The 144,179-nt window shown below is 45.2% G+C and overlaps 2 protein-coding genes across 3 annotated transcripts; both read left to right on the forward strand.

Moving 5' to 3' along the window:
• The first annotated feature begins 6,915 nt into the window (after positions 1–6,915).
• Positions 6,916–66,795, forward strand: ATP6V1G1 (ATPase H+ transporting V1 subunit G1). Of its 2 annotated transcripts, XM_056860739.1 has the most exons (4): positions 6,916–7,049; positions 13,633–13,733; positions 15,545–15,759; positions 66,782–66,795. In XM_056860739.1, the coding sequence occupies exons 1-3, from the start codon at positions 6,968–6,970 to the stop codon at positions 15,716–15,718; spliced, it is 357 nt and encodes a 118-aa protein (XP_056716717.1). In that variant the 5' UTR covers positions 6,916–6,967; the 3' UTR covers positions 15,719–15,759; positions 66,782–66,795. The 2 variants fall into 2 exon arrangements, with proteins under 2 accessions (XP_056716717.1, XP_056716716.1); XM_056860738.1 differs by lacking the exon at positions 66,782–66,795 and having other exon boundaries at positions 15,545–15,829.
• TMEM268 (transmembrane protein 268) lies at positions 38,866–54,536 on the forward strand. The gene is made up of 8 exons (XM_056860735.1): positions 38,866–38,974; positions 42,251–42,360; positions 43,102–43,209; positions 44,196–44,345; positions 47,818–47,928; positions 49,771–49,851; positions 52,115–52,300; positions 54,345–54,536. The coding sequence occupies exons 1-8, from the start codon at positions 38,866–38,868 to the stop codon at positions 54,522–54,524; spliced, it is 1,035 nt and encodes a 344-aa protein (XP_056716713.1). The 3' UTR covers positions 54,525–54,536.
• Positions 66,796–144,179: the final 77,384 nt, after the last annotated feature.

Raw genomic sequence — 144,179 nt, forward strand, 5'->3', positions numbered from 1 at the left:
GGCGCCCTCTGCCCCACCCTGCTCGCCTCTCACAAGCCTGCCGCCGCGCCCCACCGAGTGGCAAATCCAAGGCAAAACCTCCCATGTATAAATGGCCTCTTTCTTTTTCTGTCTCCCTCTGTCCTTTTCTTTCTCTCCCTTGCTCCATTTCTTTCTCCCTTTCTCTCTCTTTTTCTTTCTTTCTCTCCCTCCCTTCCTTCCCTTTCCCCCTCCCTTCCCTTCTTTCCTTCCTTCCTTCCTTCTTTCCCTCCAGCGGCTTCTCCGGCACCCTCTGGGTCTGTGCGGGTGGAGGGGCGTGCAGTCCTATTCCACCTTTGAAGTGCCCACAAGCTATCCTCCAAACACCTTTCCATTTGTCTTGATATGTAGAGAGAAAACACTAAGGAACTAGTTGCCAATCTCCAGGTACTAGCTGGAGATCTGCTATTACAGGTGATCTCCAACCAATAGAGATCAATTCCCCTGGAAAAAATTGCCACTTTGGCAATTGGACTCTATGGCACTGAAGTCCTTCCCCAAACCCCGCCCTCCTCAGGCACCACCCCAAAAACCTCCCACTAATGGCGAAGAGGAACTTGGCAACCCTAGCCTCTCCCTCTGGGCCCCCTCTGGGGGTGGTATTCAGGTTACATTGCCGCATTGGCACTCGGCGATAAATAAGTGGGGTTTTGGTTGCAGTTTGGGCACTCAGTCTCTAAAAGGTTCGCCATCACTGGACTAGGCAAGCGCGTGATGTGAAAGACCTCAGCATGAGACTCTGAAGAGCTGCTGCCTGTCTGAGTAGACAATACTGACTTTGATGGACCGAGGGTCTGGTTCAGAATAAGGCAGCTTCATGTGTTCATGTTTTCAACATGTAGACAGGAATGAGCCAGTAGACATTGTTTATTTGGATTTCCACAAAGCTTTTGACAAAGTCCCTCACCAAAGACTCCTGAACAAACTTCAGAGTCATTGGATAAGAAGGCAAGTCCTCTTATGGATTGGAAATTGGCTAAAAAGCAGGAAGCAGAGAGTAGGACTAAATGGTCAGTTCTCGTAATGGAGGGACGAGAGCAGTAGGGACCCTCAGCGATCTGTATTGGGACTGGTACTTTTCAACTTGATCACAAATGACCTGGAGTTAGGGCTGAGTAGTGAGGTTTGCAGATGACACCAAATTATTTAGGGTGGTTAAGACAAAAATGGATTGCAAAGAGCTCCAAAAGGATCTTTTCAAAGTGGGCGAATGGGCATTGAAATGGCAAATGAAATCCAATGAGAGAAAGTGCACAGTGATGCATATTGGGGCCAGTCATCCTAGGATTGCCAACCTCCAGGTACTAGCTGGAGATCTCCTGCTATTACAACTGATCTCCAGCTGATAGAGATCAGTTCCCCTGGAGAAAATGGCTGCTTTGGCAATTGGACTCTATGGCATTGAAGTCCCTCCCCTCTCCAAACCCCGCCCTCCTCAGGCTCCACCCCAAAAACATCCCGTCGGTGGCAAAGAAGGACCTGGCAACCCTACTCACAATGGTTGGAGGGAGAGGTCAACCACAAATCAGGTTGAAAGGACAACAGGAGGCATGTAATAGATGAAAAGCAATGAAAACCCTGCATGCTCCTCTCATGAAAATTAGGTGTCCTTCTAGGTGCTGAAATGCTTGGATTTAAGAGCTCCATATTTCTACAGCATGCCCACCTTGTATTTAAAAGCACGTTACACATTCATAACATTTGAATATTGTTACACATTTCAAAACATTTTTTTCAGCATTCCCCTAAATTTTCCATCAGATTTTTTTTTAAAGGCCACAGGAAAAAAATGGAACCAAACAAAACATGTTTCCATTTTTTTTTTCCTGGCCCTCACATCTCTAGGCCTGACTCAGTATAAGGCAACTCCATATGTTCCATTTTAATAAGAGCATGTTGACTTATTCAAATGTTGATTGACACTATGAAAAAGGCAAAAAAGCATACATAAGTTGAAGATTTAGAAGTGGCAAAGAAATAGCCAGAAAGGCAGACGATTCAACTGCAAACTCCGATGATATAAACAAACAAAAAAACATGAAAGGTTTTTTTTTTTTTTAAAGAAGGGAGAAAATCATACAAAGCATCTGGAAAAGGCAGGTTGTGTGTTGATATTTTTTACAGGGAGATAGACAATACTGTCAGTGAACAAAACCGTTGTCATAGTGCTGTGCAAAAAATTATGTCAGTTTTAACAATAGCAAAAATGGAAAACATCAGTGAGACAGAAGTTTCTTCAGAAATGGAATTGGGCTTGGTTTCCAACTGCAGAGCTGGGGTCTATAAGCAAGTTGTTATTTCAACATTTTATCAATGTATTTATTTGTTTATTAAATTTATACTCCACTCGATCCCAGAAAAGGCTGGGCTCAGAGCGGATCACATCATATATCATTCACAATATATAATTACATTAAAATACAAAAAAATATAGTTCTACAGTTAAAACCATAATTCCACAAAAACTAGCATCTGAACTGGTGCCCAATTTCTTGACACACAGGCCAGCACCACTATGATGTATACCAAACAGCACTGGAGACAGATCCAAATTACTTCTGGCGTTGAGCTCTTCAAAGGAAGAGTGTCGTTGCATTGCTGTGCTTCGGGGCAACCCAAGATGCCACATCAAGCACAATCTACTCTAGTCTTTAGCCCGAAGAGAAGACTGAGTGGTGATATGATAACCATCTTCAAGAACTTGAAGGGCTGTCATCAAGATCTAGGGAGGCTGCACTCTACTCAGGACTACCCTTGAAGAGTGGGAGCTGCAGCCTCTGTGAGCAAGAAAGCTAGCTAATTCATGTTTTCAATGAAAATAATAAAATAAATAAACAAACACTGATCCTCTCCCATGTTCTAGCCCAGCTCCCTAGACTCCAAGACCAGAACAAAGCTCTGTCTTTTTGTGTTTTGCAGAAGAAGCTCATGGCAACGATCCATCAGTCCTGCAGGGGAAATGGAACGACACACTCAATAACGAAGCCCAGGTGTTTTGCTTGCTAGTAGCCTTGATCCTCTATGAATGAATGCAGCCAATAACCAATCTTTCCTTACATTGGCCCTTCCCAGTTTCTGCATAGCTTCTCTTGTGTCAAGCAGCTTAGTCCCCAGGGATGCTAGGTTGGGGAACACTGATGTACAGTAACTAAATCCACATATTATCTCACTGGCTGGGCTCCGTTTTAAGTGTCTTATGATGTTATGAACTCTCTCTCTTTCCCCCTGTTCTTAGACCAAGGTCTTGAACAATAAAATCATAAAACTTAAATAAATAATATCTAAAAACTCCTCCCATCGACTCTTCTCTGCAGCCTCCCAAAAACGAGCAACAGAATAAGTACGCTGAGGGTCAGAATCCTCTAAGAGGAACTGAACCTTTTGCTTCAAAGTTGCTCAAGAAAATGCGGCCCTTTTGTTAAAACATGGTATAATCCATTTTAGCCTAATTTGGTACACAAAAAGACAATGCAAAAGGATATGTACCAAGGAGTCCACTGACTGAAGAGGGCAGGGACACAGCCAGTCTGAAAAGGGGATTTTTACCATATATTAGGGTTGTCAGGTCCCTCTTCACCATCGGCGGGAGATTTTGGGGGCGGAGCCTTAGGAGGGTGGTGGGGTTTGAGGAGGGGAGGGACTTCAATGCCATAGAATCCAATGGCCAAAGCGGCCATTTTCTCCAAGTGAACTCATCTCTATCAGCTGGAGATCAGCTGTAATGGCAGCAGATCTTCTGCTATTACCTGGAGGTTAAGCAACCAAAAATTAACACCTCTGTACTAATATCTAAGTATAGAAAGAAAGTACAGAACACAGGCAATGCTATAACAAAATGACAAAAGTGTAATTCATGCATATATTATACAAATGTATAAAAAACATATACAGTGACTTTCAATCCAAGGTTGAGGTCTTGAAAAAGAAAGGGTGAAAAGGGATATGATAGATCGTATCCCTTTTCACCCCTTCTTTTTCACCCAGCAAAACCATTGAAAAAGGGGTGTACAAATTGCAGATTTGGGGTTTCTTTCATGCCTCAAACAGATCTCTGGATAGGTAGCGTTTATGTTTTTTAAATAAATAATCAAGGCATAATTTTATTGCTGCTATTGGATATTGTAATTATCATCTGAATATGTTTAATTTTCTATGCAGCCTGCCGTCGCTTTGCAATCTACTTTTCACAGCTCTCTTTTTTACTATTCAGAAATTATCATTGAAGATTCCTTGCATCCTTTGTATTTGGGAATAAGCAAAAGTCATCTGCAATTATCTGATATTTGACTAATTGCCCATAATTACAATTTCCCTGGGTACAGAAACCTTCCTTCCTTGTTTATCAGTGGGTTCACCTATTGGGTAAATAATGACTCAGGCGTGAATTGCTGTCAGACTTTGATTTCTTTTAAATTATTATGGCTATTAATGACTTATTATGTTGAAATAACTGTTATGTTTATATATTTTTGTACTGAAACTGATGCTGGATCAGTTTTATGTTCTATTTACTGAAAATATAACAAATTTCTAAGATTACACAGGATCCAGAATTTCTTGATAGGGCTGAGGTTCAGTCTCCTGCCTTTTAACCTCTCTCCCCATAACTTCAGAGGAGGTTATTTCAAGCTCTGTGGATAGGGTTGCCAACCTCCAGGTGCGGCCTAGAGACCTCCTAGAATTACAACTGATTGCCAGGCTACAGAGATCAGGTCACCTGGAGAAAATGTCAGCTTTGGAGGTAGGGTTGCCAACTTCCAGGTGGTGGTTAGAGATATCCCGCTATTTCAACTGATCTCCAGGCCTCAGAGATCGGTTCACCTGGAGAAAATGGCTACTTTGGAAAGTGGCTTATATGGCATTATATCCCATTTAAGTCCCTCCCCAAACCCCACCCTCCTCAGACTCCACCCCCCAAATCTCCAGGTATTTCCCAAGCTGGAGCTGGCAACCCTGTTTGGAGGAAGGACATCACATCCCTGTAGGGTTGTCAGCTCCAGGTTGGGAAATACCTGGAGATTTTTGGGGTGGAGCATGAGGAGGGCGAGGTTTGGGGAGAGGAGGGACTTCAATAGTATAGTGCCATAGAGTCCACCTCCCAAAGCGGTCATTTTCGTCAGGTGAATGATCTCTATCGGCTGGTGATCATATATAATAGTGGGAGATCTCCAGCTACTACCTGGAGGTTGGTGACCCTGGTCTACACATTGCAAGCAAGCAGAGAAATGGGAGGGCCACGGTGGGCGTGTAGGGTGGCCAGGTCCCTCTTCACTACCTGCGGGAGGTTTTGGGGGCGGAACCTGAGGAGGGCAGGGTTTGAGGAGGGGAGGGACTTCAATGCCATAGAGTCCAATGGCCAAAAAAGCCATTTCACCCAGGGGAACTGATCTATATCGGCTGGAGATCAGTTGTAATAGCAGGAGATCACCAGCTAGTACCTGGAGGTTGAGCAAATCAAAAAACAGCACAAGCACAATAAACTGCAAATTCAAATATATAATAAGGTGAATAAGTGAAAAACATGAACATACAAATATAAATATGCAAAATACAAATACAAAATACAAACAAGCACAGACTGACAATATAAAGAACAAACATTTTCCCAGTCAAGTAACTTTTGACAAGCAGTATTGATATCAGATACAATGTATCATATATGAAGGTAAGTAACACTTCAAACTGAACAGTCTAAAATACTGTTAAAGTAACAATGTCCTTTTCATTCTTTCAAAATGGAGTTACTGTCTGACTTGGGAATAAATTGCAAAGCTGCCCCATAGCAAGATCACCTGGACGTGTTGCCTAGATCATCTGAACACGTTTCGCTATGAGCTTCACCAGCTGTTTAATCATATACCAAAGATAAACCATAATAGGTTCAAATTCTCAGGGAACCATAGTGGCTTCATTCAAGGATCTCAAAGTACCTGGAGGTTGGCAACCCTATGCGTATGTAAAGTTTCCACTACAGAGATGGCCTGTGTGTGTGTGTTAAGTGCCGTCGAGTCGCTTCCGACTCATGGAGACCCTATGAATGGAAGTCCTCCAAAATGTCCTATCTTTGACAGCCCTGCTCAGATCTTGCAAATTGAAGGCTGTGGCTTCCTTTATTGAGTCAATCCATCTCTTGTTGGGTCTTCCTCTTTTCCTGCTGCCCTCAACTTTTCCTAGCATGACTGTCTTTTCCAGTGACTCTTGTCGTCTCATGGCGTGACCAAAATACGATAGCCTCAGTTTAGTCATTTTAGCTTCTAGGGTCAGTTCAGGCTTGATTTGATCTATAACCCACTGATTTGTTTTTTTGGCAGTCCACGGAATCCGTAACACTCTCCTCCAACACCACATTTCAAAGGAATCTATTTTCTTCCTATCAGCTTTCTTCACTGTCCAGCTTTCACAGATGAAAAAGAGATGGCCTACAGCCACGCAAAAAAAAAAAAAAAAAAAAAAAGGAGGGGGAGAAATCCACCCATCTTATTATTATTATTTTTATTGGCACGTGGAAGCGCTTGGGCTGCCGGTCCTCCTAGCTTCTGCCATAGACACGCCCTCGCCTAGAGCGACGTTCCGCCTGCGGCTCCAGAAGACGCGGGCGCTTGGGTCGCCGGTCCTCCCAGCTTCTGCCATAGACACGCCCTCGCCTAGAGCGGCGTTCCGCCTGCGGCTCCGGAAGACGCCGGCGCTTGGGTCGCCGGTCCTCCCTGCTTCTGCCATAGACACGCCCTCGCCTAGAGCGGCGTTTCGCCTGCGGCTCCGGAAGACGCCGGTCTTCCCCCCCCTCCCCCGAGCTTTACGGAAAGCGAGAGCCGCAGAGTGCGGGAAGGGGGCCGCGTCACCCGTCAGGTGACAGGTCAGCTGACCGCCCTGCCCCGGCGTTCGTTCCTGTCAGAAGGGGCCGGCAGGAGCTGCAGGGGGCCGCCGCGACTTGGAGCCTCCGCCGCCAGCCATGGCCAGCCAGTCGCAGGGCATCCAGCAGCTGCTGCAGGCCGAGAAGAGGGCCGCCGAGAAGGTCGCCGAGGCCCGCAAGAGTGAGTGAGCCGGCCGGCTGGCTGGCTGTCGGGGGGGAGGGGGGAGGGGGGAGGGGGGGGTCTATGGGGCGCTGGAATAACGGCTGCTTAGGCCTGGTTCTCCTGTCGGTGTCTCTGCCACGTCGTGTGTCCCCCCCACCCCCCACCCCTTGTCCTTCTTCCGAGGAGTTCAGGGTTGCCTACAAACTTGTCTCCGTTTTATTCTTTTATATATATATATATATATATATATATATATATATATATATATATATATATATATATATATATTATATATATATATATATATATTATATATTCTTTTTATTCTTTTATATATATTCTTTTCGTTTATATATATATATATATATATATATATATATATATATATATATATATATATATATATATATATATATATATAAAATTTTGTAACATAAACACATAAAACAAAACAAACAAATACAATAATAAAAAGTAGAAAAGGGCAAGAGTCCAGTAGCACATTAAAGACTAACAAAAATATTTTCTGGTAGGGTAGGAGCTTTCGTGAGCCGCAGCTCACTTCTTCAGAGCTGTGGCTCTGCCAGAAAATATATTTTTGTTAGTCTTTAAGGTGCTACTGGACTCTTGTCCTTTTCTAATACTAATGCTTGTCTGAATTCACTCTCCTCTACTTAAAGAGAGAGGGATTCACATTCCAGTTGTGTGAAGAAGTGAGCTGTGGCTCACGAAAGCTCGTACCCTACCAGAAAATATTTTTGTTAGTCTTTAAGGTGCTACTGGACTCTTGCCCTTTTCTAATACTAATGCTTTGTCTGAATTCACTCTCCTCTACTTAAAGACAGATGGATTCACATTCTAGTTGTGTCTGAAGAAGTGAGCTGTGGCTCACGAAAGCTCGTACCCTACCAGAAAATATTCTTGTTAGTCTTTAAGGTGCTACTGGACTCTTGCCCTTTTCTAATACTAATGCTTTGTCTGAATTCACTCTCCTCTACTTAAAGACAGATGGATTCACATTCCAGTTGTATCTGAAGAAGTGAGCTGTGGCTCACGAAAGCTCGTACCCTACCAGAAAATATTTTTGTTAGTCTTTAAGGTGCTGCTGGACTCTTGCCCTTTTCTACTACTGCAGACAGACTAACACGGCTACCCACTGTGAATAATAAAAAGAAAATGCAAAAGAATATCAATTATATGATCTACTTAATGTAGTCAACATTACAAAATGCGTAATATCCTTTTGATCCACCAAAAAAGGGACCCATCACCAGGCTTCCGGAGAAGTGTCTAGACAGTTTGAAAATTACATTATTAATAGTAAAGTAAAAAAAAAAAGTTAAACTTATTTCTATAACTCATTAACTAATATAGTAAAATCCATTTTTGCCAGTTTATCCCAATATGTGACGGCCTTCATTCATGTTTTTTTAATTTCTTCCATATCTTTTCCATGTAGGAATTCTGTTAATTTGGCCATCCTCATATAAATCCATAATTTCTCTCTCCAGTCCATGATTAAAGGTTTATTTACTTGCTTCCAAACTTTGGCTATTGTAATTCTCCGTTTTATTCTCACAATCGTCCTGTGAGGTAGGTCCAAACTATTGGGGGGGCGGCGGGAGCTGTGGCCCAGTCGTAGAGCATCTGCTTGTAGGGTTGCCGACCTCCAGGTGTGTGTGTGTGTGTGTGTGAAGTGCCGTCAAGTCGCAGCCGACTTATGGCGACCCCTTTTGGGGGGGGGGTTCATGGCAAGAGACTAACAGAGGTGGTTTGCCAGTGCCTTCCTCTGCACAGCAACCCTGGTATTCCTTGGTGGTCTCCCATCCAAATACTAAGCAGGGCTGACCCTGCTTAGCTTCTGAGATCTGACAAGATCAGGCTAACCTGGGCCATCCAGGTCAGGGACAACCTCCAGGTAGTGCTGGAATAAGTAGAGACTGAGATAAAGAGCAGCACATAAGGCAAAAATGTATAATTAAATTAGCTGGAAATGTGAGCTTCCATTACTAGCAATTTATTGTGAATCGAAATTAATCATATGCAAAATCGTTTTTCAATATTGATGATTTTGCGTATGATTAATTTTGATTCACAATAAATTGCTACTAATGGAAGCTCACATTTCCAGCTAATTTAATTATACATTTTTGTCTTACTTGAGCCCACGTACTGCTCTTTATCTCAACCTCCAGGTAGTAGCTGGAGATCTCCTGCTATTGCAACTGATCTCCAGTCGATAGAGATCAGTTCCCCTGGAGAAAATGGCCACTTTGCAATTGGACTATGGCATTAAAGTCCCTCCTCTCCCCCAAACCATGCCCCCCTCAGGCTCTGCCCCAAAAAACCTCCCGCCAGTGGTGAAAAGGGACCTGGCAACCCTGCAATCTGCTTGGCATGCAGAAGGTCCCAGGTTCAAACCCCAGCATCTGCATTTAAAGGGACTAGGCAGGTAGGTGACGAGAAGGACCCCTGCCTGAGACCCTGGAGAGCCGCTGCAGGTCGGAGTAGACAATACTGACTTTGATGGACCAAGGGTCTGATTCAGTATAAGGCAGCTTCATGTGTTCATGGGTAGGCCTGTTTGTCTGTTGCAGCAGAAAAGAGCAACGCCTTAAAGCCTAACAACATTTCTAGTCTTTAAGGTGCTGCTGGACTCTTGCTCTTTTCTACTGTTCAGACACAGAGTAAAAGGCATGTAGTTAGGATAGGGTGTTGGGGGTTTATGGCTATAACTCCTTCTAATCCCACAGATTTAGGGAAGATGATGATGGTAAATCATCTCATCATAAGTAGTGTTTAAAAACAAAACCCAGCTGTAGAAAAGAGCCTGCAAGAGAATGTAGGTATCTGAAGACGTGAGCTGTGACGCATGAAAGCTCATGCCAGAAATTGTGTTAGGCTGTAAGCTGCTACTGGACTCTTGCTGCTTTTCTACTGCAACAGCCTTGTGAGGTAAACCAAGTGGAGAGAGAGTGACTGGCCCAGGGCCACCCAGCCAACTTCGTGACAGAATGAGGCTGGATTGTGTTATTCCAATATTGCAGGTGTGTGGTGGGGGGAGAGGAAGGAAAGCCAGAGCCAAGGAGGCAGCTTTCCTAAGTTGTGAGAAGCAAAATTTGAACTAAGGATGTTCTAGGCTAGAGAGTTCACTCTGTTTAGATAGGAGGCTTGTTGTATTCTGGATTGTCCTCCTACCCCAAAGCAACATCTTGGTTTGCATGATGGGAATTTAGGTCAGTGTTAGGTGATGGAGGTCTTCTCTGCTGGATTGGGTAAGTAAAAAAAAAGGGTGCATTGCTTAATGTTCTGGAAGAATGGTGTTGTGATAGTGTAAAAGAATAAAACGGGAAGGGAGAACTTGGAGGGATGTCAGCGGAGGAACTAATGCACAGAAGATGGGTTGGGGCTTGAGTCAAGGGTGAGTGGAAAGGAAAGGATGAGACAGCTAGCTCTGTAGTGAGATATTTGTTGTGCCTATATGGTGGAGGCAGCTGTTCTGATTGTGAATATGGAGGGAGGGAGTGGGGGTCATGCGAACAGAGCAGCTTCCATCTGTCAGACCATTGGCCCATCCACCCGAGCGCTATCTGTCCTGAGTGGCAGTGCCTTTCAAAGGATAGAGGCATATTTTTTTCTCCCTGGCCTACTAACTAGGAATCCCTTAGCTTTTGCCAGGGAACATGATCTCAACCCCCAAAACGATACCCATAAAGTGTAGAAGATAAGCCACGCCAATGGAGGCTGTGTGTAGGAAACGAAGGGAAGAGAGAGAAAGAGGGAAGTAGGCCACACAAGACTGGCGGTTATTTCTGGAGTGGGGAAGGGTAGTAAAGATGGGCAGAGAGAGCACATGTGGCCTTCAAGAATTTATGGTGAATTTTGAGAGGGGGAGAGAGTTAAGTAGTGGCATTTTTACAGCCGAGAGGAAAAGAAAGCAAATTGGGAAATCTGGGCTGTATTGGGCAGTTGACTCACAGTGTCATTTCTGTTTCTTTACTCAAGAGTAAAGCTGTCAGAGTAATTTGGCAGCCCTCTTATCAGCCTTATGCACAGCAGCTCATGCAATGAACACATGAAGCTGCCTTATACTGAGTCAGACCCTTGGTCCATCAAAGTCAGTACTGTCTACTCAGACTGGCAGCAGCTCTCCAGGGTCTCAGGCAGAGGTCTTTCACATCACCTACCACCTGGTCCTTTTAACTGGAGATTCCGGGGATCGAACCTGGGACCTTCTGCATGCAAAGCAGAAGCTCTTCCACTGAGCCACAGCTCCTCCCCAATGACAGTTTAGGCCATAGGTTGTTTGCAAGCTGCTTGGTTGTGGTGTGCAGATGACCTCCCAAGTCACATTTATATTTGAGCGTTTCAGGCCACTGTTCTCCCTGGGGGGACCCAAACCAGCTTACAAACTGGAAGAGGTTACACATTACAAAAATGTTCAAACAAATTTGGGTTGTCTGGTCTGGGTTCACCCAGCTGATTATCCTAGGAACCAAGAGCCCTGTTCCACATGATTCGTTATTCTGGACTGATTCTCTGAACAGTAGAGTGAATTCAGGACTGAGGAAGCAGCTTGCAGTGATTCTAATAAATTGGGAAGTAGGAATCTTAAGCTCATTTAAAATCCCTGGGTTTTGCATGCATTTTTGTGATCGGAAATGTCTGCTTGCCCTCTAGAATCTTTCCTCAGGGTCACCTTGGGAAGAGCAGCAAAGCCTGACACATGTACACTACCAAGATCATTAAGGTCATTGTGCTAGATGTTGGAAGGTTGCAAAATAGGGAAGTATCAGACTAACCCACATCCAGCAAATGCCTTGTGATGGACAAGATACAACCAACTGAAGCTGTTCAGAAACTGAGTCAGCCTCTGTTGGAAGAGTTGCAATGTCTAGCGTGCAAAGGAACTGAGAAGAAGATCCAGCGGGGGCGGGCAAGTGGTCAGCTAGATAGGGCTGTAAGGTTAGAGACCTTTCCACCCTTTCTCACACCTCTTGTCTGTCCTTAGGCTGATATTCTTAGGGGACAATTTCCTCCTTCTCAGAAGTCATTCTACCCTCTCTCTCCCTCCTTAGCTAGATAGACAGCTAGAGGCTCTGTCTCTCAGCTTTCCTATCCTAAAATGTAGTTCCCTCAATAAAGAGCAACTTTGTCTTTAATCAGTGAGTCTGACCCTTCTCTGCATACTTACATACTCTGCCAACAGCCTCCTCGCATTATGGGGCTGTTATATTTGAAATATACAACAGTCCTGTGAAGTAGGTTAAGCTGGGAGTGTGCGACTGGCCCACGATCACCCAGCAAGATTCTTCGGCAGAGTGGGGATTGGAACCAGGGCCTCCCAGATCCTAGATCAACACTAATCGCTATGCCATGCTGGCAACTAATAATAATCTATATAGCTAATTCCCAAGTGTGCCCCTTATATGTGGATACCTAAATCCACAGATAGGGGACACACTGGCCCCAACCAGGTTTTTCTGCAGATTTGGGGTACCCCCCGGGACTGCAAAAAAATCCAAAAAGTTTTTCAAAAATATATACAGAGGGTTTATATCCCCCCCAACTAAATAAAACGTTCTCTGTACATGCACAGAGAATTTGCATACCTTTGGTGACTGCCTAGAGGCAGCTGCTCTGGACCAGTGGGGACTCCGGCAGCTGCTTCAGCCTTGGCTGAGCTGGCAGGGGATGCTGGCAGCCCGTCTCGCCCACTGTGGCAGATGCCTGGAGGGGCTCCAGTCCTGCCCACTGCTTGCCTGCTGAGGGTGTGTGTGTGTGGACTCAGCAATGGGGTAGGGATGGGCTTCCTCCCCCACAAGTTTTGTCATGAGTAATAAGCATATGTAGCATTTGAATCTTAACACAAATGTAAGCAAAATATAATATGAACATACACCTGGATCCAAAGAGGTATTTCAGGTATGCCCACAGACATGGATGTAGTTTGAACTCTTGACTTTTTGCCCTCTTTACAACCCCCTCCCCACACAGTGCAGTATCACTTCTGGTTGCTTTTTGAGTGCAGTGTTCCTTTTGGCATTTGATATTCCTCCAAAGAGTTCAGGACAGCTTATATGGTTCTCCCACCCCCATTATAGCTCAGACTGGCTCAAGGCCTAACAATGAGCTTCGTGGCCAGGGTTTGAATTTGGTTCTTGGTCGAGTGAAATTGCCTTGTAAAGCTGATTCCGTCTAGTAACGGAATATCATTTCTCAAGAAATTGTAAATTAATGAAATAAGCATTTGGGGTCTAACCAGTAGAAAGCCCCTCCTAAAACCTGAAAGCACTTACGTGCTGCTCAACTTGCAGTTGAATCGCAGATATGTTTTGTATCCCACCCTTCCTTGCGGGAGCTCATGGTGCCATTCAAAGTTCTCACTTCCCCCATCTTTTTCACAACCCTGTGAGGTTGGTCAGGCTGAGAGTGCAACTGGGCCAAGGTAACCCCCAAGTTTCTGTGTCCGAGTGGGAAATTTGAGCCTGGTTCTCCCAGAGCCTAGTCCAGTGCTCTAACCACTACACCACACTGGCTGGCTGTCTAATGGCTCTGATGACTTAATGTTCCTGCTTCTCTCAATTTTTCTTGGGAAAAGGGAAGAATCGGAGGCTGAAACAAGCAAAAGAAGAAGCCCAGGCTGAAATTGAACAGTATCGCCTGCAGAGGGAGAAGGACTTCAAAGCAAAGGAAGCTGCGGTTGGTTAAACTCGAACTTGCTAATTTCTAACTCCCCACTACTTTCCCTCCATTCTTTTATTTGTTCCAAGCATATGTAGCCCATCTTTCCAGATTGACACTCAAGGTGGTTTCCATACGTGTAAGCCTGCATGAATTCTCTTCCTCAATGCTTTTTTCAGAATCTCCTTCACTTCCTCTAAATATTTCTGTAGCTCCTCCGTGTTGTGGCTGATGAAGGAAACACATGTGTAAGCCTACATAAACAACAATAAAATTGATTTAAAGTCACGTACGTGTTCTTAGAATCACACCCTATCTATTAATTAATAAAACAACAGGATGTACAATTAATAACAAAGCCATCTGAAATAGGACTGCCAGTCATCTCTCCTAAAGGGTGTGAAGGACATTCTAACCTTCGTCTCACATGACACTCCATTTCAAGCAAGGGGAGCCACCACTAAAAAGGCCTTAGCCCAGGCTTTGGCCTGTCTAACCTATGAAGAATGGAGAGCCAAAGTTGCAGAGAAAGATGAAGCTGGCACACATTCATTAATGCACCCTCCTTGCTGTATTTGTAGGTTAGGCTGACTTTAATTTTATTTAAATATTTATACTGTGCTTTTTTTCCTAATAATAATAATAATAATCCAAAGTGGCTTATTCTCCCCCCCCCCCAGTTTCACAAAAACCCTGTGAGGTAGATTAGGCTGCAAGTGCCTGGCTCAAGGTCACTCAGTGAGCTTCTATAGCAGAGTGGAGATTTGAGCCGGGATCTCCCAGATCCTAGTTTGAGACACTAACCGCTATACTAAATTGGCTTTCTTTTAAGTACAGGTTTGTCATGTAGATCCAGTTGGGCGCACCATGTGTTCAGCCCGCTCTGTCTCTTGACTGTTAACTCAGACCTGGTCTACCCATGGCAGTAGAATAAGGTGTTAGAGCACTTAGGTTGTACAATGGCTTGTATCACTTCAGATCACAAGGGAGGGGTCACATTTTTCAGTATATCCCAACATACAGGGGTATGTTGAAAATTAGCGAGGCCAGATGTGCTGTTTTTTTATATAGGAGGCTGTTAAAAATGGGGATCCCCTCCGACTGCGGTCTGAATTGGTTCTGCACATTCTACCAGCTCCGATCTCATTCTGCTGCGTGTCTATGTCACACGAATACATGAACACGTGAAGCTGCCTTATACGGAATCAGACCCATAGTTAAATTGTGGAACTCACTGCCGCAGGATGTGGTGATGGCTGCCAACTTGGAAGGCTTTAAGAGGGGAGTGGACATGTTCATGGAGGAGAGGGGTATTAATGGCTACTAGTAAAAATGGATCCTAGTCATGATGCATGCCTGTTCTCTCCAGGATCAGAGGAGCATGCCTATTATACTAGGTGCTGTGGAACATCGGCAAGATAATGCTGCTGCAGTCATCTTGTTTGTGGGCTTCCTAGAGGCACCTGGTTGGCCACTGTGTGAGCAGACTGCTGGACTTGATGGGCCTTGGTCTGATCCAGCATGGCTTTTCTTATGTTCTTAAAGTCAGTATTGTCTACTCAGACTAGCAACAGCTCTCCGGGGTCTTAGGCAGAGGTCTTTCACATCACCTACTACCTGGTCCTGACTGGAGATGCCTGGGACTTCCTGCATGCCAAGCAGATGCTGTACTACTGAGCCCAGGCCCCTCCCCACAGTCAGGCGTGTGCGACTGTGCTGATCCGCAGAACAAGTGTGACAGTCCCATGTCATTCCTAGAGGCTCAAGGCTGTTTCTCTGCAAGACGTGTCTCATGCTTCCGCCGCTCTGTTTTCTTCTGGTTGTGTTAGGTTCTTGGCTCCCATGGCAGCTCGACCACCGAGGTGGAAAAGGATACCGTGGAGAAGATGACCATCGTCCAGAATAACTTCCAGAAGAACCGGGAGGAGGTCCTGAATGCCGTGCTGGACTTTGTCTTCGACATAAAACCGGAGATCCACGAGAACTATCGCATTAACGGATAAAGGGAGCACCTTGACCTTCAGGAAGTATTCAGCAATATCAACTCTTGTGTCTGTCAGTACTCTTAGATGTGTTCCTCTTTCCTTTTTGTAAAAGATCTTATTTCCAAAAAAGATGTTGTAGATAATCTTTTCACTGGAACCTTTCACTAACCCTTTTGTATTATTTTTGGGAGCATATCCAAAGATGTCCCAGTTCCATCTGTCCTTCAAGTGCTTTATGGTGGGAATTCAAAGTGGCAAGGGAATAGTAGGTGACTTCTGAATAAGTATTAAACTTGGCATTTTGTGCCCAAGAAGTATTCTGGGACATAAGATTGCCATCAGGTCTACTGGGCTTTCCCCCCTTCTCTGTATACCTCTTACCTGGTGGACATGTGAGTACCGGATCGTTTGTCAAATGGTAACCCATCCCACTCCTGTAGAGGGAACTGGACTTTGTACATAAGGTCCAGTATCTTACCATAGGGACTAGAGCCCAGAGAGAAACCGTTTTGTGCAGTAGCGGAAGAATTTTGAAGTAGGTTCTGTTTAAATAAACGTAGTCTGTATTCCCCTGCTTGACTTGAACTGGATGCCTAACCTCAAAGGTGCTCTAAGATAATTAAAGCTCTTATTTAACCTGAAGTTGGCTTCAAGTTGATTTCTTGCTCCACTATCTTACTTCCTTCCCAAGACTAATTCCAAAAGCGGCTAGAGTTAAAGACATTACAGCCAGTTTGTTGCACCTCTCAACATGCCAAAATCTACCTGCATCTGGGGTGGGGGAGCCTGTAACAGTTCTTGGCATTCTTTCAAACTACAATTTCCTTGGCTTTGGAAAGGAGGGGGGAGATAAGGACTGCTTTTCACTGTATAGGGGTGTTGAACTCATTTGTTATGAGGGCCAGATATGACATAAATGTCATTTGGTCAGGCCGAGCCATGTGTACCAGCCTGCAGTAGGCTTGCCAGGCCAGATTAGGAGCAGGGGGTGGCTTCTGCAGCTGGCGAGCCCTACACGTAGATCACCCTCCCCAGCAGCCTTCAGGGGCAGTGGGGAAGGGTGATTACGCATTGGGCCGGAGCCCCTGCCTTCCAATCCCCACTGCCTGTGGGCTTGGACCTACATGAACATATGCATACATGAAGCTGCCTTATACTGAATCAGACCCTTGGTCCATCAAAGTCGGTGATGGCTACTCAGACCATCAGCGGCTCTCCAGGGTCTCAGGCAGAGGTCTTTCACATCATCTACTTGTCTAGTCCCTTTAACTGGAGATGCTGGGGATTGAACCTGGGATCTTCTGCATGCCAAGCAGATACTCTACCACTGAGCCACAGCCCCTAACTTGCTATTGATCAGTTCCCTGGTTATCACCTAATCAGCCCTTAATGGCCTTGGGCCAACAACAGCCTTGGCTCATCTGAACATCGCCCTCTTAAGGTGCCATCCTGCAAATAGGTTGCACTGTGGAGGTCCCAGCTGGCAAACGGTGTCTGCAGAGGCCAACAACGTCTGCAACCCAGACCGGAAAGGGAGAGAAGAGGGTAGCTGCCTCAGCTTGGATTGCAGGCCGGATAACAGCGCTCAAAGGGCGGGATCCAGCCCGTGGGCCTTATCTTTGACACCCTTGGTATAGATTTTCCCCACTCCCCATGGTGTCAGCGCTACCTAGTATGGTAATTCCCTTTGGGGGAGGAGGGTTACCTTCATCTGGGCTGATCTAGCAGAAAGCACTATTAAAGTCCCATACAAAATAAAGCAAGGGTGGCCCTTCTCCTAGTCAAAATCCTTTAGTACGCACAGATGTCTGTGTTTGTGTGTGTGGATGGCAACAGGGAACTGGGTTTTATTCTGTTTTGCACAGGGTTTTGATGATGGAAGAAGTAGCATGAGTCTCGCACCTCTTGCTGTTCTGCAAAACCAGTGCTGATCCACCTACTGCCCCAAGTGCTCAGAAAGGCATAGGAGGTATGGGTTGGGGTAGTCAGCAGAAGAGTTGGTTTTTATACCCCGCTTTTCTCTACTGAAAGGAGTCTCAAAGTGGCTTACAATCTCCTTCCCTTCATCTCCCCACAACTGACACCTTGTGAGGTAGGTGGGGCTGAGAGAGTTCAGAGAGAACTGTGACTAGCCCAAGGTCACCCAGCTGGCTTCATGCAGAGGAGTGGGGAAACCAACCCGGTTCCCCAAAAATGTCCCAGGTTTGCAGAACAATCTGAAATACCAAAAGAAGAACCCACTGGAGGGGGAGAGGATTAGAACACCCCAAAATAACAGATTTAGTGCCTGTAATAAAATAACCTTATGTACAAAGGAGCCCCGTGGCGCTGAGTGGTAAGCTGTAGTACTGCAGTCAAAAGCTCTGCTCACGACCTGAGTTTGATCCCGATGGAAGTTGGTTTCAGGTAGCCGGCTCAAGGCTGACTCAGCCTTCCATCCTTCCGAGGTCGGTCAAATGAGTACCCAACTTGTTGGGGGTAAAGGGAAGATGACTGGGGAAGGCACTGGCAAACCACCCCGTAAACAAAGTCTGCCTAGTAAATGTCAGGATGTGACGTCACCCCATGGGTCAGGAATGACCCGGTGCTTGCACAGGGGACCTTTACCTTTTTAAAAATAAAGTAACAAGTGCCCTCAGTAACTTGCTAGGCAACCACAATAGTATCGCCAGCTGTCAAACCTTTTCCATCAGTAAAAGGGAAATGAATCATGGCCATTTCCAGGGCTGTTTCAGCCTTTGAGGGAGGACTCACTGGGGCCAGGCATGGGTCTGGCAGCAACCACTGGGTGACTTGGATACTATGTGACTTGCATGACTCACCTAGGTCTAGCTGCTTGCTACTGTTCAACAGCAGCCACCCTATGAAAGCCAGTGTGGAGCAGCAGTTAGCAAATGCATAGAGCCATTGTGGTGTAGTGGTTTGGAGCAGTGGAGTCTGATCTGGAGAACCAGGTTTGATTCCCCACTCCTCCACATGAGCGGGGGAGGCTAATCTGGTGAACTGGATTCGTTTCCCCACTCCTACACATGAAGCCAACTGGGTGACCTTGGGCAAGTTGTGCTCTCTCAGCCTCACCTACCTCACAGGGTGTCTGTTGTGGGGAGGAGAAGGGAAGGTGATTGTAAGCCGGTTTGAGTCTCCCTTGAGTGGTAGAGAAAGTCGGCATATAAAAACCAACTCCTTCATATTATTCAAACCAAATCAGAATTTCCTTATAATATACATGCCAGGTCCATACCATGGCAGCAGTTTGCGCTTCAGAGAAGGGTCGGGGAGACCCAGATTCAATTCACGAGACTGCCAAGGAAGCTCACTAGGTGATGTTTGGCAAGTCCCATACTTCCAGCCTAGTGTACCTCACAGGATTGTTGTGAAGATAAAAAGGAGAGCGGTGTAAGCTGCTTGGCTCCCCACTGTGGAGGAAGTGGGGGTATAAATGAATTAAATAATAAATATAGCTAAAGATGGGAGGCAAAGGTATGTTGGTGGATGGCAGAGAAGGAGAGAATGAGGCAGGAAAACCTTGAGGGTTCTCTACCATGCAAATGGGCCTGGCCCAGCAGATGACACGGCACAAGTGAGCCATAGTTTTCCTAGGTAGAGACTGCAGGGAGGGGTAGCTGAAGACAACGGGGCAGGCGAAGATATGTTTGATATTCCTGATCTAATGGCTAACAGAGCAGACTACACAAAACAGTGAAGGAAAGATCTGTTAACTACCATGACTAAAGTTCCTCCGCTGACACCCCTCCAAAGTTCTCCCTTCGCATTTTATTATTTCACACTATCACAACACCATTCTTCCAGAACATTAAGCAATGCACCCTTTTCTTTTACTTACCCAATCCAGCAGAGAAGACCTCCATCACCTAACACTGACCTAGATTCCCATCATGCAAACCAAGATGTATTCCGGATTGTCCTCCTACCCCAAAGCAACAACAAGCCTCCTATCTATGTCCTGCATACCTCTCAGTGCCGGGGGCTGTTAACAGGGAAAGACTGTTACCTTTAAGCCCCACTTACAGACTTGAAGGCCTCTGGTTGGCCACTGTGGGAAATGGGATGTTGGACTAGATGGACCCTTGATTGGATCCAGCCTGGCTCTTCCTCTGTTCTTGTTACACATAATAAGAATGGAATGTCCATGTACGGAGTAGTATGCTTCCGAATATCGCTTGCTGGAGGTAAATAAGCTGGGTTAGGGTTGCTAGCCTCCAGGTGGTGAAGAGAACAAAGGACACCTCTGTATATATATCAACAGATATCAACAGATGAGAAATTCAGTACAGGAATACAGCTGTAAACAATGCCAACTATATTATGGCTATATTTTTACAGTATGTGGCAATATATCCACCAACAACAATTACCATCAACAGACCTGTGTATTTTTATGCATGTTTATATATCTCAACAAGTAAGTCACTCAAGAGCTTCCTTAATCAGGTAAGTTATTAAAACAAGGTCTGCTTGAAATTGTCCTGTAAGATGTGTTTTCTTTCTTTTACAGCAGCAGAATATGTGTTGAAGGAGAAAACGATCGTTTCGGAGCAAGAAGCCCAATTCTTCCTCAGTTCTTCAAAAATCCAATGCACGCAGTTATACATCACCCTCCATGATATCTGGTTTCAAATGAATACCATTTTCAAAATTAAAGTGCAATATGCTTCCCCAAAAGGGATAAGGTATTGAATTCCTTCCACGTTAGGTAAGGATTCAAGTGGCTGGAGATCTCCCATTATTACAATTGATCTCCAGGTGACAGATCAGTTCACCTGGAAAAAATGGCCACTTTGGAAGGTAGACTGTATGGTTTTGTACCCCACTCACCAAACCCCATCCTCCTCAGGCTCCACCCCCCAAAATCTCTAGGTATTTCCCAACCTGGAGCTGGCAACCCTAGTCAGGGTTGTTGTATTCATGCTGTGGTCATGGACTTTTGTTGGCTGTTGTTGGAAATGGGATCAGGAGCAAATTTCCAGAAGGTATGTTTTGATACCAATATTCCCAAACCTTGTGAGCCTTTGTTTTCGCATCATTTGCTCTCTTCTCGCCCCAGATATTCTCCAGTACAATTAACACACTTTTCAACATTGGCTGGTAGCCTACCAGTGCAATTTAAGGGGTTATTCTGCAGCGGCCAAAGTTGGAGGAAGGCTCCTTAGACTTGCCTGAGCAAAGTGGTTCAGTGCAGCAACCGATTGCGGTTAAATGGTATAAAAATGGCGTCAACAAAAGAATCAAATGCGACGGGTCAAAATCAGTGACAACGGCAACGTACCGTTTCGAAAACGAAAATTCTGCATCGGCTCTTCACTAAACACGACGCTGGCCTGGAGGGACCTTTCTTTTGATTCCACCGGGCTCTTCTTTTGTTCCTAGATGTAACCTCAGACGAACAGAGAGCTGGTAGACTTGTGTTGGGTAGAGAATACAAGTCCGGCTCCAGTTGGAAAAAAGGGACCTTATTTTTCACGGCGCTTCCATCGATGCTTTGAAGAGGCCCTCAGAGGATCAAGGTGTTTGGGTGACCCGAGGCTGGCAAAGCAAAGGCTCACGGATGTCTTTCCTTGCCGATGCTGTGGAAGAAAACCATGGCAACAACGGCGTCTGTGAAAATGCTTTGGCCTTTCTTTTACAACATACTCGGGCGGGAGATGTAACAATAAACCGTGAATGCTCGAGAGATCCTTCCCCGCTTATGTTTTATCTGTCCGTGTCAAAGCTTTTGATACTGCTTTTTCAATTAATATGGATGGGCAGGGCTTGGGGGTCCTTTGAAGTAGAATTTTATTACCTCAAGGCTGCATGGTTTTTATCTGGGGCTTTGCCGCTTCATCTCTTTAATGGGCATCCGGGCTTGTGCTTACCTAGATTGGCCTGTAAATCCTTACCTTTCGTTTGAGGTTTAAGGCCTTCCTTTGTGTGCCTCGACAGGTTCGCTTAAATCTGCCAAGAACGGCCTTTTTATGCTGCCCTATGAAACGAATCATACAAAAATTAGCACCTCCCTCCCACCTTTTCCTTTTAGGCCCAATAGCTTCTCCCCAGGCGTTCTTTTGCCTCTTTCTGCCAAGAGTACAAGAACAGGAGTGGTGTGTGTGTGGGTGTGTGGGGGGGTCCATGTTACAATGCCTTTGACTTTCTCATCCCTGCTGTTTCAAAACCCCAGCTCAAACAGAACCTGTAGTTCCTTATTTTTGTGTTGTTTTTTGTTTCCTTGCACCTAACTTCCCCTGTAAAAAGTACACGTTCTACTCCGTTATTTGTGCATCAATAAATCAGCATTATATGCATCAGAAGAAGCAAAGTTGGTATTTATACCCCGTTTTTATCTACCTTTAAGGAGTCTCAGACCGGCTTACAATCTCCTTCCCTTCCCCTCCCCACAACAGACACACTGTGAGGTAGGTTCTGAGTTCTAAAAGTACTGTGACTAGCCCAAGGTCTCCCAGCGGGCTTCATGCGAAGGAGTGGGGAAACCAACCCAGTTCACCAGATCAGAGTCCACTGCTCCTAACCATTAAAGGTGGGTTTTGTAGACACAGTTATCACATACACTGGATTGAATTCAGTGACCCAGCAGCAGAATATGCTGACAGTCATGGTTTTTCCCAACATTTCAGCAGTCTTTCCCAACCTTGGGAAAGTTGATTACCGCTCATGGAAAAGCACACAGTTTCATCCCTTTGGCCCTCCCCCCAGCAGCCTCCTGACCTATAGGGCTATTAGTCCACGTGGGCCTTCAACACCCAGAACCAACTTTTTTACAGTTGGAGGGAGGAAAACAGAGGAAAGATATGTAATCCTTGCACCTGCAAATTGCTAGATCCAACCCTCTGTTTACAAAATCCATACTGTTCCACATGATACAAATGAACCTACAGAACCAAAAGAGAGGACAGAAGCCTGTTGCATAAACCGATGCATACTGAATAACCATTTTGCAAATGGCAAAATATGCATTAATATTTTTGTAGTGAGTGGACAGTTTGCATTTGGTGGAGAAATCTGGCAGCTGAGAATTTTTTGAGTCATGATCAAGAAGCACAGGTCCCTGGCATGAGGGGATGATGAAGTAAGTTTTGACAGAAAGGAGGCAACAAAGGGAACCAACGGATGAGGTACCCTTCCTTGGGTACCACATTAGAATAAATACCTGACTACCAGTCACACTACAGCTATCAAGCCTTTTTTCTGCTGTGCTTGTTTGATTAATTGCATCTCCTTTATGATTCTGCTTAGGCGGATGTTCTACGGCTGATTTACTGCAAAGGGAGAATGGGCCGGGCGGGCAGCTCGTGAAAACGGGTATAATTATATTGGGGTCAATTAAGACTCATTGGTTTAATACTGATTTAGGGGAAAGAGACCAACCACACCGTTTTGTTTCAGAATGGGAACTTTTCAAAAATATCTTTGGGCCAGTTGGAAGGGTGGGGGAAGTCTTCAAGGGGGAAAAAAAGGCTTTACGTAAATCACATGATTTTAGTTTCTCCTGTTATAGTTGCCTGGATTAGCAACAAAAGAGAATAATGAAGTGGGTTTTATATTATGTTTAGCTGCCTCAGGTTCACAAGGTATGTAATACAGAATTTGTTGGATCAATATATCTGAAAGTTAGACCTGCAGAGCCGACTTCTTGGGGGTGGGCGGGTGGTTATTTTAAGTTTTGGGTTTGGGAATTGATACGGTCCAAAGACCTCTAGATGCCTTTTTCTCTTTAATTAACCCAAACGTGGCAGGGAACAGTGACGTTGCAGCACAAAAACTACAAGAGCAGCAATTTTTTAATAAGTACCAGAGCAGATTGGAGCGTCTAATTTTAGTGAATACTCTACTTACGTAGATCTTCCCTGCTGTTTTTTAGGACCTCCGGGTAGGTTTCAATTTGTCCTAGTCTGATTCTAGCTTATAATACAAGGCAGATTGACAGGGTAAAAGGCCTCTTGACATCATTAAAACCTAGCTTAGGGCCAAGCCACAGAGAATCCAGATGTTTATTTTTTTAAGTTCTTTTCTTTATTAGAATATTTGTTTAGAACATTTTAAATTTATATCCTGCCTTTCTGCCATCAGTGAACTCAAGACAGCTCACAAAAAAGTTCTTTTTTTAAAAAAAATACAAAATTGTGACAAAATAGAGGCTTGGATACCTAATTGTATTTTCCATTAGAGAAGCAGAAAAAGGTGCACAATTTTTGTTGATTCACCACACACACACACACACACACACACACACACACACACACACACACACACACACATACTGTTCCCAGTGAAGAAGAAGAGTTGGTTTTTATATGCTGACTTTCTCTACCTTTTAAGGAGAATCAAACTAGCTTACAATCTCCTTCCCTTCCTCTCCCCACAAGACACCATGTGAGGTAGGTGGGGCTGAGAGAGTTCGGAGAGAACTGTGACTAGCCCAAGGTCACCTAGCTGGCTTCATGTGTAGGGATGGGGAAACCAACCCGGTTCACAGATTAGAGCCTGCCGCTCATGTGGAGGTGTGGGGAATCAAACCCAGTTCACAGATTAGAGTCCGCCGCTCTTGACCACTAAACCACACTGCCCATAGGGGCACTATTCTGAAGGAGCATAGTAACTGCAGCGGGTGGGGGAAGGCTGGAAACTTTGCTTGCCAAGTACTGTTCTGATCACATGAGAGTGGATCCTGGCCAGAGTATGGTTCACTTTTGACCAATCAGAAAGTGGGGGGGGGGGGCTCCCAATGAAGTATTTCCCTAGGACCATGTGGGTTTAACACTCAACGCTTTTGGGGCTGTGTGCAGAGCTAGGAATGGGGTGCAGAAGTGGCAGGTGGCAAAGGCCCTTTGAGCCATGTCTACCAGAGGAGGGAGTGAAACGGGACATGAAGCATAGATGGGTTTTCCATAGTCCTCTCTACACCCAGATACTCGTCACACTCCTTTGCAACTATCCAGGTGTCAACTCCTCAAAACTGCAAAGTGACATGGAGTTTTGATCAGATCCTCACAAGAACATGCCTTTTGAACCAGTAAATAGCAACAGGGTGTTTGTTCATTATGGGCCTCCTCTGGATCGGTTCCAGCTTGCAATCTCCTGTAAATGTGGTGCCCGGACTGGATCCAGGAAGCCAAGATTACTCTACATGAGTAACAGTTTTGGGAAACAAGACAGGTTTTATCTGGCAGCAAAAAGTTATTAAACGTGTGGTTAGAACTAAAAGGACCATGGGTGGAAGGAAAGAAATAATCATTAGGTAGAATAATTGGTAGGTTTCATAGCAGTTCTCGAGTTTCTGCTTGCGTAACAAGTTCTGCAAGCTGCTGCACAGCTTCTTGCCAAATGGAAACACAATGTTTGCTTCAGTTATTTTGCGGGATTCTCCCGCTTGAGATGTCAGAGGTCCTTCGGTGAGTGGAATATGTACAAAGACACCTTTGGATCCAACTCACAAGTGCCTTTTGAACATGTCTGGGGAGGGGATCCCACATTTAACAATCTGCATGGCACTGAATGACCTCCCCCCACTGAAGATCTCAGTGACAGCCAGTATGGTGTGCTGCTGGTTAGAGTCTTGGACTAGGACTTGAGAGAGGTGGGTTCAGATCTCTCACTCAGCCTTGAAGCTCACTGGGTGACCTTTGGATAGGGTTGCCAACCTCTAGGTACTAGCTGGAGATCTCCCGCTATTACAACTAATCTCCAGCCGGTAGAGATCAGTCCCCTTGGAGAAAATGGTTGCTTTGGCAATTGGACTCTATGGCATTGAAGTCCTTCCCCTCCCCGAACCCCGCCCTCCTCAGGCTCCGCCCCAAAAACTTCCCGCCGGTGGTGAAGAGGGACCTGGCAACCCTACCTTTGGACCAATCATTCCCACAAAATTAAATCAAAAGATTTTCCAGCTAAACATCAGGAAGAACTTCCTGACAGAGCAGTTCCTCAGTTGTAATAGCGGGAGATCTCCAGCTACCACCTGGAGGCTGGCAACCCTAGTTACAACTCTGCCTGCTGCATGTAGAGTTGCCAGCCCCCTTGCTGCTGTGCTTGTGGATGGATCCCAGCATGGGAAGAAGGTGATTACCTGCTCTTGGCTGCCAATCACTCTGTTGCTACAGGCACAGCCATGGGAGCCGGCTGTACAGCTGGCAACTCTAGCTGTTGGTCCTTGTTTAATCGGCAGTAGCCTGCTGCGTGCAGGTTTCTGCAGTGTAGGGAGGTTAGTAAACTGATCACAACAGTATCCTTTTAATGTTTTAGAACACAGCGGGAGGAAAGCTGTTGCACTTTAAATAAGGCATCCTCCAAAGTAGGGTTGCCAGTAGGCTTACCAGGTCCCTCCTCTCCTTTGGCGGGAAGTTTTTAGGGTGGAGGTGAGGTGGGATCATGTGTGCACGCACGGCCGCACCGACGCGATTACGTCACTTCTGGTTTACAACCAGAAGTGCTGCATCAAGAGGCCTTTTCCACTCAAACTGGGAGTTTGAGTGGGAAAGGCCTCTTGCGATGCAGCACTTGGTTGTAAAACGCATCACAAAGGGTTATAAAATGCATCACAAACTCCCAGTCTGAGTGGTAAATGGCCCTTTGTGATGTATTTTACAACGGGAAGTGCTGCATCACAAGAGGCCTTTTCCACTCAAACTCCCAGTTTGAGTTCCGGTTGAAAACCGGAAGTGACGTACCGCTGCGGGTGGGCGTGCATGCACGCACTGCCCACCGACCCTCAGCTGGTTGGCGGGCAGCTAGGTAGATTGGCAGGGGTTTGCCCGCCACCACCTGGCACTTGGCAACTCTGGTTGCCAGGTCCTTCTTCTACACCGGTGGGAGGTTTTTGGAGCGGAGCCTGGGGAGGGTGGGGTTTGGGGAGGGGAAGGACTTCAGTGCCATAGAGTCCAATTGCCAAAGGACCCATTTTTCCAGGGGAACTGATCTCTATCAGTTGGAGTTCAGTTGCAATAGGACGAGATCTCCAGCTAGTACCAGGAGGTTGGCAACCCTACTCCAAAGCCAAAACAGGAGCAAAGTTGTACCAGGGACAGGGACCAAAAAACAGGGCCTCCTTGGGTAAACAGCCGTTCTGAACCATCTCTGTGCTTACTTTGTACATGTTGGTACTCACCACCCTTCCCTCAGTGAGTTCAGAGCAGCGTATGAGGTTTTCTCACTCCAATTTTATTGTCACAACAACCCAGTGAGGTAGATTAGGCTGAGAGAAGGTGATTTCAAGGTTAACCAGTGAGATTCACGGCTGAAAGGGGATTGAAACCAGGGCCTTTCTAATCCTGGGTCTCAGAAAATAGGGGTTGTCCAGAGTAAATAGAGATTATTCAGGAACACAAACACACATTACCATCAAGTTGCAGCTGATTTATGGCAACCCTGTCATTAAAAATATCATTAAAATACTGCAAAAGAAATGAATGCAATCGGAAGGCTAGCAAAGACAATAGACAGGGTGAGTACATAACAAATACATACCAAAACACCATTTATGCATGGGAAGTTTTGCCTTTGATTTGTCGCTCTCTAGATGAACATTTTCCCCATCTGAATTCTCAAAACTCAAAAATAAGCCCCCATGCAGAGTTTAAGGAGCCCTGTGGTGCAGAGTAAGCTGCAGTACTGCAGTCCAAGCTCTGCTCACGACCTGAGTTCGATCCCAAAGGAAGCCGGTTTCAGGTAGCCGGCTCAAGGTTGACTCAGCCTTCCATCCTTCCGAGGGCAGTCAAATGAGGACCCAGCTTGCTGGGGGTAAAGGGAAGACGACTGGGGAAGGCACTGGCAAACCACCCCGCAAACAAGTCTGCCTTGGAAACGTGGGGATGTGAAGTCACCCTATGGGTCAGGAATGACCCAGTGCTTGCACAGGGGACCTTTACCTTTTATGCAGAGTTTTGAGAATTTGGATGAGGAAAATGTGCATCTAGAGAGCGGCAAGTGCAAGGCAAAACCTCCTATACATAAATGGCCTATAAGAACTGGAAAGTGGCATATTTTGAGCGCTGTCCTGGCTTCCATCCCTTCTGGGTGATGTCATGTTGAGGAAGAAACCAAACCTAAGGATGTGACAAGCACATGACTGCCTGCCTGCATTCCTTTTCAGCTCCCTTGCCTCGGCCAGGTTTAAGAGGAGGGGAAAGTATCAGGACCTCAGACCCGGTCTTCCCTTTGCCTTAAGCCAACCCGCCTCTGTCTGCCCCCGTCCTTCTGGTACGTTCCAGCTGAATAGTAAAATGATCCTATGGGAAAGACTCTTCAGCCACTTCTTCCACTGACTCCCTTGAGCGGAAACCGAGGACGGGAGGCGGATAACAGAGCAGGGAGGTAGTTTATAGCCTGTTTCTTCCCCCTACTTAAGTTTATTTATTTTAACTCTGGTTGAGGAATGTGCTGAATCACCAGCACAAGACAGGGATTATATTAGCAATTCAGAGAAATTTTCCTACACAGGGATTTTTCAGGAGAGATGGTCCCTTTTCCCCCAAGCTTCAGGATTCCTGGTGCCTCCTTCCAATGAGCAGGGTTGCCAGGTCCCTCATCACCACCGGCAGGAGGTTTTTGGGGTGGAACCTGAGGAGGGTGGGGTTTGAGGAGGGGAGGGGAGGGACTTCAATGCCATAGAGTCCAATTGCCAAAGCAGCCATTTTCTCCAGGGGAACTGATCTCGATCTGCTGGAGATCTGTTGTAATAGCAGGTGATCTCCAGCTAGTACCTGGAGGTTAACCAAAAACAAACAAGGCTCTGTGCTGGATAGTAATGTTGCAAAACAAAACCAGCACACAAATCTCAATGCAATACAATTATATTAAAAGTGCAAGGTGACAAGTGATTATTTAATTCTAGAATAACAACAAACAATATATATACAATATATACACAGATATACAGAATGGACTGATGGATTCTTCTTTCCATTTTCTACCTTTGACATTGACAAAATTGCAATACAACATGATTTAAAGTGCGCTTACCTTGGAAAGAAGAATCCATCAGTCCATTCTGTATATCTGTGTATATATATTGTTTGTTGTTATTCTAGAGTTAAATATTCACTTGTCACCTTGCACTTTTAATATAATTGTATTGCATTGAGATTTGTGTGCTGGTTTTGTTTTGCAACAGTACCTGGAGGTTGGCAACCCCACCAATGAGCTTATGCTGACCAATTAATTGGATGTTGAGGTGGTCACAGGACAGGACAGAAATGAGGGGAGAGTTCCAGATCTAGGATTGGCAGGTGGGACAGTTTATTTATTTATTTTTAATTCACTTGTAACCTTCCTTTCTTTCCAGTGGGGCCCGAAGGGACTTATATCGTTCTCTTCTACTCCATTTTATCATCACAACAACCCTGCATGGTATGTTAGGCTGAGAGAGTGTGACTTGCCCAAGGTCACCCAGTGAGCTTCCATAGCACAAGCTGGGATCTGAAACCAGGTCTCCCAGATATTTTAGGGTTGCCAACCACCAGGTGGTAGCTAGAGATCTCTCGCTGTTACAACTGATCTCCAGGCGATAGAGATCAGTTCACCTGGAAAAAATGTCCGCTTTAGTAATTTGACTCTATGACATTGAAATCCCTCCACTCCCCAAACCCCTCCCTCCTCAGGCTCTACCTCCAAAATCTCCAGGGATTTCCCAGCCCAGAACTGGCAACCCTACAGATCATAGCCTGGCACTCTGAACCACTTCACCAAGCTGGCAGTGAGGATGGGGAATTAAAAAGAGCGGCTTGTGCATGTGTGTGATGGTTTTAGCTGTGCCTGAATTTTCTGAAATAACAGGTTTGAAAATCGAATTTCCCCGTTTCCAGTGCTTGTTTTCCTTTCCATTTGAGGGCCCACATGACTTATCAGGTTCACATTTTAAAATGAGTGGTAATTTTGAGCACAGTGCTCATTTTGTGTCGGCAGAGCTCTCCGCATTGGGTATCACATGAGGCTGCTGGTTGGATAGCTGCTTGTGGTGTATGCCCCAAAGATGTGGTCTGAACCATACGCCATTTAAGATCAGGTTTGAGTGAATTGTCCTACTTTTGCAAATAGATTCATCTGTAGACAGATGACACACAAGCTGGGATCTGAAACCAGGTCTCCCAGATACTTTAGGGTTGCCAACCACCAGGTGGTAGCTAGAGATCTCTTGCTGTTACAACTGATCTCCAGGCGATTGAGATCAGTTCACCTGGAAAAAATGGCTGCTTTGGCAATTGGACTGTATGGCATTGAAGTCCCTCCCCTCCCCAAACCCCACCCTCCTCAGACTCCACCCCCAAAATCTCCAGGTATTTCCCAACACGGAGCAGGCAACCCTATCAATACATTCTATCCTGCTCTGGCCAACCAAGCTTTAGGATTCAACAGAATTAAATGGTAAGAACAACTTCATGAAGCAACTGTATAGAAGGTTAGGAAAGTGGGATAAAATAGGGGCGATATTAAGTTGGGCAAAGAATGTATACCTACCAGCGTGGTGTAGTGGTTAAGAGCGGTGGTTTGGAGCGGTGGACTCTGATCTGGAGAACCAGGTTTGATTCCCCACTCCCCCACATGAGCAGCGGAAGCTAATCTAGTGAACTGGATTTCCCCCCCACTCCTACACACGAAGCCAGCTGGGTGACCTTGGGCTAGCAACAGCTCTCTTAGAGCTCTCTCAGCCTCACCTACTTCACAGGATGTCTGTTGTGGGGAGGGGAAGGGAAGATGATCGTAAGCTGGTTTGATTCTTCCTTAAGCGGTGGAGAAAGTCAGCATATAAAAACCAACTCTTCTTCTTACTTCTTCTTCTGGTATTTCACTGCATCCCAAAGCCTTGCTCTGTCTCAGAACATAGGATGGGCTGTGGTGGAGGTTAACTCAACATGTAACATACCCGCTGCTTCCTAATTAGAAATGAGCAACTGTTGTCTGTTTTGTTTCATTTTCAATTTGTATACATTTTTGCCAGTGGTTTTGGTTCTCCATTTTTGTGGCTTTTTGAAAAACTTTGTTTGCCTTGTAGATGCAAGTTGTACAGTTTTTGTAAGCAACCTATACCTCTTGCATTTATGTAAATAGGCATAATGCTAATTTGGTGGTGGAAAATACCATCAAGTGACAGCCAACATAGCGACCCCATAGAGTTTTCAAGGCAAGAGACCAACAGAGGTGGTTTGCCATTGCTATGGTTGCCAGGTCCCTCTTCACCACCGGCAGGAGGTTTTTGGTTTGGAGCCTGAGGAGGGTGGGGTATGGGAAGAGGAGGGACCTCAGTGCCATAGAGACCAATTGCCAAAGCAGCCATTTTCTCCAGGTGAACTGATCTCTATCGGCTGGAGATCAGTTACAGCAGGAGATCTCCAGCTATTACCTGGAGGTTGGCAACCCTAGCCATTGCCTGCCTTTGCGTAGCAACCCTGGACTTTCCCAGAGGTCTCCCATGTGCAAATAACACTGAAAAATTCTTATGGGAAAAATTCAGTATGAGTAAATAGAGGAGGCAAAAACAAAGGATCAGGCAAGAAAGTGAAAGAGAAAGAAGAATTTTCGGGTTGGGATGAGAACTTCAAAATAATTCCCACACCCAATTTTAGCTGCTTTCTTTCAATAAACCATGCCCTGTTCCAGCTCATACCCAGAAAATCTTGCTTTTCTAGTGACAATTCGGGCGAAGACGCATGGTCGCTTTAGCCTCCTTTATTCCCTGTTTCAGCCAGGATTCAGCCAGGATCGAATGCATGCGTTTTTGCCGAATGTGCGTTAGATGGATCCTGGCTGAGTCCTGGCTGAAACAGGGAATAAAGAAGGCTAAAGTGACCATGCGTTTTCGCCCTTAGTGTCTCAGGAAAGTCCCATATTTTGTCTCCCTGCAAAAATTCTTCTTATGTACCATTGGAACATGGAACATTTGCATCATTTCTGTATACAGCAAGAGCAAAAAGAACTCAAAGGTTTTTTTTTTTTTTTTTGCAAGCCATAAAAAACTCAAGGCGTCTTCACCTGAGGGCCTGCGAACTGGGTCTGTTTATTGTGCAGGAATATGAGTCAACCATGTCTGAGCTTTCTTCTACTTTCTCAGGGGCAGTGCCAAGTCTTTAACAATTTTATTGTGACTTTGCTGGAACCGGACAACCTGGCTGAATATGGATCACCAGCAGGCAAATGTTCCCTACTTTGTTTTTTGAAATATTCATTTATAATTTTTCACTAGTTGTGCTTCTTTGATTTTCATTCTTGGTTTTGTTAGATTTGTTCATGATATGTAGGTAGGGTTGCCAACTGCCAGGTAGTAGCAGGAGATCTCCTGCTATTACAACTGATCTCCAGCCGATAGAGATCAGATCACCTGGAGAAAAATGGTTGCTTTGGCAATTGGACTCTATGGCATTGAAGTCCCTCCCCTCCCCAAACCCCACCCTCCTCAGACTCCACCCCAAAAACCTCCTGCTGGTTGTGAAGAGGGACCTGGCAACCTTATGTGTAGGCCTGCTGTATGGATAGGGTTGTCAGGTCCCTCTTCGCCACCGGTGGGAGGTTTTGAGGTGCAGCCTGAGGAAGTCAGGGTTTGGGTAATGGAGGGACTTCAATGCCATAGAGTCCAATGGCCAAAGCGGCCATTTTCTCCAGGTGAACTGATCTCTATCAACTGGAGCTCAGTTGTAATAGCAGAAGATCTCCAGTGATTACCTGGAGGTTGGCAACCTTACCTAACTTGGAGCCTGGCAACCCTTGATGGGTGTCTCTGGAGCGAGGGAGTGGTGGAGGGGATGATAAAAATGCTAAGCAGGCAGAGGGACAGAAAAGGAAATTGGGACTCTGTTGCATACCAATATCTTTGCAGCTTTGGAGGAGAAATGGCACATGTGTGAGATATTTTGCAGTTTGATATTTGTTGCCCACATAGAAAGGCTAGTGGCGGCAGCAAAAGAACTGTTGGAATCTAGAAGGTAGATGTGCCAAGTGTCCACACACTAGGGTTGCCAGGTCTCTCTTTGCCACCGGTGGGAGGTTTTTGGGGTGGAGCCTGAGGAGGGCAGGGTTTGGAGAGGGGAGGGACTTCAAGGCCATAGAGTCCAATTTCCAAAGTGGCAATTTTCTCCAGGGGAACGGATTTCTATTGGCTGGAGATCAGTTGTAATAGCAGGAGATCTCCAGCTATTATCTGGAGGCTGGCAAACCAACCACACACACAAACACACACACGCCAGAATTTTACTCTTGCTCCTTTAACATTGAACTTCCTCTTCTTTATACCCAACATTTGTCATCCTCCGTGTGATGCCTTTCCTGTTGAAATCGCTTCCGCTTCGGCTGGCTGGTGTTGATTACTAAGGCCAAGGGAGTCTAACCGTTCCTGTGAAAGGCAACAGAATACCCCCCCAAAAAAACCTGAATCAGGAGAAGCACATCTTTTGCCAACTCCTACCACCAATGGAATCTAGGAATTCCACAAGAGGGGTAAGTGTGGGAATGAAATGAGAAGCCTAACATTGTTACAGGTCAAGAAATAAAACAATCTGGAAGAAAATACACTGGGTGTATTTTTAACAGCCTGGGAAATTTGAAGTAGGGTTGCTAGCCTTCAACTGGGGTCTGGACATCTCCTGGAATTACAGCTGATTTCCAAACTACAGAGGTCCATTCCGTTGGAGAAAATGGCTGCTTTGGAAGGTGGGTTCTATGGTATTCTACACTGAAGTCCCCACCCCGAACCCCACCTCCTCTGGCTTCACCCCCCCCCCAAAAAAAATCTTCAGGAATTTCCCAACCCAGAGCTGGAAACCCTAATTGAAGGATAATTATTTTTGAATAATCTGGTGTAATTTGGCCTGAGACTGGGAAGAGATGGGTTCTTTCTTTCTTTCTTTCTTTCTTTCTTTCTTTCTTTCTTTCTTTCTTTCTTTCTTTCTTTCTTTCTTTCTTTCTTTCTTTCTTTCTTTCTTTCTTTCTTCCTTCCTTCCTTCCTTCCTTCCTTCCTTCCTTCCTTCCTTCCTTCCTTCCTTCCTTCCTTCCTTCCTTCCTTCCTTCCTTCCTTCCTTCCTTCCTTCCTTCCTTCCTTCCTTCCTTCCTTCCTGTCTACCTAGCATAGTCTAATCTGAGCTGCATATTATCACTGGGGTTCCACCGTTAAAACTCAGCAGAGTTTTTAAACGATTTGCCTGTCTCTTGGAGTCTAACCAATGGTCAATGAAAATGGACCCTCCATGCCCTTAGTTCAGCTAAAAGACTGATTTTACATCACCGGAAAGATAAAAGCTCACCTCTGTTAAATCAATGGATTGAGGACCTTAGAACTCTATTTAAATGCATGGCATATAGATGGCAATTGTGGATGGACTAGTTTTAAATATTTGGAAACCATTTATAGAAACTTGGATAGCTCAGTCGATAGAACATCAGACATTTAATCTGAGGGTCCAGGGTTCATGTCCCTGTTTGGGTGTTAATTTAGAGGAGGGGCTGTGGCTCGGTGGTAGAGCATCTGCTTGGCATGCAGAAGGTCCCAGGTTCAACCCCCGGTATCTTCATTTAAAGGGGCTAGGCAAGTAGGTGATGTGAAAGACCTCTGCCCGAGACCCTGGAGAGCTGCTGCCGGTCTGAGTAGACAATACTGACTTTGATGAACCAAGGATCTGATTCAGTATAAGGCAGCTTCATGTGATCTGCCACCACTGTTGTTATATTTTTGTATATATAATGTATATTCTTCTTAATATTTTTTCTTTTTTTTCTGTTCTTTTTTTTGGAAGAAAAAAAAAGAGAGAGAAACTATTAAATTAAAAATAAATAAATAAAACTCGGCAGAGCCTGCCTGGTGTAATGTTTAGAGTATCAGACTGAAGTCTAGGAGACCTGGTTTGAAGCACGCTGGGTGACCTCCAAGCAGCCATTTTTTTTATCAGCCTAACCTACCTTACAGGGTCATTGTGAGGGTGAAATGGAGGAGGGAAGAATGATGTTAGCCTAGGGTTGCCTACTCTAGGTTGGGAAATTTCTGGGGGTTTGGGGACAGAAAGTGACGGTGGGGTTTGTGAAGGGAAAAGTCCTCGGCAGGGTATAATGCCATAGTCTGCCCTCCAACGTATCCATTTTCTCCAGGGAGACTGATCTCTGCTGTCTGGAGGTCAGTTATAATGCTGGGAGATCTCCACACCCCACCTGGAGGTTAGCAACCCTATGTTAGCCACTTTGGGCCTCTGTTGGGGAAAAAGGTGGGGTATAAATATCTTAAATGAATAGACATATTTTTGGCCTCTAAATGGCAGCTCCCAGAAGTTGGTGTTCCAATCGGGATTGGGTCCAGAGAAGGAGAGGTTAACTCTATTCTCCTTGCCAACCTCCAGATACTAGCCAACCTATAGGTACTAGCTGGACATCTCCTGCTATTACAACTGACCTCAAGTTGATAGATAGGGTTGCTAGGTCCCTCTTTGCCACCAGCGGGAGGGTTTTGGGGTGAAGCCTGAGGAGGGTGGAGTTTGGGGATGGGAGGGACTTCAATGCCATAGAGTCCAATTGCCAAAGCTGCCATTTTCTCCAGGTGAACTGATCTCAATTGGCTGGAGATCAGTTGTAATAGCAGATCTCCAGCTAGTACCTAGAGGTTGGCAACCCTACCGATAGAGATCAGTTCACCTGGAGAAAATGGCTGCTTTGGCAATTGGACTCTGTGGCATTGAAGCCCCTCTCCTCCCAACCACCGCCCTCCTCAGGCTCTGTCCCGAAAACCTCCCACCGGTGGTGAAGAGGGACCTGGCAACCCTAACTCTCCTTTCCCCTGCTGTTCCCCCAATTGGAAATTCCCTTCCTCCTAGGGTCGCCTGCTCCGGGTTGGCAAATTACTGGAGATTTGGGGGTGGAGCCTGGGAGGGAGAAAATTGGGGAGGAGGGAGACCTCATCGGGGTATGGTGCCATAAAGGCCACCCTCCAAAGCAGCCATTTTCTCTAGGGGAACTGATCTCTGTTGTCTAAAGAGAGTTGTAATTCAAAGGGTTGTCGGTTGTAATTCTGAGAGCTCTCCAGGACCCACCTGGAGGTTGGCAACCTACTCACCCCCCAGGTTGCTTTAATTCCCAGTAGAGGGGAAAAGACAAATACACTTATCCTTCCCCTTTTAGGGTTCAAAGCAGCCCGGAAAGCTATTTCCTACTGGGGAAATAACCTTGGGGAGTTAACCCTGCCTTGCCCAGCACCTTTCATACAGATTGGGGCCTACTAGGGCTGCCAACCTCCAGGTGGTTAAACATAAACCTCGTGCTTAAGTAGGAAATTTAAAAGATTACAGCAAGCACTGATGGCACACTACATGTGCCATCAGTGTTTGCTGTTATCTTTTAAACCTCTGGGTGGTGGCTGGAGATCTCCTGCTATTACAACTGATCTCCAGCCGATAGAGATCAGTTCCCCTGGAGAAAACGGCCGCTTTGGCCATTGGACTCTATGGCATTGAAGTCCCTCCCCTCCCCAAACCCTCCCCTCTTCAGGCTCCCAAAAATATCCCGCCAGTGGCAAAGAGGGACCTCCAACCCTAATTGGAGTCTATGGCATTAAAGTCCCTCTCTTCTCCAAACCCCGCCCTCATCAGGCTCCACCCCAAAATCTCCAGGTATTTCCCAACGTGGACCTGGCAACCCTAGGGCCTATCTGTAGGTACTTTTTTAGGGCAACCCCCCCCCCCATCTCTGGGTTCCAATCCAAACATTGTGCAAGATTCAGCCCTGAATGCTTGGAGGCGCAGGCCATATTAGGTGACAGAAAGCTGTTGCTGCACAACTCCCAACTTTGCTTTCTAGCTGCTTCTACGCAGGTCTTTTACCTTCCTGTTTAGTTGAGAATGCGGAAACACCTTTGATCGCATACTGCTGAAATGAAGCATTCACTGTTTGTTTAGACTGCTAAACCCAAACAAGAGCTAGCAGGTGAGCAGAATGATGACGTAGCCAAGATCTCTGCACTTCCTTCAACCCATTCTCGTACTTGTAGAGGGACCTCTTAAGAGCAATCATCATTTTGCAATGGAGGAAGCTGACCCTAGGTAGGTAGTGCAATGTTGTGGCATTGGAGTATGCTTGGGAAGACCCTGGGGCAAATCCCCACTGGGCCATGAAGCTTAGGAGACTACCTTGGGTGAGTTATTCCCTCTCAGTCCAGCCTACCTTCTAGGTTTGTTGTGAGTAGGATTAAGCAAACGGTCCTGATTTCATTTCATAGTCATTTCTGTTTTGGTCAACAGATTCATTTCTTCTTTTGTTCCCCCACTGCTGGGGTTGGACTTCCCCCGAAGCGTTTGGCGCTGCTGTGGGAAGGAGATTGCTGATAGGGTTGCCAGCTTGAGGTTGGGAAATACCTGGATATTTTGGGGGCAGAGTCTGAGGAGGGCGGGGTTTGGGGAGGGGAGGAACTTCAATGCCATAGAGTCAAATTACTAAAGCGAACATTTTTTCCAGGTGAACTGATCTCTCTCAGCTGGAGAGCCGTTGTAATAGCAGGAGATCTCCAGCTAGTACCTGGAAGTTGGCAACCATAATTGCTGAGAACCTCACAGTCACCTGTGTAAATCCTGTGCTGGATTAAATCATTGGTTATATATATGTGTGTGTGTGTGAAGTGCCGTCAAGTCGCAGCCGACTTATGGCGACCCCTTTTTGGGGGGTTTTCACGGCAAGAGACTAACAGAGGTGCTTTGCCAGTGCCTTCCTCTGCACAGCAACCCTGGTATTCCTTGGTGGTCTCCCATCCAAATACTAACCAGGGCTGACAATGCTTAGCTTCTGAGATCTGACGAGATCAGGCTAGCCTGGGCCATCCAGGTCAGGGCTGGTTATATATATATGTGTGTGTGTGTGTGTGTGTGTGTGTGGTTCTATATATATATATTGGTTCATTGGTTTTATATTTATATATATATATATGGTATTGCATGTGCGTATTGTAGGTTATTTAAAACATGATTGATGTCCATACTGCATACAAAGACTTTTTCACTGATGAATTCCTGAGTAGTGATGTGCTGTGCATTAATTCATTCCATACAACTTGGAAAAAATCATTTTTGAGCATGAAAAAACAGAAAATGGTGTAGGAATACAGAACTGCCGCTTTGATATGCACAAGCCCAAAACAGAACGAAAGCTGGAATTTCGGGCTGAAACAGCAGCGCTGTGAAATTCCAAATCAGCTCTAGTGGTGAGGAGAAGAACCGGGGATGCTGAGGTCATAAAGCAGAGCCCCCACCCTAGGGTTTCCAGGTCCCTCTTCACCTTCGGCAGGAAGTTTTTGGGGCGGAGCTTGTGGAGGGTAGTGCTTGTGGAGGGGAGGGACTTCAGTGCCCTAGATTCTAATTGCCAAAGCAGCCATTTTTCTCCAGGTGAACAGATCTCTATTGGCTGGAGATCAGTTGTAATAGCAGGAGATCTCCAGCTAGCACCTCGAGGTTGGCAACCCCACCCCACCCCGAAGAACAACCAGAGCAAAATCAATAAATGAACAGCTGTGGCGAAAAGAACTGCAAACGGACAGGTGAGTCTTGAAAACATGAACACATGAAGCTGCCTTATACCGAATCAGACCCTTGGTCCATCAAAGTCAGTATTGTCTACTCAGACCGGCAGCGGCTCTCCAGGGTCTCAGGCAGAGGTCTTTCACATCACCTATTTGCCTAGTCCCTTTAACTGGAGATGCCGGGGATTGAACCTGGGACCTTCTGCCTGCCAAGCAGATGCTCTACCGCCGAGCCACGCCCCCTCCCCCTGCAGTCGTCACCTGCTTTTGGAAATCCTTTGAATTTTCCAAAGTTGGCAGTCCTGAGGCCTATCTTGCATACATCAATGGGCTCCTGGCCAGACTTTGCCCCACCCATTGCTGTTCTGAGCCTAACATTGCTTCAGAGAATGATTCAAAAGCGGCTGCGTGGAGAGGAAAAGAAGACGAGAAACGCATGGGCAGAACTCTTGGATGGGCCTTCCGAAGAGACCTGGACCTCCTGGACTTGCTTCCGTTTGGGGCCGTCCTCCCAGAGCCCTCAGCTTCCATTTTTGACTTCTGTCGACCGCTTCTGGGATGAGGAGGAAGTGACACAATTAGATTTTTTGGGTTTTGTTTTTCAGAAATGCAGGGTCGGAGTTGCAAATGCTGAGGGTTGGAGCTCTCTGGCTACGATAACCGTCTTGGAGCGGAACTTCTAATCGTTATGGCTCCTGGCAAAAACCAAGCAGGGAGAGACAAAAAAGACGAGCTGTCTTTCTCGGTCTCGTACTGTCGGAATCAAGCGGAGGAACACTCTGTGCACTGGAGGGAAGGTAATGTGCATGACTTGCTCTGCTGATTATCGTAGGGGAAAAACTAAACTGAAAGGTAGAATTGAGCGGAGACCCATTTTCCTCACCACAGCGAATTGCTACAGTCGGCATATGAGATTCAGAAAATGATGCATGGGGTAGAGAACGCGGAGACAGAAAATGTCTCTCTTCCCAGTAATACTAGGGGGCACTCAATGTACATGATGAGGGGCAGGACATTAGGACGGAAAAGAAGTAGCACTTCTTCACACAACACCGAGCAATGGAGTCGGCTGCAGCAGAATGGAGAGATGGTCATTCGGTTAGATGGCTTTTAAAGACAAATCCGTAGAGAACAGGGCTGTCCATAGCTATGAGCCATTGTAGTGGAACCTCCACTTCCCATGATAGTGTACCTTTGAATACAAGGGGCTTTTTTTTAGGGAGCACAAAAGCAGGGAAGGGATGTTGCCTTCTGCTTTTGGGCTTCCTGGGGGCATCTTGTTGGCCCCTTTGGGAAGCAGGATGCAGGATTGGGGGGACCCTAGGTGTGATCCGGTAGGACTCTTGCTATATTCTCCTGACTTTGTACTGATTTTATATGTTTTACACTTTGCTATATTTGCTTTGCCCTGACCTGGATGGCCCAGGCTAGCCTGATCTCGTCAGATCTAAGAAGCCAAATACGATCGGCTCTGGCCTGTGAACGCACCAGCAACTTACCTCGCAATTTACACGCGTCCAGTACGAAAGCATCCAAGACGAGTTTAAATTTCTGTTCCCACCGTGCTGCCTTTCTCTGCTGCATTTGATAAGCCCAGACCGGCACTCTCTCCACGCATGCCCAGTCGGCGCTCCAAGCAAGGACGGCGATTGGTCCTGCGTTAGTAAGGGAGGAGGGGGAATTCGGGGGTTGGCTGGCAGCAGGAAGTGGATGTAACACGCATTGCATGTTCCCACTTAAAGGCACCGGGTGTGGAGGACGCTTTATTTTTTTAATTCGCCGTATAAGCGGATGCGCTTAACGCGGCGAAATTGCGCTCTGGAGACGTCCTCGGAATCCTTCGGGTGAGTTGAAGTGGGAACATGCAGGGAAAGCCCGCAGAATTTGGAGCTGCAAACTTGCACTGCGGACATGGCCCCGGTTAGTACTTGGATGGGAGACCACTAAGGAATAACAGGGTCACTATGCAGAGGAAAGCAATGGCAAACCACTTCTGTTAGTCTCTTGCCTTGAAAACTCTACTGGGTCACCATAAGTCAGATGCAACTTAATGGCACATTACAGATAGGGCTGCCAACCTCCAGGTACTAGCTTGAGATCTCCTGCTATTACAACTGATCTCCAGCAGATAGAGATCAGTTCACCTGGAGAAAATGGCCACTTTGGCAATTGGACTCTATAGCATTGAAGTCCCTCCCCAAACCCCACTTTCCTCAGGCTCTGCTCCAAAAACCTCCTGCCGGTGGCGATGAGGGATCTTACACACCTATTTGATTGATTTCAGTAGGGAATTTTCATTTTTTAAAAAAAGGGCAGGTTAATTGTATGGATGTGATGGAGCCGGGCTGAATTTGATCACTTGGTGTGAAGAAATTATATATAATTTAGGCAATTTGCATCCTGTCTTTCCTTTTTCCGAAAAAGGACCTGAAGCGGCTTACAATTATGAATAATAGTAAGCAATAAAGAGATCGTAAGATAACAATGATAAGTTATAGTATAAAATAAACAGCAACAGTCGTAGCCCCAAAAAACAAGTTGGCACCCAAGGAAAAACCAAAGTCTACATGAAAAGCCCTTCCAGGAAGGAGCCAAGGTATAGGTTACTTTTCCTGCTGGATCAGGGATGGCATCACTGAAAATAAGAGTTCCAACATGGTTAGGGTTTCTAGGTTTCTCTTTGCCACCGGCGGGAGGTTTTGGGGGTGGAGCCTGAGGAGGGCAGGGTTCAGGGAGGGGAGGGATCTCAATGCCATAGGGTCCAATTTCCAAAGCAGCCATTTTCACCAGAGGAACAGATCTCTATCAGTTGTAACAGCAGGAGATCTCCAGCTAGTACCTGGAGGTTGGCAACCCTAAACATGGTAGATCCCTTGCAAGGCCTAAATATTGCCCCGTTAGGGTTGCTGACTCTGGATTTGGAAATACCTGGAGATTTGAGGGTGGAGCCTGGGGCTTAGGGAGGGCAGGGACCTTGGCAGGGCAAAATGCCATGCAGTCCACCTTCCATAGCACCCATTTTCACCAGGAGAAGTGGGAAAATGTTTTCCATAAATCAATAGTGAATAAGCGATTTATATAGTCTGGATATCAGTTGTAATTCCAAGAGATCTCCAGGCTAGGGTTGCCAGCTCTGGGTTGGGAAATACCTGGAGATTTTGGGGGTGAAGCCTGAGGAGGGCAGGGTTTGGAGAGGGGAGGGACTTCAATGCCATAGAGTCCAATTGCCAAAGTGCCATTTTCTCCAGGGGAACTGATCTCTATCGCCTGGAGATCAGTTGTAATAGCTGGTGGTCTCCAGCCACCACCTGGAGATTGGCAACCCTACTCCAGGCCCACCTAGAGGTTTACTCATCTTACTCTTGCTGGCATCTGAGAAGGGACAGAGGGGTGGTTTTAGGGTGCCGAGCTGAAGTGGCCACTCATGCATGCGCATGCGATGACGGCGCTTCCGGTTTTACTTCTGGAAGTGTCACATTGCCATGGCCCATTTAACATGCAACCACCCCCCCCAAAAAAAAATTGGGTGGCTGGGTGTGCACGGACAAAAATTTGGGGTGAGGTTGAGTGCAAAAGCAGCCATGGCGATGCAGCACTTCTGGAAGTAAAACCGGTAGTGCCGTCATCGCGTGTCTGCGCACACCCAGCCACGGCTCCGGAGCAGCTGGGTGGATTGGCAGGCAGTTGCCCACCAATACCACCCATCCGGCCTCGCAAGGTTGTCACAAAGGGAAAAACTCCAACAGGATAATGCCATCCATTTACATCACCCAGAACTCCTTGGAGGATGGATGGAATAGAATGGAGTGAAGCTTGAGAGAAGGCATTAGTAGTATCATACCAAGCCCTCTTAGGGATCAGTGGATAACGTGGCCCAACTAAACTAGCTGCCAAGATGGCAATCAGCTTTTTTCTTCGCGGTTTCAATCACTGGAGGATTAAATTCTCCACCCACAGAGGGCTATGGGGCTAGGGTTGATAGGTCCCCCCTGGCTGTTGGCAGAGGATGGGGGGCCAGACACCGATTGCTTCTGTGATCTTGATGCTGAGTCTCCTTTATTGATGCTTTCCAGAGCTTCTCAATGGCCAAGTCCTCATGGTCCTGTCTGCTCGCAAGGCCTGCTCTCCTGCCCGTTTTGATGCGAATCTTTGCGCAGCAAGACTGAAGAGCTTGGGAATCCAGGTGAGGTTCCACGCCTTGGTGAAAACCTGCAGAGCAGATGCTTGGCTATTTCAGAACGCCGTCTGATGCAATGCCGTCTGCTTATCTAGTGTATATACATGCAGAAAGCGGGATCAACCAGATTGGGGTGCATGAGTAGTCATGCTGTGTGGGCTGACAGCATCTAGCATTGCATCCTCGTCTCTCTTACTGGCAGCCATCCAGCACAGACTGATTTCTGTGAATTTAAGTGCACCAAAGCTGGATTGTGGTCATTGAATCTAATGATAACAATAATAACAATCAGCATGGTGTAGTGGTTAAGAGCGGTGCTTTGGAGCGATGGACTCTGATCTGGAGAACCGGGTTTGATTCCCCACTCCTCCACATGAGTGGTGGACACTAATCTGGTGAACTGGATTTGTTTCCCCACTCCTACACATGAAGCCAGGTGGGTGACCTTGGGCTAGTCACAGCTCTCTTGGACCTCTCTCAGCCTCACCTACTTCACAGGGTGTCTGTTGTGGGGAGAGGAAGGGAAGGTGATTGTCAGCCGGTTTGATTCTTCCTTAATTGGTAGAAAAAGTCGGCATATAAAAACCAACTACTACTACTTCTCCTTCTCCCTCTCCCTCTTCCTCCTCTTCCTCCTCCTCTTCCTCCTCTTCTTCTTCTTCCTCCTCCTCCTCTTCCTCCTCCTCCTTCTTAATAGGTAGCACACTAGGCCCACATCTGTTAACTCTAGTATTGTTACCCAAACAGATGACAACTGACCAGTGGAGAAATTTAATTCAGTCTGCAGTTCTGGAGCCAGAAGTGAGAAAGTACATGTTCTACAACTCCAGAGTGTTTGGGATAGTCATTGCTGTGGTAAGGACTGCAATGCATCTGTGAGATCCGAAACACCTGTACAGTAACTTGGATTAGGGCAACTCTCGGCTGCTGCAGATTGCCAGCTTCTTTATGGCAAAGGATTGCAAATCTGAGAACTGCCTTGATTAATCTAAGGGAGGTCCGGTCTTTTTTTTTGGGGGGGGGGGCAGGTTGAGGAACCTGTCTTTCAGCCTCAGCTGATCCCCACAGCATGCTTGCAGTTCGTGTTGGCCGAATGCCAGGACTGATGGCTCAGTGTGGTATAGAGCACTGAATTTAGACCAAGTAGAACTGGGTTCTATTTCTCTCTTGCCACAAAGTCCCCTGGCCATTGTAGGGCCAGCATGGTGTATTGGTTAAGAGCAGTGGTTAGAAGCAGTGAACTCTAATCTGGAGAACCATGTTTGATTCCCCACTTCTCCACATGAGTGGCAGATTCTAATCTGATGAACCGGGTTGGTTTCCCCACTCCTACACATGAAGCTAGCTGGGTGACCTTGGGCTAGTCACAGCTCTCTTAGAGCTCTCACAGCCCCACCTACCTCACAGGGTGTCTCTTGTGGGGAGGGGAAGGGAAAATGATTGTAAACTGGTTTGATTCTTCCTTAAGTGGTAGAGAAAGTCGGCATATAAAAACCAACTCTTTTTCTTCTTCTAGTTCAGCTGTGTTTACTCTGCTTTATCTACGTTGCTGAGGTTTTTTTTAGGATAATTAAGCTGTGGCTCAGTGGTGAACTGCTCCTGTCCATGGAATCTCTGCCATCCACACCAGTTCAGACTCTTCTCCCATCACTGACTCCACTGCCTGGAGTTATTTAGATGGGTGAATTTTGCTGGGTGCATGATGTCCTAAATGGGTCAAAACAAAAAGAGCACTTGGCCAGTATCATCATGGCCAAATAAATGTCCCTTTTCATTGGCCATTCTTCTTTCTCTGCACAGTTTTGGGCCTGTTGTTCATTCTCTCTTTGTGTCTTTTCCAGGTTTTCTATGTGATTCTCTGGATAAATCTTTACTCCACTCTGCAAATATATTCCTTAGCACAGAGTTGGAAAATCAGTATCTTGGTCACCTTAGGGGCCCTTGTGGCTGCCTTGGCTATCAGACTCATCATTCATCAGCAGCAGGGAAAGGTAAGATGGAAGGGGTGTGTTTGGGGACTGTGGCCGCCTAGTTGGTCACCAGGGTTCCTTGAGGTCCTTTTGACCAATCCTCCGTTGCTTGTTGAATGGTGAGACGGGTAACTATTTGTAAAACGTGTCACCAGAATGATTTTACCTTTTCACGGTGTAGTTCAGGGGTGTCAAACATAAGGCCCGCTGGCAGGATCCGGCCCCTCGGGAGCTCTTATCTGGCCCATGAGCCAGCCGAGGCAGCCAACCCCCCTCTCAATCTGCTCTGGCAAGGCATGGCCCACCTAACCAAGTGACATTTAGGTCACATTTATGTCACATCCAGCCCTCGTAACAATCGAGTTTGACACCCTTGGTGTAGTTGGTCCTGACTGAAGCGAGTTCTCAGAGTTTTTTTTTTTAATGATTTATGATTTTGTCAGTTCAGATTGAATAACAATGAATGGATATATTGCCATTCCATCCCATCCCTTGACACTTTTGGACTGTTGTTCTGCATGGTATTTTTATCTGCCTTAATTCCAGTTTAATGAGGAGAATTTCTAAACTTAATTCCAGTGATCAAATCTCTGGTGTACTTCAGCGGCAAAAAACAGCCATGGATTTATGTTATAGATCAGGACTGTTTCCCTGGTTAAAAATACGTCCACTCCCCAAACTGCTTTAATCTCTCATAGAGAGATTTCTGGCCCTTGGACAGCTGCCTGGAGAGTAGCCCATCATAAGGGAACAGAGGCCGTTCTTGGTTTATGTGGTGCCTTTCCTAGGGAGGAACAGATTTTGAGTATCAGTTGTCTGAGCTCGATACAAACTAGTAACTTCCCCCTACGGAAACCATTCTATCTAATTCACACACTCTCATGAATCATGGGGGGAAAAATTCTACATTTTTTCTGAAACCATATAAATAAAGTATATCATGGATTTACAACCTAGGCTGGGTTTTCTTGGACCTAAGAGCATAGAGGTGCCCTGCTGGATCAGGCCAGTGATCCATTTAGTCCAGCATACTGGAAAACCAATTGCTCTGGGCTGTCAACAAGCAGGGTGTAGCAACCAAGGCCTCCCCCTGATGTTGCCATTGGTAGTCAGAGATTTGCTGCCTCTGAATGTGGAGATTCCATTTAGGTCCTCCATAAAGCATATCTGTCACTCCCTATCACCTATGTTGGATGTAAGGGGTGGAAAAGAGGCAAGGTATAGTGTTGTGTTGTAGGTTGAGGGCAGCAGTTGACACTTCTGCACTGAAATATGAATGAAGAAGTGTGTCTCAGCTGACTCAGGCTGTTGCTAAGCTGTGCTGGAGCCACAGCTGAATTGCAGTGAGACGCAACATGAAATACTTCTAAGCATCAGCGTGTTTGGGCTCTTTGAATTTGTCTAATTGAAAATGCATGTCCGGCTTTTTGGCTTATATAAGTTCCTAAGGTATCTAACAAGGAAATTAAAATAACAAATTGAAACCAAGCCACCAGGGAAGGTGCATGATACCTTCCTCTGAAGAAAGGGTCCCAGGGTTTTGGCCTCACTGTTGGAAAGGCCCAGTCCCTTTTGGCCGCCTATCAAACTCTCCCATAGAGAAAGGCCTCAGAGACAGTGAAATTCTGTACAGGTAGGTTTACATAGGAGCCCCGTGGCGCAGAGTGGTAAGCTGCAGTATTGCAGTCCAAAGCTCTGCTCACAACCTGAGTTCGATCCCAACGGAAGTCGGTTTCAGGTAGCCGGCTCAAGGTTGACTCAGCCTTCCATCCTTCCGAGGTCGGTAAAATGAGTACCCAGCTTGCTGGGGGTAAAGGGAAGATGACTGGGGAAGGCACTGGCAAACCACCCCGTAAACAAAATCTGCCTAGTAAACGTCGGGATGTGACGTCACCCCATGGGTCAAGAATGACCTGGTTCTTGAACAGGGGACCTTTACCTTTAGGTTTACATAGTACTTTCAAATATGTTGTTCTGTTTCAGTCGTGATATCAGTCACCCTCATTGTGGTTGTACCAATGAATTTCATGGTACCCACTTGCTCCCAAAGTCTCTCTTCCCCAAAGAAAAGAGCTACTTCTGGCTTTCTTCCACCTCCCTGGAGCAGGAAGTACTTCAGAACATCCTGAGAGGCATCACCTTTGCTTCAGCAGAGAATAGCCATTTGGAAACAGCTGCCTGGATTGTTGGAGGATGCTTGGCTTAGAACATCCTAACTTTTTGTGGAACCTCCCGTTATTTCAGGGTTGCCACTGAAGCCTATCATCTACCGTGCTTAGTGGTTATGATTATATAATTCATATCCCCCTGATATATTATCTTACTTAATGTAGCCACATCAGGTAGAGGCACAACTCATTTGAACCTTTTAAGTTCTTTTTATTGACAAAGCTTCAATATAATAAATGTATAAATGGAAGCAATGAAAATAAGCTAAGTAACATGAGGAATTCTAACAGATCTGAATACAATGTCTTTACAGAATGATATAAGAGTTTACATACCCCATCACAGAATAGTCATGCTAGGAAAAGCTGAGGGCATCAGGAAAAGAGGAAGACCCAACATGAGATGGATTGACTCAATAAAGGAAGCCACAGCCTTCAATTTGCAAGATCTTGCAAGGCTGTCAAAGATAGGACATTTTGGAGAACTTTCATTCATAGGGTCGCCATGAGTCGGAAGCGACTTGACGGCACTTAACACACACACTCACACACATCACAGAATACAGGAATACCATACCGGGAGAATTCTCTGTCAGACAGGCAGGGAGGGAGAGGGATGAGAGAGAGCAAGAGAGAATTATGCATGGTTTGGAGAAAGTGGACAGGGAGAAGTTTTTCTCCCTCTCCCATAATACTAGAACACAGGGTCATCTGCTAAAGCTGGAGGGTGAGAGATTCAAAACAGATAAAAGGAAGTATTTTTTCACACAACACATAGTTAAATTGTGGAACTCCCTGCCCCAGGATGTGGTGATGGCTGCCAGCTTGGAGGGCTTTAAGAGGGGAGTGGACATATTCATGGAGGATAGGGGTATTCATGGCTGTTAGTTAGAATGGATATTAGTCATGCTGCATACCTATTCTCTCTATCATCCGAGGAGCATGCCTATTATTTTGGGTGTGGTGGAACACAGGCAGAATGGTGCTGCTGCACTCGTCTTGTTAGTGGCTTCCTAGAGGCATCTGGTTGGCCACTGTGTGAACAGACTGCTGGACTTGATGGGCCTTGGTCTGATCCAGCAGGGCCTTTCTTATGTTCTTATGTTCTTATCCCTGCCTGAGTCTACATTCTGAGTTCACAGCAGAGATAAAATCCAAACCAAGGACCTCCTGATTCATAGCTCGTGATGCTGTATAGGCCATGAGCTGTGAACCATGTCTGAAGCATGTGTTAGCATTCTCAGTAGGCCTCCCCCCACCCTATTCATGAGAGACCCATGGTTCTTCAGACCCATTAACATCTCCTGGCCTTCATTATGTAACAGATGAATATGAATACGGACATGAGGCTGGTGGCTGCCAATGAAGTTTTCATGAAACATGAATTGCTGGTGGGAGTCACTGGCCAGCTGGACCAGCTTCACAGCATCCCGCAGGTATGCTTTCCATGTAAAACAGCTTCCATCTATCTCTGGGAACTTGTCCTTACTAATTTCACTCAAGCTGTCAGATGTCTCTAGGGCAGGGCTTTCTGGAGTTTAGCTTCTTTATGATGAGAAGGACTCAGGGCCAAATTCAACCACTGCGAGTTCCATGACTGGAGCTGCAGGTTTTTTTTCTTAATTAGGGTTGCCAACCTCCAGGTACTAGCTGGAGATCTGCTATTACAACTGATCTTCAGCTGATAGAGATCAGTTCTCCTGGAGAAAATTGTCGCTTTGGCAACTGGACTCTATGGCATTGAAGTCCCTCCCCAAACTCTGCCCTCCTCAAGCTCCACCCCAAAAATCTCCTGCCAATGATGAAGAGGGATCTGGCAACACTATTCTTAATGCAGTTTTCAGGTGAGCAAGAGATCATTTCTGATTGGATCCCTGGTGGATATATGTGTGTGCGTGTGTGTGTGTGTGTAAAGTGCTGGCAAGTTGAAGCCGACTTATGGCGACCCCTTTTGAGGTTTTCATGGCAAGAGACTAACAGGTGGTTTGCCAGTCCCTTCCTCTGCACAGTAACCCTGGTATTCCTTGGTGGTCTCCCATCCAAATACGAACCAGGGCTGACCCTGCTTAGCTTCTGAGATCTTACGAGATCAGGCTAGCCTGGGCCATTCAGGTCAGGGCATGGTGGATATAGGGGTGGTTAAATGGTCAGCAAAATGGTAAGGATGGTTTAATGGTCAGCAAAATGGTAAGGATGGAGGGAAGTCTTGACCTCTCCTCCTTTTGCATAATGGTTCTGTTCAGAATCTGATCCCCATGTGCCTGAGAACTGCATTAAAAAAACAAAAAAACAAACAAACGGTGAGAGCTCTAATCATGGAACTCCCAGCATCTTGTCTGGTTTGGCCAAGGAAACTCTGGATATTAGTGAGGTCTTACAAAAGGGGCAATGGTTTATCAGGGTGGTTACTGAAAAACCAAGACTGTCCCTGGTAAATAGTTGTATATATAGGTTGAGCATCCCTTATCCAAAAATCCAAAATCTGAAATGATCCAAAATCTGAAACTTTTTTAGCGCTGACATGATGGCGACATGACGCCACCTGACCTCATGTGACGGGTCGCAGTCAAAACGCAGGCACCCAACAGACAGTTTATTCCGCATCCCCAAGGGGAAATTGCTTATCGGTTGCATAATGATGGTGAAGGCAAAAAACCACTATCACAACCACACATGGGTGGCTGAGATAGTGACATGTTTGCTTTCTCATGGTTCAATGTACACAAACTTTGTTTCACGCACAAAATTATTGTATTGTATAAAATTACCTTCAGGCTAGGTGTATAAGATGTATATAAAACATAAATGAATTTCATGTTTAGACTTGGGTCCCACCCCAAAGATATCTCATTGCATATATGCAAATATTGAAAAATCCAAAAAATAAATAAATCTGAAATCGAAACACACCTGGTCCAAGCATTTCAGATAAAGGATACTTAACTTGTATTCATAGCCACACTCCCTCAGGATGGAGTTTGCTGGTTCAAAATGAATCCTAGTAAATTACAGAGGCCACTATGCAGAAAGCTGACTCGGACTGTTGCTGGTTTCTGAAATTTCACCAGACTTTCAGGCTTACTCTCCCAGCATACGGACTAGAAACATGTGTCTTTTAGTTAAATGGAAGTGGAGACTCTTGGGGGACTGGGCTCTGGGCCCAGTTTCTAATTTTGGTGCCTGTGAATTGTGATTATGCAGTGCACGCAGTCCCACATATAGACTGTCTGGACCCATAAGGAAATTGTGCTTCTCTGTCCTTTTCCCATGTTACTCAGCTGTGGTTTGTTCATTTCAACGTGGAGCCATGTGTTCAGTCTTTAGAGGAGTCAATTACGGAAATGAAGAGGAACCAAGAGGTGAGTTACATTTCGACATGTTTGGGCTGTCTCTGGGGCGGTCCCACAGTAAGGATGCTTCAAAATTCTCCTCATACAAATTTTCCTCCACATTTTGGAGCCTGGGTTACCTCTTCTTTTCCCCAAAGTGGAATTCTCCATTATGAATCCTCTGCATTTCCCAAGCCCTGTGCTTATGCAATGTGCTGCCTATTTCAACTTCTTCATAATTGACGTCTTTTCCACTGCCCTGTATTACTCATGCACAAGTATGCATTAATGCTGACCTGTAAAAAAAGCAATCTTGATGAGACCAAATATATAATTGCATCAACTTTCTTTCATGGCTGTGTGTTCCCAGTGGCAATTTGTACTTGTGTACACTGACAAAAGAACCACAAAAAAGCAATTGTGCATGATTATATGCATGGTTTCATCAATATTCTTTTGTGTGGTTTTTGGATAAGAACTAGGAGAATTTCTCTGTTGAACTCCAAGATCAACGCATGTACAGTTTGCACCAGTTGTTTTAGTCCTTTAGTTGATTTTCATTCTTTCCCTCCTGCTACATTACTGAGGCACATGTGCACATTGATAAAACATTACAAAATAGCACTCTTGATGTGATTGTAAGTACAAAAAGCACATGCTTTTGTGTGATGTTTTTCTAGGGTGGCCAACTGCCAGTTGGGAAATTCCTGAAGAATTGGGGGTGGGGCCTGGGGAGGGTGGGGTTTGAGGAGGGGAGGGACTTCAGTGGGATATGATGCTCCAAAGCAGCCATTTTCTCCAGGGGAACTGATCTCTGTAGTCTGGAGATCAGTTGTAATTCTCGGAGATCTCCAGGCACCACCTGGAGGTTGGCAATCCTATGTTTTACTGATGTGCACATTCAGCCTTGGCTTCAGTGGTACACTGCCTCTCTATGTGGAGAGGCATGCTATCATGTCTAAGACGGGTAATTGCTCTTCTCATCATTTTATTCTTAAAATCTCAATAGATGTGTCACTGTTGATGGTCTGGAGTCAAGCAGGTACATAGGAGTAAATAGTCCATAAAGCGCTCAGAGCAATGAATCAGGCTAGAATCAGTAGCTTTGTAGGAATAACTGCAACCCTATTGGTCTCATGTGTCACCTGATTTCTGCTGAGTTGGTAGCTGCAGTACTATCTTCTGGCCATATGTTCTAGTGGTGCTGCAGAGTAGTGGAGAGAATAGGCCAACACTTCCCTGTCTAGGGTTGCCAGCTCTGGGTTGGAAAATACTTGAAGATTTTTTTGGGGGGTGGAGCTTAAGAAGGGTGGGGTTTGGGGAGGGGAGGGACTTCAGTGGGCTATAATGCCATAGAGCCCACCTTCCAAAGTGGCCATTTTCTCCAGGTGGACTGATCTCTGTCACCTGGAGATGTTGTAATACAGGAGATCTCCAGCCACCATCTGGAGTTTAGCAATCAAAGATAAGAAAATTGTGCCCTCAGTAGGAAGTCAGCAAAAGAAACGGCACGTATGGCTAATTAATAAGAAGCGCTACTCATAGTATAACAACCAAGAATCATTGTAATGACATACAAGAACATAATTGAACACAAACACTGAGTAACAATCTAGGAAACACAGTACAAGAACAACAATATAGGAAACAGTCCAAGTCACTGACTAAACGAATGTAAGTCCATCTATTTTTGGCTTTCTTGGACTTACATTTGATTAGTGACTTGGACTGTTTCCTATATTGTTGTTCTTGTACTGTGTTTCCTAGATTGTTGCTCCGTGTATGCATTCAATTATGTTCTTGTATGTTATTTCAATGATTCTTGGTTGTTATACTACGAGTAGCGCTTCTTATTAATCAGCCATAAGTGTCGTTTCTTTTGCTAACCACCTGGAGTTTGGCAGTCCTAGGCAGTACAGAGAGAATAGTGCATATATCTTGCCATTATTGGTTGAGAACCTGGGCACGTCCATCAAAGAGGGTAGAAAATTAAACACAATTTTGACAAAACAGCACAACTCTGTGTTTATGTGTACGAGCCATCCTTAGGGATGCCAGATTCCTCTTTGCCGCTGGCGGGAGGTTTTTTGGGTGGAGCCTGAGGAGGGTGGGGTTTGGGGCAGGAAGGGACTTCCGTGCCATAGAGTCCAATTGCCAAAGTGGCCATTTTCTCCAGATGAACTGATCTCTATCGGCTGGAGATCAGTTGTAATAGTAGGCGGTCTCCAGCTATTACTTGGAGGTTGGCAACCCAAGCTATCCTGAGGTCTGTCACTTTCCTTCGCTTTTCCAGTCTGTTCTGCGGCACAACCTGGACGAGCTCTGCCTTGTCACCGAGACCTCCGTCTTCCCAGCCCAGGAAGAAAAAGCCGAAAGCTCTTTAGAGGAGTCACCATTGCTGCCCGACACCAAGAATAAAAGCAGAAGCGAACTGACGTGCCGACAGCTCCTCCAGCTGATCCCAGACGGAACCCCCAAAGTAAGAGTTTCTTGGCAACAGGGAGATTAAGCCTGCATTACTTCAGTTTCCTCTGTGATTCATCAAGGAAGCTGCTGCCTCTGAGGTTAAGGATCTCAGTTCTTTGGTTGATGCTGCTCTTCTAAAACCAAAGTCTTGTGCCTCTTAAAGCTGGCTGACAAGAAGGAAGTTCGGCAGCCACAAGCTTCCTCGTCTGTGCCAGGAAAAGCGGCAACTTTACAGTCTGTGATGCTGCTTTTAAAGGCACCATCTCACAGCCAGGAAAAAGCAGGCATGAAACATAGAGCTACAGAGGACTTTACCTCAAGCCTTTTATGCAAGACTGTTTCCCTTGCGGTCACCCCCTTGACTGCTTCAGGGCTTTGCTTTGATCATGCATGCCTTTTCCAACTGTTAGAGGGCGACTTGCTCTCCCTGGGCATTTCCACGCATTTTGCCCACATTTTCTGGATGCTGGTTGAAACAGCATCCAGATAACATGGGCAAAACATGTGGAAATGTGCGGGGAGAGCGAGGTGACCTCTGCCGGTCGGAAAAGACATGCATAATCAAAGCAAAGCCCCCAAGCAGTCAGGGTTCTTTTTGGCTCTGGCGGGAGGTTTTTGGGGTGGAGCTGAGGCATCACTTCCAGTTTACACCTGGAAGTGCCATATCACAACGGGCCTTTTACCACTCAAACTGGTAGTCTGAGTGGCAAAAGGCCCATTGCGATGCCTCCGGTTGTTAACAAGAAGTGGCGTAATTGCGTCTGTGTGGCCGTGCACGCACGTGTTCCCTGCTTTGGAACCGGGCAGTGGATTGGTGGGCAATTGCCCGCCAATCTAAGTAACCTGGCAGCCCTACTCCCCACACCCCCAGTGACCCCTACTCCATGCCTAGAAGATGGGGGAAAAAAACCCTCCAGGATCCCTGGCCAATCTGGCCTGGAGGAAAATTGCTTCCTGACCCCAAAGTGGTGATCGGCACTACCCTGGGCATGCAAGAAAGGGCCACGAGAGCCAAACACTGATGCAAACCTTCCTACTCTCTCTCTCATGATTTGCCCAAGGTCATAGAATCAGATCTTGCCAGATCTATGGTGGAACATGCTGTATCAAGACAATCAGTCCATCTTGCTCAATATTTTCTACTGGTGGAAGCAGAAGGATTCCTGCAATCTTTGAACTGGAGATAGAAAGGACTGAACTTGGGACCTTTTTAATGCAAAGGTCATTAACACATGGCCTTTTTGTCCTGCGAGTCTCCTGCGAATGTAGTGAATCTCCGCAGGCAAAATGCATGCTCATCTCCCACCTGTGGGATCAACCCACCTCCTTCTGCAACTTCCCCAGGTTTTCCTATCCCTGCTGTTTCCTGACTTAAATTTAAGAATCACAACATTTGTGATTGCTTACCAGTGTGTTTCATCGCTCAGGTACTCTCTCTGCTCCCTCGCTCCGCCTCCCCCCTTTGCTCCTTGCAGCAGCTGTCCAGCAGCAACACCCTTCCAAGCTGGGGGTGGGATGAAGGAGCGCAAGGATCCTCACCATCACGGCCAGGCTGGCAGAGGTGGCCAGGGTGGCGAGCAGTGGAGGCAGAGCGGTGCCGGGCAGCGGTAGGGGGCAGAGGCTGCGGCAAGAGCAGCAACTGCGATGGTGGCCGAGCTGGAAATGCTGCCTCCTTCTCTGTCCTCCTCCTCTTGCTGTCCCCTCGTCCCTCCTACTGGCTCCAGCAGTGGTGGCTGCCGCAACCACCACTCTGAGCCCAAAGCTGCAGAGAATGAACGAGTTGCAGGAAGCGGGCGAGAGGGGCAAGCAGCTCTCTCCATGCATTCAATTTTTTAAATTCACTATGGAAAATCATGAGACATAGCGGAGACAAACCACAGGGATATTAGCCATGCGTTAATGGCCAAAGCCTGTGCTCTGCTATGGTCCCTTTCTCCTTTGACATAGATATGAAAAGGTTCAGGTGCCCGTTCCTCCCTCCTGGTTACCTATCAGAAGCCTTTGAGAGATAGCAGGGTAAAATTCCTATGTAAACGATGGTGGATGTCTCATTCCAGGTAATGGCCCAGCAGCTGTTGATGATCTACAGTGGCTATTACGTCAGGCTCTTGGTTAGCGGCCAACTGCCAGAGGTCCCCGTGAGACGTCATGTTATGTTCAACCACATCCCCTGCCTTTGCCAGTTTATTGAGTTCACAGTGCTGGGAAAGAGATGCTTTTCGTTCAAGCGGAGGTGACAAATAGAAGTGGCCTGCAGCCAGCACAACATGAATCCACGCTCTCTGTGCACAGCATCAACGGGCAGAGAAAGGAGAGAGACATCACCTGCGATCTGGGGGGAATGTGCCGTTTGTTCTCCGTAATGCAGAGGTGGAAAGCAGAAATTTTCTGGAGACATCCCTGTCTTGACATAAGGGATACACTTGAATACTAAGTTAAGACAAGGGTTGGCCAAACCCAGTGTACTCTGCCCAGTGACCAGCGCCAACGCTCCAACGTTTTCCCAGATTGGAGATCCTTGATGTGGAAATGCTGGGGATTCAACCTGGGAGCCTGCCAAACTTTTCTGTGGATGCGGTGGGGGGGAGCACAATTGTCACTGATTTCCCCCTCCTGCTGCAGACCTCCAACTTCTTGCTGTTCCTGTTGGTCCTTCGTGTACCAGGACCGGCATTTCAGGTGGCATCTAGTGTGCTCCATGGGGGAGGAAGGTGAGAAAGTCACCCACTGCTGATGGAAATTCTTCTGTTGATAACTTTTGGCAACATCTAAGAATATGGCTTTAACAAAAGCATCCTTTTGTCTAGCAACTTGGAATGCAACACATTTCTTAAGGTCAGGCTAAATAATGCTAGAATTCGACAATTGGAACTCCAGCATTATGTGATTTAGAATTCCAGGAATGTTATTTGGTCCAGTGAAGAGCTACTGCAGGGGAAAGGGATGGATTAGGGCTACAGTGTAGGAAAGTAGAAGAGTTGGTTTTTGTATGCTGATTTTCTTTACCTTTTAAGGAGAATCAAACTGTCTTACAATCTCCTTCCCTTCCTCTCCCCACAACAGATACCTGGTGAGGTAGGTGAGGCTGAGAGAGCTCAAAGAGAACTGTGACTAGCCCAAGGTCACCCAGCTGGCTTTGTGTGTAGGAGTGGGGAAACCAACCCTGTTCTCTGGATAGAGTCCATCACTCTTAACCACTACACTGTGCTGGAAGAGTGTGGGGTTAACTGTTTCCCAATCAAAAATGCTCTCCTCACCCCTGGCTGCTTTAAGCCCCCTGAAAACGACAAAAATGCTAGGAAAAGTTGACGGCAGCAGGAAAAGAGGAAGACCCAACAGGAAAGCGATTGTGGGCATTTGTCTTTTCCCCATTAATGGGGTTTAAATAATCTGGTGGGGTGCATTTTTGATGCAGGAAATTGTGCAAGGGTGCTTTTTAGAATCAGAGAACACATCTGGAATTCCAGTCATCCAACTTTGTCTTCCTGGGTCGTTCATTTGTTGGAACATGAAGTTGGGGGAAGAAGGGATCTTGGTTCAGGCTTAGGGTTGTGCAAGAAAAAATTCAGCACATTTTGGATTTGGGTTTATTGGGCCCAATATTTTTCAGGGAACCTGAAATAAGTCGAATACCCATACCGCTAAATATGGGCATTCATTTTATTTTTGGGTTTCCTGAAAAGATTTGGCCGGGTGTGTGTGTCATTTTTTGAGATAGAGCCCCCCAATTTGCAGCATATCTTGAAGGGAATATCCTTGCACGAACCCCAAAGTTTGGTGAAGATTGGGTCAGGGGGTCTGATTTTATGGGGTTCGGAAGGGGTCACCCCCTCCTCCATAGTGAAATATTGTGAAGTAGGGCTGTCAAAAAAAAAAATTCGGTACAGTTCGGATTCGGCCGAATTTGGCCTTGTGGGTTCGGTACGTGCCGAAGTCCGAACTCCCCCACTTCGGATCCGTTCAATTCGGCGGGAATTCAAAGTTCGGAAAAAAAATTCGGCCGAATAAAGCCATTAAAAACATAACCGCGCTTTTCCGCGGCTCTGGGGGGGGCATTTTTGGGCTTAGAGGTCCCAAACTTTCAGCAGAGCTTCAAAGGACGTATATTGAAAGACTCCCCAAGTTTTGTAAAGATTGGGTCAGGGGGGGCTGAGATATGGGCCCTGAAAGGGGTCCCCCCCACCCTTAATGTGTATCTCTCAACAGAGCTTGCCGCCCAAGCACAAAGCTCCCGGCCCGACAAACAGCTGATGAGAGCAAGGGCGGGGCAGGTGCTAAGAACTTTGCAAAGCAACACAACTGAAAAGCAACACCTTTGCAAACATGCAAAGGGCGGGGCAGGTGTGAAGAATTTTGCAAAACAATACAACTGCAAAGCAACACAAGCACGCAATGCAACACCTTTGCAACAGTGCAAAGCAACACCTGACACCTGGGAGTTTGCATACCATGGAAAGGGACAGAGGCAGCTAGCTATGCATAATGAACAGGAGGGGGTGGAATTTCTCCTTTTGCATTGGACTTGGGACCAGGCAGATGCATTCTTTAAGTCACCATTTGAAAACCAGTTTTGAGCAAGCATCAAAATAACCTAACTGATCTTATGAATGAGGAAAAACCTGAAGAATAAAAATGAAGCCCCCCCTCAAACCAGGGAGAGAGAGACTGGAGGGGGAACACACACCCCAGGCAGAACCGGCAAAAGCCCCCTTTGGCTCCCCCCCCACCCACAGAAACTGCTCCCTCCCCCCACACACACACAGACTCTGCTTTCCCCCCCACACACACACAGAAAAGAAAAATTATAGATTAAAGCCCCCAAAGGGGTCTTACTGTGGCTGTCTTCTGTTCCAGCAGGAGGGGCTGGGAGGCTGGGTAATCCAATATGATTCCATTTGTATCCAATATAAGATCCATATGTATGCATCTCTCGAGGGTGATCCATTCATCCCAATAGGGAAAAGGGGAAAGCCCATATCTCGGGGGGCCCTGACCCAATGTTTACAAAACTTGGGTGGTCTCTTAAAAAGCCTTGTCTGAAGCTCCGCTGAAAGTTTGGGGTCAGCACACCCAAAAATGTGCCCCCTGCAGCCACGGAAAGAGAAAAGGGGGGGAGCCGATATTTCAGCCCCCACTGAATCCATCTTTACAAAACTTGGGTGGTCTCTTAAGAGGGATTCTCTGAAGCTATGATAAAAGTTTGGGGGCTGCACCCCCAAAAAAGCGCCCCCTGCAGCCACGAAAATGGAAAAGGGGGAGAGGAAAAAGGGGTGGAGCCCATATCTCGGGACCCCCTGACCCAATGTTTACAAAACTTGGGGGGTATCTTAAGAAGCCTTGTCTGATGCTCCGCTGAAAGTTTGGGGTCGGCACACCCAAAAATGCGCCCTCTGCAGCCATGGAAAGAAAAAGGGGGGAGCCCATAGCTCGGGACCCCCTGACCCAATGTTTACAAAACTTGGGTGGTCTCTTAAGAAAACTTGTCTGAATATCCCCTGAAAGTTTGGGGTCGGTACCCCAAAAAATGCGCCCCCTGCAGCCACGGAAAGGAGCGAATGTGCACAAGCACCCCCTCACACACACATGAGGATTTCCCTCTCTCTCTCTCCCCGGCCGGCCGCACATCAGCTGATTCCTCCAGTACTCAATCCTGACTGATTGGCCAGAAGAAGACCCAGCTTGGCCACCGATTGGCCGGGGGAGGAGAATGCTGCTTACTGAAGGTTATGCTGCTTACTGACGGCCCCGAATTGGCCGAATTTATTCGCGAACTCCCGAACTCGCTGAATTCGGCCCCCCGGTTGCCCGCCAGTTTTGAGTTCGGTTCCTCCCGAACTAAAAACCGCCGAATCAAGGGAAATTCGGCTGATTTTCAGTTCGGGCCGAACCGAATTGACAGCCCTATTGTGAAGTTTGCAATGATTCTCTATGGAGGGGAGCAACTCATTCTGGACCCCATAAAATCCGACCCCCTGACCCAATCTTAACCAAACTTTGGGAGTTGTGCAAGGAGAGTCCCCTCAAGCTATGCTGTGAATTTGGGGGCTCTATCTCGAAAAAAGACCCCCCTGAACCTTTAAAAGCCAAATGATTATTCGGCTTTTCCCAGAATTGCCTATTCAGCTTTAGCTTTCTCCCCATGTTTATGTATTCGGTAAACCTGAACTGGAAATTTACCGAAATGGCTAATTTTGGGTTTATTTTTGGTTCGGGTTTATCGATATGCACAAGCCTGTGCAGGCTGTGTTAGCTTCTGAAAAGGGAAGCTTGAAGCAGCAACCTATTGTGCCCTGGGCTCGGTGGATGTCGGGTATGCCCCAGCTGGACTATGGGATTTGGACCCATTTCTCTTTGACCCCCTTTCCTTCCAAGTTTGTAAATAAACAGATATTTATAGGATGATACCATTGTTGTCAATGCTCTTTTTCTCCAGAGGTAATGACCCTGTGAACACTGTTTTGGACTTCCCGTTTCGGGGAAGAAGCACTGACCAAAGCTTAGCTCTCTGGTGGCTTCTCTTGATAGTTCTCAAGAGGAAGAGAATGACTACCAATGACCAACAGCAACACAAAGTGTCTTTTAATGGCTGCAGTATGCTTGCTTTTCACTCTTATTCAGCATTTTTACAATGTTAGGTTATCACAGGCAGGGGGAAATTTGGACCAGTTCATCTCCAGACGGACGGGAGTTTGTGAACCTGTCTTCATAAAGCTCTGTGATGATGCAAGAGGAAGTTCTGGCAAATCTAGTGATGTCTTGGTTTTTCAAAGGGGAGCAGTGCTGGAACCCGTTCCACAGAGAACCCTTCATGGTTTGTACACTATCGTCATGTTCCACAGGGCTGTTCTGGGACTGGAAAGGGAAGGTCCCCTCTCCCTCTGGGTGGGTCTTGGTGTACTGGTCCCTTTATACCTAGAAATACACAAAGAATGAAAATCTAAATGGCATTAATTGTTACAGCATGGAAATGGCATAGTTTTGTTGTGGCAGTGTCCAGTTTTTTTATATAGAAGTGAGTCCCTGGGAGGAGGAGGAGGAAGAGGAGGAGGAAGAAGAAGAAGAAGAGTTGGTTTTTATATGCCGACTTTCTCTACTACTTAAGGGAGAATCAAACCGTCTTACAATCACCTTCCCTTCCCCACAACAGACTTGTTTGTGGCTTCCTAGAGGCACCTGGTTGGCCACTGTGTTGGCCACTGTGTGAACAGACTGCTGGACTTGATGGGCCTTGGTCTGATCCAGCAGGGCCTTTCTTATGTTCTTATGTTCACAACAGACACTCTGTGAGGTAGGTGTGGCTGAGAGAGCTCGAAGAGAGCTGTGACTAGCCCAAGGTCACCCAGCTGGCTTCATGTGTAGAAGTGGGGAAACCAACCCGGTTCACCAGATTAGCGTCCTCCGCTCATGTGGAGTGGGGAATCAAACCTGATTCTCCAGATCAGAGTCCACCGCACCAAACCACTGCTCTTAACCACTACATCATGCTGGAGGGATGGGAAGAGCAAGCTAGGGTAGAAATGCTATGGAGAGATTAAGGAACCCATTCTCCCAGTTAGTTGCAAGTCTTCTGTGGGTTTTGAGAAAGCTGGTGCTTATTTGTAGAGCGGGAGTATTGAAACTGAAGCTTCGTGGAAGCCAGGCCTTTTAATTCAGAACAAGTGAATTTTCCCATCTCCATCCTTTTATTATTTCACAAATTCACTATGTACTGGAGAGCCCGCATGGTGTAGCAGTTAAGAGTGGTGGTTTGGAGCAGTGGACTCTAATCTGGAGAACCGGGTTTAATTCCCCACTCCTCCACATGAGCGGCAGATGCTAATCTGGTGAACCGGGTTGGTTTCCCCATTCCTGCGTTTTGAGGGACCTCTATGATGGAGAAGAGAGAGTTTGCCTTCCCTGGCTACAGCCAGTCACCTTTCAAAGGGGAGAGGGAAGGCTGGAATGCTAGAAGGGAAAAGATACCATTTAATGGCTGGCCAACTATGGAGTGGAGAAAAAGGGAGAGTTTTGAGGGGGAAGGAATAATGGATATCCTGATTACTCAGGGGGCACTTTGACACACGCTGAATAATGCACTTTCAATCCACTTTCAGTGCACTTCACAGCTGGATTTTACTGTGTGAAATGGCAAAATCTGCTTGCAAATGTTAAAGTGCATTGAAAGTGGATTGAAAGTGCATTATTCAGCATGTGTGAAAGTGCCCAGGGAATCCAGTAAGGACTTAAGGTTTTTGGTAGGTAAGCAGGGTTTGAGTGCTATTTCTCTCAAAAACAGTTAAAAGTCAAACATCGATCTATTTTTTGTTTACCAATCTGAGCCTCTCTCAAAGATCTTGAATTTTAAATGTGTGCTCTCTAGCCAGTCCACTAAGCTCTGAAGAGGGTTGGAGAAGAATCAGCCATGCTTACTGGTTAAATAAACTTGTTATTTTGTGTGTGTTTTTCCCTTGACTCGAGAATGTGTTACAATGAATAACAGCACTTGCTCTGGGTAGCATATAAACAGAGGGGAAACTGTCCTGGCGCATGTAAGTTCTGTCCCTGGGAGGACTGGGTGGTCCAAAAATATATATCTTAACCGTATACCTGAGAGTCCAGGGAATTATAAAGAGAGGTTGCTGGTGGTGAAATGGGACCCCCTGGCTCACCCTTCAAAGAAGTTTTTATATATAGAGTGGCTGTCATAACCTACCCCTTTATGTTATCTCTCTCTCTCTCTCTCTCTCTCTCTCTCTCTCTCTCTCTCTCTCTCTCTCTCTCTCTCTCTCTCTCTCTCTCTCCATCCGTCTATCTGTCCATCCGTCTATCTGTCCATCCGTCTATCCGTCCATCCGTCCGGGTTAGGATGAGTGAAGAGTTAAGAGCAGTGGTAGGCTATGCCAGCTTCTCAATTTGTTTGATGCAAACAACAAACCCCAGTAACAATGGGTCCAGAGAATAATCTGAATGAAGGTATCAACACTGGCCATTTATGCATGGCCGTTTCCTCGCGGTCACCCTATCGACTACTTCAGGGCTTTGCTTTGATTATACATGCACATCCCCACCGTCAGAGGTCCCCTTGCCCCCCCCCCCCCGGTGTTTTCTGGATGCTGACTAAACATGAATCCAGAAAATGTGGGCAAAGCACAGGGGGAGAGCGAGGCAACCTCTGATGGTCAGAAAATGCAAACATAATCAAAGCAAAGCCCCGACATGGCCGGTAGGGTGACCGTGAGGAAACAGCCATGCATAAATGGCCATTGTTTCATTTGTAAAGCTAAACCAACCTGGGATTATTTGTTACCCAGGTGGGAAATAGTATACAAATGAAGGCAATCTGCAGATGTTTGCTTATTCTTACATAATCTATTCTGCCCTGGTTAACAGGCTACGAATGTGTGGGAAAGAGTGCATCTGCATGATAAATATAGCAGACAGTAAACTTGAAGGGGAAGAGTCAATCACAAAAGCAGCAAAACAAAGCTATCCATATATGAAGGTTGTTGCATACTTAAGGGGGACTTCCCAGTTATGTGGGGGGGGGACTTTATAAATTAAATAAAAGGAGGAAAGAAACCACCCCATGATAAAGAATGAGCATGCTCTGGGAGGCACAGATTGTTGACAGCAGTTTAGAATCAGTTAAAACTAGGGTTGCAAACCTCCAGGTATTAGCTGGAGATCTCCTGCTATAACAACTGATCTCCAGCCGATAGAGATCTGTTCACCTGGAGAAAATGGCACTTTGGCAATTGGACTCTATGGCACTGAAGTCCCTCCCCTCCTCAAACTCCGCCCTCCTCAGGCTCTGCCCCAAAAATCTCCAGGTATTTCCCAACCCGGAGCTGGCAACCCTAATTAAAGCATATCCTCCCCCTAGGAAATGAATGAGGAAATTGGCCTGCTCAAACCTGCGAGATTATAGAATCTTGGAGGGGAAGAATTTGGGGATATGGGATATTTCCCAGTGGTTTCTCCCGACCTTGTCACGTAGAAGCTGAACAACCTGGCAATGGGTATCAACAGTTGCTTCTCACCTTGTCTTCACTGGCTCCTCTTTTGCCCATAACTTGGCAGACCCCAATATCTCCGAGGAGCATGATCTGATGTGCAGCTGCTTCAAAACCGCAAACAGGTGCCCCCATCAAATTCCCCTTACCTCAGTCCTTTGCTTGGGGTGAATCAGACTCTTCCTCTTCTCCTTTACAGCAGCACACGCGTGCAATTCTTGCGCAAACATAACTGCAGGCTGGAGACAAAGGAAAGACACCTGTCTGGAAAATTCTGCACGAAGAACATGCCCATAGAGTGGAGTGCATAGCGCATGGCAGCCAAGAAAGCTGATGGGTGGTAGGTTCAGGGTAGGCAAGAGGTATTTTGTCATATGATGCAGATTTAACCTCTGCATGAGGGTCAGCGTGCTGATGGAATAATGATCTAGAAGACCTGGCGATGGCTGGGTGAAGCTGGACCAGCCACTCTCAGTTCATTTGGCGAAGGCAGAGCCACATATGTCTTTCTAGAATCCTTGGAGGAAGGATAGGATCAATTGGCAGATAGGAACTCACTGCCACAAGATGTAGTGGTAGTAGGGATGCCAGCCTCCAGGTGGGACCTGGGGATACCCTCCAATTGCAGCTTATCTCCAGACTATGTAGATCCGTTCCCCTGGAGAAAAGGGATGCTCTGGAGGGGAGACTCTGGGGATACCTGGGGATACCCTCCAATTGCAGCTTATCTCCAGACTATGTAGATCCGTTCCCCTGGAGAAAAGGGATGCTCTGGAGGGGAGACTCTGTGGCATTGTACCCCACGGAGGTCTCTGCCCTTCCCAGGCTCCATCCCTAAATCTCCAGGGGATTTACAGCCTGGATCTGGCAACCCTATCTCTTCATCCCCAGCCGAGGGGGGGCACTAAGTGGTAGCCACCAGTTGAGGGTGAGATCAGATGTGTGGCTGGAGACCTGATGGACTTTGTAAATAACTTGTGTATGTGATTTCAGTTTGGGTCAGGATAGGGGAAGGGTTGCCTGGATCCGTTTCCTGAACCGCAGGTAGCCCTGGGGAACTGCTAGATGCAGATCTGTTTATCCAGTAGGGCAAACTGAAGCATTGCAGGGTTGTTTGGGGTAAGAAAACCATTGTAGGAGAAGGCTTTAAAAAGGTAAAGGTCCAAGCACCCGGTCATTCCTGACCCATAGGCAGACTATATTTGCAGCGCGGTTTGCCATGGCCTTCTCCGGTCATCTACACTTTACCCCCAGCAAGCTGGGTGCTCATTTTACCAACCTCGGGAGGACGGAAGGCTGAGTCAACCTTGAGTCGGCTACCTGAAACCTACTTCCGTCGGGATCGAGTTCAGGTTGTGAGCAGAGCTTGGACTGCAGTACTGCAGCTTACCACTCTGCATCACAGGGCTCCTTAAATTCTGCATGGGGGCTTATTTTTGAGTTCTGAGAATTCAGATGGGGAAAATGTGCATGTAACTATATATATATATATATACACATATATATAGTGAGCAGACCTTTTGACCACAGTACTGCAGCTTACCACTCTGCGCCATGGGGAAGGCTTAAACTCCCCTTTTTTGGGAGGGGGACAACCACACCATGGCCCTAATTTGAATTGAGACCATCATGCCAGTTATTTTTTTAAAAAATCCCAGCTTTCATGTGGCATGGGTCTTAGACGGTTTGGAAAGTAGATTAGGCAAAGTCAAGGAAGGGGGGGTTTCCACTAACAGATATTAGCCAGAATACCTAAATGGAACTTTCACAGACAGGGACAAGATATCTCGGAATACAGGTGGGGGTGGGAGCAGCAGTAGGGCATGGCTTTGGTTCCTGTCTTGGTTTTAAGCTTTCCAGGGTTGGCTTTTTGTGTAAAACAGGACCTGGACTAGATAGACTGCCTTCTAATTTGCCTTATGGGACCAAATTCCTGTAAGAAAGGTGGCTCATAATTAGGGTTGCCAACCTCCAGGAGGTGGCTGGAGATCTCCCCACTATTACAAGTGATTTCCAGGTGGCAGACATCACTTCACCTGGAGAAAACGGCCGCTTTGGCAATTGGGCTCCATGGCATTGAAGTCCTTCCCCTCCTTAAACCCTGCCCTCCTCAGGATCTGCCCCCAAATCCTCCCACCGGTGGCAAAGGGGGACCTGGCAACCCTATATGACCCACAGTTTTGGTTTGCACAGAAGCCCTTCAGGGGCCAACAAGAACCTTGCTTTAAGTAAAGCCCGCCTTAACTTACCATTGATAATCACTCAGACCATGTTTCCTTAGGCTACGGATAGTCTCCCTCTCTCTCTCTCCCTTTCTTCTGCAGGCAGCCTCTCCGTTTTCCCCTTTGCCCAGCTGGTTCACAACTGTCTTTCCTCTGTCTCTTATTGCATCAGTCCCTCCTGTGTGTTGCTCCAGTAACTCGAGTCAGGTGACTGACAAGAAACAAGAGCTTTATGACTCAGCATTTGCCTCATTTTAGGGCTAGGCGTGTGAGCACCTGCCGTGCTCTGTGATCCAAAGGTGCCAGCTTATAGGCAGGGCCAAAGGGCAGGCACATTCTTCTGCAATGGCAACTGTGAACACTTTCATAATGATGATAGGGAGTTGCCTTTCACAGAGTCAGGATAAGTTCCAGTCAACATGGCTAAAGACAGTCCTTAATAAAATGGCCTGCCTGGGCCTTTCTCCACCTACGCTGTTAGCCATGGGCATAGATTGAGCATCAAGTTTATGAAGCAAAGTGTGCAATACATTGAACACCAGACAGACTTTGGAAAATCTCCATTTTTCCTAGTACCTGATAAGTCTTTTTTTTTTACCACTTTGATCAGAACTACAGTGACACACAACACGTTTTCATGTTTGCAGCACAGCTTACAAAATATTTCTACAATGTATCTATTCCTAACCCACTGCATGAGGATGCAGCCTTAGTGTATTATTCTTACAATAAGACAATAGATAAACTATAACAACAAGTTGGATCCATACTAAACTGCAATTTCCACCAATTCCCCCTTCCTACTGCAAGCCCTGAGAGCCCCGTTGCACGGAGTGGTAAGCTGCAGTACTGCAGTCAAAAGCTCTGCTCACGACCTGAGTTCGATCCTGGCGGAAGTTGGTTTCAGGTAGACAGCTTATTGACTCAGCCTTCCATCCTTCTGAGGTCGGTAAAATGAGTACCCTGCTTGTTGGGGGTAAAGTGTACGTGACTGGGGAAGGCAATGGCAAACCATCCCGTTAACATAGTTTGCCTAGTTTGCAGCCCCCATGTCATTCCCCAGGGTCTCCTATCCTCCAGGAGCAGAATTTCATGGAGATCAGTGGGCTGCAGTGGGAGTGGAGAGGCAGGAAAATTGAGCGTGGATCTAACCCAATATGTACAATAAGGTGGTAAAAGGTAACGGTCCCCGGTGCAAGCACCGGGTCATTCCTGACCCATGGGGTGACGCCACATGTTGACGTTTACTAGGCAGACTTTGTTTACAGGGTGGTTTGCCAGTGCCTTCCCCAGTCATCTTCCCTTTAACCCCTAGCACTCATTTTACCAACCCTGGGTACTCATTTTACCGACCTTGGAAGGATAGAAGGCTGAGTCAGCCTTGAGCCGGCTACCTGAAACTGACTTCTGTTGGGATCGAACTCAGGTCGTGAGCAGAGCTTGGACTGCAGTACTGCAGATTACCACTCTGTGCCACGGGGCTCTTATAATAAGGCTGTACAGGATACAAACTTATTGTCATTACCTTACTGGCTGTGCCTAGAGAACTTGGCCAAAGCAAGGTTTGGATCCAACAGTCTACAAGCAGAAAGGAAAATGTACTTAGTGCTGTTCTGCCTATGTAAGAAATATCATAAGGACTGCAGCGACATATATCCGTTCAATATAATTTTAATGAAAACAATGATGTGCATGTGGAGCGATGGAATGTACTATTTGCATGACTGCATTTAATTTGTTTTTTGAAATTATATCTGAAGAAATCCACTGTGCTAAGTCTTGTGCATGCAGTAGGTAGTAGAGATATAATTGTCTTTGCTTGGTACAAGCACAACAAGGGATATTAGGGCTTCTGCTAGCGCAAGGAATGTGGCATGCACAAAACTCTTCCGTGGCATCCAACCTCAGTACAGGACTGGATGGTCCATTTGAGATGCTATAAGCTCACAACTCCAGCACTCTGATAAGAGTTTCACCACAGGTCCAATCTTTTCTACGTTTCTACAAAGCCATGGTCTCTTGTACATTTTTACCAGGACCCTGAAGGTGTAGCAAGCAATGGTTGGTGGTCACTGCCCAGTGGTATGAGTTTAGACTGTAGATGATCTCATCCTAACATTCTCTGTGTCAATGTCTGCCCTTTCATGTCCTCATCAGAAGACTACTTGGGGAAAAAAGAGACTCCATGATGGGAGAAGAGTTCCCTTTGGTTCTGGATGGAACCACAGGCGCTTTGTACCCCAGGTCCTCCAGGAGAAGACCTCCTGCCTTTTCTGTCACAACTGTCTCTGTCCAAGAGTCAAAGATTTTGGCAGATCAGGAGCCCTCCAAGTAGTCTCTTTCACTACTGATTTCTATCACCTGGGGATCAGTTGTAATAGGGAGAGATCTCCAGCCATCACCTGTAGGGTGGCAACCCTAATTATCCCCATATTGTATATGTGAGGGAGCACGAGAGGAACAGTGAGATGAAGCAAAAGCCCAGTAAGACCTGATTCTAATGCACAGTGCCTCAGGAATAAGGTTTCATTGTACCCGGTAGTCTTTTTCCGAGTAAAAATTGCCAAGCAGCAGACTGCAAGTTGGCTATGTCAATCCACACGTTGATGAACATGGTTAGATTCCATAGCATGCTCAAGCATGCAATCTGGTAGAAATGAACACATGGAGGAAGAGGTTTGGGGTCAAAGATGCTGGCTTGACCCCATTATTACTCATCAGCTTAATCCTCCCTCTGAACAAAATCTATGTGTGAATGTGTGTAATCTAGGGTTGCCAGCTCCAGGTTGGGAAATACCTGGAGATTTTGAGGGCATGGAGCTTGAAGAAGGTGGGGTTTAGGGAGGGGAGGGACCTTAGCAGGGTATAATGCTCCAAAGCAGACATTTTCTCCAAGGAACTGATCTCTGTAGCCTGGAGATCAGCTGTAACACCAGATTTCTAGGCTTCACTTGGAGGTTGGCAACCCTAGATGATTCCCATGAGCCAGGTAGTCTGTATGGATTATAGTGGCATAATTTAAGCCTCTGCAGCTAGCAGAACAGGCATTCTTTTGTAAAAAAACAACAACCTGGAAACCCATAAACCTTTGACAGGGATATATTATGAAAATATCCTCTACAATTCATTAACTCTCATAACACTATTTTCATAGAGTCCAATTGCCAAAGCGGTCGTTTTCTCCAGGGGAATTGATCCCTATTGGCTGGAGATCAGTTGTAATAGCGGCAGATCTCCAGCTAGTACCTGGAGGTTGAACACCCTAGTGTAATCTCCTGTAACATGATCTGTCAGGGGATGTGTTGCACATACAGAACTTATGAAGCTGCCTTTTACGGAGTCCAGACCAGTCTACGTAATATAAACAGATCTAGAAAACCAAGAAATGAGGGGGAGGGGGGAACCCTGAAACCATTGACATGTAAATGTAAATGACTCTAAAACTAAACCGGACTTTTGGTAGAGCACCTGACCCAAGTGCAGCGTTTCTTGGGGGCTCCCGAGGAACTCAAGAAACGTTTTAAATTGGAGTGCCAAAAGGCACCCCACCCCGGTTCCTAAATAGTGGACCGGGTAGCAGGATTGCCCCTGCTGCCACAAATGCGGTGTTGACTCCCTCACCCTCCGAGAGAGCTTTTTTAAGTTTCCCGGAGGTCAGGATGCTGTCCGCGGGCTTTGAGGGGATTTAGATTGCCACGAACGTTTCCTGACTTTAGGCTCCGGTCTCCTTTACCTATCACCATCTAAGATCTACATTAAAGGAAAAGAAACCTACTCTCCTGAAATCTGAGTAAGTTCCAAGAACTCTTTTGATTTCGCCTGGATCTGGAAGCTTTAAAGCAACGATAGATATATCCATGAAATCTATATCTCCCCACCCACCCTACAAGAAATCTTTTTAACAGTATACTTATCAGATAAAACAGCAAGGACTCTATCAGTTTGATCAGCGGGTAGACAAAACAAATGGGACTTTTGAATGACATCTAAAATCACCAACCAGATTCAGTGATGACTGTAGGGGCGGGGAAAAGTTTTCTTTGCTATGGCGTCTTTTCGGCTTAAGCAAATCCGCCAGCCACGTATTCACTGGTAGTGATTTAGCTTGGAGACGGAAGACGGCAAGACAATAAACTCACTGCTCTTCCAAGGCAGCCAATTACAAAGCAGCAAAACCAGCGAGAACGAAGAAGACGGGCAGCCGCAGGACCGGATGAGCGTCTCCCAGGTGCAGCTTTCAAGCAGATCCTGAACCTTCCTGCTACAGAGAGGGGACAGCAGAAGGTCCATGACACTAGAACTTCCTGGCTATTTCCTGTTTCCTGGTTGCAGGCTGACCTAGAGCGGTCACAAAACTCTATGGTATTTTAAAATAAGAATTGCTTTTTATAAGCGGATTTGACAAATTTAGATTCTAAAAACCTGGCGAACCTGCAAATCTCATTGATCTGTTCTTCCTGCACTGAAAGAATTATATTTTTTGTCAACTGCCAAACTATTTAAACTAGTGTAAATGTCTGGACCTCGTCCAAGATCTGGTTCCTTACATACTATCTCCCACACAATGTCTAAAGTCAAAGAAACCTCACAAGAAGCAGTTATGGAAAGAGTGGATAAGAAAATACAAGAACTTCTAGCCAAGCAAACTGAAGCAATTGCTAAACAAAATGACCAAATGTCTAAACAGCAAGAGAAACAAATGGAACAACTGACAGCTAACCTTGCTTCTTGGAACCAATCTATTAATCAAAAACTAGATTTTGTAACAGAAGAGATTAAGGATGTGAAAACACAACTCACCACGATGAAAGCAGATATGAAGACTATGGATTCTTCAGTCCAAAAGGTAATTGAAGAGCAAAAGGAAATAAAGAAGACGGTGGAAATACATGAAAAACCACTGGATGCAATGCACTCTTAAGAAGACACTTCAAAAGATCAACTGGCAATGATGTACTTGAAAGTGAGAGAATCAAATCTCCACCTACGAAACCTTCCTGAAGAACTGGGTGATACAAGAGATGCTATAATTAAAACATTAGCTGAACTATCTCAAATAGACAAACAAGATTTAGACTGTGCTATAAACAAGGTATATAGAATTCCTTTACCAGCTAGACTAAAGAGATCTAAACCTAGAGACATTGTGATTTCCTTCTATGATATTAGGATGAAGGATGCCATCATGCAATACCACTATGTGACACCTATGTCAGTGGGTGAGACTCCACTAATACTTCTCAAAGATATACCTCGACATTTGATGACCAAAAGAAATATCTACAAAGACTTCACTTCATTGTTGAGGAAAAATGGAATTAAATACAGGTGGATTCTCCCACAAGGTCTTACCTTCACCTACAAAGAGGTCAGAACAACTATCACTTCACAGGATGATGTTGGCAAATTTATGAGAAAATATAAAAAGGAATTAGGGAATCTTACACCGGGACAAGACCAGGAACAAGAAGAAGAAGACTCATCTACAGAAGGAGCTGTAGGAGGATCAACACATTAAATTTAATTTTTATATCCAATTGTCATGGCTAAAGTGATATCATGGAATGTGAATGGACTGAATGAAAAAATAAAAAGAGATAATTTTAAATTTTTACAAAAACAGAAATATTCATTGATTTGTTTACAAGAAACTCATATTGCTAAAAAACAGAAAATATTTGGAAAGAAAATTGTTAGGCCAAGTATTTATCTCTTTGTCTAAAACAAAAACCAAAGGAGTAGCTTTGTATGCTCATTTGAATCCTGAATTTGTTTACAAGGATGAGGATGGCAGAATAGTGATAATTAGAATAAAGATACTTGGACAAAAGACACTGGTTGTGGGAATCTATACACCAAATGAAGGGAAAGCAAAGTTTTATAAACATGTGCATGACATTTTATTACAATATGCTGATGAACAAATTTTGTTGATGGGAGACTTTAATGGAGTTGTTATCCCTGCACTGGATAAGAAGACTACAGCTAAAGATGATAAAGAAGGATGCCTTCCAAAAACTTTTTTTCAAATGATGGAGGAACTTGAACTACAAGACATTTGGAGAACAATGAACACGACAGCTTAAGAATATACCTTTTATTCAGCAAGACATAATTCCCACTCCAGAATAGATATGATTTGGGCAAGTAAATCTGTTTTTACACAACTACGAAGAATTCATATAGTGCCAAGGACATTTTCTGACCATAATCCAGTCTCATTTGAATGGAATAACAGACAAGCATTTAGATGGAGATTGAATGACCGACTTTTGCGAGATGAGAAAATTAGGGCTGTTGAAAAAAAAAATTCGGTATAGTTCAGATTTGGCCGAATTCCGCCCGTCTGGATTCGGGATATGCCAAAGTCCGAACTCCCCCACTTCGGGTCCATGCAATTTGGCGCGAATTCAAAGTTCGGGAAAAAGATTCGGCCGAATAAAGCCATTAAAAACACAACCATGCCTTTCTGCGGCTCCAGGGGGGGCATTTTTGGGGGTAGAGGTCCCAAACTTTCAGCAGCGCTTCAAAGGACCCTTCTTGCAAGACCCCCCAAGTTTTGTAAAAATTGGGTCGGGGGGGCTGAGATATGGGCCCTGAAAGGGGTCCCCCCACCCTTAATGTGCATCTCTGAACAGAGCTTGCCGCCCACGCACAAAGCTCCCAGCCCCGACAAACAGCTGATGAGAGCAAGAGCGGGGCAGGTGCGAAGAAGTTTGCAAAGCAACACAACTGTAAAGCAACACTCCAAAGTAACACAACTGCAAAGCAACACCTTTGCAAACATGCAAAGCAACACCTGACACCTGGGAGTTTGCAAACCATGGAAAGGGACAGAGGCAGCTAGCTATGCATAATGAGCAGGAGGGGGTGGAATTTCTCCTTTTGCATGGGACTCGGGACCAGGCAAATGCATTCTTTAAGTCACCATTTGAAAACCAGTTTTGAGCAAGCATCAAAATAGACCTAACCGTCATATGAATGAGGAAAAACCTGAGGACACACTACTGAAGCCCCCCCTCAAACCAGGGAGAGAGAGACTCGAGGGGGCACACACACCCCAGGCAGAATGGGCAAAAGCCCCCTTTGGCTTCCCCCCCACCAAAACTGCTCCCTCCCCCCACACACACACAGGAGAAAAATTATAGATTAAAGCCCCCAAAGAGGTCTTACTGCAACTGTCTTCTGTTCCATAAGGAGGGGCTGGGAGGACCCGGTAATCTAATATGATTCTATTTAAGCATGGGAGGTTTGCCTTGAATTTGCCGCTCTGGAGATGCATACAAGATCGGGTGATCTATTCATCCCAATAGGGAAAAGGGGAAAGCCCATATCTCGGGACCCCCTGACCCAATGTTTACAAAACTTGGAGGGTCTCTTAAGAATGCTTGTCTGAAGCTATGCTGAATGTTTGGGGGCTGCACCCCCAAAATGCACCCCCTGCAGCCACAGAAAGAGAAAAGGGGGGAGCCCATATTTCTGCCCCCACTGAACCCATCTTTACAAAACTTGGGGGGTCTCTTAAGAAGGCTCGTCTGAAGCTATGCTGAAAGTTTGGGGGCTGCACCCCCCAAAAAGCGCCCCCTGCAGCCACAGAAATGGAAAAGGGGTGAGGGAAAAGGGGTGGAGTCCATATCTCGGGGGGCCCTGACCCAATGTTTACAAAACTTGGGGGGGAATCTCTTAAGAAGGCTCGTCTGACGCTCCTCTGAAAGTTTGGGGTCTCTACCCCCAAAAATGCACCCCCTGCAGCCACAGAAAGGAGCGAATGTGCACAAGCACCCCCCACGAGGATTTCTGTCACTCTCTCTCTCTCCCCGGCCGGGCTGCGCAGCAGCTGATTCCTCCAGTACTCAATCCTGACTGATTGGCCAGAAGACCACCCAGCTTGGCCACCGATTGGCCGAGGGAGGAGAATGCTGCTTACTGATGCCCCGAATTTGCCGAATTTATTCCTGAACTCTCGAATGCGCTGAATTCAGCTCCCCCGGTTTCCCGCCATTTTTGAGTTCAGTTCGTCCTGAACTAAAAACCGCCGAATCAGGGGAAATTTGGCTGTTTTTCAGTTGGGGCCAAACCGAATCGACATCCCTAGAGAAAATACAAACAAAACTACATACCCTTATTAAAGACTTTTTTGAAATTAACATGAATGGAGAAAGTACATACAATAATTTGGGATGCTTTTAAAGCTGTATTAAGAGGATTTATGATACAAAAAAACTCGGCGTGGAAAAACACACAATTGCAATTGACGAATAATATTCTTTGGGACTTACAGAACCTGGAACAACAACTCATCTCCGAAATACAAGCAAGCCAAAGAAATGATATCATGTTGAAGATAAAGGCTCTTAAGCATCAATTAAATTTGGTAGTTATAGAAAAGATGAATAAGAACTTAAAATTTGCGAAGCAAAGATCTTTTGAACGTGCAAATCGCCCTGGTAAATTTTTGGCTAATCAATTAAAGGACTGTTTTTTTAAAAAAATATATAGCTAAGATACAATCTTCAAAGGGACCGGTTTATACTACTACAGATATACAGAAATAATTTATATCCTACTATACAAGATTGTATCAAAAAGATATGATTTCAGATAAAAAGATGGAAAAAATTTTAAATTCTGTAAATATTAATAAATTATCTCCAAATCAACAAAAAATATATAGATGCTCCAATTTTATTGGAAGAATTAGAAGAAGCAATACACAAACAGAAAACTGATAAAACCCTGGGACCGGATGGGATATCAGCTCTGTTTTACCCTATGTTTCGAAAAGAATTAATGAATCCTTTGTTGTGACTTGTAACTCAATATTGGACACAGGAGATTTACCTGAAACATTGTCCCATGCTTTTATTTCATTGATTCATAAACATGGAAGAGATCCCGAAAAGGTATCTAACTACAGACCTATTTCATTATTGAATGTGGATTATAAGGTATACGCTTCTATTTTGTCACAAAGACTCAAACACCTAATTAAGGAATTAATTCATGAAGATCAAGCAGGTTTTGTTCCAGGAAGACAAATTAAGGACAATATTAGGACTTTACTAGATGCACTGGAGTATTATGAACATAATATTCAACATAAAGCAGCTTTTGTCTTCCTGGACGCTGAAAAGGCTTTTGATATGGTGTCTTTCTGACTTCATGAAAAAAGTTTTAGAAAAAATGAATTTTGGTGAAAGATTTAGAAGAGGCATAGCAGCTATATATACGTCACAACAAGCCAAAATCCTGGTTAATGAATCAATGTCAGATAACTGTAAAATACAAAAAGGAACGAGACAAGGATGCCCACTTTCCCCACTACTTTATTTTGGTGTTGGAAACTCTATGTTGTAAGATACGTCAAACAGAAGATATCCACGGTTTAAAAATAAACAAACATGAATTTAAAATAAGAGCATTTGTGGATGATTTTCTGTTAATCCTTGATGACCCCAATCAATCAGCGCATAAGTTAATGGATATTTTGAATTTATATGGACATGTTTCAGGATTCAAAATTAATCAAGAGAAAACACAAACGATATTTAAAAATCTATCTGAAACAGAGCAAAATGATTTTATGACTAAAACTGGATGGGAGAAAGCTAACAGAGTGAAATGTCTGGGGATTTGGATTTCTACTGAGAATAAAGACCTGATTACAAATATCTTAAGTTATAGGAATCAGTCAAAAAAGACCTGATTAGCTGGACAAATAAAAATATATCTCTTTTGGGTCGAATTTTAACAATACAAATGAATGTTTTACCGAGAATATTGTTTTATTCCAAAATCTAGCTATAATTTCCCATGTGAAATATTTTAATGATTGGAGAAAAGATATACTGAACTTTATCTGGCAAGGGAAAAAACCACGAATTGCTTACAAATATTTAGTGGATTCGAAAGATAGGGGTGGCCTGGCACTTCCTAACTTTCAGTTATATGCTGAAGCGGCGGCTTTAGTATGGCTAAAAGACTGGATGGAATTAACAAATACACGATTATTGGACTTGGAGGGTTTTGATAACGGGAGTGGTTGGCATGGATATTTATGGTATGATAAAATTAAGAAACACACTTGATTTCAGCAACATAGGGTTAAGTCTTCCTTGTTTAAAATTTGGCAAAAATATAGACATATTTTAGAACCACGGACACTGTTATGGGTTTCTTCACAAGAAATGCTGACACTTCGACCATTAAAACCAGCACAATTGATTACGTACCAAGATCTTTTAAAGTGGGATGGTAATAAACGTTTGTTGAAAGACTATGATGAAGTTAAAGCCTTGTTGACCTGGTTTCAATATCATCAAATAAATTCAGTTTTTATACAGGATTTAAAAACAGGTTTTTCCAAAAATAAATCGACCTTTCAAAAACTTTTGTTGGATACGACTGATCATCTAATATCTAAGATGTATAAATTGTTGTTAGAACTATATTGTGAACAAGACCGAATAAAACCCACTATGATTAATTGGGCACAGATGTTGGGCCGTGATGTACCCTTAATTAAATGGGAGCGACTTTGGTTACGTGATATGAAACTGTTACTTTCACAATCACTGAGAGACAACGTTTATAAAATGATGTATAGGTGGTACTTAACACCAAAGAAATTAGCAACGGCCTATAAATCAATGTCAACGAACTGTTGGAAATGCAAAACGGAAATAGGTTCATTTCATCATATGTGGTGGACTTGTGATAAAGCTAAAAACTTTTGGGATATGATATATAATGAAATAGGTTGATTATACAGAAAAATGTACCTAAAACACCTGAAATGATGTTATTGAGTATGGTTCCGGATTCTATTTTAACTCAGATCATTTTTGATATATGCCACCAATGCAGCAAGATTGATATAAGCTGCTAAATGGAAAATGACAGAACTTCCAGACAGAAGAGACTGGATCTCGAAAATGTTAGCATTAGTGGAAATGACAAAATTGACTGCATGCCAGATAAAACCTGGGTAGTAATTGGTGAGCTGCCTCCCAGAAGAAACCTTTTGGTCCATTCACCCTCACCACCAGAGCCCATTTCGCTAATCAAAAGGTCAATAATATTGAAGCGGGCTGACTTGTAGAGGGGACATCTAAAAAATACATGTGCAATGGTTTTCAGCTCCCCTGTGTTACACGGGCAAAGTCTCTCCACCCTGGGGATCTTCTTAAATCTCCCTTCTAATATGGCAGATGGTAGAGCTACACATCTGGCCATGGCAGTAGATCCCACCAAGACAGTGGTTCCCCAAAGCTGTGCCCTCTCAGGGTATGATGGATGCAAGGCCTGAAAGAAGCAGTAAGTTCTAAAAATCACTGAAGAAAGGGAAGTCTCTGTTTTCTGTTATACTGAAGATCCCTGTGTACAGGCAGATGATAATTTGCATTATAGCATGCTTTTTATCAGTGAAAAAGGTTGCAAAATATTGTGCAGTAGCAATGAAGCTACGTCGCCTTAATGTACATCCTTAATCTGTGGAAATGTAAAATTGGGTGATTACTAATTTTGTTGGCCCTGGTTGTAAACATCTACTCTGTATGGTCAGTTTCTGTTTTACCTGTTTTATCTGGCATGCTAGCCACAAATTATTATTATTACTGCCACGGACACCCCGCTCTTTCACTCTCTTGTGAGTGACCCACCACTTGCGTTCCTAGCTGCACATGTTATCCAATGCCACTGGGGCCGGGTGTGTAAGTGGAGCACGGCAGTATTCCTGACAGTGACATTGGTGGTACTCCCGGCTGCACCCACTACCATGTGCAATTTGGGAAAGAGCTTTCATGCATTGTAGGCAGCTCTGAGTGGGCATAGTGTAGGGTTGCCATCCTCCAGGTAAGTAATTTAGCAATTGGACTCTATAGCATTGAAGCCCCTCCCCTCCCCAAACCCTGCCTTCTCCAGGCTCCGCCCCCAAAACCTCCCACTGGTGGCAAAGAGGGACCTGGCAATCCTACTGAGGACTGTTCATGGAGGAAAGGGGTATTCATGGATACTAGTTAAAATGGATACTAGTCATGATGCATACCTATTCTCTCCAGGATCAGAGGAGCATGCCTGTTATATTTGGTGCTGTGGAACACAGGCAGGATGGTGCTGCTGCAGTCATCTTGTTTGTGGGCTTCCTGGAGGCACCTGGCTGGCCACTGTGTGAACAGACTGCTGGACTTGATGGGCCTTGGTCTGATCTGGCAGGGCTTTTATTATGTTCTTATGACCCTTCCCTCCATCTTCCACCAGGCATTGATAGGGAAGCCAGGAAGCAGCCAATGTCATTCCATACTTGGAAATTACTTGTATCTGTTCTTAACAACAGTGCTAGGAAGACCTTGAGAACTGGTGAGAGAACACTGAAACACTTATCTACCTATTGTCTTGTGAGTAGGGTTGCCAGGTCCCTCTTTGCCACCGGTGGGAGGTTTTTAGGGCAGAGCCTGATGAGGGTGGGCTTTGGGGAGGGGAGGGACTTCGATGCCATAGAGTCCAATTGCCAAAGCAGCCATTTTCTCCAGGGGAACTGATCTCTATCGGCTGGAGATCAGTTGTAATAGCAAGAGATCTCCAGCTAGTACCTGGAGATTGGCAACCCTACTTGTGATCATTGCTAATTTGATGTATTTTTGATGGATTTTGTAACCTGCCTTGAAGGGTGTAAATGGTGGAAACGCAGGGTAAAAATCACTGAAGTGCATGAAGAAGTTTCCTGCACCTGAAGTGAGTTAGGCAGGGCCATAAGAGTCTAGATGTACTGGGCCTCCACCCTCCCATGTCCCACTGTTTTCAGTACCTTGTTTTTTTTACACCATTATTGACATTTTCCCCTCTCCCCATGAATATACAGATCTGCCAACAGAGGATATCCTTCACGTACCTGATGAAGTAGGCTTTAGTCCATGAAAGGTTAAGACAGAGGATAACGCAGAGAAGACAGAAGAGGAGGAAAAGGAGGACTGAGCGGCCCAGTCGCTGTTGAACAAGCTGATCCGCAGCAACCTGGTGGACAACACAAACCAAATGGAGGTGCTGCAGAAGGATCCCATGTCGCCCCTCTACTCTGTGAAGTCTTTCAAGGAGCTGCGGCTGAAGCCGCAACTTCTACAGGGTGTCTCCGCTATGGGTTTCAACAGACCATCCAAGATACAGGGAAATGCGTTGCCTATGATGCTGGCGGAACTGTATGCATGGCTGCGTGGGGTGTTTTTGGTTGGTGGGGAGAGCAAGGGAGGGGCTGTGGCTCAGTGGTAGAGCATCTGCTTGGCATGCAGAAGGTCCCAGGTTCAATCCCCGGCATCTCCAGTTAAAGGGACTAGGCAAGTAGGTGATGTGGAAGACCTCTGCCTGAGACCCCGGAGAGCCACTGCCGGTCTGAGTAGACAATACTGACTTTGATGGACCAAGGGTCTGATTCAGTCTAAGGCAGCTTCATGTGTTCATGTATGTGTTCAAAGGTTCTGCCACATTAAATCTTTATGCTGCCACAATATGCCATTTGGGTTTTGTGGGATGTGACGTCACCCCATGGGTCAGGAATGACTTGGTGCTTACACAGGGGACCTTTACCTTTACCTTTAGTAGTTACCGAAAAGGATTTGTCACACTTGCTTCCATGGGGTTTAAACACTAATTACAAGACTTTAATGTGAAGCATTGTGAGGAAATGATAACATGGGCAGGCTGGTGATTAAAAAACAAACCACAGCACCTTGTAAACAGCCATAGAGAGAGCATTCAAAGAATTATGCTATACAAAATATATATATAATTCAGACAAGAAAAATATTTTAGTCATTGAACACAATTTATACAGCATTTGTAAATACAATGTGCATCATTTATACACTCGCGCGCGTGCACACACACACACACGTATTATTGAAAATCAGCCTACACATAACACTGAAAAGGTACAGTTTATAAGCAAAATAGAAATAAAAAATAAAGATTAGCACAAAAGAAGCAGATCCAATATGGGTGGAGGGTTAAAACAACAGGAATTAGAATGAAATCACCCCTAGTTTAGAGACAGTACATTACTGCATAAAAACCTACAAATGCCTTTGCCAGATGCTGATCACTATTTTAGCATACTATTTTCCATGCATCATCCAGATGTCTTTGGAATATTTAGCCTAGACAGGATGATGGCAGCCATCCCCTGACGTTCATCCCCAACATCTGGTATCCAGAAGTCCATGGCCTCTGAGCATCAGGGTTTCATTAGCTATCTTGGCCAATAGCTAACAGCCATTCTTCACTGAATCTATGTGATTTTTTTATTTATTACAAACGAGAGGATTTTGTCCGTGACCACATCCTGCAATCATGTGTACAATACATGCATTACACAGTGTGTGAAGAAGCACTTTCTTCAGACTTCCCTAAACTTCAAGTTCTTGTCTCCACTATTAAAAAAAAAAAAAAAAGTTCTAGATTAGGAGTGTTAAAAATGTGGACCGGGGGCCAGATTCGGCCCCTTGAGAGCTCTTATCTGGCCCACGAGCCAACTGAGGCAGCCACCCCTCTAGTCCTGAGCTGTCATTGATCAAAGACTGTTCAATAAAAGGAAATACTGTAAGAGTGTTATTGTTTTAAGCACATTTGCATTTTAAGTAAAAATAAATAAATAATAATATCATTGGTTCTTGTAGGTTATCCGGGCTGTGTAACCGTGGTCTTGGAATTTTCTTTCCTGACGTTTCGCCAGCAACTGTGGCAGGCATCTTCAGAGTAGTAACACTGAAGGACAGTGTCTCTCAGTGTCAAGGGTGTAGGAAGAGTAATATATAGTCAGAAAGGGGTTGGGTTTGAGCTGAGTATTGTCCTGCAAAAGTAATGTGCTAATCATTGTCCTGTAAGTATCAAGATAATGTGCTAATGAGGGTGTGGTATGTTAATATGGAACCATTGTATCCTGAAGTGATCTGTTAATGTGTGTAATCCAAAACTAATCTGCATGGCTATTGTAGAATGTTGTCTTTGTTAGTCTGGAGGTTTTTTAGAACAGGAAGCCAAGCCTTATTCATTCTTAAACTCTCCTCTTTTCTGTTAAAGTTGTGCTGATGTTTATGAATTTCAATGGCTTCTCTGTGCAATCTGACAAAATAGTTGGTAGAATTGTCCAGTCTTTCAGTGTCTTGGAATAAGACCCTGTGTCCTGTTTGTGTCAGTCCATGTTCAGCCACTGCTGATTTCTCAGGTTGGCCAAGTCTGCAGTATCTTTCATGTTCTTTTATCCTTGTTTGTATGCTGCGTTTTGTGGTCCCAATGTAAACTTCTCCACAGCTGCAAGGTATACGATATACTCCTGAAGAGGTGAGGGGGTCTCTTTTGTCTTTTGCTGATCGTAGCATTTGTTGTATTTTCTTGGTGGGTGCTACGATCAGCAAAAGACAAAAGAGACCCCCTCACCTCTGCAGGAGTATATCGTATACCTTGCAGCTGTGGAGAAGTTTACATTGGGACCACAAAACGCAGCATACAAACAAGGATAAAAGAACATGAAAGATACTGCAGACTTGGCCAACCTGAGAAATCAGCAGTGGCTGAACATGGACTGATACAAACAGGACACAGGGTCTTATTCCAAGACACTGAAAGACTGGACAATTCTACCAACTATTTTGTCAGATTGCACAGAGAAGCCATTGAAATTCATAAACATCAGCACAACTTTAACAGAAAAGAGGAGAGTTTAAGAATGAATAAGGCTTGGCTTCCTGTTCTAAAAAACCTCCAGACTAACAAAGACAACATTCAACAATAGCCATGCAGATTAGCTTTGGATTACACACATTAACAGATCACTTCAGGATATAATGGTTCCATATTAACATACCACACCCTCATTAGCACATTATCTTGATACTTACAGGACAATGATTAGCACATTACTTTTGCAGGACAATACTCAGCTCAAACCCAACCCCTTTCTGACTATATATTACTCTTCCTACACCCTTGACACTGAGAGACACTGTCCTTCAGTGTTACTACTCTGAAGATGCCTGCCACAGTTGCTGGCGAAACGTCAGGAAAGAAAATTCCAAGACCACGGTTACACAGCCCGGATAACCTACAAGAACCAATGAACTCTGACCGTGAAAGCCTTCGACAATAATATCATTGATTGGCTTTGTTTTCAATAAAGTTTGTATCTCTGATACTTGGCATTAAATTTTATGGTAGAAGAAGAAGAGTTGTTTTTTATTTGCCGACTTTCTCTGCCACTTAAGGAAGAATCAAACCGGCTTACAATCACCTTCCCTTCCCCTCCCCATGACAGACACCCTGTTAGGTAGGTGGGGCTGAGAGAGGGACCTGGCAACCCCACTTCGTGTGTAGGAGCGGGGAAACCAACCTGGTTCACCAGATTAGAATCCACCACTCATGTGGAGGAGTGGGGAATCAAACCTGGTTCTCCACATTAGAGTCCACTGCTCCAAATAGAGTCGCCAACCTCCCAGTAGTAGCTGTAATCTCCTGCTATTACAACAACTCCAGCCAATAGAGATCAGTTCACCTGGAGAAAAAGGACGCTTTGGCAATCGGACTCTATGGCATTAAAGTCCCTCCCCTCCCCAAACCCCACCCTCCTCAAGCTCCGCCCCAAAAACCTCCCACCGGTGGCCAAGAGGGACCTGGCAACCCTAGCTTCAAACCACTGCTCTTAACCACTACACCACGCTGGCTCTCTCACGCTGGTACACATGGCCCGGCCCGACCAATTGTAATTTATGTCATATCCGTCCCTTGTAACAAATGAGTTTGACACCCCTGATCTAGATGGAGTTGCTTCCTAGCAGTGCAGTGGGACCCAACGCCTGACGTGAACTTTTAGTGCTCATGCATGGAATGGGCTTTGTGGGTGGTTATAATCATTAGCAATTGAGTGGACCAGTGGTGGGCAGCAAAAGGCAGCAGTACATGTTTGTTGTGATGCCTTGGAAAGGGAAGGGCCTGTAGCTGAGCATAGTTTCCCACAGAAGTTCCCAATTTCAATCCATGGTATCTCCATTTGAAGGCCCTTCAGGTAGCAGGTACTGGGAAAGACCTTTCTATGCTTGAGACCTGGGAGAGCTGCTGCCAGTCAGAGAAGACTATAGAACTAGATAGATAAGGTTGCCAGCTCTGGATTGGGAAATACCTGGAGATTTGGAGGGGGGATGGAGCCTGAGGAGGGCAGGGTTTGGGGAGGGGAGAGACTTCAATGAGGTATATGGCCATATAGTCCACTTTCCAAAGGGGCCATTTTCTCCAGGGGAACTGATCTCTGTCGCCTGGAGATCAGTTGTAATCCAGGAGATCTGCAGCTACCACCTGGAAGATGGCAGCCCTATAGATGGACCAATACTTGGAGTTGGTATATTGCAGAGACATGTGTCCAGAGCCAGCACTGGAGTATATACAGAAGAAACAAACAAAAAAAAAGCCAACCATTAACGGTTTTGTGTGCCCATGAAAACCCCATTTGGTTAAACAGCACCAGTCATTTCAAAATTCACAGATGCAGAGCACAGTATCTCATGTGGTTATTTTTCTGGGAAAAGACTCCAAACATTCACAAACTGACCTAACCTCAGCAATGAGCCACTTAAGTTTCCACTGTGCCGATGGGGTGACGCTCAGCTGTTTACGGGAAGCTCTGCCTCCGTGACACTAACCGCGTCGGAAGCGACAGCGGTGTGGATTTGGTGGGAAAGGTGAGGGCAGGGAGATGCCAACCCAATTGCTTGTCAGCACTATGATGATGATGATTAAGATATTTAAAAGAAGAAGTGCTAGTGATGGGAAGGAAGGAACAACCGTCTTTAGGCCCTATCAGGATTTCCAACTATTTGCTGAACGCGTTGTCATAGAGAACCACTACTTAAAAGGTTTAGGTCAGACTGACTCAGCAGATCTCTGAGTCCTCAGCCCACAAGGCAAACATAGTTACTATTTTGACAGGCAGGGGTGGTGGAGAAATGGAAGGCATACTGTTTTGGCTAGGCTGATCTCATCAGATCTCAGAAGCTAAGCAGGGCCAGCCCTGGTTCGTAATTGGATGGGAGGCCACCAAGAAATGCCAGGGTTGTTGCGCAGAGGAAGGCAATGGCAAAAGGCAGGGGCCATGGCTCAGGGGGCAAGCATCTGCTTGGCATGCAGAAAGTCCCAGGTTCAATCTCCAGCATCTCCAGTTAAAGGGACTACATAAGCAGGTGATGTGAAAGACCTCTGCCTGAGACCCTGGGGAGCCGCTGCCGGTCTGAGTAGACAATACTGACTTTGATGGACCAAGGGTCTGATTCAGTATAAGGCAGCTTCATGTGTTCATGTGTTCACCTCTGGTAGTCTCTTGCCTTGAAAACCCTACAGGGTTGCTATAAGTCGGCTGTGACCTGATGGCACTTTACACACATAATTTCATAGGTGTGAACTTGTTATGCAACTACCATTCAGACCTTATTTCTGAGGATGCCCAATTTTGATTACTGCGTCCTTGCTTCTTCTGGTTGGTTCCTTGTCTTCCACCTGCCCCTCTACCAATCTCTTCCTTCTTTTCTTTATACCCTTACCTGCACCCAGTCCACCTCTTCCTGAGATAGGGTTGCCAACCTCCAGGTACTAGCTGGAGAGCTCCTGCTATTACAACTGATCTCCAGCCAATAGAGATCAGTTCACCTGGAGAAAATGTCCTCTTTGGCAATTGAACTCTACGGCATTGAAGTCCCTCCCCTCCCCAAACCCCGCTCTCCTCAGGCTCCACCCCCAAAACCTCCTGCCAGTGGTGAAGAGGGCCCTGGCAACCTTATCCTGAGACCATCACATTCTGATCTAACTGAACATCTTATGGTTGCTAGGCAATTGCAGGATGTGTTTCCTGGGCGATTTTAGTGGTCATATTCTTTTTGTTTATAGAGTGGGCAGCTCTCCAATGTCTAATTTCAGTAAAAGCGAGAAAAAAAGCAAAATATTATAAAACACATCATAAAAAAATTAAACCCAAAGTAAAACACCTATATAAAAACACAAAACCAGCAAGTAAAACATAGAGAAGAAAGGAGGGGTCATTGAAGGAAGGCCAACCAAACAAAAAAGTCTTCACCTGTTGGCAGAAGACAATGATAGAAGGGACAGACACATATGAGGGTGTCCCATAATTTTGGAGCATCCAAGAAGGCTGTCTCTCAAGTTGCTACCTCCCTAACCTCAGAAAGTAAGGTGGGGTTGCCACCCAGCATCTAGCTACCACTGGGATCCAGGAATGGGGTGGGGGTAGGATTGCCAACCTCCAGATGGTGGCTGGAGATCTCCTGGGATTACAACTGATCTCCAGGCGACAGAGATCAGGTCACCTGGAGAAAATGGCCACAATGGAAGGTGGACTCTATGGCATTCTACCCCATTGAAGTCCCTCCCCTCCCCAAACCCCACCCTCCTTAGGCTCTGCCCCCAAAATCTCCAAGTATTTCCCAACCCAGAGCTGGCAACCCTAGGTGGGGGGCATGGGGGGGGGTAAAACCATAGAGCTTCCAGTGACTCCTGGAGTGGACTGTTGTCACTTGTGGGTTTTTCCTCGGAAGAGATGTCCTACTGTGACCCAACTAGGGTTATGGACCTTCCGGTGATGGAGCCTGGAGTTCTCCCAGAATTACTACAGATCTCAAGACCTCAGGGCTCAGATCCCCTGGAGGAAATTACAGCATTGGAGGGCTGACTCTATGGCATCTTGTGGCTGTTGAGCTCCTCCCCCTCCCAAAACTCTGTCCTCCCTAGGCACTACCCCCAAATCTCCAGGAATTTTCCAGCCAGATTTGGCAACCCTATGCCCAATTGTAGTTATTTTTACATTTTGTTTCTCCCGCTTGCTACAGGAGCAGCGGCAGAAAACAGGATTTGGGGGACAAGGAATTGCCCACCCTTGGCAGGAACCTGGCAAGCCTGAGGCAGGGCCCTTGAAGCAGGAGATTCATCAGAAGATGAATAGTGATTGAGTAGGTATGTATGGGGGTAGGCTGTACTTAAGGTATGCTGGTCCCAAATTGTATTGGGTTTTGAAGGTCAGAACCAGCACCTGGACGTGGGCCTGTAAACAAATTGGTAGGTTTGCCAGGTCCCTCTTCGCCACCGGCAGGAGATTTTTGGGGTGGAGCTTGAGGAGGGTGTGGTTTGGGGAGGGGAGGGACTTCAATGCCATAGAGTCCAATTCCCAAAGTGGCCATTTTCTCCAGGTGAACTGATCTCTATCGGCTGGAGATTAGTTGTAATAGCAGGAGATCTCCAGCTAGTACCTGGAGTTTGGCAACCCTGCAAATTGGGAGTCAGTGGAGATGGATGAAGACTGGAGTGATGTGGCCCCATATCTAAGTCCTGCAGAGAATTTTGATTTGCAAAAATGGCTGTTCCCCCCTTTTACTCCAAAACGTTACATTAAATTTGAGCAGATGGGAGAAGGAATGCACTTGAAATATTAGTTCTAGCATCCGAAAAGGCCAAGCTGTCCTTTCCTAGTTCCATAGGAAATAATTAGCAGAGGATGGAGTTCAGTGGATTTCCTTTTGCTCATACCAACGGTGTCTTTTCCATGGGGTTGCTTGAGGCTGGCCAATTTAATGACAGCCATCCTGGACAGAATGTCTTTTTGCCACGAAACACACAGCAGCAATTCAGACGTGAAAACAACAGCCTCCAGGAGAGATGAAATTACCGATTTTTCTGTGCTGCCATTTGAAACATTTTACATTTGAGTGAATAAATCAAGATCTGGGCATGATCGCAAAAGTAAAAGCAACACTTGAAGTGGGAGAAAAACACACATACAAATGGATGGTTTTGTTTCAAATTAGGCCGGACGTGGTTTAACTTGTGGTCCATAACTGCTGCATGATTTGTTTGCTGAGAAGTCTGAATTGGATAGTCACTTTTCAAAATAATGGCAAGCATTTATTGATCATTATTATAAAAGAGTCAAAAACATTGATAAACAAGCAATGAAGTACATCCCATTTTTAACCCCATTTCACTCCTTGTATTTTAAAACTGTATTATGCCATTAAAGGTATTTATATTGTACTATATTATTGATAATCGTGGCCTAATGTTACGGTTGCCAACCTCCAGGTGGCAGCTGGAGATCTGCTATTACAACTGATCTCCAGCCGATAGAGATCAGTTCCCCTGGAGAAAATGGCCGCTGTGGCAATTGAACTCTATGACATTGAAGTCCCTCCCCTCCCCAAACCCTGCCCTCCCCAAGCTCCACCCCATAGTTGTAATGTCCAGCCACCACCTGAAAGTTGGTGACCCTTCCCATCTTGTTGATTGTATTGACTCTGTGTAATCTGCCTTGAGTCTGAGTGAGAAAGGCAGACTATAAATAATGTCAACCAACCAACAAATGTTGTACTTACTTAGTCATTATATTATTCTTCCATCTTTGTTCCTCAAAACTCAAGGTTGGCATTTATAGGACAGGCATGCATGGACCAAATCCAGATCTGTTTTGATTCAGAAAGGTTGCTGCATCATATGCTTGCAAAACAAACCCTTGGCAATCAAATCTTTCCAGCATGGCACGGTGACATCAGCACTTCCCTTCTGTTAGGATGACTGTACGTAAAAGAAAAGATAGAAAGGAATGAAGGTGATTGTCACTAGATGGCGCTGTTATACACGGTCTTTCAAATGTGGCCCAAGGTGATATCATTTCAAGAGGTGTCGCAAAGCTACACTTTCAACCTGCCTCATCTGTGTTGTCATGCAATAAGCCGAAAATCCAAAACAAAACAAACTTTGTTTAAAATATATCCCCTGCTTTTCAGTAAAAGACCCAAAGTGACATTACAGAAATGTGTAGGCTATAGGGGCTTAATGTGCCTGAAGCTATATAGATATATGCCCTGACGTGGATGGCCCAGGCTAGCCTGATCGTGTCAGATCTCAGAAGCTAAGCAGGGTCAGCCCTGGTTAGTATTTGGATGGGAGACACCAAGGAATACCAGGGTTGCTGTGCAGAGGAAGGCACTGGCAAACCACCTCTGTTAGTCTCTTGCCATGAAAACCCCAAAAGGGGTCGCCATAAGTTGGCTGCGACTTGAAGGCACTTCACACACACACACACACACACACACACAAAATTAATGAAAATATAATTTATTGGAAGCGCTATGTGTAGATTAAAATTATTAAAAAACATTAAAATAGCACAACGGCTAGGGCTGTTGATTCGGTTCGGTCCGAATTGAAAAACAGCTGAATTTCCCGTAATTCGGTGGTTTTTCGGTTCGGATGAACCGAACTCAAAAAGGGGGGGAAACCGGGGAGCCGAATTCGCCGAGTTCGGGGTGTTCCTGAATAAATTTGGTGAATTCGGCCCCTTTAAACAGATCTGCGCCTTCCAGCTGGAAGGCGCAGATCTGCTTCCCCCCCTCCCCCGTGCGCCTCCAGGGAGCTACCCTGGAGGCGTGCGGCGGGCCCTTTAAACAGATATGTGCCTCCCGGCCGGGAGGCACAAATCTGTTTGAAGACCCCCCTGTTTGAAGACCCCCCGCGTGCCTCCAGGGAATCCCGGTAGGGCTGGCGGGGGGCTGGCAAGACCCTCTGCGCTGTCTGCGCAGACAGCACAGAGGGGCTTGTTTAAAGGCCCCCCCCCCGCGCGCCTTCAGGGAATCCCCCTAAAGGCGCATGGGGGGCGAATTTTCCCCCGAACTCCGGATCCCCCCGAATTTCCGGGGATCCGAAGCGGGGGAGTTCGGACTTCGGCACGGCCCGAATAAAAACGGGCCAAATTTTGCTGAAGCCAAACTATACCAAAAATTTTTTTCAACAGCCCAACGACATTTCCTGAGGTTGATGTCTCTAACCACATGCCAGACGCGTTCCCCTTTTTTCGACTTTACACACCCATCACCTTAGAGACCAACAAGATTTTTGGGTTGTGAGCTTTCAAGACTCAAAGCTCTCTACCTCAGACGCAAGGAGACCTCCCTGGGACCCATCATGTGAGCTGCTCAATTGCCAACCCCACCCATGATGTATTTGCATATTCTAAAATCAATCTGCAGGGCAATGAAGGAAAATCCCCTCTTGCTGGGAAACACCAGACCATGCTGTTGGGGAAAGACACCCTGTCCCAGATGGACACAACAGCCTTGGTCTTTTATCAGTCATATCTCCAAAAAGCACTGATTACCTTACAGCAGAGCTGACAGGGACTTCCCTATGGCTATGACTCACGAGGCTCGTCCTGTTGGCTTCAGCAGAAGGACAGGATCATAAATCTTCAGCCAGTTCTCTAGGTAGAACCACTCTGCTGAGGTCAGGTGTTTTACTTTTCTTCTGCTCCGTTGTTTACATTGTCCATGATCTGTTAATTTGGAACTTTTAAACCCCCCCCCCACTGTTCAGCACAAAACAACAACAACATACAAGCTTTCAGATTTATAATTTTTGCCAAACCCCCTGCCAACAATCTCACAGCGAGAACATCAAGAAACAGATATGAAGTCGCCTTCTACTGAGTCAGACCACTGGCTTTTCCCAGCAGCTGAACATGTCAGAGGCTGATGTGCAACACATCTGGACATTTTATTATGAGACTATTAAGTTGCTTTGTGTTATATGATGTTGAGTCAGACCATTGGTTTCTCTAGGGCACTATTGTTTATCCTGACTGGGAGTGGTTCTCCACTGACAGGCAGAGGAAAGTTCTTCCCAGCATCTGCTGTCTTGAGGGGCTTCAACTGCAACTGCCAAGGTCTGTATGCATGAAATGTTTTCTACCTATGTGCTATGGACTTATACGAGATCAGAGAATCCATTAATCTAACTCAGTGCTGTCTATTTGTACTGGCAACAGGTCTTAAGCAGAGGTCTGTCCCAACACCTGCTATCCAAAATAACTGTAGATCCTGGGAATTGAACCTGCAGAATAAACCAAACTGAACAGCCTCAAAATGGGGGCGGGGGCATAGGGCTTGGATGTAGAGCATTTGCTTTGCATGCATAAGTTCCAAGGTTCAATCCCTGGAGACTCTATTTAAAAGGACTGGGTAGTCGGTGATATGACAGACCTTCAACCAAAACCTTGGACAGCTCTTGCCAGTCAGAATAGACAATACTGACCTTGATAGACAAATGATTTGATCCAGTATAAGCCAGCATATCATGTTCAAAACACCTCTTTCAAACCCAATATAAAAACCATTTCCTTAAAAGTCAATAGCAAATGATTAAAATGAAGTCAAAGTCATCCATCAAAGAGATAGTGGTGAAAGGGAGATGGGATGGCGAGAAATTCCAGAATAGAACAATTGAACAGGGGAAATCCGTTAATCTCTAGACTTAAGACATAATGTCTGGGTTGTCGTGCCAATTCTGAGTCAGTGTCTAAGGACAGCAAATTGTAGATATGTGCAACCTTTGTCTTTAAAGGTCAAGGCAGATGATCCATACACAGATACAGATATCTGTAAAGAAGAGTATACATATAAGAGTGGTGGACTCTAATCTGGAGAACCGGGTTTGATTCCCCACTCCTCCACATGAGTAGTGGACTCTAATCTGGTGAACCAGGTGTGTTTCACCACTTCTCCAGATGAAGCCTGTTGGATGACCTTGAGATAGTCACAGTTCTCTCAGAACTCTCTCAGCACCATCTACGCCACAAGGTGTCTGTTGTGGGGAGAGGAAGAGAAGACAGTTGTAAGCCAGTTTGAATCTTCTTAAATGTAGAGAAAGTTGGGGTACAAAAACCAACCCTCTTCCTCATCCTCTTCCTCTTCCTCTTCCTCTTCCTCTTCCTCTTCCTCTTCCTCTTCCTCTTCCTCTTCCTCTTCTTCTTCTTCTTCTTCTTCTTCTTCTTCTTCTTCGACAATTAATAAAATTGACAGTTAAATCAGTCATGAATTCTATGATCAATCATATGTAAACACTATGTTGTTATTGAAGTCTGTCTAAGTTGGGGTCCCCGACCTTTTTGAGCCCATGGACACCTTTGGAATTCTGATACCGCATGGTAGGCACAACCACAAAATGGCTGCTGCAGGAGGCAGATCTGTACAGCCCATTGAATCTCCAGTAGCCAATCAGAAGCCTTGCTGGGCAAAAGCCCCACCTGGCTCCACCCACTTTCTCAAAACACTTGTCAGGCACAAGAGAAGGTGTTTTACGGCACCACAGTGTCCACAGGTACCACATTGGGGGCTGCTGGTCTAAGTAGTCCTTAGCAACTTGAATGGCTGCTGACCTGTTTGGATTCAAGTTGTTTGATGTTGAACCCAACAGACACAATGATTGACTCATGGCTAATCATCACAGCTGAGCATGAGATGTTCAACTGTCGGCTACATGAGACCATTATTGGCTCACGTCTATGGTTGCCAACCTCCAGGTACTAGCTGGAGATCTCCTGCTATTACAACTGCTCTCCAGCCCATAGAGATCAGTACACCTAAGTATCCCAGTTAGGAACCAGTATGCTGTATATTGCATCGCACTAGCCCATTGAGGCAGGAGGACCAGTACCTACTTAACAGGAGATTGTACCAACCTATAGACTGCAGGCCATTGATGTTATGCCAAGAATATACGTTATTGAAGAGGAACTGATGAAGATATAAGAACCGAAATGGCCATCTTCCTTTTCAGCCTGATTTTCTTGTCAACATGACATATGCTGAATATAAGGAATATTGTTCCTGTAAAAAAGACAAAAGAGGATTTATGACATTAATATGAGCTATTGTGATTGATTGTATATTTACCTGGTCAACGTATCTGAATTGTAACATATAATAGAACACCATTTTTCGGTACATTGTTGATTCCATGATACCTTTGTATTCTATATTTTGATTCCCATTACGTTTTGGGTTATGTTTATGTAAGTCAATATTCTGTGTGTCTTTGGGTTGAACCTCTAGGTACTAGCTGGAGATCTCCTGCTATTACAACTGCTCTCCAGCCAATAGAGATCAGTAAACCTGGATAAAATGGCTGCTTTGGCAATTGGACCCTATGGCATTGAAGTCCTTCCCCTCCCCAAACCTGTCCTCCTCAGGCTCCACCCCAAAAACCTCCCACCGGTGGTGAAGATGGACCTGGCAACCTTATGTCAGATAATTTACATTCAAACATGATTATTTCAGCCCTGACTCCCAACCATGTCAAAATATCTGCAGCCAGCAAACAAAAAGTCCCACTTATCAACTAATCTGAAGAGAGTCCAAAAAATTCCTAAAAGTAGAACAAAGTCATTGCCCGTCATGCTGGCCTGAAAGAAAAATCGAGGAACCCGGAACACAGTCCACTTAATATTTTTTATTAGGACCAATCGCATACCACATTACAATGTGCATGCTTTCATCGAAGGAAAGGACCGTCTTAATTTTAAAAACAAACAGTTAAAAAGCTGTACCCATGGAGGAAGGTTAAAAGAATGACCAGGTGGGGGTATGTGAGATAAAATTAAAAATAATACTAATAAAAATAAACCCCCAAATAGAATAATTAAAATCCACCTCTTTCACAGCATTTCTTTTCATTTCAGTTAAAACTACAGTGTAAAATAGTGTCCTTGTGGTTACCAGACATTTACTGCCTAACCAAAAGGAAATATTTTAAGTGACTTGAGGATTACCACAAGGCATTTGCAGAGTGGGGAAAGGAGAAGAATCATGACAAAATGCTGTATTCCCCCCCCCCCCAATAATAATTACGTGAACATGCCTGCAACCAAGTCAGACCATTTTGCTCAGCATTATCTGTTTCTATTGATTGTGGCTTTCCAGGTCCTTAAGCAGAGGAAGGACTTTATCGATACATCCTAGGTAGCCTGAGATCTTTTAATTCAGCGGAGAGTCAGCCAAACCCCCCTCTCCAACCACAAACTCTGGGGCGATAGCAAAACATTTATCTAACTTTTTGAAAGAGACCAAACAGGACCATCCAAAACCTTTTTTTTTCAGATGGAAAGCACAGGTGTATTCTTTAACTATGAGAGATTTGATGTCAACCGACATCAGCAAAATAATGCTATTGTAATGTGTGTATGTATGTGTATGTTTTGTAAATTAAGCCAGGAATTTTCAGTATATCATTGACAGGCAATTTGGAGGAAGGGAGGGGAGGGTGGAGGCCAGAGATGGGGAGGCAGAGTCTTGTCGAACAATGGCAACAGGCATTTGTGGGAAGGGGAGGTGGAGCGTCAGTGTGATGTTGGTGTAGGGCTGCCAACCTCCAGGTACTAGCTGGAGATCTCCTGCTATTACAACTGATCTCCAGCCGAAATAGATCAATTCACCTGGAGAAAAGGGCTGCTTTGGCAATTGGACTCTATGGCATTGAAGTCCCTCCCCTCCCCAAACCCTGCCCTCCTCAGGCTCCACCCCCAAAACCAAGTAGCATGCACTCTCATTTCATGTGGGTCTATAAACTCCTGGTAACCATGATTGCAATGCCTGAAAAAGTCTAGTGTCTAACATGCTTATTGCCCATCATTGTGTGCGTGAAGTGCACTTCCGACTCATAGCGACCCTATGAATCAATGTTCTCCAAAGCATCCTATTGTTAACAGCAGCAAGTAGCAATCAAATGAAAATGTGGAGATGACTGATGTCTTTCCTTCCTTGGTTTTAAACAAGTTTTCTTCTTTTCTTTTCTTTTTTAAATTTAACAAAATGTTTATTGCAAAATAAAAGAAATGCACCAGCCAGTTCTCTGAGGAACAAGAGAGATCCAATGACCTCACTTCCTCAGGAAACAAAATTTTGAAGGACAAGGACCAGTTACAGAAGGAGCAGCTGACAAGGTGATGCAAGGGCTAAATATAAACCAGTATCTGGTAGGTGGTCCCAAAGATAGTCCCATGTCAGCCAGGTTTTGAAGCTTCCATGCTTTCATCTACAACTCTGACAGCTCATTACTTTCCAGCAATAAGAGGGTTCCTCAGCACCCCAATGACTGAATCTAGCTGTCTGATGACTATCTGAATTCTCAAGAATGCAAAGGATTTATTCCCTTTGATGTGTGATATAGGGCTGTTGAAAAAAAAATAGGTAAAATTCAGATTTGTCAAAATTCGGCCTGTTTTTATTCGGGAAATGCCGAAGTCCGAACTCCCCTGCTTCAGATCCATGGAATTCGGCGCGGGATTTTAGTTCGGGGAAAAATTCGGCCGAATAAAGCCATTAAAAACATATTCGAGCCTTTCAGCGGCTCCGGGGGGTCATTTTTGGGGGCAGAGGTCCCAAACTTTCAGGGTAGCTTGAGGAGACAATTCTTGCAAGAACCCCTAAGTTTTGTAAAAATTGGGTCAGGGGGTCCTGAGATATGGGGCCCATAAGGGGTCGCCCCCCCAAAAAAATCGCCCACAGGAATAAAGCCACTTAAAGCACATTGGTGCTTTTCCGCAGCTCCGGGGGGGATATTTGGGGTTAGAGGTCTCAAACTTTCAGGGTAGCTTGAGGGGACGCTTCTTGCAAGAACCCTCAAGTTTTGTAAAGATTGGGTCTGGGGGTCCCGAGATATGGGCTCCGAAAGGGGTCCCCCTCATGTGCATTTTTATTGAAGTTACAGCACATATTCAAGCCATTCCGTGGCTGCAGGGGGCACATTTTGGGGGGTACAGCCCCCAAACCTTTAGCATAGCTTCAGAAGAGTCTTCTTGTAAGAACCCCCAAGTTTTGTAAAGATGGGATCAGGGGGGGGCGAAATATGGGGTTCCCCTTTCCCTATTGGGATGAATGGGATCAGGCAATCCTATGCATCTAGAGAGCGGCAAATACAAGGCAAAACCTCCCATGCTAACCATTGCAATGCAAAGCAACACGCAAGCAAATATATTGTGAGAGTCAGATTTTGCAAAAAACATTTTTGAGCGAACAGCAAAACAGACAGTGCAAAAAAAACACAAAAAAAACAGAGTTTGTGTTTTCTGCCCTGCTCCTTCTTCTCATGGTGGAGGGACGCTCCCCCCTTATGCAAACGACCCCACCAAACTCAAGCAAGTCTCACCAGCACCACCCCCACCTCTCCAACCAATATGGCACCGTGGTGCACCCCCCAAACGGGGAAAAAATCCAAGATGCAGGGGATCTCATGCAAGCTGCCCCGGTGCACTCAACCCCAGGCTAGGGACAAAAACAGGGAAAAACACCAAGGAGGAGACGCGGCCTGGGTGCCGAGCGGAGACTTGCTAGCCGCCGCACAGACTTAACTTTAAACTTTAAAACTTTAGAAGCAGTACACACACTCCCACAGAGGTGAGCAGTCACACACCCCTTGGCAGAATGGGTGAAAGCCTCCTTTGGCTTCCACCCCCCCACAGAAACTGCCCCCACACACACAGACTCTGCTTCCCCCCCCCACATACACACAGGAAAAAAATATAGATTAAAGGCCCCAAAGGGGTCTTACTGTGGATGTCTTCTGTTCCATCAGGAGGAACTGGGAGGACTGGGTAATCCAATACGATTCCATTTAAGCACGGGAGGTTTTGCCTTGGATTTGCCGCTCTCGAGATGCATACAGGATTGGCTGATCCCATTCAACCCAATAGGGAAAAGGGGGGGGACCCCATGTTTCGCCCCCCTGATCCCATATTTACAAAACTTGGGGGTTCTTGCAAGAAAGCTCCTCTGAAGCTACGCTGAAAGTTTGGGGGCTGTACCCCCCAAAATGCGCCCCCTGCAGCCACGGAATGGCTCTAATGTGTGCTGTTACTGGAATAAAAATGCACATGAGGGGGACCCATTTCGGAGCCCATATCTCGGGATCCCCTGACCCAATCTTTACAAAACTTGAGGGTTGTTGCAAGAACCGTCCCCTCAAGCTACCCTGAAAGTTTGAGACCTCTAACCCCAAAAATGCGCCTCCTGCAGCCACGGAAAGGAGCGAATGTGCACACGCACCCCCCACGGGTATATCTCTCTCACACAAACAAATACTCTCTCTTTCTCTCCACGGCCAGGCCGCACAGCAGCTGTGCTCATGTGCTCAATCACGACTGATTGGTCAGAAGAAGACCCTGCTTGGCCACCGATTGGCCGCGGGAGAATGCTGCTTACTAACTGACGGTTATGCTGCTGCGCCGAACCCCGAATTTGCCAAATTTATTCACCAAACACCCCGAACTTGCCGAATTCAGCTCCCCGTTTTCCCATCCAAACTAAAAACCGCCGAATCAGGGGAAATTTGGCTGTTTTTCGGTTCGGGGTGAACCGAATCGACAGCCCTAGGGTAATGCAACAGATATTATTTGTCTAGTGTGTGAAATAAACAAGTGTCTATAATGTTTAAGCTCCATTTCCTTCCCTATAACCTTTACAAAAGTATTCCAACTAGTTCTAGAGTTATCATAGAAAGTATCTCCTTTGGCGTAACAGTGCCAAAATTGCATCACAAAATTAACAATGGCCTGGAAAATCTCCTGGCTGCCTTTCAAAATAATGAATCACATGCAAAATACCTTCCTGCAAGCAGAACTGTCCATACACTGCAAACCGAAGCTATGCAGTTCAGCCAACCTAGGGAAAGGGCAGGGAAAATCTTTTGCAGAAGTAGAAGTGTTATTTTTGGCTGAAAGAGAGGTACAGATTGCTTAACCATAGTTTTGGATTAGTACTCTCATCTAGCATGAGCTAGTGTGGTGTAGTGGTTAGGAGCCGTGGACTCTAATCTTGGAGAACCCAATTTGATTCCCCACTCCTCCACATGAGCAGCAGACTCTTATCTGGTGAACCGGGTTGGTTTCCCCACTCCTACACATGAAGCCTGGTGGGTGATCATGGGCTTGTCACAGTTCTCTCAGAACTCTCTCAGCCAAGCCTACCTCACAGGGTGTCTGTTGTGGGGAGAGGAAGGCAATTGTAAGCCAGTTTGAGACTCTTTAAATGTAGAGAAAATTCAGGTATAAAAACCAATTCTTCTTCTTTGTCGTCGTTGTCGTCGTCTTCTTCTTGGAGAGCCAGTGTGGTGTAGTGGTTAAGAGCAGCGGTTTGGAGTGGTGGAGTCTGATCTGGAGAACCGGATTTGATTCCCCACTCCTCCACATGAGCGGCGGAGATTAATCTGGTGAACTGGATTTGTTTCCCCACTCCTACACACGAAGCCAGCTGGGTGACCTTGGGCAAATCATTCTCTCTCAGCCTCACCTACCTCACAGGGTGTCTGTTGTGGGGAGGGGAAGGGAAGGTGATTGTTAGCTGGTTTGATTCTCCCTTAAGTGGCAGAGAAAGTTGGCATATAAAAACCAACCTTCTTCTTCTTTGCAGACTTGTGTTGCACTGGAGGACAGGGGTGGATGAAATTTACTTTTTGTCTCTCTCTTTCTCCTTCTCCCTTCCCCAATGCCTGGAGTTCTCTTGTCATATGTACCCTTAATCCTGCTGTTGCTTTCTCTCTCCCAATGCCTTATTTTTCTTGCATTTAAGCCATTTCCCTTAGTTTGGAAGCTAATCTGCAGGGACATCATGCTATGCGCCTCAGATACGAAGGCAGCCCCCAGTCTTTGAAGCGCCAGCCTGGCAATCGGCTCTTTCCACCAGTCCATGCTGACGCTGAACTTCTGAACCTAAAAACTGATGGACAGTTCGGCTCTCAAATGCCTGGAGGATGGGGGCAACCCCTTTGTGGGCCCATAAAATTGGACTCCCGTCCCAAACTTCACCAAACTTCGGTGTCCATCTAAGGAGAGTCCCTTGCAACTATGCTGCAAATATGGGGACTTTAACCTCCAAAAATGCCCCCACAGGAGCTTCAAAAAAATCCTTATAGACTTTAATGGGCCTGAATTTTTCAGTAAACCTGGAAATAAACTGAATAGTGATATTTACCAGTATGAGTATTCAGCTGATTCTGGGTTTATCCCCCCACAAAAAAAAAAAAAATGGGGCCAATAAACCTGAAATTTTCCATTTTTTTTTTTTGGCATATCTCTAGTTGTAAATAAGGGCTGTTTGAGCACAGGAACAAAAGAGGGGCAAGTTTTGTGTATGTCAAAGCCTCATTCTCACACCTGGGATCACAATACCCGGGCAAGTAATGTGGTCAGTCTTCATATTATGCACGGGGTTGAGTCTGGGTGGAGTAGCGTTGCCAACCTCCAAGTGGAGGCTGGAGATCTCCCGGTATTACAACTGATCTCCAGGTGATAGAGATCAGTTCCCCTGGGGGAAATGGGCACTTTGGCAATTGGACTCTATGGCATTCAAGTCCCTCCCCTCTCCAAACCATGTAGGATTTCCAGGTCCCTCTTTGCCACTGGCAGGCAGTTTTTGGGGTGGAGCCTGAGGAGGGTGGGGTTTGGAGTGGGGAGGGACTTCAATGCCACAGAATCCAATTGCCAAAGCGGCCATTTTCTCCAGGGGAACTGATCTCTATCGGCTGGAGATCAGTTGTAATAGCAGGAGGTCTCCAGCTAGTACCTGGAGGTTGCCAACCATAAAACCACACCCTCCTCAGACTCCACCCCCCAAATCTCCAGGTATTTCCCAACCTGGAGCTGGCAACCCCAGGGTGGAGTCAGGTGTGTTTGGGGATAAGACGGAAACTTTTTCTGGGGAGCTGTGTTGGCTTTTGGCAGTCCTGTGTGTTCATTCTATCAGGTATTGCGATTGTTTTAACTGGTATCAAGGACTGAAAAAACAAAAAGCCAGAGGGTAAATTTCTGCACTTACAGGAAGGGCAAGGCATAATTGTTTAAATAAATGCATGAATATAGCTGGGGACATTGCTAAATTTATTGGAAAGCATTTATGGGTGAAATTGAACACATTGAGAGTTTATTAAGCAAAAATAAAATATAGACGCCTGAGATGATAATGGAGATGGCTATTTCATCTGGCATCATATTATTACTGGTACCATAATGTAACAAGTACAGTTCATCTAACACAGAATCTGAAATTACCAAAGACCTAAACATGTATTTTTTTTTTAATCCACAAACAGGAACATTGAAAGTAGTCTCTGACAGTTTCCTTCTGAATTTGAGTGAAAGCCAGGGAGAAAATAGCAGCACGCTTGTGGTTGCTAGAGATTACAACCCAAAAGGCAGTCTTTTAAGTAAGTGAGTAGATTTACTGCCACATGAAACTTGTAGTCATTGTGGAAGGGGGGGAACCACAACACATTCTTGCTTTTTCTCTGCCATGATTAGGGTTGCCAACTTCCAGGTTGTGTCTGGAGATCTCCTGCTATTACAACTGATCCTCAGGCTCCACCCCCAAAATCTCCAGGTGTTTCCCAACCCAGAGCTGACAACCCTACTAGGGTTGCCAGGTCCCTCTTTGCCATTGGTGGGAGGTTTTTGGGGTGGAGCCTGAGGAGGGTGGGTTTTGAGGAGGGGAGGGACTTCTATGCAGTAGAGTCCAATTGCCAAAGCGGCCATTTTCCCCAGGGGAACTGATCTCTATCGGCTGGAGATCAGTTGTAATAGCAGGAGATCGCCAGCTACTACCTGGAGGTTGGCAACCCTAAACCCTACCTATGATACTTATGGCTTATTTAGTTTAGCCAGCTCCAGATAGTGGTTTTCGCAGGGAAACGAGGAGATGCAACTAATGCAAATGAAGTAGATCGAAGGAGATAACAGTGGCAATATGTGGAGACAGCTACGTAAGCTCTATGCTGTCTTTCGAAACACTCTGTAGATTGTTTCATGCGGCTATTTACATTTTTAATTTGCTTTCTGCTCTGATGGTTGTGATGAGTCACATCCGAATGGTTTTACATACTTGTCCAAAGTCAGCTTCTCCACCCACCTCTGGCACCATTCCCTCCACCATGACTTAACTGATTGCTGGAGTCATGCCCCTGAGTCATGACAGCAGTCCTCAGCTTAATCTGGAAGGAGGGTTGCCAGATGTTTCAACAAATTTGCTGACCAGTGTGTGATTGTGTGTGTGTGTGTGTTTTCTGAGGTGTGCCATTTATGCTTGGTAATTAGCAGCGTGTTCCAGGCTGACGTGCCCGCAGCTTTTTAATGAGTTTTGCACGCTGAACCGTCATTCAGGATGTGACTGCGAAACCGGCGCATACCTGTTTCGCATTTCTTAAGAGCCCCTTTAATGCGACCTTTTGTGTTTGCTCCACCCTCACCGCGAAGAATCCCCTCAAAGAAGCATGCTAATGGAAGAAACAAAAGAGCAGGCAAGGGGAGGGGGTGGAATTTCTCCTTTTGGGTCAGGACAGTGAATAAACGTTTTAAAAGTCAGGTTAAAAAACCCAGCTTTGAGCGAGCATCAAGATGGTCCCTGCTTAAATGGCCCTAGTCTCCCTAGAAATAAGTCATTTGTGAGTTCCAGGTTTTGCAAGATCTGGAGGTAGGGTTACCAGATCCTTTTTCGCCACCGGCGGGAGGTTTTTGTGGCGGAGCTTTATGGAACTTTTATGGCAGTTTTGGCGCACTGTGAGTCAACAAGGAACAGAATCCTTTCCATTATCTCCAGCTGCTGTAAATGGAAGGACACTGGAAGAACTTGGCCTAAAGACTCGTAGTTGGAAGTAGGTAAGGCTTGTTTTAAACATTTATTTGCACAGTCCAGTTTCCCCTTGAGTCTTCCGAACAGTTTGACACGTATTTAGTTAGTGACAGCCGTGACTGGTTTTTGTTGTGGAGACGTATCCCGTTTTTGTTCACAACAAAGGTAGCTCTTTACACATAAAATCAAGGGAGGCTTTCGAAGATTTAAATTACAATAGAGCGTTCTTCAAATTCAGATCAGCCAGTCTTTTTTTTCTTTCTTTCATGGGGGAAAGAGACATGACTAGGCTTGCCAGGCCCCGTAGCTCCACCGGTGGAAGCTTTCCTGGGGCCTGGCTGCAGTGTGTGATGCATGCGCGCTCATCCTGCACAACACGCCTACGTCTCTTTCGGGTTTACCTGGAAGCGACGCAGATGCTCTTGCGATCTCGTCTAAAACTCTATGGCTTCCATAGAGTTTTAGCTGAGGTTGCCAGAGCATCCGTGTCGCTTCTGGGTAAACCCGGAAGTGATGTGGGTGCAGCGCACGAGCGGACACATGTTGCTTGCTGGCCCTCGGCTGGTCAGCGGGCAGCCCAGTGGTTTGGTGGGATTTTACCCGCCGCCACCAGACACTTGGCAACCTTAGATTTGACTCATAGCAACTCCCCTCTGAGAAATTGCTTCTATTCAGAATATTTGGGGAAAGGACCGGTCAGGAATTAGAGAGTAGGGTGTCTGTGTGTCGTTTCCATCAATGATAACGGGCCAGTGGTACTCAAGATGGTGCCCACTTCGTTCTTCCCTAAAGCAAAGATTCAGTCATGGTTTTCCTCCACCTCATTGGTGCAAGAGGTGCTTCAGAACAGCCCAGGAAGCATCACCTTTGCCTTTAGGGAGGACCCATTTGAAAACAGCTGCCCCCATCATAGCTCACCGCTTGGTTGGAAGGTCCTTACGTTTTCTGATTGACTCTGTCTCCCATGACAGCCCAAAAGCTCAACAAGTTTCGTAGAGCCCATTCCTGAAGGGTGTGTGAAAAGTGGTTAAGAGTGTGGTGTAGTGGTTAAGAGCGGCGGTTTGGAGCAGTGGACTCTGATCTGGAGAACCAGGTTTGATTCCCCGCTCCTCCACATGAGCGGTGGAGGCTAATCTGGTGAACTGGATTTGTTTCCCAGCTCCTACACAAGAAGGCCAGCTGGGTGACCTTGGGGTAGTCACAGTTCTCTCTGAACTCTCAGCCCCACCTACTTTGCAGGGTGTCTGTTGTGGGGAGGGGAAGGGAAGGTGATTGTAAAGCAGTTTGATTCTTCCTTAAGTGGTACAGAAAGTCAGTATATAAAAACCAACTCTTCTTCTTCTTCCTCCTCCTCCTCCTCCTTAGGAGCCAACGTGACCCCGTGCCGGCGCAGTTGCCACCTCATTACAGAATAAGTTGGCACCTATGTGGGGGCAAACACGCCAGCATCCAGGGCCTGCTGCCCCCTGCCAAGAGCGCAGCCACACTGGTGGGGATTTACTGGAAGGGAAAGCCTGCACTGGAATGGGGGGCATTCCTGGGGGGGGGGAGATGCCTAACCTCGTTGGCCTCGAGAATGCCCCCTTGAGCTGTATCATAGCTGCGTCACCTTTTTTGGTGGCGCAGACTCACTTTGTGCAATGGGGCATTTCCCCACCTCCTTTGTTTTTATTTATTTATGTTGCCTCTGCAGCTGCCCCAAATCTATCCCACCCCTTCAGGAACCGGCTGCCCAGGAATCATCAATTCTCTATTCAGAAGAAAAAGAAGAAAAGTTGGTTTTTATATACTGACTTTCTCGACCACTTAAGAAAGAATCAAACCTGCTTACAATCCCCTTCCCCTCTCCACAACAGACAACCATTGAGGTAGGAAGGGCTGAGAGAGCTCTATGAGAACTGTGACTAGCCCAAGGTCACCCAGCTGGCTTCATGTGGTGGAGTGGGGAAACCAACCTGGTTCCCCAGATTAGCCTCCGCCGCTCATGTGGAGGAGTGGGGAATCAATCCCGGTTCTCCAGATCAGAGTCCACCGCTCCAAACCACCACCCTTAGCCACTACACCACGCATCCATGTTAACTACTATACTGTAATGAACACAACATGGGTTATTAGAGAAATGTGGTACATGTTGAGCCCAATAATTGCAGATGACACACTTCCTAGCAAGCACTGGAAAGATAATAAAATCTTTTGGGCTGCTTTCTCACCTCAGCAGTTTTGGACTCAAAAGTCACCATTTTGATTTTTCTGTTTCCTTGTACCATCTTTTTTCAACATGAATTTGTGCACTAACAAATCAGGATTATACATTATGAACACACTAGATGTTTATGTGATGTACATTGGATATATAAATGGTGTATTAAAATTGTGCAACGTGTATTCGCAATGCAAAGAAATCTCCAAGGCCAATATTGAAAACAGAGAACCAAAACTGCTGGTGAAAAAGAAAATAAGGAACATTCACTCATGTCTGCTTCCATTCTGTATTTAAGCCCCAAAGAGAATCGGGATGAAACATGGGCTTTGGAAACTCATACATTTTGCATGAATAGAGATGTCTCTCATGCATTGACAACTTGAAAGTGCCATAAAAACACTAAGCAATGTAATTTGTCATTTTATTGGGTCCTTTTGATAAGGACCAGAAGCCAAATGTCAGTTAATGCAATAGTCAGTCACTTGGATTTTGTTTCTTTCCTGCTTCTTCAATTAAAACAAACCCTATTTTCTGCCCAGTCCCAACAATGTCTAACAATGGCCAAAAATGCATGGTCCCTTAACCTACTTTATTCCCTGTTTCAGCCAAGATCAAATTTACCTGGGCTGGGAGATGGGGGGGAACTGTATGCATTACCTTGAAGAGCAGGGATGAAACTGTGAAAATCAATCCATGTAAATAGAAAATGCGGGAGACGTAAAGTTCCTGTTTAGTTTGGCATGCCCCCCATGCCTCCGGTGATTGGTAATTTCAAATTGACCAATGAGGGCCTTCCCCGCCCCGGGAAATGACTAATCACTGGGGGCGGGATTGTTGCAAGCTAAACAGAAACTTCATGTCTCCAGCATTTTCTGTTTACATGGATGGATTTGCACACAGTTTCGTTCCTGCGCGTTCAAGGTAGTGTGTACAGTTTCCCCCCAGCCAGGGTAAATTTGATCCTGGCTGAAATGGGGAATAAAGTGGGTTAAGGGACCATGCATTTTTGGCCATAATGTTGGTCTGTGAAAGCATTCTTCCCATCCCCCAAGAGAGTTGCATCAGCTTTTATTTTAAGTTCTACCCAATCTAGGGTTTCCAGGCTGCAGTCGCGATATAGCGGTTAGGAGTGGTGGACTCTGATATGGACCAGGTTTGATTCTCCACTCCTCCACATGACCAGCGGACTCTAATCTGGTGAACTGGGTTGGCTTCTCCACTCCTACATATGAATCCAGCTGGCTGACTTTGGGCCAGTCACAGTTCTCCCAGAACACTCTCAGCCCCACCTACCTCACAAGGTGCGTGTTGTGGGGAGAGGGGGGAAGGAGATAGTAAACCGGTTTGGTTCTCCTTAAAAGGTAATGAAAATCAGCATATAAAAATCAACCCCTCCTCCTCCTCCTCCTCTTCTTCTTCTTCTTCTTCTTCTTTTTCTAAGCCATCTCCATTTGAAAGGAATGTGGGTAGCAACTGTTGGCCATGGTACTGTGTAGCCTGCTGTTAGTTAATTGTATGACCACAGATATAATTTCCCAATTCTATAAAGTGTTCTAGAAAGCAAAGGAGACTGACTCCTTGCCCATTACAATCATTAGCTTGTTTAGCATCACTAGTGAAAGGTATTTGTATTTTTTTCCATATTTGATTTGAATTTTACATGATTCTATTTCACTCTGCCTCTGGCATTTTATGATCCTTTCACCCTGCAGTATTTCTCTCCACCCACAAAATGTTTAAATAGAATCAGTACAGAGTGAGGATACACTCATGGCCACAGAAGAAGGGGGCTTTAGTCCACAAAAGCTTATGCAGGCATAATTTTTTGTCAGTCTTTAATAGGGTTGCCAAACCCCAGGTAGTGGCTGGAGATCTCCTGCTATTACAACTGACCTCCAGGTGACAGAGATCAGTTCACCTGGAGAAAATGGCATCTGTGGAAGATGGACTCCATGGGATTATACCACACTGAAGTACCCCCCTCCCCAAACCCCACCCTCCTCAGGCTCCACCCCCAAAATCTCCAGGTATTTCCCAACCCAGAGCTGGCAACCCTAGTCTTTAAGCTGCTACAGAGTCCTGTAAACCCCATGCAGCCCAACAGGAAATATTTTTGTGTGTGTGCGTGTCCTGGTGTGAGCTAATCTGGTTTGGCTTTCCTAAAAATTCCCTGAACAATACTCAGGAAAATGCCCAATTCATTACAAAGCAAGCTGGGGGAACCTCGGTCATCATCACGAGTTTATTGCCATCACTTCTGACATAGGGGGTTACTGCACTTTGTATTCTCAGCGATGTATTAAGAGTTTGAAAATGTTATAAAAAACATCGCTTTAAAAGGGTTTTTGGATACCATGGCTAATAAATGGTTAGAAGATGTCTTCACAGCTAAAGGGGCCAAACAAAGTGCGAGCAGTATTTTTTATAACGTTTTCAAACTCTTAATTCATTGGTGAGAATACATAGAAAGTGCGAACAATATTTTTTATAACATTTTCAAACTCTTAATACATCGCTGGGAATACAAGTGCAGTAACCCCCATAATCCCTCCTCCAGGGGGATGACTGTTTTGGAAGCCTGCATATGGGAAACATATGGAGCAAAATGTCCACAAGGGATTTTACTTTGAGCACAATGTTTTCCATCTGGGTTTTACATGAGGTCTAGATAGGGCTGCCAGCTCCCGCTTCACCACTAGGGTTGCTAGGTGCCCACTGGTGGCGGGCAAACCCCCGGCAATTTACCCCTCTGCCAGCCGACCACCTGAGGGTCGGCAGGCAAATGTGCACATGCGCGTCACTTCTGGTTTAGAACAGGAAGTTCCACCTCGCTAGGGGCCTTATACTTCTTAGTTTGAGTGGTAAAGGGCCACTTTACCACTCAAACTAACAGGTAAAGGCCCTTTGCTAGGCGGCACTTCTGGTTCTAAACCTGAAGTGACGCGTGTGCTTTGGCGCATGCGTGCATGCGCATACACACACTTTCCAACTACAGCCTCTCACCAGAGGAGAGGAGGGACCTGGCAACCCTGTTCACCACTGACGGGAGGTTTTTGGGGCAGAGCCTGAGGAGGGCAGGATTTGAAGAGGGGAGGGACTACAATGCCAGAGAGTCCAATGGCCAAAGCAGCCATTTTCTCCAGGTGAACTGAACTCTGTTGACTGGAGATCAGTTGTAATAGCAGGAGATCACCAGCTAGTAGCTGGAGGTTGGCAACCTAGGTCTAGGCCTCATTTTAGGCCTGGTAAGATCCCCAAGGGCGATCTGGACATCACTGGGGGAAGGAGGCCCAAAGCAGAGGATTTGGCAACCCTATGTTACCAATCTTCTTTCATTCATTGTGTTTATTCTTTATTTTATTCTAATTCTTCTAGTTTTAAATGTGTTCGAAAACTACCTTTTAACCTGTCCTCGCAGTGTTCATGAGGGCTGCCAGCTCTGGGTTGGGAAATACCTGGAGATTTTGGGGGTGGAGTCTGAGGAGGGTGGGGTTTGGGGAGGGGAGGGACTTTAATGCCATAGAGTCCAATTGCCAAAGCGGCCATTTTCTCCAGGTGAACTGGTAGCTATCGCCTAGAGATCAATTGTAATAGTGGGAGATCTCCAGCCACCACAATTGTAATAGTGGGAGATCTCCAGCCACATGTACAAGGCGTAATTGAGAAAGCATAAGTGAAATGTGATTTTTACCGGAAACCATCTGATGATGTTATTCGGCTTCTGATGACACTTACTTTTTGTATAGTTTTGTACTTCTACTCCTGTATGTTCGACTACTTGGTCGCTACTTTGTTATATAATTGCATTACTTTTTGAAGTACTCAGCAATACAAGTCATTTTCTTGTGCTTTGGTCATTAGTGCTGTTCTCCTTTGCAATACTCCATTGTTATAGCACTAGTCTTTTCTTTGGTTACCACCTGGAGGTTTGTAACCCAAAGCTAAAAAGTGTTGAAAGCATGTCAGCTATGTTCTCCCACTGGTCTCTTACTTGGAACCTGCTACAGATAAACAACAAGTTTTATTTAACAGAAAACAACATATTTAACCAGATAAGTGTCTTGTGTGGAATGCTTTAGTCTGAAACTTCCGAAAGAGTACAGGCTTTCTCAATGAGAGTGAATAATTTGGAACTGAGCCATGTGTAATGTAAATAAGCAGTGATGGGGAGATTCAGTTCCTTTTTCCTTAGACAGATGGCTGGCAACTCTAACGTGCTGATTTGTACTTTCAGGGTCATAAATAGCTTGGAGCCAGGCTGTTAGTAGGACTACCTCTTTCTGTACCGTCCAGCCCACAAGATCCTCTTCCCAAGTCCTAGATTCAAGTCCAATAGCACCTTAGAGACCAAGATTTTCAGGGTATAAGCTTTTTCAGGGTAAGTGAGTATAACTCAGTAGGCAAGACACCAGGTGATATAGGAAACTCGGGTAGGAGACCCTCATCCCAATGAACAAAGAGATAGCGACTCTTCCAGCTTGTCAGAAAGATCCTTTCCTAGGGAATATTCATTAAGGTCTCGGGGCTTCCAAAATAGGGGCACTGCACAATTTTTTGTCTTGGCGCACCAACAGGAGGAGGAAAACTCAGTTGTGAATGTATCAGATTGGTGTTTTATGGAACAGGAACTACGGCTGTTGAATTTGGGGCTGGGGTTTGTGTCCCAGCCCAAGTACTCAGCATTTAAAATGTGGGTAGATCTCTTTAAGTTGGTAAGTCTGCTAAAATTAAAAGTTTTTCTCAAAGCAAACAGCAATGACTATGGATCTATGTTCAAACCTAAGTCTACCTTCATCCCTCCTAACAATAATCTAATTTCCATGTTCCTTTTTTTGGTATTGAGGGATGTGGAAAGGCTAAAGAAATGGAAAATAAATAGAGTAACTTAAGTGTAGAGGATTGGAGAATTATTAATAACATAGCTGAAGATGCTGCAATTACAATCAAGCCAGCTGGAAAGGGAGGAGCACTTGTAGTCATAAATACTAAAGATTATGTGGCAGACAATAATAGGTAGCTGACTGACGCCCTTACTTACTGCAAGTTAGCACAGGATCCTACTTCCAATGTTTTGTTAATTGTAAAAACGGCAGTTTTCCTTGTGGCTCTGGTCATGACAGTCTTCTCAGTTGCTGTCACAGTGGGTTCCTGAAAATAGGGTTTCCACCACCAGGTTGAGAAATACTTGGACATTTTAGGAATGGAGCCTGAGGAGGGCGGGATTTAGGGAGGAGAGTAGGGTTGCCAACCCCAAGGTACAGATTGGAGATGAAACCTATGCCATAATTTAGTGGAAACTAGAGGAAATGGCGGCACGTAGGCTCTCAATTAAAGTGCTGAAATTAGCTAAGTATAAATAAATATGAGAGAAAAATATCAGAGAGAAAAAAAACTTTTTAGCATAGAAAATCTTTTTTATAATAAATTGTATGGCTATGCACATAAGGCTATACAACTGTTACTTCACAGTCATAATAATTACAAAGAAAAAATGTAGCTAGCAGACTTAAGCAACCAGTCTATCGAATAACCAATTTTACATACATGTAACAGAAAATTAATGGTATTAACAAACTATGTATTCAATCTACAGATAACCAACAGACTTATGTATTCAGTCTATAGATAACAAATTTTACGTTTGTAAACCAACATAGGTCCCTGTATAGGGGGAACAAAAATTTAAAAAGGTAAGGGAAGAGGACCCCTCAAAATTAATTTTTTCCTGGAGATTTGTGTCTGTTAAATTATTTTCTTAAGTTATCAATTTTACCTAAGATGCGAAGCTCTACTTACCCAAAGGAAGAAGCGTTATTGTACTTGCCAGAGCGCAGAGGTAAATGTTTAAAATACAAAAAATGTTTATTACAGAAACAAATATCGGCCAACAATAAGCAAATTGAAACACAAGCTGCTTTAGAAATCCCGCAATACACAGCTGACGAAGTCACGGAAACGTGTGATGACCAGCTACACGTCCTGTTCTTTCCGTTCTGGACATTCCTGAATTTCAGTTTTGGACCCTTTACATTCCGCAGGCATCTCCAGAAAAAAATTATTATAAAAAAGACTTTCTATGCAAAAAAATTTTTCTCTCTGATATTTTTCTCTCATATTTATTTATACTTGGCTAATTTCTGCACTTTAATTGAGAGCCCACGTGCCGCCATTTCCTCTAGTAACCCCCAGGTACTAGCTGGAGATCTACTGCTATTACAACTGATCTCCTGCTGATAGAGATCAATTCCCCTGGAGAAAATGGCTGCTTTGGCAATTGGACTCAATGGCATTGAAGTCCCTCCCCAAACCCTGCTCTCCTCAGACTCTGCCCCAAAAATATTCAGTTATTTTCTAACTCGGAGCCGGCAACCCTATAGGGGAGGGATTTCAGTGGGATATAATGCAATAGAGTCCCCTTTCTAAAACAGCTATTTTATCCAGGGGAACTGATCTCTGTCAACTGGAGATCAGTTGTAATAGTGGGAGATCTCCAGGCACTACCTGGAGGTTGGCAACGCTACCTGAACAGCTGTCCTGTGACTCCAAAGTAACTCCAGGGGGGGCTCCTTTAAGACTGTGGGTGGTCCTGGCCCTGGGGCAGGTTCTCTCTTGTACTCAACCCATTTTTTTTAAAGACTGGTTGCTCCCTCTACCCCACGCCCATATGAGGTTTGTGCCCATGTGATTGGCAGAGAAAGGGATGAACACCTCTCTCTCTCTCTCTCTCTCTCTCTCTCTCTCTCTCTCTCTCTCTCTCTCTCTCTCTCTCTCTCTCTGTTTGTGTGTGTATGTGTGTATGTGTATACATGTCTTTTGCAACAGTCCTAATGAATACTTAAAAAAGCCCATAGATCATTTTCAAGTTTTGAAAAAGAAGGGTTCCAAAAAATGCAGGCCATTTCCCGTTGAGCACAGGGTGTTCATCTATCATGCATGTCCGTTTACATTGACTAATATTTGTTGATTCTCTCTTGCATTCTGTTTCCCATGTGGTTGCTCCTCCTGAGATGTTTTTGTTATTGAAAAAGCCTTTCAGAAATGCTCCTGTCTAAATAGACAGATGAAGGAGTGCACAGAGCAGGGCTCAAGGGGCTGTACTGAGGAAGGAAATGTTAATGAGAAACCTCGCGTACATTTATTGAGCCCACGATTACAAAAAAACAACAACCATCCTTTTCTGTAAATGGAAATCTGTCTGATGATGTCATGTAAATAAAAGGACATCACACTGGCTCCTAATAAGAGCATTCTCATGAAATATGAAAGCCTTCATGCCAAAAATAACAGATGCAGGGTTATTTTTTAAAAATCTATTTAATTTCCGTTTCTCCTGTAACAACAACAATTACCCTTTATTTCTAAACAACTAGTCAAACTGGTTATGACCACATGGTTGTGAAATTTCTCCAATTTGACATTATAGCGAGATTGGCTGAATAGGAATGCCAAAGAAGAAGAAAACAAATACAATCTTGGATCCAGTTCAAAATATAAACAGAAATATAAACAAAACATTTCTCCATAACAATTAGAAGTATTAATATTTGTAGCCAAACGGTTGCCATCTCCCGGACTGTATTACCTGGTAACTGAAGAGACATGCGTCATCGCGATTCTAGACGTTATGGACAGAGGCCCCCTTACTACTCAGCCAAACGGAACCAGAGGAAATCCATTTTCTCTGTGCCCAGATCGTGTCTCCAGCAGCAGCTATTTCACCAGAAGCAATAGTGCATGCACGCAGCCCCCCACCCCACCATCTACATAATTAATGGCCCCTCGGAAGCCATCCAGATAACCGCAGCAAGAGATTGCTACTCCGGCATCACTGAATGAGTGACCTGAGCACAGTTGTGCAAACCTTTTTCTTCAACGCCTCCTGAGTCCCGACCCTCTCGGAATGTGCTCAGTCAATGGTTTAGGTTTAGCCTGCCTAAATTGCCCCCTTCCCCACCCTCTCAGCTGAACATCAAGGTCTTTGTTCATACAGGGAACCACGAGGGGGGGTGACCTGATTAACCCCCTCCCCAGAAAGGGTATATCTGGGGACACCAGTATACACTCAGGAGCTATCTTTCTCCCTTTCATACTTGCTGTTACTCTGTGGGTTTGGGTAAGCACTGCCTGACCAAGCACCCCTCCCACCTTGCTGGTCAAGTCACGGGAACCCCCCCCTCACTCCCTTTTCTCTCTTGTCTTTGCCTCACGGAACCCAGGATGCCGTCTTCAGGATCAGGTGAATATCGCCCCTCTTCAAAGGGACCCTGCCACATTGGTGAGTGTCTCTACTCCTACTACCTTTTATTTCTTAGGCTCTGTTTGTGTGCTATGAAAGTTGTTATTTTGCTTGTGTGCACATATATAATTAAGTAAAAATCTTTTAACTAAATGCATTGCCTCCGCCTTATTTTGAGGATCACGGTACGGACTCTGGTATACATAGGTTAGAGCCCGTTCAAGTTATGCCTTTTGCCAGTTATTAATTAGCTATTCCCCATTTAATCGTTATAACTGAGCAATTTGGCTAACATATTATCTGAACATGTTGTTTCAGTCAGGCAGGAATCTCAGTGAAGAAGACAATTTTTTCCTCAATACCTTTTCAGTGAAGGCCAAATTGGACATTTTGTAGTTTTATGCAAAACCTCAAGTTACCCTCCCCCCCCCCCACCTCCCAGTAGTGCTTTTTCATGATCTGAATAATTTCCTGGAGGTATTATTCACCTATGGAGAAAAACATATTGGCCCTACATAATGCACCTGTTCTACTCACATAAGAGAAACTCATGTGGAGATTGGAGTGTGCGTAAATCTGCTTTATTGTGATGGTTTCGTGATTTCTGACTCCAAAGGACAAGAAGAAGAGTTGGTTTTTATATGCCGACTTTCTCTACCACTTAAGGAAGAATCAAACCGGCTTATAATCGCCTTCGCTTCCCTTCCCCACAACAGACACCCTGTGAGGTAGGTGGAGCTGAGAGAGCTCTAAGAGAGCTGTGACTAGCCCAAGGTCACCCAGCAGGCTTTGTGTGTAGGAGTGGGGAAACCAGCTTGATTCACCAGATTAGCATCCACCTCTCACGTGGAGGAGTGGGGAATCCAATTCGGTTCTCCAGATTAGAGTCTGCCGCTCCAAACCACGCTATTAACCATTACACCACACTGGCTTCCCTCATGCCTCAGTGGAACATCTGTGTTGCATTTGGAAAGTCCTAGGGCCAGTCTTTGGTGTCTCCACTAAAAGAGTCTCAGGCTGCAGGTATTTGGAAATCCCCCGTTCTCTGCCTGAGACCATGGAATGCGGCTGCCAGTCCATATAGACATTACTGATCTGGGTGGGACTAATGGTCTATATAAACCAGCTGAATATGTTCACACTTTGATCCAAATGTAGTCCAGTTTTGGAAGCTTTATTGAGCTGATTTTACAATATTTAATTTGGATGTATTTTTAGTTTGGAGATGTTATATGGTATGTTATGAGCAAGCATAAATTGAGCTTGGTGACTACAAGGGTGTAATACTCATTGATGTTTGTGTGTGAATGTAAATAATAATGAGGAGGAGGAGGATGACGATAATAATGATAATAGTAGTAAAATTTATTTATTTATTTAAAATACTTTGGTTTTTGAAAAAATAATCATCCAAGCAACACACAACAGATTTAAACAAGGAAAAATGAAACATAAAACACATACAATGAGCAATAGAACAGTATCTACCTTGTAAGCAATACATTACACTCTGTTAAGTATGAGCAAATAGTATTGATTTAGCACCTTAAAGAAAATACAGTGATCATCAAGTGAACGTGTTTTGGGGAAGGTGCTGCCTCGTTTTCTTGTTTTAATGGTGGCTTCTTGTTTTTGGTGGTTTGTTTAATGACATTGTTTTGCATCTAATGGTTCTAATGGCTTTGTTTGATTGTAAGCTGCTTCAAGCAGGTATCCAAAGAAGCTGGTACATTTATAAATAAATAAATAAATAACAAGAGAGTTGTGGTGCCACTGTAAAAGAGACACCACCACTTTCAAATACAGTATATACTGTTATTTAAACATTGCTGGTAGAGTGTTTTTATTTTGTTTTATTGCTGGGAGACTGGGGGGGGGCAGGGACATTGGATTGTACCATTGGTGACAGCATGCCATCACTTCGGGGGAAACCGGAAGTGATGTCACACCTCTCTAGGAATCGCGGGGCACTCTATGGTAAAATCATAGCGCTTCTGCAGATTCCTAGAGAAGACTGATGTTACTTCTTTTTCCAGAAGTCATCATGCTGTTGCTGATGTTGATTTTTTTTAAAAAAAATCCTACCCATATATTCACAGGAATGAATGCTCCTTCATACTTTTTAAAAGATCCTGGAACATAGAAAACTAGCATATCGAGGCAAATAGTTCCAATCTAGCAACTGGTAGCCTTCACCCTAGCATGCTAATTTTCCATGGCAATGGGGATATTTTTCTGTGGAGGAGCATCCAATCTACCCACATTCTGAAGTGGTATCATTCAGGCATACGGTCACTGTGAGAAATAAGGGCCAATTTAATTCTCCCCCTGAAGCAGGACAAAGTTTGCCAACCATCTTAGTATTCCAACTGAGTAAGCCCACTAAAAGTGCAGAAGGTCAATATTTTGGAGGGGGTGGTGGGAAGGGCCCCCTCTTCTGTTCTTGACCCAATCTGATCTCTTGCCCCTTTCTCATGGAGTTATACAAGTTTTGTGAAAATGCTTCACATAGTGCATGTGCTAGTGCCATGTAACATACAAATAACTTAGCTTGTGAATCGTTTTGAAGAACCAATTGCTCTTCATAACAGGAAAATTCACGAAAGCTTCATCCCTTCTAGTGTCACTCCATCATGATCGCAGACAGTCACTAGGACATTCAGCGATCCAGCTGCAAGCATTGCTCCCGCATCTGTACAGTCAAGAGAGCTACTCTCCCTAGCCAATGCATGAAATCTCAATAGCTTCCATAATTTCACAGTTGCAAATGGGGACATTCTTATACTATGATCACCCTTATTCTCATACTGAGGATATTTTCTGAGCTGCTTGTTGCTGCGTCCTGGTGGTATTCAGGGTAGATACTCGAGATATTATTGTTGCATTAAATCTGAATTAAATAAGGCAAGCAAGAGGTACAAGCAGGGATTAAAATGGTGGCCGACAAGACAGAAATGGAGAGAAACTCTTCAGGCATATGTAGGCACCTGCCATGGCAACATTGGGCATTGTAGTTCATTGGGGCGGGGGCTAGGGACATTTAATAGAGAATTTGAACTACAATCCCCACAAATCTTTGGTGGATGTCATGGCAGGTAAAGGGGTATAAAATGTGCCTATGAGGTTAGAGCATCATCCTATTGACACTTTGCTTCCATTACTGGTCTTAAACTCTATCTATTACATGGAAGTGAAGTATCAGTAAGATGATACTATGCACAGGTCCATGCCCATGTCTCACTCTTGCTATCATCAAGGAGCTACAGGTAGAGTTGTCAGGGAGATTTTGGAGGTGGAGCCTGAGGAGGGAGGGGTTTGGTGAGGGGAGGACTACAATGCCATAGAGTCCAATTGCCAAAGCGGCCATTTTCTCCAGGTGAGCTGATCTCTATTGGCTGGAGATCAGTTGTAATAGTGGGAGATATCCGGCTACTACCTGGAGGTTGGCAACCCTAGCTACAGGATATAACCTTCTTGATCTCTCTGTTGCCCCTGTTTTTGTTTTTGTTTTTTTTAAAAAATAGTGTTGCATGCCACGCATGCCCTATGATGCTTCTGAATTCTTGTAAGTTAAGCAAACGTAGTTTAGGAGAAATAAAATAGATTCCATATGATGTTGAAGATGGGTAAAGTGCAGAGTTGCCAACTGGCAACCTCCTAGGAAAGTGAGGAGGGTGACTCAAGGGATATCAGTTGACACTGTGATGTCACTTCTGGCTGCATAACGGTGCAAAAACCATAGAATTTCAGGTGAATCTCAGAGTGCCCTGCAGTGCAGTGACATCACTTCTAGTTATGCTGCCAGAAGGAAAGGGGTGACTTTGACAGAATATAATTTTGTTCTCTCCTGTTTTTCTACTGCTGCCCTATGGTGCCGCACTGGGTGCCACAGGTGACTGGAGGAAGATTGTCCACTAAAGCAGGCAACCTGACCTGCCTAGTAGGCTTGCCAACCTTCAGGTACAAGCTGGAGAGCTCTTGCTATTACAACTGACCTCCAGCAGATAGAGATAAGTTCACCTGGAGAAAATGGCCGCTTTGGCAATTGGACTCTATGGCATTGAAGTCCCTCCCCTCCCCAAACAGTGTCCTCCTAGGGTTGCCAGCTCCAGGTAGGGAAATACCTGGAGATTTTTGGGGTAGAGCCTAAGAAGGGCAGGGTTTGGGTACGAGAGGGACTTCAATGCCATAGAGTCCAATTGCCAAAGTGGCCATTTCTCCAGGGGAACTGAGCCCTATCAGCTGGAGATCAGCTGTAATAGCAGGAGATCTTCAGGCACCACCTGGAGGTTGGCAGTCCTACGCCCTCCTCAGGCTCTGTCCCAAAAATCTCCAGTTATTTTTCAACCCGGAGCTGGCACCCCTAATGCCTAGTAGACTGTAGTTTCAAAGAACACATGATAAATTAAAGCAGTCATCTTTCCTGGCCCAGGAGCTTCTAAGCTGCAAAGATCTGGCAGCAGGTATGCAAGAGGAAGAGGGGAAGGCAGAGTTATGACTTCACTGGTCTCAAGGCCAGGAGTGAAAGCAGCGGAGCACAGGAGAGGGACTGCAAGCTCAGCACTAGGTGTACTATGCCAAGGCGCAAGCCACCTTTCAAAGCTAAGGAGGAATCTTCTCCAAACTGACAGCAAAACATCTGTTGGCTTTAGAAGGCTTGGGTCCCAGCCGGTGGGTCCCAGACTATAGAGAGCAATGACTTGTATGATCCCAATTTCCATTCGAAGAAGAAGTGGAAGAAGAAGAAGAAGTGATTTTTATACCCTGCTGTACCTTAAGGAGTCTCAAAGCAGCTTACAATCCCCTTCCCTTCCTCTCCCCACAACAGACACCTTGTGAGGTAGGTGGGGCTGAGAGAGTTCGGAGAGAACTGTGACTGGCCCGAGGTCACCCAGCAGGCTGCATGTGGAAGAGTGGGGAATCGAACCCACTTCTCCAGAGTAGAGTCTTCCTCTCTTAACCACTACAGCCTGCTGGCTCTGCACAGCAGACAGCACCTCTGCACAGCAGGGAGGTTTCCTAGAACAAGAAAAACAAAGGCAATATTACATCTTCCCTCCCCCCCAAAAAAAGCCCCTCTGTCCTGTATTCTGCCACTCTGCTCTAGGGTTGCCAGGTTTTTGGGGCAGAGCCTGAGGAGGGCAGGGTTTGGGGAGGGGAGGGACTTCAATGCCATAGAGTCCAATTGCCAAAGCAGCCATTTCCCCCTGATCTCTATCAGCTGGAGGTCAGTTGTAATAACTGGAGATCTCCCGCTATTACAAGTGAGCTCCAGGCGAAAGAGATCAGTTAACCTGGAGAAAATGGCCGCTTTGGAAGGTGGACTCTATGTCATTATACCCCATTGAAGTCCCTCCCCTCTCCAAACTCCACCCTCCTCTGGCTCCACCCCCAAAAGCTCCAGGTATTTCCCAACTTGGAGCTGGCAACCTTTAGCTGGAGCAAGGCTTTCAAGCCTTTGCTCGAGAGGTAAGATACAGGCCACTCTTAAATAATAGTTCTAAAATAACCCCAAGCTTGTTCGGCTCTTTATAGTGCAAAGCATAATGATGAACCCTGACTCTGTAATGGGGCTTGAGATATAGGAAGGTTTACTCCTGTGACCTCTTTCACATGGAGTTAGATTAAGAAAGCACCAAAAAAGTTTCCAGTACCTTTATTAAACACTAGTCCGGTGTTGCTGACGTTAACAAACAGTTTGTCGTTGGCATGTAGGCTGGCGATCGCCCCCAAATAAACGGCATGGTTCCAGTTCTGCGTCTGACAGATGGAACTGCTGCTCCTCAGTAGCTTGATTGCAACGGGGTAACCGCTTGTGAGTTTCGAGATTGTCTGTGTTACATAGGCGCTCGCCTTAACTTCCGGGCCACAGTTCTGCCTTGTGGAATGATTTCGGAAAGTGACCTGAGCATAGACAAAGTAATCCCCGGACTGTGGAATCACCAAGAATCCATTTTCGTACTTCATAGTGGCCGTAGACTCAGAAGACAATTTCCACTGGAGCATTGAGGACTTTTCTGGTGCACAATTTCCTTGAGGCAGGTCCAACTCTGAAGGAAAAGGCAAAGCAAATCAATTTTATTCGCAACCACTCTGGCATGTGAAAAACATACAAGAGATCTATGGGTTTCCTGCTCCATAACGTGTGGTAATTTTTCCCCCTCTTGTCTGTCTGAATGGCCTTTGGAGCATCCTGAAATCTGTTCTGTACCAAACACAAATTAATCCAATTAGGTCTACAGTACATCCTGTGCTTTAGTTTAAGTTTCTGTAAGCAGAAGAGAAAGGATTTTCTCATCATGCCCAGAAATACCACTTTTCTCTTCTCTTCTTTTTCGTTTCGTTTGGGCTGGGATTTTCATCCCACCCAAGCTTGCCATATGCCTGGTTATGGCAGGAAATTGCCTGCCAATCAACTAGGCTGCCCGCCTATCCTCAGCTGGTCAACGGGCAGAAGCTGGCCAGCTGGAGGAGGGCAGCGTCACGCCGCCATGACATCACTTCCGGGAACCCACTCCCCCCTCCAGTCCCCTGGCTGTTTCTTGTCCCCTCTAACAGCCTGTCAGTGTGGTGTAGTGGTTAAGAGCTGTGGTTTGGAGTGGTGAACTCTGATCTAGAGAACCAGGTTTGATTCCGCACTCCTCCACATGAGTGGTGGATGCTAATCTGGTGAACTGGATTTGTTTCCCCACTGCTACACATGAAGCCAGCTGGGTGACCTTGGGCTAGTCAAACTCTCTCAGCCCAACCTAACTCACAGGGTGTCCATTGTGGGGAGGGGAAGGGAAGGCGATTGTAAGCCGGTTTGATTCTTCCTTAAGTGGTAGAGAAAGTCGGCATATAAAAACCAACTCTTCTTCTCCTCCTCCTCAGCCTTGGCTTCCACACTGCCTTTTATACCTTTAACCCCACCCCTTCTCTCCTCCCTGGTGTGTCTTGCCTCGCCTATTGCAAGGGTTTATAAGGGCTTCCATCCTGACTTATTCTGCCACTCCCCTTCAGACTCCACGTGGGTTGCCCTCCTTGGCCCCACCTTGTCCAGGCTTGCCCACCAATCAACAGTAGCCTCCGCTGATTGGTGGTACGGCGGGCTTTACTCTCAGTCCTGCCCTTTCCCTACTCATCATCATTCTGGTCACCGGGCCCTCGGCTTCCCGGCATTGTTCCTCTTTGCCCACCTCCCTTCTGAGCGGGCTGCTGCTGGGGTGAGTGTGCTGTTTGGGGCTTGGGGCCCGGGTGGGGACACATGCTGGGGGCTCACCTGCATGTCGGGGGCTTTCCCCCGAGGCTTCTGGCAGCTCTCCTGGGAGTGTTGGGATGGGGCACAGGGTGCCATGCCGCAGGACACCTGGACATGGTGTCATCATGGCGCAGATCGCCACCCTCAGCCCCGCCCCCACAGAGCTTCCGCTGGTAGCCAAGGGGGACTGGCATCCCTAACCCCACCCCCTGTCATCTGAACAGTCACTTAAAAATACCTGTCAGGTGGGCCTTTGGCTTCAATGCTGGATCTACAGATAAAGAAAAAAAAGGAGAAAATATCATTATTTACAGTTCTTTAGTTCTCACCTGATTTTCGTCCATACAGAAGACCTAGAAGGGTTTGTGTTCCTGAGACTATGTAGACTTTGTTTTTGGGAGAGGACTATGTTATGGATAGATCCCTGTGTTTTAAGAAAGGAATCTGGCTTGTTCTGTTCTGTGTGTGTGTGAAGTGTTGTCAAGTCGCTTCCGACTCATGGTGACCCTAAGAATCAATGTCTTCCAAAAAGTCCTATCTTTAACAGCCTTGCTCAGGTCTTGCAAATTGAGGGCTGTGGCTTCCTTTATAGAGTCAATCCATCTCTTGTTGGGTCTTCCTTTTTCTTGCTGCCTTCAACTTTTCCTAGCATGATTGTCTTTTCCAGTGAATCTTGTCTTCTTATAATGTGACCAAAATACGACAGCCTCGGTTTAGTCATTTTAGCTTCTAGGGTCAGTTCAGGCTTGAGTTGATCTATAACCCATTGAGTTGGTTTTTTTGGCGGTCCAGGGTATCCGTAACACTCTCCTCCAACACCACATTTCAAAGGAATCTACTTTCTTCCTATCAGCTTTCTTCATTGTCCAGCTTTCACACCCATACATAGTAATAGGAAATATGATGGCATGAATTAACTTGATCTTGGTTGCCAGTGACACATCCTTACACTTAAGAATCTTTTCCAGCTCCTTCATGGCTGTCCTTTCCAGTCTCAGTCTCCCTTTTGGTTGATGATGGAGCCAAGAAATAGAAAGTCTTGAACAATTTCAATTTCCTCATTGTCAGCCTTACAGTTGAGTAATTCTCCTGTAGTCATTACTTTTGTCTTCTTGATGTTCAGCTGTAGTCCTGCTTTGGCACTTCTCTTTTAACTTTCATTTCAAGTCTTCGCTAATTTCTGCCAGTAATGTAATATCATCGGCATCTCTCTCTCTCTTTTTTAATAGAATTTTTATTGACAGGAAAAATGTTAACAATAAAGAAATTATAAGAAAAAGAAAAAAAGATTTTAAACGAAATTAAAACAGGTTAACAGAAAAAACGAAAGGTAATATAGAATAGAAAGTGAGAGTCCCTTTCCCTCCCTCGTGTTGTGTGCACACCCCCCGTTGTGACTTCCGGAGAAGTACCCCTTAGCTTTATATAATCCATTATTTATTTAGTTTCCATTACTACAATATTTTATTTACAACTTTTTCACAATCTTCATAAAATCAATCTTTGCCATGTTAGCCCAGTGTACAAAGGCCTTATGCCAGTCTCTTTTAAACTCTTCTACATCATTTCCATGTAGACTATTAGTTAATTTGGCTATTTGTACAAAATAAAATATTTTATCTCTCCAGTCCTTTAAAAGAAGCCTAGTTTCTCCCTTCCAAGTTTTAGCTATTATTATTCTTGCAGCCGCAAAACTATAATGACAAATTATCTTGTCTGCCTTCTCCATTCCTTTTGGTAATAGGCCTATTAGGCAGGGTTCTGGTTCCAGTTTTATGTTCTTGTAAATCAAATTGTTAGTTTCTCTTATAACCTTTTTCCAAAATTTTTAAACTAAATTACATGTCCACCAAGCATGGGAAAATGAGCCTTTTTGTTCTTTACGTCTCCAACATTTATCAGAAATAGATTTGTCAATTTTGGCCAATATCTCTGGGGTTATATACCGTCTGTAAAACATCTTATACATATTCTCTCTTATACTACTAGCAATTGGAAATTTAAATTCTTTTTTCCAAAGTCTTTCCCAATCTTCCAGATGAATATTATGTCCTATATCTATTGCCCATGCGATCATAACCTTTTTAACTCTCTCTTGTTCTAGGTTATAGTCTAATATCAGTTGATACAATAATATTATCTCCAAAGTTGATTTCTTTTCTATAAACCCTAACCTTTGATCTTTTTGAAATATATCATTTAATTGGAAATATTTAAACCAATTGGCATATCTCAAATTGTTAATGTTCCTCCCCACAACTTTCACTCCATCTAAATCTGTTCTGAGTTTGTATCAAAATACCGAATCCCATTTTATGAGCTATGCACAACATATAAATGTCACCAATTCACATATTGCACAGGTTAGGTCGCCTCCCTGGGTCCTGTATAATGATCACACATGAGTTGCAGGTACTTTTCAATTCCGATGCACATGGTGCCCAGTTCAGACTTGACTGAGACTCATGTGGAGAAGGGGCTTCAGCCTTCCCTCCCCACACTCCATTTTCCTGACCTGCAGTGGTTTGGGAGTCAGGGCGTTATTAGACCTGTTGGGAAAACCCATGAGCATGTATGTGGGTTTCCCCAACAGGCCAAATAGCATACCATCCCAGGAGATCTTAGAGCCAAAATGAGGTCGGAATTGGATCCTTACATCATTTTTAAACTTTAGTCAGGTTTTTTTCATATCAGAATTATAGACAGCTGTATCACAACATCCAATAATTGTTTCCATTGGTTTTTCCCTTTACTACTAATCAATGGACAATCTGAAGGCCAAACTGCAGCTATCTTGTGTTGTCTGCAGCCACATAAGCCAAGTTCTCACTAACACGTGCAGTGTGTATCTACACTGTAATACACCAGAATGCAGATGAAAGCTTATGACTGAATGCTTCTTCTTACCAAAAAAGAAAAAGGCTCCCTAAACATAGAAGGTCATGGAAAAGGTGAGAGAACATACATTTGAACTCACAAACACAGCAAAAAATGAAGGAAGCACACAGACATATCAGTCAAAAAGAAGAAGAGGAGGAGAAGGAGGAGGAGGAGGAAGAGGAAGAAGGAGACGAAGAAGAGGAGAAGGAGGAGGAGGAGAAAGAAAAAGAGGAAGAAGGAGATGAAGAAGAGGAGGAGGAGAAAGAAGAAGAGTTGGTTTTTATATGCCGACTTTCTCTACCGCTTAAGGAAGAATCAAACCAGCTGACAATCACCTTTAGTAGCTTTAATAAGTAGCTCATGTCAATCAGCTGTCAAAAATTGCAGGTTTGTGTGTGTGTGCATTGTGTGACCGTGAGGGGGCGGGGAAAAACCCCCACAACCCCCACCCAGTTTTAAGGTGTGCTAATGTTCAACCAGATTTTACCCCCCAGCACAGCTGCACAGATATCCATAGCGGCGTCTTTGTCTCTAACAGATGTTTATATCTCAGCCAAGTTTTTATCAAAGATGATCTAATAATATGATGTTGAAAAGCCATATGAATTTTAGTTTTATCATACCACAAATACCCATGCCACCCAAATCTATTATCAAAGCCTTCCAATTCTAGTAAATGTGCATTTTTCAACAATATCCAATCTTTTAGTCATACCATAGCTGAAGCTTCCGCATACAGTTTAAAATTAGGAAGAGCAAAACCTCCTCTCTCTTTGGTATCTACTAGATATTTGTACACAATCATTGGCTTTTCCCCTTGCCAAATAAAGTTCAACAGGTCTTTCCTCCATGTGTCAAAATATTTTGTTTGCGTTAGTATTGGTAAATTCTGAAACAAAAACAACAACTTTGGCAAAATATTCATTTGTACTTCAGCAATACAGCCCAATAATGAAATATTTTTATTTGACCACAGTATCATATCTTTTTTTACTGCTTCCCAAAGTTTAGAATAGTTATTAGCCAATTAGTCCTTGCTTTTATTTGTAATCCAAACTCCCAAGTATTGTACCTTGTTTGTTTTCTCCCAATTAGAAATACCCATAAAATCCTTCTGTTCTTCTTTAGAAAGATTCTTGAATAATATCTGAGTCTTATTTTGATTTATCTTAAATCCTGAAACTTCACCATATTGTTTCAATAGAAGCATCAACTCATTTATGGATCGATTTGGGTCATCCAAAATAAGCAACAAGTCAGCTGCGAAGGCTCTTAATTTATACTCGTGTTTGTTTACTTTTAAACCACGAATTGCCTCCATATCACGTATTTTGCTACAGAGAGTTTCCAAAGTCAAAATGAACAATAAAGGTGAAAGTGGACAACCTTGTCTTGTTCCTTTTTGTATCTCACAATTAGCTGATATTGATTCATTTACTAATATTTTAGCTTTTTGCACATTGTAGATGGCATCAATCCCTGTTCAGAATTTAATTCCAAAATTCATCTTTTCCAAAACCTTTTTAATGAACTCCCATGAAACCATGTCAAAAGCTTTCTCCGCATCCAAAAAAATGAGAGCCACTTTATGTTGTATATTTTGTTCATAATATTCTATTGCATCAAGTAATGTCCTCAAATTGTCCTTTATCTGCCTTCCAGGTACAAATCCCACTTGATCTTCATGTATCAAGGTTGTTATAATCCGCTTTAATCGATTTGATAATATTGAGGCATATATTTTGTAATCCACATTCAATAAAGATATAGGCCTATAATTTGCTACTCTCTCTGGATCCTTTCCAACCTTAGGTATAAGTGATATAAACGCATGTGACCATGTCTCTGGGACTTGACCTGTTTGCAATATGGAATTACACACCTTCAGAAAGGGAGTCTTTAAATCTTCTTTAAATAATTTAAAAAACATGGCTGTAATGCCATCTGGGCCAGGTGTTTTATCAATCTTTTGCATAGATATGGCTTCTTCTAATTCCGTTGTTGTAATTGAAGCATCAATCATATCTCGCTGCTCAGAGGTTAACCTGTTGATATTCACAGTGCTTAAATTTTTTTCCATTTTCCTCTCAGAAATCAAATATTTTTGGTACAATTTTGTATAAAATAGTTCAAATTCTTTCTGTATATCAGTTGTAAAAATCGGTCCTTTCGCTGACTGTATTTTGTCTATTATTTGCTTTTGTCTAGAATCCCTCAGTTGACTAGCAAGACGTTTTCCTGGTCGATTTGCTTGTTCAAAATATCTCTTCTTCGTGTATTTCAAATTTTTATTCATTTCCTCCATGACTACTAAGTTTAATTGATGTTTCACAATCTTTGTTTTCTGAATTATTTTGAGACTTTTGACATCATTTTGTTCTTGAACAAGTTGCTGCTTTAATTTTTGCAATTCCCAAAGTATTTCATTAGTTTGTTGTAGCTGTTTTTTTCTTCCAGGCAGTATTGTTCTGTATCATAAATCCCCTCAAAACAGCTTTGAAAGCATCCCAAACTATATTCAAACTGGTTTCTCCATCCATATTAATTTCAAAATAATCCTTTAGTAGCTTATGTAGTTTTTTTTTATATTGTCATCTCGCAATAGTCTATCATTTTGTCTCCACCAAAAAGCTTGCCTGTTATTCCACTCGAAAGAGACCGGATTATGTTCAGAAAAAGTTTTAGGAGGAATATGTACCTTACGAAGTTGGGTAAATATTGATTTACTTGCCCATATCATGTCAATCCGAGTGTGTGAGTTATGTCTTGCGGAATAAAATGTATATTCTTTCGCTGTTGTATTAATTGTTCTCCAGATATCTTGTATTTTAAGTTCCTCTGCCAGTTGAAAGAAGGTTTTAGGTAAAGAACCCTCTTTATCATCTTTGGCCTTTGATTTTTTATCTATAACACAGTCTACAACTCCATTAAAGTCACCCATAAGCAGTATTTCTTCTTGCGGATGCTGTTGTAAAGTCTCATGCAGTTGTTGGTAAAACTGTGCTTTACCTTCATTTGGTGCATAGATCCCTACCACCAATGTTTTTTGGCCTAACACTTTAAGTCTTCTCATCAAAATTCTGCCTTCTTCATCTTTGTATACAAATTCAGGTGCAAAGAGGGATGTGCATAGATAACTAATCCTTTAGCCTTTGTGTTCGTGGAGGCAATGAAAACTTGCCCCAAAGAATTCCTTTGAAGGTATTTCTTATCTTTCCTTGCAATATGTGTTTCTTGCAAGCAAATCAAAGAGAATCTTTGTTGTAGAAATTTAAAAATCCGTCCCCTTTTCACTTTTTCATTAAGTCCATTGACATTCCACAAAATAGCTTTAGCCATAGTGTCAGAGTTAAATTTTAAAGTCCACCTACAGCACCTTTTGAAGATTCCTCATCTTCGTCTTGACTAGAGTCGTGGTGGTGTTCCGATGTAGATCCTAATAGTTCTTTTTTATACTTCCTCATATACTTCCCAACATCTTCTTTGGTTGTTATGGTAAATTTTACTTCCTTATAGGTAAAGGTGCCCTGACCTGGATGGCCCAGGCTAGCCTGATCTCGTCAGATCTCAGAAGCTAAGCAGGGTCAGCCCTGGTTAGTATTTGGATGGGAGACCACCAAGGAATATCAGGGTTGCTGTGCAGAGGAAGGCACTGGCAAACCACCTCTGCTAGTCTCTTGCCATGAAAACCCCAAAAGGGGTTGCCATAAGTCGGCTGCGACTTGATGGCACTTTACACACACACATAGGTAAAGGTTAAGCCTTGTGGTAACAACCACCTATATTTGATTCCACTCTTTTTCAAAGTTGATGTAAAATCCTTGAACAATGCCCGTTTTGTCATTAAGTGTCTTGGGATGTCCTTTAACAGGATTAGTGGATTGCCTTCCAATATTATTGGATCTTTATAGTGGTGTTGCATCATCATATCCTTCATTCTGATATCATAAAAGGATATCATCACATCTCTTGCTTTAGCTTTTTAAATTCGGAGGCAAGGGCATCCTGTAAATTCTATTCACAGCATTGTCCAGATCCTGTTCATTTAAGTGGAACATCCCTGCTAATTCTTTTATCAGTGATTCTCTGGTGGCACCACAATCTTCAGGCAAATTTCATATGCGTAGATTAGGCTCTCTGACTTTCATGTCCATCATTGCCAATTGGTCTTTCGTGGATTCTTCTTGTGACAGCATTTTATCCAGTTGTTTATCATGCATTTCTACTTTTTTCCTAACTTCTTTATGTTCTTCAGTCATTTTCTTAAAGGAAGTATCCATTGCCTTCATGTCCGTTTGAAGTGTAGTCATCTGGGTCTTCATCTCTTGAACTTCTTTTGTAACATTATCCATTTTTCCAACCAGCAGCTCAGTCTGCTGTGTCATCTGCTTTTCTATAAGTTTAGTGAAGGTCTCAGTCTGTCTGGTCAAAAGATCTTGCATTTTTTTATCCAGTTTGTTCGATGCCATGTTTGTGGTCGGCTTGGCTGTTGCTGGGCTATGAAAAGATCCTGAATGTTGCCTTGGTACAGACATGCAAACTAGCAGTTCTTGAGTTAAATATAAATGCGGCTCCAATCCAGTGAGAATTCAATACTCAAATTGCCATACATCCTCCCACCTGTTTCCCTTAGTTTGTTTAAAAATTAACTTTCAAGTTGTTGTATAAAACTTAATTTTAAAAATCCATGTACCATAGAGTATCAGGACACTCTAGGTCGGCTTCTAGGACGGGAAGTAGGAAGTACCTCGGACTTTCTATGTCCTCCTCTCTATGTCCACAGCAGTCAGATGGTTTTTCCTGCTACACCGGGAGGAGCATTTCCAGTCCATCGGTCTCGCTTTGCAGCCAGAATTCCCTATCCACAGCCAGGAGCAGTTAACTGTATGTGATGTCGCAGTTAGTTTCTTTTCCTCTTGGTCGCCATTTCAAAGAGGTGGGATTTCCTCCTTCTCTCCCGATTTTCCAGTCATTTCATTGGGGGTTAGTACATCAATTCCAAAACTTTTGTTTAGTCTAACTCCGAGTGGTATATTTTAAAACTTTCTTGCCGTGTTTTTACTTGAAGATTTGCTCAAATCTAAAGTTCATTAATCGGATGTTTAAGTGGGAGGTCAGGTTCTCATTTAACATGTATTAAGTTCATTTAATTGTGGATAGCCAAGCAAAGAGGATCTTGGTACTCACTAGGATTTCGAAGGTCGAGGCTTTCGTTGCTTTTATTCATTCATTTGATGGCAATGGGTAGGAGAGAGCGAAACCTGTGCCAAAGAGACGTCTGCGGCAATGCTATCCCCTTAGCCGGCAGCAACAGCCTCCGAGCCTCTGAGAGTCTTAAAAAAGCACTCTCGAAGAGTTCGGGAGTCAAACCGCTCTTGAATGGCAGCAGGAGTATTCCTGTTATCCCGTTCCACTTTTTAGGAATCGGGGGGGGGGCAGGGGGCCCTTTTCAAGACGTTTCTTGGTTCTCAGCTCGGGAGTACCGAGGAGAAGCTGCGTTTTGGTCAACAAGCCTACCAGAAGTCCTCATGTGATTCACTCTTGCTTCCACAATGGGGATGCCTTTTCCTGCTCCAATGTGGAAGCAGTCGAGGCTCTTTTAAGCATGGCTGTTTGCCATGCGGTCACCCCTCCAACGACTTCGTGACTTGGTTTAGATTATGCATGTGATTTCTGGTCATCAGAGGTCACCTCGCTCTCCCCCTGCATTTCCCCCTGTTTTGCCTGCTTTTTGAAATTCCAAATAAAACCAGTCTTTCAAAATGCGGGCAAAATGCAGGAAAATGCAGGGGGGGGGAGCGAGGTGGCCTCTGATGGTCAGAAATGGCATGCATAATCCAAGCAAAGACCTGAAGTTGCTAGAGGGGTGACTGCGAGTGAAATAGCCATGCATAAAAGACCAAGGACTGAACACTGAAAAAACAACTGGAGAAAAGATTGGGAGAATATCTGCAAATCACCAGTGGGCTGTCTGATTGAATTCTAGCTGGCTCCCTCTAAGCCTGTGTTGGCGAACCTATGGTATGAGTGCTGCAGCCGGCATGCCAAGCCCTCTCTGTGGGCACGCGTGGACCCATCGCGTCTGCCTAGGGCTGTGCCATGTTGCTGTGGTGAGGGTGCTGAGGGCGGTGCTCCTTCTCCCCAAGCCCATGCTCCCCAAGCCTGCGCTGGTGCCCTCCCTCTCCTTGCACCCGGGGCAAGCCGCTCCCTCTCTCTCAGCCGAGCTGCGGCTGCAGCTCAGCTGTTTGTGGGTTGCCCCGCCCCTCTTAGAGTCTAAGCCAATCACTTTACAGTTATTAATGGTCTATTTACTGTTAACATTAGTGTTCTCTGCGGTTTGTTCAGACTGGAATGCTCTTGGCAGAAAGAAGTAGAAATATCTGGCATTGCAAAATGTGTTCCCAGTATTGCTGCTTGGCTCTGGAAACCAAGTGTCAGGGCATGTGGGGGGCCCCCGGTGGGACACACTTATCCTGCTGTTATAATCAGACTCTGTGCAGCTCCTTTGGCTACATGACTGGGACAGATCTCGAACTTAGAATCATAGAATTGGAAGGGACCACCAGGGTCATCTAGTCCAACGCCCTGCACAGGGCAGGAAATTCACAACTACCTCCCCCCACACCCCCAGTGACCCCCTACTCCATGCCCAGAAGATGCCCAAGATGCCCTCCCTCTCATTAACCGCCTAAGGTCATAGAATCAGCACTGCTGACAGATGGCCATCTAGCCTCTGCTTAAAAACCTCCAGGGCCCTAGAAAACACATTGAAGAACACTGGGAGATTAGACAAACTGTTATAGGCTGCTGAAGCCTCTAGGTGAAACACATTGAATACCATGGATCTGCGTTTCTGACCTGATCTGGTTCTGAACACCATTGATTTACTTGTGGTTCCCACTGGACATTTGGCAAGGGAATTTCAAGAAACAAAAAAAGCTTAGTGCTTAATATTGAGTCTACGAACAAGACAAGCAGCTTTTTGTTGGAAAGCTTGATGAACTCTGTTGGCACCTTTCTGGTGGTGACTTTTTCTTGTATATATTGTACATAGTACACAATTATTGTTCAGCTCCGTTGTTTGATTATATGTTTGTTTGCATAGTCCTTGTCTGTGGATGGTTGTTAGATGTTTTTTTAATATAATACACTTGATACTGTTTGATATAAATTGAGCTCATTGTTTTTATTATATTGAACCACCTGGAGGCTGGTAACCCTGATACTGTTGCTGCCCTGTCTAGCTGGACCTGAATTAGCCCCCCCTCAACAATGTCTTTTGTATCTGAAGGAAATCATAGTGCAAGGATTTCTTGCAGACTCTGTCGAAGCAAGAAATGTAAGCGGGGAGGAAAACATATCACTATACTTACCAGGAGTTGTCCCAGTTTGTTTCTGGAATTCAGGCGGCCTTTCAGCTCTTTCCTGGAAAGAAAAGGAAACACCCAAGCAATTAATCCAGGACCACAAGAAGCTAGAGAAATCATCATCAGCATGATGTTAATATTTGTACAGGCAAAAACAACTCAGCTGCTCCCCTTTTGCATGGAACCAAACTTGCTTAAAAGGATGAGTGTGTAGAATTAATGGCACATGGGAGGTGGTACATGCGGATAATCATGTGGTTTATGCGAAGAAAAGAGGAATAATAAGCAAGCATCCCGATTTAAAATAAAGTTCTTAGCACTGCTCGGTGATTGCATGGTTATAGCCATCATGAAATTCAAGGCAGCATCCATGAGACTTTCAGGGGGGTTCTGTTTTAACTCTGAACCCACCCAGACACCCTACGCTTCCGTAACATTGCTATATCATAGGGTTGCCAGGTTCCTCTTTGCCCCTGGTGGGAGGTTTTTGATGCAGAGTCTGAGGAGGGTGGGGTTTGGGGAGGGGAGGGACTTCAATGCCATAGAATCCAATTGCCAAAGTGGCCATTTTCTCCAGGTGAACTGATCTGCATCGGCTGGAGATCAGTTGTAATAGCAGGAGATCTCCAGCTAGTACCTGGAGGTTGGTAACCTTAATCGTGAGCCTTCTTACCATACCATGGGAAGTGCTCAGGTTTTGTTTGAGGGCATGGGGTGAGAAGATGGCAAGGCCATAAATCAATGTGGTACTAGAGCCAGGATAGGGAACACTTTTTTTTTTGCCCAAAAGTAAATTTGCCAACAGGCCTGGAGGAAAAAAAGAGTCCTGCCCCTTTAACAGAAGCTTAAATATGTGGCTTCTTATGGCATGGAAGGAAATAACATCACCTGGTAATTGACATGTCATTAAGCTTCTGTTAAAAGGAAGAGAGATTTATTTCTCCAGGCAGTTAGCAACACTACCAAAGTGCCCAAAATATGCAAGATCTACTATTGAAATTGCCCTGACCTGGATGGCCTAGATTAGCCCAATCTCATCAGATCTCGGAAGCTAAGCAGGGTTAACCCCTGCTTTGTACTTGGATGCTTGTTCCTAGCAGCTGCTGTCTAATGGCAACAGAATGATCAGTAGGGTTGCCAGCTCTGGGTTGTGAAATGTCTGGAGATTTTGGTGGTGGAGCCCAAAGAGGGCAGGGTTTGGAGGGGGGAACCTCAACAGGGTACAATGTCATAGAGGCCACCCTCCAAAGCAGCCATTTTATCCAGGTGATCTCTTTGGCCTGGGGATCAGTCGTAATAGCAGGAGATCTCCAGCCACCACCTGGAGGTTGACAGCACTAATGGTCAGGTTGTGTGAACCACGGCTAGTGGAAAACATTACATTTTGGCCCTTGATGCTTAATTTTTAAATGGAGAAGTGTTGAATCTCAGTCTTTTGGGTGCCTGGAAGCTTTGGTGAAGCTTTGGCGCAGGCAGCACTCTGCATATGATCAGAGGTAATTACTTTATCATTAACTGCTATTTCTATTTAAGAAATCAGTGCCACAGTCACACTAACTAGCGCTGGGCTTCTTCCCGTTCTTCCCCTGTAACATAAGTCACATGTTGAATCGAGCGCATGTACACATTTATCAAACATATTTGTCTTGCCTCACTCCTGGAATCCGTTTGCCTGCAATATAGTTTTAGTTCCTGCTTTCGGTTTTGTGGCACGGTTGAATGTTGATGGTGCTGACCTGGCAATTGCCTGCCAGATTTCCCCCTTAGCTTCACCCAGTCATGCACAGCACTGTTTCATTTTTCATGTCTGAAATGCTGGAAGATCTGCCTCTTATGCTCACAGTATATCCTTAAACCCTTGTAGGAACAGCCCGGAGAGACTCAACCAGTAGAAGCTATCTTCAGGTATTCAAGGATGTTCCCCAGCGCTTCATGAGTGTACTTTTTTAAGGGGGCTTGAATGATAGAGGAGCCAGCACCCCTGGACTTTGGTGCCCCACCCAAGCAACTGTTTTTGAAAGGCATGGTCTTGAGGGGTCCCAAGATTTGGCCTCTTTTTGGGAAGGGAGTTTGCCTCATGTGTCATCAGTAGGGTTGCCAGCTCCGGGTTGGGGAATACCTGGAGATTTTGGGATGGAACCTGAGAAGGGGTTTGGAGAGGGAAGGGACTTCAATGCTATAGAGTCCAATTGCCAAAGCAGCTATTTTCTCCAAGTGAACTGATTTCTATCGACTAGAGATTAGTTGTAATAGCGGGAGATCTCCAGCTAGTACCTGGAGGTTGGCAACCCTATGAATTGGGTGTGTGACTCAAGAATAAAAAGACACAGTGGAACTTATCTCCAAACTATTGAGATTAGTTTCTCTGGAGAAAAAGGCAGTGTCAGAGGGTGGACTCAATGCTCTCACGTCCCCAGACTCCACTCTCACCAGGCTCTACTCCCATGAATTTTCTGGCAACCCTAACAGTTTGGGTTGCCAGGTCCCTCTTTGCCACTGGCGGGAGATTTTTGGGGTGGAGCCTGAGGAGGGCAGGGTTTGGGGACTTCAATGCCATAGAGTCCAATTGCCAAAGCGGCCATTTTCTCCAAGTGAGCTGATTTCTATCGGCTAGAGATTAGTTGTAATAGCGGGAGATCTCCAGCTAGTACCTGGAGGTTGGCAACCCTATGAATTGGGTGTGTGACTCAAGAATAAAAAGGCACAGTGGAACTTCAGACTATTGAGATTAGTTTCTCTGGAGAAAAAGGCAGTGTCAGAGGGTGGACTCAATGCTCTCACGTCCCCAGACTCCACTTTCACCAGACTCTACTCCCATGATTTTTCTGGCAACCCTAGCAGTTTGGGTTGCCAGGTCCCTCTTTGCCACTGGCGGGAGATTTTTGGGGTGGAGCCTGAGGAGGGCAGGGTTTGGGGACTTCAATGCCATAGAGTCCAATTGCCAAAGCGGCCATTTTCTCCAGGTGAACTGATCTCTATCAGCTGGAGATCAGTTGTAATAGCAGGAGATCTCCAGCTAGCACCTCGAGGTTGGCAACCCTGATCAGCAGTGGCGGACATGAGAGAGTTGAGCTGGGAGCCATTCATTCTCTTGGCACACGTTACTGTCATTTTGAACAGCGCTGGCTGTTGACACAGCACTTGTGATTACATGGGAAAACAGAGATAAACCAGAATTACCATAGGAGGAATCTGAGCAGTATGAAAAAACACATAATGAAATTGGAACAAATACTGTTGAGTATTTTTGAGAGCAATTGCTAGCATCTTTGTGGAACTAAGGACAGAAGATCTTGGAGATCTGATTGGCTAATGACCCAGAGTAAATTGCTTAAGCTGCTGGGATTGCAAGCTAATTATGTTCTCCTGCTTGAACTGTAATTTTGAGTGGAACTGAACTGCCGCTTGAATATATGCCAGCTGTTTGTGGAAGGGGAGATCAAAAACAGTATATCATTTCAATAAATAGGTCTCTTCAAGGTAGGGTTGCCAACCTCTAGGTACTAGCAGGAGATCTGCTATTACAACTGATCTCCAGCTGATAGAGATCCGTTCACCTGGAGAAAATGGCCGCTTTGGCCATTGGACTCTATGGCATTGAAGTCCCTCCCCTCCCCAAACCCCTCCCTCCTCAGGCTCCACCTGAAAAACCTCCTGCCAGTGTCAAAGAGGGACCTGGCAATGCTACATTGAGGGCAGGTGTGTGTGTCAAATGGTGGAGTCTGTAGAGTTCATTACTGGCCCGTGCCTTCCCCCCCCCCCCATGATTTCAGGCAGTTCTGGGAACCATGCCAAGCCAAGTGATTTATAACTTAGGTATTCTTCAACCATGCCATTGATCCTGCTGGCCTGCTCTTGAGACTTCCGCTAGGGCAGCTGAGCGAAGCACTCGTCTCCCCGGGGGCTCCCGGAGGGGAACCAAGAAACGTCTTAAATAGGGGTGTCAATGCGCCCCTCCCAATTCCTAAATAGTGGAACGGATATCAGGAAATCTCCTGCAGCCGATGAAGAGCGGTTTGACTCCTAAACTCTCTGAGTTTTACAACTTCGGAGATTCAGTAGTAGTCCCGCCAGCATGAGGAGTAATAAATCACCGCAGACGTCTCTTTGGAATTTAGGCTTCTCTCTCCCCTATCTATTAACATCTAGCAACTATACAGAAGCGAGAATACCTACTCTTCTAAACTCTGAGTAAGTTTAAAAGAACTCTTTTTTTTAACCTGGATTTGGAAGTCCCAGGAGACTGCTAAATATATCAGTCGAATCCGTATCTCCCCACTCAATGTTTAAATTACTCTTTAAAAACAAGAAAAGATCTGATAACCCGGCGGGGATCTTATCAATTTGATCAGTCGGAAGACATAACAACTAAGATTTTTTAAAGACGCTTCAGTTGCCACTCAAGAACTACTACGTATAAAGGGGAGGGAGGAGTGGAACCCCCCCCCCGAAGAGTAGTCTTTCTAACTAAACAAGCCTTCCTGCCTCGTCCTTCCCGGAAACAATCTGTCATCGCAAGAGAGTCAGAGAACTTGAAATCGGAAGTGTGGTATTAGTGTGTAACTGGCAAATATTTCCCAAGTTCCTGACCACAAAGAAGACGGAAGGTCTATGACTCTGATTCCTGCAGCACCTCCTTGTTATTTACTACACTGGAATTTGCCTGGATCTTATTAACTGAGCCTTAACAGAAATTTTCAGAAGTAGCAACCGTGGAATATCTGATTACACAGATGGAACAACTCTCTGCTTTGATGAGCACTTCATTTCAATTTATTAATAAAAAACTGGACATCATCTTAGATGATCTTAAAGATATAAAAACCCAAATTATCACAATGAGATCAGAGGAGATACTAGAGGGCCCTCTAGCTGACAAGAGAGATGAAGAAGAACCCTGCAAAGGAAATGAGGAATTACAATAAACAATCTGCAATAGCCCATTTGACAACAATGGATTTGAATGTGAGTGATTTTGACTTCTGTCCCCTTAATCTGCTTGATGAGCTTTTCAACACCTGCTTGGAGGATTTAATGAGTAGAAAAACTGGGGCTGTCAGGATATATTTTTTTTAAATTCGGGATGGAAGATATTGCAACATGGATTTACTATGGAAATTATCTATCTGCAGAAGAGACTTTACCAACAATCTCCAAGGATGCTCTTAGACGATTACTGCTAATGTGGGAAAGAAAGAAATTCTGGAAATTCTGGACAAAGGGACTAATTTACAAGAGTCTAATGTCTCTTCTGGCTAAGATCGAAAAGGAACTGGTTAAAAGGATTGGTTATAATGGAAATAGAACTATATATGGTATCAATTTACTAGAAAAACAATATGTATTAAATGAGTGTTAGGGAGAAATGAAGGACTTACAAAATAATTAATCTTTAAATGGAAATATTTACATGCTTTTTATTATACTAATTTATTTATTATTAGTGAGATTTATTATTTCTCTTCTTCCTTCTATACTTATTTCCTTTTTTTCTTTTTTCTTTCCTTTATATGATATTATTAACTATTAATCTTTTTTCTTGAAAAATATAATTGTCAAAGAGATTAATAAATATTAACAATAGTATTAGGATTAGAATTTTGTGCAAAAGAGATTACTAATTTATCACAAGATGAAGGGAGGTGTAGGGGAAGTCAACAACTCCTTATTATATATAATTTTTTAACAATGTTACCTATTTGTTTTTAATTTTTACTGTTTATGTCATTGTTAAACTATGTGATTAATAATTTTGGAAAAATAATAAAAAAATATTAAAAATAAAGATCCTGTTGGCCTGCTCTTGACTCTTCTGACGGGGATTGCCACGAAGCCTGGAGCAAAATGTCCTTTGCCTTTAATTGAGGCTCAGTGTGGGGAAATGGGCAGCTACAGCTTTTCTTGGCATTGCAGTAAATAGTAGCACCTGGTAAGTAATGAGGCCCAGCATGCAGGCCATCTGCTTTATCACTAGGGCTGCCAACCTCCAGGTGGCAGTTGGAGATCTCCTGCTATTAGAACTGATCCCTGGGCCACAGAGATCAGTTCCACTGGAGAAAATGGCTGCTTTGGGAGGTGGACTCCAAAGCATTATACCCCATTGAAATCCCTCCCCTTCCCAAACTCCACCCTCTTCAGGCTTCCCCCCTCAAAGCTCCAGGTATTCCCCAACCTGGAGCTGGCAACCCTCTTTACCACTGAGGCATGGCTCCTCCCCAAGACGCATTCAGACCATTGCCCAATATTCTCAGCGCTGACTGGTATTAGCTCTCTAAGATCTATTGGATCAGCCAGTGTGCCATAGTAGTGTCTGAGTAGGATCTGGGAGATCCAGATTCAAATCCCTACCTTGCTATGAAAACATGTTGGATTACCTTGGACCAGTTACCCTCTCTCAGCCTAGCCTACCTCCCTGGGTGGTTGTTATGAGGATAGAATGGAGGAGGGAGTAATGATGTTTTAGACCATTTTGGGTTCAGCTAGAGGTTTCTCCAGTATAGGGTTGCCAACCTCCAGGTACTTGCTGGAGATCTCCTGCTATTACAACTGACCTCCAGCCAATAGAGATCAGTTCACCTAGAGAAAATGGCCGCTTTGGCAATTGGACTCTATGGCATTGAAGTTCCTTCCCTCCCCAAACCCCGCCCTCCTCAGGCTCTGCCCCAAAAATCTCCATGTATTTCCCAATCCGGAGCTGGCAACCCTACTCCAGTCCTTCTACCAGGGACTGAATCTTGGAGGGCCATGTGGATTAGGATTTAGGATAGGGTTGCCAGGTGCCCGCTGGTGTCGGGCAAACCCCCGGCAATTGAACCCTCTGCCTGCCGACCACCTGAGTGTCGGCGGGCAAACATGCATGCACGCGTGCATACCACGCACGTCACTTCCGGTTTAGAACTGGAAGTTCCACCTCGTGAGGGGCCTTATGCCTCTTCGTTTGAGTAGTAAAGGGCCACTTTACCTCTCAAATGAAGAGGTATACGGCCCCTTGTGAGGCGGCCCTTCCTGTTCTAATCACCCACTTACACACAAAAACCTCCCACCTGGGAGAAGAGAGACCTGGCAACCCTAATTTAGGATTAGGGTGAATGTCTTATTTTGCCAATTACAGCTGCCAGCCTGGGTAGATGGAGGCTATCAGTAACAGCGAGGGAAGTTTTTATAGCCTGTAGTAATCAGCAGAGTCTTGTTGACATGGCTGCTTCCCTTCCCACTTGGCAAAGACCCAGATGGCCTGCTTCCAATGATGACTCCTACGGTTTGGCAGTCTGGGATCGACAGCCTCTTGAATGAAGTAGAGTCAGCAAAGTTAATGTATAACTTCATTCACTCCAAACTCGGCATGTACTAATTGCTGAACAAGTGTTACGCAACAGCCCGTGGGAAATACATATTGCGATAAATGTCAGGATCCTGGAAATACTTTGTCACAATATAAGAACAACACTTGGAAAATTGGCTGCCTGTTTCAAATCGAGATGGCAATATTCTCGCCCCAGCCCGTTGCTGCTTGGAGGGACACTGTGGGAATTTACCTTTGATGGGGACAGAATTCCTCTGCTGTTTCTATCCCGTTTACTTTTTTGTCAGGGAAGGTAACTCTTGCGCAAGAGGGAGCCAAGCAGAGACCAAATGGATATTCAACTCCTCCCAGGGAAACTCCCTGCCCCAGGATGTGGTGATGGCTGCCAACTTGAAAGGCTTTAAAAGGGGAGTTGACATGTTCATGGAGGAGAGGGCTAACCATGGCCATTAGGATGCTGGTCATGATGCATATCTATCCTCTCCAGGATCAGATGAGCATGCCTATTATATTAGGTGCTTCGGAACACAGGCAGGACAATGCTGCTGCAGTCGTCTTGTTTGCGGGCTTCCTAGAGGCACCTGGTTGGCCACTGTCTGAACAGACTGTTGGACTTGATGGGCCTTGGTCTGATCCAGCATGGCATTTCTTACGTTCTTATGTTCAGGGGACTTCAATCCCAGGCAAACTGACAGCCTCCCTACTGGCAAGAGCTAGACCTGGGACATTCTATTTTCCAATGCTCCCCCCCCCATTTTCCAGCCCTGAGACTAGGAATGTTTGTAGACATTCTGTAACGTCACATTAGATCAACCAATCTGTGTCACCGCCTCATGTGTAATAGAGTAAAGGTGCAGGTGTCTGTCAGTGCAGCATTATTCTTGGTGGGATGCACATAGCAATGTATGTTCCAATGCTCATTCCCAACTGTAACTTGTGCAACTAGTTAATAAGCCTGCACCAGCCCGATTCTGAGAACAATTTCAGTTAGCAGATTTCAGGGGATGTCTCTGGCTCAGGGGTAGGATTGCCAGGTCCCTCTTCGTCACCGGTGGGAGGTTTTTGGGGATGGAGCCTGAGGAGGTTGGGGCTTGGGGAGAGGAGGGACTTAAATGCCATAGAGTCCAATGATCAAAGCAGCCATTTTCTCCAGGTGATCTGACCTCTGTCGGCTGGAGATCAGCTGTAATAGCAGGAGATCTCCAGCTACTACCTGGAGGTTGGAAACCCTACTCGGGGTAGAGTGCATTCTTTACATGTAAAAGGTCATGGCATCTCCAGGGGGGGGGGGAGGAGTTCAGTTAGCAGCTGTTGGGAAAGATCCTTTTTCTGTCTAGACAGAATAGATTCCTGAACGAAGACTTTCAGAGCAGACAACTCTGAGTGAAGTGGACCAATGATCTGACACACTGAAAGGCACATTCCAATGTGCAGCTGCTTTTTTATTTTCTGAGAAAAGAAACTCATTTGTAGAAGGACTAACATCTCTGAAATAAAGTAACAAGTCTCACCCAATTCTAGTTTCTTGGCATGTCTAGACATGTAAGCAGAGTGAGGTGGTAGAACGGGCTGTAACACTGCAGATGGGGAGGATTGTATTGTTTATGCCTTCCCCACGTAACTAGGGTTGCCAGCTCTGGGCTGGAATTATCTGGAGATTTTGGGGGTGGAGTAGGGCTTTCGATTCGGTTTGTCCCAAACCGAAAAACCGCTGAATTTCCCCCGATTCAGCGGTTTCCGGTTCAGGAAGAACCAAATTCAAAAAAAGGCGGGAAACAGGGGAACCGAATTCCCTGACTTCGGGGTGTTCGGCAAATAAATTCATCAAATTCGGGGTTCGGCGTTGCAGCATAACTGTCAGTTACTTACCACCCCCACCCCTTCTCCAGGCTCCCCCCCACGCGCCTTCACAGGGCTTACCTGAAGGCGCATGGGGGCCTTTAAACAGATCTGCGCCTAACAGCTATTAGGCGCAGATCTGTTTAAAGAGCCCCCCGCGTGCCTTCAGGGAAGCCCCGTGAAGGCGCGCAGGGAGCTCTTTCCCCCCCCCCCCGAATTTCCCCCAAACTCCGGATCTTGCGCCGAATTTCGCAGATCCAAAGCAGGGGAGTTCGGGCTTCGGCACGTCTCAAATTTAAAAGGGACGAATTTTGCCGAAGCCGAACTTTACCATTTTTTTTTCAACAGCCCTAGGGTGGAGCTTGAGGAGGGCAGGGTTTGGAGAGGGTAGAGACTTCACTGCCATAGAACAAAGAATTGTCTTGTCTTGTCTTGTCAACGCCATAGAGTCCAAAGGCCAAAGTGGCCATTTTCTCCATGGGAACTGATGTCTATTACGTGGAGATAGGTTGTATTAGCAGGAGAGGGCCTGTGGCTCAGTGGCAGAGCATCTGCTTGGCTTGCAGAAGATCCCAGGTTTAATCCTAGGCATCTCCAGTTAAAAGGACTAGGCAAGTAGGTGATGTGAAAGACCTCTACCTGAGACCCTGGAGAGCTGCTGCTGGTAGGGTTGCCAGGTCCATCTTTGCCAACGGAGGGAGGTTTTAGGAAGCGGAACCTGAGGAGGGCGGGGTTTGGGAGGGGAGGGACTTCAATGTGATAGAGTCCAATTTCCAAAGCAGCCATTTTCTCTAGGGGAAGTGATCTCTGTTGCCTGGAGATCATTTGTAATCCCAGGAAATCCAAGGAGATCAGTTGTAGTAGCAGGAGATTGCCAGCTAGTACCTGGAGGTTATTGGAAATCATAGGCACTAATGGCAAAAATGCAAAACAATGTTGCTACTGCAAATAGTATAATTAGCACAAGCACAGCACATGAATAACTTGATACAAATGATGCCAAAACATGATCAAACGTGTAGAATTCTTCTGAAGTAGCATCAAAAGTCCAATGATATAAAGGTCTTCAATGTTGTGTGATGAAAGTCAAAATAGGTCTCCGGTAAATGTCCTATTTCTCAACCGCTTTTTCGTCATTGGCAGTCCACAAATGCATATTCTTCAGAACTTTTGTTCCAAGAGCAGGGTCATAGCTTCCGTGTAATAATGGATGTCGAATCTGACACAGATTTGTTGCGTCACAGGACATTTACCGGAGACCTATTTTGACTTTCACCACACAACATTGAAGACCTTTATATCATTGGACTTTTGATGCTACTTCAGAAGAATTCTACACATGTTTGATCATGTTTTGGCATCATTTGTATTAAGTTATGCATGTGCTGTGCTTGTGCTAATTATACTATTTGCAGTAGCAACATTGTTTTGTGTTTTTGCCATTAGTGCCTGTGATTTCCAATAGCCACACTTGGGGCACTTGTCTTTGTTTTGATTGCCAGTACCTGGAGGTTGGCAACCCTAGCCTTGTATGAAGGATAGAATTTTCTGGTATCCCCTGCTGATGTCCTGAAATCTGAAGATTTATCAGTAAACATCACCATTCATTAAGTTGTTGATATTTACTGCCAGAGCATGAATTCTTTGAAAGAAAAGTGGGTTTACAAGGGTCTTATGCAAAGAACAAAACACCCTAACCAATAAGATTTGCTCACTATATAGCTCTGCTCTAGCGCATCGCTCTGAAAGAAAGGCCCATCGGTCATCAAAAACCACACAACAAAGGAAGTTAAATCCCTCCAATTCTGGGAAAGAGAATGGTGTGAAACCCCTCCACTTCTGCGGATAAATGGAGTCGCTCGGATCTGTTCCATGGACCAAAACTCCGGAGTGGATTGTGGAAACTAGAATGACTTCTGTATGTTACTGTTGGAAGTTTCAAGCTTCTCCAGGGAAAGCAAATATACCACCTTTGGTTGTCTTGGAAAACCTATCAGGGTGCAAGGCTGGGATGGGGGGGGGGGAAACCTGCGCTGTTGCACTAAGAGAATGATCTAAGTAGGTCTACTCAGGTCTATTCAGTGGCGCTTACTCCCAGGAAAGTGTTGTTAGGGGGACTGCCCTGTTAATACCATTAAGGTCTTTGACCCAGCCAGTGTTCTGACTTTCGCTATGCTGGGCTAGAGAGTCTAAGAGTTTCCAGCCTGGGTGAAGGGGTCTGCTGCATCCTCCATGACAAGGAACCTCCAACAACAACAGAAACCCCACTGGATCAGGTTTTTTTTTTTGGGTTGTGCGACAGGCAATCTGCATAATCTGCAGTAGATCTCACTTCACATGCCCCAAGGCAGAGAGGGGAAGGTGCCCCCCCTCCTCATCCAGAGACCCAGAATGAAGCTCACTGCGTGCTCATGGTTGAGTCCCACCCCCTCCCTTTCTCTCTCTCAGTCTGGCCTACCTCACAGGGTGGTCATCACCTCTTAAATTGGGAACTTGTGTACTGCTCCTTGGGTGAAAGTTAGGATAAAAACCTAAGAATTGCATTAAAAATTAGGCCTCCTTTTATTTCCCAAAAGGAGCCCCATGGCACAGAGTGGTAAGCTGCCGTACTGCAGTCGAAGCTCTGCTCATGACCTGAGTTAGATCCCGACGGAAGTCAGTTTCAGGTAGCTGGCTCAAGGTAGACTCAGCCTTCCATCCTTCTGAGGTCGGTAAAATGAGTACCCAGCTTGCTGGGGGTAAAGTGTAGACGACTGAAGAAGGCAATGGCAAGCCACCCCCTAAACATAGTCTGCCTAGTAAACATCGAGATGTGATGTTACCCCATGGGTCAGGAATTTCCCGGTGCTTCCACAGGGGACTACCTTTACCGTTTCATTTCCCAAAGGGGTCCAGTACCAGTCAGAAAGCAGCAGGTCTAAACCCCAACCTCTGATTTTTAGCCTGAATGCCAATGGGCACAGCACTGCCCCATCACTGGCTATCTAAAGTGGAGCCATATATAGAACACTCTACAGTTGAGTGTAGTGGTAAAAATGCCAGAGGGAGCCCTGGGTTCAAATCTTACCTTACCCATGCAGCCTGCTAGGTTGCCTTGGGCCATTTCTTATCTTGGAGCAATTCCCAGGGCTGTTTTGAGGATTTGTTTGGTGAATGCCTACTGCACCTTTTTATGATTAAAAACAAATACTCATCGCAGCTTACGTCAGCAAAGGACAAAACTTTACAAACATATGTTTTGCTTCAAGCTAACCTTAGCACCTTGAACCCTTTGGCTCAAAATACTGGAGATGCAATAAAAACATTATCATATAAGCAGCGTACAGTGTAATCCTAAGCATAGTTACACCTTTCTGAATCAAATGAAGTCAATGAGTTTCAAAGGGTATAACACTGATAATCTGTGCATATGTGCAGAGCAACTGAAAGGGGGAAATCTCCATAAAAGTATGCAGTGTCAATTTTTTTAAAAAGGTCCTAGGAAAGAAGACTCATTGTTAGTATTCTGTATTTGCACATTTCTGAATCTGTTGCATTTTTTTAAGCGAAAGCTTTTGCCCCTTCTTCAAAATGCCCATTCGAGAGTTCAAATTTCATTCTGCATCAGTCTGAATAACCAGCTGGAAAAGAAAAGGGAGAGGGGAAACAGATGGGAAGGGATGCTTTCACCTTTTCCCTCCCTGTTTCACTTTCCTCGAAAGAGCTGCAAACTCTCCCTTCATCCCACAATATTTAATTTGTCCTCTGCTTGCCATAAATCCACACAGACTCATCCTACTTGCTTACCTCGGCCTTACAGGCTTGCGGCTCTTGGAGGTGTCGGGCCAGCAGGTAAACGACCGGCAAAGCCAGCATGAACACAGCTAGGAGGCAAACAGCCAGGAGGCAGCTGAAGTTTTTCCCCTGGCTGTTTCTCCTGCAGCTGTGCCTGGCTGACCAAAGCGCGCTGCTTTGCAGGGGGAATTCGGCAGCCCTGTCCATGGTAGCGATTTGAATCTGGACACGGCTCAACGTCTTCTGAGCCCTGTCCTGGATGGAGAGTCTCATATATATATGTGCAGGAAGCCGGCACATAGTAACACACCCTTTCCAGCCGAAATGCACCACCTACGCCTCGATGCAAGGGGAAAACGCAGTCAGCTTTCCCTGTGCCCGGAGAGGATGGGATTGTTCTGGAGGAGGAAGTGAGGAAAGTCCCTTAGGGGGTGGGACGGGGATCATGAGAGCCAGCCTGCCACAGGGTGAGAAGAACAATCTTTGCCCAGAGCTGAAAGGAATGTTGATACTGGCAGGAAGCAGTCAGGAGGGCTGGCGAAGAGGCCTCCAGGAAATCCATTAGCAGGGATACAAAAGCCGAAACCTCCCCTGTTGCTGCTGTCCAGCAAATGGAATCCAATGCCATACTGCCTTTGAACATGGAGGTTCTATTTAGCAGTCATGGCTAATTGATGCCAATAGACCTGAATTTGGCTACTTCCTCTTTAAAATGATCACAGGTAATGCAGCACTGTGATGTACTGACTTCCACAAGTTAATTATAAACGGTGCAAAGAAGTACTATCTCTTGCTTATCTTGACTCCACTGCCCATAGGATTTTGATGGCCAGGGGTGCAGGGGTGGGGGTGGAGTTTCATCTCTCTACAATACACAAATGTATGTAACTGTATCATGCACCCCCAATTGCCCCCTTTTTCCTAAACTTTAAAGCCCCAGTATGAACTTGTATTGATAATTTAAAATGTAAAAGAGGTGGACTTTGAAAGTTTATTTCTTTCAAGGAATAAAAGTATTAGATTTGGCAAATGGATGCTTTCAGCCTTAGAATGTATCAATGGCATTTTGGAAAGAGGGAGTTGCTTCAAACAATTGTGCAGTGGAATGCAGTCATGATTCATTTAAGCTGGATCAAGGCCAATAATTGATTAAAGCTTTTAAAAATAAATATTTTTTTCCAGATGCCGAGATGTTGGATTTAAAACAGTAAAGTAGGAATTCTGAAACTGAGTCAGTTTCGCCATTAGTGTAAATTACATTGTTTCACTTGTAATAGAAACAGGTCCTTTTGTCAAGAAGGGAAAATCAGGCAGCAACTTTGTGGTTAGTGGACATTTCGTGCACAAAATTAGTTTCATGTCAGCCTCCCCTGCAACCTCTTTGGCTTCGCTTGTAGGCTGAGATTATGTCACTGTTGTCACAGGATTTCGTTCTGGATTCATATGAGATGGTAATGTTAATAGGTAGAGGGTTGGACAGGAGAAGCTCAAATACTAGACAGAGGGGCCTCAAAGAAGCAGTTTCACCCAGGGTGGCTTTTGCTGGCCCAGAGCTTAAGTGGGATTGGGCCGAGTCCGCTACTTGGAACCCCCCCCCAAACCCCAGAACAACTCCCTACTATGGGAACCCCACCCCTAGTGTCACCCTGGACCCAACCATGAAACGACGACAGAGGCAGTACCTGGATGTAAAACAGGCACAACTTTATTGTGTATAGCAAATAGGTACTGGTATGGCATTGGGGCATGATCAGCTCGGGGTGGGGGTGGGGGAGACGGCAATATATGGATCCATGCTGCAGTGCTAAGGAGATGGAGGATTACCCCCCCCCCCCTTATGGTTAGGGTAAGCCAACTCCAGGTTGAGAACTAACTGGAGATTTTGGGTGTGGAGCTTGAGGAGGGCGGGGTTTGGAGAGGCTTCAATGCCATAGAGTCCAATGAAGAAGAAGAAGAAGAGTTGGTTTTTTTATATGCCCTCTTTCTCTACCACTTAAGGAAGAATCAAACCGGCTTACAATCACCTCCCCTCCCCACAACAGACACCTTGTGAGGTAGGTGGGGCTGAGAGAGTGTGACTAGCTTAAGTTCACCCAGCTGGCTTCCTGTGTAGGAATGGGGAAAGCCAACCAGGTTCGCCTGATTAGAGCCCGCTGCTCATGTGGAGGAGTGGGGAATCAAATCTGGTTCTCCAGATCAGCATCCACCTCTCCAAACCACCGCTCTTAACCACTATACCATGCTGGCTCTCAGTGGTTCTCTTTCACTGATTGAATCTGTTCCCTCTTGAGCTTATTTTAGCCACAGTAGGAGAAAGACTATGGGGACCTATCTCACCCCTCGCCTTAGGGTTTAAAGCACAAGAGCTGGCTCAGCACACAAGCAACCCAGGTGGCTGCCTGGGGCACTGGAATTTGAAAGTGAGGGAGAAGGCGATGGGTGTGGCTTCCGCCTGTCATTGAGGCCCAGACCTGCTCGGCAGCTGCACTTCCTGAAATGCAGGCGAGAGCAGCCAGCGGTACCGCCAGGGTTTGCCTTCCTCCTTGCCACAGGAAGCAAGGGCTGGGAAGGCGATCGATTTGGTGTCTCCTCCCGACTGGCACCACTTGGCAAAAGGCTTTCAGGTGGCTTGCAAGGTGCATTTTTTTAAAAAAAAGTGAAAATGTGGAAATGACGTATGGGAAGAGCCAGCGTGGTGCAGCGGTTAGGAGCGGCGGACTCTAATCTGGAGAACCGGGTTGGTTTCCCCACTTCTACACATGAAACTGGCTGGGTGACCTTGGACTAGTCACAGTTCTCTCTGAAATCTCTCGGCCCCACCTACCTCACAAAGTGTCTGTTGTGGGGAGAGGAAGGGAAGGAGATTGTAAGGCAGTTTGAGTCTCCTTAAAAGGTAGAGAAAATTGGGATATAAAAACCAACCCTACTTGTTGTTCTTGTTCTCCTCCTCCTCCTTCTCAGTTTGGGGGTGGTAGAGCCGGCCCTGAGGCAAATTGCAGCACTCCTGTTGGATTTGATTGGAAGGAGCAAATGAAGTGCAATCTAGTCCCCTACTTTGGTGGTAAGAATCAGTTGAATACCTGGCCCATTTCCATCTCCTCAGTGAGGACTTGCATTGAACTGGCGGTGAACTTCACTCTTTTTTTTTCTTTTGGCCTTTTCCTCTCCTCTCCTTCCCTTTGCGGAACAACTGGAGCTCGTGGGACACCTTCCTTTTCCTCCATGGTTGCTGAGTCACTCGTGGTCATCTCTGCTGCACTTTTGGTGGCTTTGTCCTGGGGCAGACAGTGACTGTCCTTGGGCTGCTCTGACCAAAGCCCCTGGCCTGGCTCAGAGCCCTGAGTGTGCAGGACCACAAATTAAAAGTGTAGAAAACAGCTGCCCTGATCCGATCTCAGACCTTCTGCCAGCAGGTTGCCATCTTAGTGCCTGGAAGGCCCAAGCATCATTCTTCTGAGGTGGGTACAATTTGCCATACTGTGGCAGCCTGCATATACAGTGCAGTTGTTGTGTGTGTTGGGGGGGGGGGGGAATTATGCCATCTGTCTGCTGTAATAATAGAACCTTGCATCAATAGGCCATGAGACATCAAAAAGTCTGATTCATCTGAAGTAGTCTTGTTTGTGGGTTCCCTAGAGGCAACTGGTTTGCCGCTGTGTGAACAGACTGCTGGACTCGATGGGCCTCAGTCAGATCCAGCATGTCTTTTCTTATGTTCTTAAGTAATAGACACCGGTAGCTATTTTTATCTGTGTGCAGTTATTCCTCATCAGGAAAAAAGTTTTTTTAAATGTTACTTTTTTGACGGTGCTATTAGTCTTTACAAGAAAAGAATCCTGCAGACTACCTCGAATTCCTGGAAGTATCCAAATATCGAAGGGCCTTTACTCTTTCAATGCCTTACCTTCAGCTCTCCTGGAAGGCAGGTATCTCTGTACTCCCGTTCATCAACGACTATGCCCATACAAATAGGCTTACCAGGTCCCTCTTCTTCTTCAGTGGGAGGTTTTTGGAGTGGAGGTGGGGGGGGGGCTCGTGCACTCCCCGAAGTGCTGCATTGCAAAGTTTGAGTGGAAGTTTGGGAGTTTGAGTGGAAACCGGCCCTTTGCAATGCAGCACTTCCAGACGTGAACCGGAAGTGACCTGTCCCTGCCTGCACAGATTGCCTGCAGACCCTCAGCTGGTCAGCGGGCAGCCAGGTGGATTGGCAGGGGTTTGCCCGCCACCACCTGGCACTTGGTAACCCTACATGCAAAACAGAGAAACAATAGAACATGTTCTGCTGCAATCTCCCTTCTACAACGACATAAGATTGCAGTACATTCTCCCCATATTGTCATCCTTTCCTGGGAGATTGG

This window comes from Euleptes europaea, chromosome 14 (assembly GCF_029931775.1).
Source record: "Euleptes europaea isolate rEulEur1 chromosome 14, rEulEur1.hap1, whole genome shotgun sequence".
In the NCBI taxonomy this organism is placed as follows: domain Eukaryota; kingdom Metazoa; phylum Chordata; class Lepidosauria; order Squamata; family Sphaerodactylidae; genus Euleptes; species Euleptes europaea.

Excerpts from the sequence above, each read along its gene's own strand:
- ATP6V1G1 (XM_056860739.1), top strand. The coding sequence starts at position 6,968 with ATGGCCAGCCAGTCGCAGGGCATCCAGCAGCTGCTGCAGGCCGAGAAG. Across the intron at positions 7,050-13,632 it reads GGTCGCCGAGGCCCGCAAGA|GGAAGAATCGGAGGCTGAAA; the intron begins GTGAGTGAGCCG and ends TCTTGGGAAAAG. Across the intron at positions 13,734-15,544 it reads TCAAAGCAAAGGAAGCTGCG|GTTCTTGGCTCCCATGGCAG; the intron begins GTTGGTTAAACT and ends TGGTTGTGTTAG.
- TMEM268 (XM_056860735.1), top strand. The coding sequence starts at position 38,866 with ATGGCTCCTGGCAAAAACCAAGCAGGGAGAGACAAAAAAGACGAGCTG. Across the intron at positions 43,210-44,195 it reads TTGGGATAGTCATTGCTGTG|GTTTTCTATGTGATTCTCTG; the intron begins GTAAGGACTGCA and ends TGTCTTTTCCAG. Across the intron at positions 49,852-52,114 it reads AAATGAAGAGGAACCAAGAG|TCTGTTCTGCGGCACAACCT; the intron begins GTGAGTTACATT and ends TCGCTTTTCCAG.